This window comes from Lepisma saccharinum, chromosome 6, assembly GCF_977018435.1.
Source record: "Lepisma saccharinum chromosome 6, izLepSacc3.1, whole genome shotgun sequence".
Taxonomy (NCBI): domain Eukaryota; kingdom Metazoa; phylum Arthropoda; class Insecta; order Zygentoma; family Lepismatidae; genus Lepisma; species Lepisma saccharinum.
In genome coordinates this window covers 17,895,160-18,039,338 of record NC_139234.1, presented here as the reverse complement: position 1 = coordinate 18,039,338, position 144,179 = coordinate 17,895,160, and the positions used below count along the sequence as shown (strand labels likewise).

The 144,179-nt window shown below is 37.9% G+C and overlaps 4 protein-coding genes across 5 annotated transcripts; 1 reads left to right on the top strand and 3 right to left on the bottom strand.

Annotated features, from left to right (window-relative positions):
• Nucleotides 1-21,314: 21,314 nt before the first annotated feature.
• Nucleotides 21,315-28,774, bottom strand: LOC145989004 (uncharacterized). The gene is made up of 4 exons (XM_083124304.1): nucleotides 28,310-28,774; nucleotides 26,170-26,271; nucleotides 25,310-25,663; nucleotides 21,315-21,666 (listed from the first exon to the last, which is right to left on the bottom strand). The coding sequence occupies exons 1-4, from the start codon at nucleotides 28,772-28,774 to the stop codon at nucleotides 21,412-21,414; spliced, it is 1,176 nt and encodes a 391-aa protein (XP_082980430.1). The 3' UTR covers nucleotides 21,315-21,411.
• Nucleotides 28,775-31,311: 2,537 nt separating this feature from the next.
• On the bottom strand, nucleotides 31,312-36,055 carry LOC145989003 (uncharacterized). Its single transcript, XM_083124303.1, has 6 exons — nucleotides 36,041-36,055; nucleotides 35,210-35,344; nucleotides 34,562-34,861; nucleotides 34,140-34,445; nucleotides 33,786-34,020; nucleotides 31,312-31,433 (listed from the first exon to the last, which is right to left on the bottom strand). The coding sequence occupies exons 1-6, from the start codon at nucleotides 36,053-36,055 to the stop codon at nucleotides 31,312-31,314; spliced, it is 1,113 nt and encodes a 370-aa protein (XP_082980429.1).
• Nucleotides 36,056-40,931: 4,876 nt separating this feature from the next.
• Nucleotides 40,932-43,457, top strand: LOC145989002 (uncharacterized). Its single transcript, XM_083124302.1, has one exon. The coding sequence runs from the start codon at nucleotides 40,932-40,934 to the stop codon at nucleotides 43,455-43,457; it is 2,526 nt and encodes an 841-aa protein (XP_082980428.1).
• Nucleotides 43,458-71,186: 27,729 nt separating this feature from the next.
• Nucleotides 71,187-142,627, bottom strand: Spt6 (transcription elongation factor Spt6). 2 transcript variants are annotated; one of them, XM_083123599.1, is made up of 33 exons: nucleotides 142,547-142,627; nucleotides 138,501-138,572; nucleotides 132,985-133,069; nucleotides 131,448-131,647; nucleotides 130,685-130,801; nucleotides 129,719-129,885; nucleotides 128,405-128,542; nucleotides 127,895-128,003; nucleotides 126,802-126,942; nucleotides 126,091-126,276; nucleotides 124,983-125,125; nucleotides 122,799-123,115; nucleotides 121,535-121,664; nucleotides 120,027-120,206; nucleotides 117,456-117,621; nucleotides 115,883-116,059; nucleotides 114,758-114,973; nucleotides 111,916-112,128; nucleotides 111,047-111,184; nucleotides 109,247-109,414; nucleotides 107,240-107,367; nucleotides 101,885-102,086; nucleotides 101,162-101,336; nucleotides 89,644-89,765; nucleotides 88,269-88,516; nucleotides 86,729-86,933; nucleotides 85,577-85,691; nucleotides 81,109-81,305; nucleotides 80,024-80,267; nucleotides 78,702-78,853; nucleotides 77,477-77,664; nucleotides 73,788-73,922; nucleotides 71,187-72,080 (listed from the first exon to the last, which is right to left on the bottom strand). In XM_083123599.1, exons 2-33 carry the CDS (start codon nucleotides 138,537-138,539, stop codon nucleotides 71,816-71,818), a joined length of 5,406 nt encoding a protein of 1,801 aa, XP_082979725.1. In that variant the 5' UTR covers nucleotides 138,540-138,572; nucleotides 142,547-142,627; the 3' UTR covers nucleotides 71,187-71,815. The 2 variants fall into 2 exon arrangements, with proteins under 2 accessions (XP_082979725.1, XP_082979726.1); XM_083123600.1 differs by lacking the exon at nucleotides 142,547-142,627 and adding an exon at nucleotides 142,270-142,294.
• Nucleotides 142,628-144,179: the final 1,552 nt, after the last annotated feature.

Below are 144,179 nucleotides of genomic sequence, written 5' to 3'. Positions count from 1 at the left end.
AGAGAAGCCATATAAATGGAGGAGATAATTCTGATAGAAGGGAAGAGATTCATATAGGAAATGACATTTTTAAACGTTGAATACCTATATAGAGTACGAATTGTTGATTTGAGAAAATAGGACATTCTAGGAACAAATGTTGTGCATCAGGATTTTCATTACCACATTTGCAATTTTCTTGAATTTTGATGTGTGTCTTTGCTAGATGTGCTGGTGTACGGACGTGACCTGTCCTTAACCTTTTGATAAAAACTATGACTTGCCGTGGGAGTGTGTATAAAAAGAACCATGGGTCTTTAGTGGTAAAGTCTGCTTTCCATCTTTATGTATTACCCACAACCTTAAATTGTTCCTTGCACCATTTTTTCCATTGATCCATGAGTTTGATTTTCACTCGTGGGAATAAATAAGTATACATTAATCTATTAAAACTTATGTGTTGCAAATCTCTGGCTTGTTTAGCATATAAGTCCACTCGATCATTTTCTACGTTAATATTATGAGCTTAATATTTCTTTACCATATGTAATGATTTTTTAGATTTAGATTTTGATTTTCGTTATTTAGCGTCGCTTTTCTGTCACTATTGGCTAATCGCGACGATGAGGACGAGAGAGGTGATATGATGAAATTGGTGAAGGGACACTCACAAAGAACACCCATGACCACGTCGGGATTCGAACCTTGGACGCTGGCGTCGTAGCACGTTGTGCCAACCACTCCGCCACGGAGGTCAGCTACCATATGTAGTGAAGAGTTAAATTATTTCTGTCGCACTTTAACATTGTTGAGACTGTAGTTTAAAAAATTATGAAAACAAAACTGGTTATTAACATGCTAAAATATTTTATTTGATATCCAAATAATATTTGATTTAAATTTGAATGCACACTTCAGCATTTAAGCCCATCACTTGATGACGTAATAATAGAAGTACTTACGTAATAACCTGTTCCCAGTACGGATGGATATTGGGCAGCAGTTGTACTCACAGGACCAATTATTCCTCCAGCAGAAGTAATTGCTACAAATGCAGCGAGTGTAGCTATAATCTAAAGAAACGAATGACAATGATGAGCTGGCAATAGTATTAATTCTCCTTTTTAAATGTTATTTTTCGCTATATGTAGTTTAAAAGTCCTGGTCTGTACAAGTAGTTTCTGTTCTTACTATTTGTAATACTTTCATACTGACTTCTAAATGTTAACGATCTCGTAAATAACGTTGAAGAATTCAATTTCAAAGCAATATCTTTGTACAGTGGGATTCATGAGTATTACCATGCAAATTGTCCATGACTATTTTCATTAATTTTTCTCTTACAGCCTATGTGTTTTTATGCGATGGATTTTTATGTATGCTGGTGCAGAAGTCGTCAACGGCTTGTTTTGAGTTTTCTTTTAATTCTTCAAGCTCTTATTGGGTCAAATAAAGTGCAGGAACATGGAGATGGACAATTGCACGATAATACTCATGGATCCCACTGTACATAGGATTCTGGCCATGATTAGAGTGAAAATCTTCACTTATTAAACGCAATCTCTCAATATAGATTTTCACCTGTTGTAAAAATGAAATTGCACTCGGTAATATTCAATTTCCTTCTCCTTATTTAAAATTTGTATTTCCAAATATTAACTTCGGATGCACGTTGCTACTTTTAACCGAACACCATGCTATTATATCTATGAGCAATGAGCATAGTATTTATGTCTAGTGCCGAAATGAAGAAATAATCTATGTCTACAATGTCAATGAGTTTCAAAAAATTATCCGGATTCATTCTTCGTATTTTTCTTCCAATTAATTATGTTAGCAGTAACAACTTATGTAATATTATGGTATTTACTTTTTGAAATGTACATTTAGTCCATCCACATTGTAAGATATGAACAATCTCTAAACATGATTTTATAATTTTGTTAATACTTTAGAGCAGACCAAATTTATCAAATTCGATATATATCAGTCAATAACCACGTTGAACAATTGTGTTAACAATTGTAGGAAAGACGCGAATACAGTCGCTTCCGTTATTACACCCTTTTTTTTTATTTCGGGTCTTTGCAGAAGCTGCTAGAAAACAGCTAATAAATAATTTCTTCTGAAACATTCGAAAGTAAAAAATTGTTCACTAAAGAATAAGTATAAATAATCTTAATTTTATTATTAAAACTGCTGAGAAGTAATTTTCATTAACATTTTATAAATATCATATCTATGATATATATATATATATATATATATATATATATATATATATATATATATATATATATATATATGAAATTTTGATATCAACCAATACAGCCCGGTGTTGAATATTTGCGAAATATGTACCTGAAAATATAAATCGCATAATGTTGAAAAACAAAATTATTCAAAATATAAAAATACTAGTTGCATAAGTGCTCAGTATTCTATTGTATACTTACTACGAAATTGTTCATGTTGCTGATTCGAATCTACTGTTGCTGACTACCCATTCCACACAGGGTATATATACTGTGTTAAACCTTGAAAACTGATTTGTTATTGGTGTAACTTCCTCTCTTTGAGCGGATGCAGAAAGAGAATTATGCACGTTCTGATAATGCACTAAATAATGTGATAATACGTGTTAATAGCGGCGCTTGTGAAAGAAAAGAGCAAATGTTAGTGCAAAAGTTTCTTTTTTCTCCATAAAATATGAAGGACTCGTTGAATGCGAAGAATAATAAATTCCCTGAAATAATATAAACCATTGTAATTTACACAATAATAGATAGTTTTGTTTGACCCTTGGAAGAAATATTCAAATAAATCATACCAAATAAGGAGGTCGTTTCCATGAAATCCTATCCAGAAACTTCCATTACAGAGAAAGGAATATTTTAGAAGGACGTGAAATGAATTGTGAGAATATTAGCTTCTTACAATTTTAAGGGAAATATAATCATTGAGTAATTGATTGACTGAATAATTTAGGGATTCACTGATTGTTTGACTGATTAATTGATTGATTTGCTGAACGACTGACTGATTAACAGACTAATTTATTGACTGACTTATTGATTGACTAATTGACTGATTGACAAGCTAAATAATTGGCTGATTGTTTGATTGGCTGAGCAACTAACTGATTAATTAATTTGTTTATTTATATATTTATTTATTTTACTTCGCTGTTCTGCCACTTTTGGCTAATCGCGAAGATGAGGATAAGTGATGATATGATGACGCTGATAAAGAGGCACTCACAAAGAACACCTTGCCCAGGCCGGGATTCGATCCCAGTACCCTTGGCGTCGTATCGCGCCAATACCCATTTCGCCACGGATTTCGGCTGATAAAAAGTATACACACTAGAGTGCTGCAATGAGCGTTTTATGCTCGACCGGCAAATAGTTCGCACGGACGACGCTAGATAGCGTTAGGAACTGACAGCTCTCGATCACCATGACGTCACGAGCGAATTTCGCTCGAACAGGCAAAACGATCAGTATACGCTCGAAACCCAGTAGTTCACGTGTAACCGTAATTTTTCCGTAGTATTGGCCCTTTAAACATGGATCGTGAAATGAAATTGAAACTGAAGTGAACATAGTCGTAATTTTCATGTTAAAATGTAATTTAGTCCATCTTTACAACACATAGCAATGTATCAAAAATGAATAGATGATTATGGGCTGAAACTACGAGGACGGATTTTTAAGCATACATTTGTACGATTATTGTCCCATTAAAAATATATTTGATATTATTAATATAATGGAGGGAATTACGCTCGAGCTTGGGAGATTCGATCGAGTATTTTCGAGCGAAAGTAGTCCAATTCAGTACTCTAATACACACACACACACACACACACACACACACACACACACACACACACACACACACACACACACACACACATTGTGTCGCTTTTTAACCCGAGCAAACTTTCACAACGTGTAGACAAACAATTTTTCTTTATAATGTTTTTCCTCATTAATGTCTCATTTAGACGCTAAGAGCCCTCCAAAGCGTCGTATCCAAGGTAATTAGAGAGAAAAAGAGAAGGCTCGAAATCAAAGTCTACGTCAGTGGTTCCCAAAGTGTGCGCCGCGGCGTCCTGGGGCGCCGTGGCTGGCTGGCTTACAGGGGCGACGCGAAATATTTCAAAATTTTCACTGAAATGATATGATTGTTCCAAATATATGCTTATTTAGCACTTTTTACACATAAAATGTTTCTGTATTTGAAATATGTTAACTTTTTAACTTCAGGCAAACAATATAACCTCACTAAATGAGCGTTGCAAGTGTTACATAGGCTTACATTCTGTCTTTGTCGCCTCTGTACAATTTTGAAACACTAAAGGCACCGTGAAACGAAAATGTTTGGGAACACCTGGTCTAGGTAGTGTCCACATTGCCCCAGTTTGTTGGGAATCCCGACGCTTTGTATGGGGAATTTCGACTCCCTATATATTTAACAATTAAAAGTAAATAAATCTATTCGACGATACTGAATGTAAGTACCACAAGTAATAAATGCAATTGCATGCAGTGGATAAACGAAGGGTTTTAATGAGGTTGATGTTTTATAACTATATTCAAGAGAGCAAAATGCAGCCGCAGTTCTGATCAAGGTTTTTTCTAAAACGATTTCCAAAGGCGTATTTGTTGAGTTATATTCTGTCCCAAGAATATCTGGAGCAACGCCGGGCTTATTGGTAGAAAGCGAGTGTAAGGAGGGAAGCAGTGCACACTGTTGCAAATGGCTGTCGCATTACCCCCGCATCTTTCCCTCCCACGAGTTCGTTGGCCGAGCCCTCTTAAGACGCTACTTGGCAGAGGACTAGTTTACGTTTGCTTACTCCACAGATTCCTGGGACAGAGTATAGACCGCAACCAGAGACGATATTCTTAATTGTATAATGGCTTGAGTGGTTAAAAAAATATTCAATTGTTGCATATGTGCTAAGGAAAAGGCTAAGAGTCGGTTCTGGTGAGATCAAATCCAACTGCATCTAATCGTAGAATCCTTTCCTCGAGTTACTTTTGTTTTTCATCGGAGAACGTAGGACAGACAACCTAGAGTGCGCGTCAAATCTCCTGCATATGGCGATAGCCAATAGCAGCGCACTGCAGCGGTGCCATGTCGAAATCTCACACGGAGAAGAGACAGCGTGGTTAAGCGAAACGCCTAGCCAGGGAACTAGGCAACGCCGCACGTCTGTGATTCGCTGGTGCTGTTCAGCTGTTCAAGGCCATATGCAGGATATTTGACGCGCACTCTAGGTGTTCCTGAGCACATCGAGCATTCGAGCTGTAGTTGCAAGAGCCATTCCATTTCTTACATCTTCAATCGCAGACTTAACATTTTCCGGCAACCACTTGCATTTTGAAGTTTTTCTTTTATAATTTCGAACCATCTCCCTAAAAAGTAATGAATATGACAGTTGTGAGAGCATTGGTAAGAATAATATTGTTTGCTGTGTCAGTATTAAGCAGGACTGGCAAAGGAAGAAAATTTAGTAAGGTGTCGAAAACGCTCCAAATTGAATGTCGGAAGTGCCTCGAAACGACATAGGTGTAGTTATTAATCGGAAACACTACAAGCAAAGGTTTTTTTCATCGTGTTCTGGCCGGATAAAGTACAAAACACACGCAATAGATCATTTAGTGAACTTCGCTCCTTCTCTGAATCTGAAGCATAGATTTACAATCCCGATTTTACATATGTCTATGTTTTAAGAGCTTTTCTAGACAACTTGCATGGCTTATACACGCATATTTACGCAAACACACACACTATATTAAAGCTCTGCTGTGTGAACATTACTAAAACTTCCATATTGCAACTTCAACTGACGTTGTGTTCATATGCGTGCGCAGACCCTATGATTAGGGGGGGGCAAAAGCCTTGATGATAGTTAAGTCGGGAAAGAAAAACCTCATTTTATCTCACTGTTTTAGTTTTATTGCATTCATGAGTATATGTGTGTGCGTATAATGTAACATATTATTTATCTAAATACATTACATAATCAATTCATCCGCCCCATAACAAACCAACAGCAAAAATGATATAAATTGTCTCTGAAATGTGCGCGCTCCTTTTCCTCCAAACCAAACTGTTATAGCAGAAACTGTCTCAAGTACTTAGTTGTCCTTACTTCTCTCTAGTAATTTAAAATGCATTAGAGAAAACAAATTGCGAGCGAGACGAGTAAGAACATTTTTTTAACCAAATTTTGGCATATTGAAAAGGATATTGATTTAATGGGGCGCAGAAATTTTTACGAGACGCTATGGCATTCTCTTTTACAATTTTTCAAATTCAGATCGTTCGGCGCCATAAGACAACTCCCGCCGGTCTGAACTTGACAAGATTGCAAGAGATATTGCGATATTGTGAGAGAAGCGAGCAAGAAAATTTTACGAAATGTATTTGTATTTATATAAAACTTAAAGTCGAGGGGGGAAATTGCCCCGCTGTGTACCCCCTGCAGATGTTTCTGGCCGTCTAGAAGAAATAATGCAAGAAATACGTGAAAATTAATTCCATCTTGAGTATCCATTTGTCCTGTTACTCTTAGATTCTGCTCGTCTTGCTTTCTTTTACTTCAATGTTTGCTCCTCTAGAATTGATTTTCGTCCAAGGTTGGGAAAAAGGCAATGCCCCCCACCCCCTGCACCCCCCTTCCCCCGTAGTTGCTTTGAACTTTCATCGGCGTGAAAATACGTCATTTTCTTTAAGAGCATAATGTCGTTTAATAACAACGATAAGATTCCTCTTCACTAAATTTCTAGGTGAAAGTACATATAATAATATAGGGGCATGGAGGGGGCAAGGATGGCCACACATCCCTTTCGAAAACGAATTTCAAGCTAAAAGTATATATTACACACGTATAATTTGATTTTAGTCATAGTAATTTACATTAATTATTATGTTATGGGGACGCAGGAATGCGATAATTTCAAATTCAAGAGGTATTTTTTGAGGGGACAACACTATTATCAGGGTAATATGCCCCATGGAAAAATCCCTTGCTTCTTCCTTCGTTGAAAAAAAATCTGCGAACGTCCGTGATTTTGGGGGGGATTGCCCTCCCTTGCCACCCTCCCCCGTGCGCACGCCTATCACGCCTATGGTTATGTTTCGTTCGCTTTTCTCACCTGAGTATCAGCGATGAAAGTTTAGAAGTGTCGGAATACCCAAAATGTCGGACTACCGCAAATCACCCTATTACAGTTGTGTTCGAGTTCTCTCCAGGAGAATCCGTGTAGAGATGATCGATCACAAGGAATTTCCTTCCACTAACCAGGTGCCTTCTCTCCCGCCAAGTGGATAACAAAAGTAATATGTTGCTTTAAAAAAATCATGTTTCCGAAACAATTCCATTCAAAAGATGCAGAAGAATGAGCAATCCGAGACATGTTTCTTTATCGAAAAATTTGTACGTACGTTGATAAAGTTTGGTTCAAGTACATGAGCTGTGGAGACACTATTTGGTGTGGTATCGGGACGAGACAATCTCAATTTCAAAACTCGCGAGGAGAACGTCACCAGCCCCTTTGAGACTTCTTGAGACGATATCTCCCGGCCCCCATTCACAGCGCAGAATCGTTATTTTGGCAAAATCCTGCTTTCCTGCTGGCCGTTTCGGGGAGGATGGATTCTAATGTTGCCGATTGTTGCCCAAACAGGTGGCACGGCGGTAGGCCTAATTGGCCGTTTGCAAGTTTCTTCGTAGGTAAACGCGGCTACAGAGGGTCACTGCAATAAAGACGGTTGCCGCGCCAGTTTTTAGCTTGGTCGCACTCTAATGTTCGAGACTTTGGTATGTTTACCTAAACCAAGTTTAATTTCGAATTCGAAGTTTGTTTGAAGTCCATTTTTATGCACAGATAAACTAGGTGGGAATGCACCTGCAGTTTAAAGTGGGAACAGAACCACCATTCACCACTTACTGGTATCGAACCCTAAATCTCTCTTGAATTTTGAAGTCTCAAATTTACTTTAATATATGACATCTTTATTATGTTGTTCATTTTACAGTTATGTTTCGAAAATCGACAAGAGAACGGGACAAACTATCGTTAAGAAGTATATTAATGGCACAGAGACAGTAGTAAGACAAGTATACAGCAGTGACGTGCACTGAGGAGTAGCTAGTCTAGCAGAGATAGATCAATCAATCTCACATCTCGAATTATATTCAAATCACAATATTTATTGTCTTGTTAAAGCCACCACAGCTCATATGCAACACCTTCTTTTCCACGCACTTCTCGTCCATCGATGTTCTCCGCGGGCAAAGCTGGCTGGATACCCTAGCTCGCTCTTCTTCAGCCAGGCCAGTTTCCAGGTAGAAACGGCCGGCCCAAGGAAAAGGAAGATTTCTACCTCTACTTCCCTTGCCCCCACACACCCCGCTGCAATGGTTGAAAGCCCAGGCTTTCAGGTCCCCCAGTCTATCTCCTATAGGACAGATAGGGGATTGGTTTCTCATAATTTTTTTTTTGTAAATCCTCTAAAGAACACAGGGTAAAATTTTCTGCAGTACTTATGTTCTCTGTATTTACACAACCTTTTACACGTTGTACAATATGTGTGTATGTATAATATGGGATGTAGTTTTATTATTTATAAAATGGGAACGTGTTATGTGCAGACAATAATGTTATGCTTTCTTTCTTTTTTTCTTTTTCAAATATGGAATATATAATGATTAAATTACAAATATGTGCTCAGGCTCTCTCTGACTCTCGTTTTAGTAGTGTTTTATTTAAATATACTAATATATTGGCCTGTAACAGTCATAAATACGGATGTATTTATTTGGGCAAGAGAACGCGGGTTCATATTGTTGTTGGTTTGGTTTATTTTACTTCGCTTTTCTGCCACATTTGGTTATCGCGAAAATGAGGATTGAGTGATGATATGATGAAATTGGTGAAGGGACCTCATATGAACAATCCAGGCCAGGATTCGAATCCGTGATGAGTGCGCATTCTTGTCCTGTGTTGCAGTGAATAATGAAATAATTTGGAATGAAAAATGTATCTCGGAACTCAAAAAGTCAAATGAATATCATTGAAGAAACTACAAAAAAGTGTGTTGTGTTTTGTTTCCTGTCACCAAATCAACCAAGCGCGAGGGAGTGGTTATCACAGCGCGCTACGACACCAGACGTTCCGGGTTCCGGGTTCCCTTCATCAGTTTCATCGTATCATCTTCACAATTTACCAAATGTGACAAAAAAGCGACGCTAAGTAACAAAAATGATATCAAATCATTGATTGATTGCTCAAATTGGTTTATTTTACTTCGCTTTTCCGCCACCTTTGGTACAACAAAATAGATGAAGGAAAACACACAAATAACACAAATGGCCAATCCGAGATTCGAACCCAGGATCTCTGGCTTAGAGTCAAATCAAATAGTTTTTTTTTTTATTTTCGAATGTGGGTGGGGGTTACGTGTACTTTTTTCTAGTACTCATTCATAATTTTGCAATCTTTTCCTGTTATTGACATTCTTCTTTTTTGAAGGAATACTGGCCCTAAAGGGAGGAGGGGTGTGACTCACACCAACCCCCCCCCCTTGAGCACGCCACTGACTGCTACCCCAAGTGTCGACGTCACCGCACGTCACTGGTATACAGTCACAGGATTTAATTCAATTTACATTTCCTATCATAATTTTCCCGATTCGTGAACTTGGATCCTCATAAATGGGAAACAATCATACATCTAAAAGCAAGCATTTAATGCCTTCTCGAGGTTTCTAGTAACGAATAATGTTTCAATGCATGGTATGAAATTACAACAGAAACACAGTGTCTTGACCAAAGATGGCCTGTAACAAAAGACTACAGTTTGTACTCCAACAAAAGAAAAGTGACCATACACAACCTTACATAACATTAGGATGTTACAGTTTCAAAATTCATTGCAAACATTATTTCAATGTATTATATCAATGATGCAGTGAACAGTGCCCTCTATAGATTAGTGTATTAATGTATGGTAAATATTACATTCGTAATTTCAAAGTTTCTAGAACATCGCTTCAACTCATCCACTTCGACTGCAATTTGATGGAGTTCAGTTTCATCATAAATTGAACCATATTTCATCTGTTTGACTTGAGGAATAATGGGAGGCCGAGGGGCAGAGGGCAGAGAGTACCTTGCTTATGTGCGTATACATAGAATGCTGTTTTTTTAAAACATAATTATGGAATACTTCTACGTGTAGAAAACAGCGCTCAGTAGTTTGCTTCTCAGCTACATGTCATGTTATTTGACATTAAAAAGGAATATGGAAATTTCGTTTTATATGGGCATCTGTATATCACATTTATTGGTCTACCCTTCTTCCTTAATTGAACAGTTCCCATGAGTATTTACTTTTGCACAACCAGTGCTAGATTAGAGAATTTAATATCATCAAGAAGAACCGCAGGTGTTTTGCGGATGTAGGTAATACCAAGTCCATTCCAAAATTTAACGCAATAAAGTGGGTATCTTGATGCATCTTCATCGAGTTACACGATTTCCTTTGCCGACAATATACAAGTAGCATAAAATAAATTAAACATTTCTAATCGGTTGTGCAAGATGCTTGTGGAACATGCACTAATTTTTTTCATGTATAAAAACAAACTAACTAACTCTCTAGCCTTCTTAAACCCGAAGGTTCATGGCTGCAGCAACACAGGCCTTCCATCTGTCCCTATCTTGAGCAAAATCTATATACTCTTTTCCATCCCTACCGATTTCCTTTAGGTCCATCTCAACGTTGTCCCTCCATCTTCGTCTTGACCTTCCTACAGGTCTCTTACCATCGGGTTTCCCAACAAGAATCCTGTAAACTCTTCTTTTCTCTCCCATTCGTGCCATATGGCCAGCCCACCTAAGTCTTCTTGATTTAATTATTCTAATAATATCTGGACATGAATACAAATTATGTAGTTCTAAATTATGTAACATTCTCCACTCATCTGTCTCCTCATCCCTTTTAGGTCCAAATATTTTCCTAAGGATCTTATTTTCAAATACTCTCAATTTATGTTCCTCTTTCAATGTAAGGGACAATAAATATACAATAAATAAATAGTATAAAATAGAAATGTAAATTCAGAAACAGTCGATGAAATAATTATCACGTGAAACTCTTTTTATTAAAACATCGCTACAGTTGGGGGTTAAAATTGGTGACGTTACATGTATATGAACGAATACAGAAGTAAATCATAAGTAAAATTCGATTTCATCAGGAACATATTATTAACCGTATATCTTAGTGGCTAATGGAGCAACTACAACAGAATTTGCAAGAGCGCTGGCTCCAACTGTGCTCACAACAGCATTGTATCCGTTGACGTCATCAGCGGTATAGTTGACAACATCGATGGTGCCGTCAGACTCCAACAAGCTGTACCTTCCCTTCACCACTCCACCGTCACGGGCTTCCACCTGGGTTTTCCTGTCTCCAGTCGAGGCATCGCTCACTCCATAGGCGAAAGAGTATCTGGGATGGGCCTGTGCGAAAGAATTTATTTATCACCTAAATCTGTTATGATGGAGAATTTGCTTTAAATTAATGCAAATAGTATCTACAGTGAAATGTCTTACATAAATAAATACTTACGTAGTAATCGACAGCTGGAGCACCAGCAGCGACTCTCACAACAGGAACAGCATCGGAAACGGTTGTGACAGGAACAGGAGCAGCAACAGTGGCTAAAGGAGCAGCGGCATGTGCGGCAGGGGCAACAGCAGCTACAGTAGAATCTGTGAGGGCGCTGGCTCCAACTGTGCTCACAACAGCATTGTATCCGTTGACGTCATCGGCAGAATAGTTGACAACATCGATGGTGCCGTCAGACTCCAACAAGCTGTACCTTCCCCTCACCACTCCACCATCACGGGCTTCCACGTGGGTTTTCCTGTCGCCAGTCGAGGCATCACTCACGCCATAAGCGAAAGAGGATCGAGGATTGACCTGAAGAAAACAGGTGTTGAATCATCCTATTAGTTATTGATATTTTAAATTGGCATAAATATATCGGCATCAGTAGAGTAGAAAGATGGGAAATTTCTTTCTAATCAGTAAATATGCCGTCGTTTACTTGTACGTATATCGTTCTATACATTCTCTGTGCATTGCACAGTGCTATTAAAGCACATGTAGGCGTAGAGGAAATGCTCCACTCTCCACACATTCTCGATTCCTCTACATCGGCGATCAAAAACAAGCTCCAGCTGCCTTTACCTTTCACGGTTGTCCTTCAGGTACCCAATGATTATAGTCTTGGGGAGACCTCGAGCTGGTGACGAGAAAATTCTCCACGTATCCTCACCTTATGTGCTCTAGGAATTCCTATTTCATGCGTCATATGCGACTAATAAATTTCCAATGGATGTAGTGGTTGCTTTAACACTTATATTATGTAACATTATGTATTACATGTTATAAAATATAGTGTCTGGAACTTACTTACATTTATATGTGAAGATAATATTTTAGAATATCCTATCTCTCTGTCCCTTTTTTTACCATATCTAATGAAGAGTTAAATTATTTCTTTGGCACTTCAATAATTCTTGATACTGCAGTTTAAAAAAATATGAAAAACTAGGCATGAACATATAATAAACTCACGTCTGATTTTCAAAATGATATTATTATTTTAAAAAATATTCTGAATCAATTATTTGACTTCAATTTAGATCTACACTTCAGCATTTAACCCCATCACTTGATGACGTAATAATAGAAGTACTTACGTAATAACCTGTACCCGCTGCGGATGGATATTGGGCTACAGTTGTTCTAAAAGGACCAATTATTCCTCCAGCAGAAGTAATTGCTACAAATGTAGCCAGTGTAGCTATAATCTGAAGAAACGGATGACAAAGTATGAGTTGGATATATTATTCATTCTCATATTTAAATGTTTTATTTCGGTACATACATATATTTAATTATCGTGGTCTGCGTAAGTAGTTTCTATTCCTACGATTTGTAGCACTTTGATATTGTCCTCTAAATGTTAATATTCTTATGAATAATGTTGAAGAATTCAATTTCGAAATTATATCTTACGGTTGATTGATTGATTGAGTTAGTGTTTAAGTCCTCTTTATGCACAGTAAGGCTAATTGGGGCTGGACCTATAGTTTAAAGTGGGTTCCGAACCACCATGTGCTTCCACCGAGAATCGAACCCGGAACCCTTTCATTACAAGGCGATGACGAAACCACTGCGCCATCGGGGAGGACCCATTATATCTTACGGTGTGAGATTGTAGCCATCTACACTCATCAAAGGCAACCTCTCAATACAGATTTTCACGTGTTGTAAAAAGAAAGAAAAGTGCAGTCCGTCGTGTTCCATTTCTTCAGTTGAACATTGTTTCTTTTAAATGAAGAACTAGCTTTTATTGCTATGAGCAAAGTACTTACCTCAAGTGCCGATATGAAGAAATAGTTAATGTCTACAATGTCAATGACTTTCAAAAAATATTTTCTTTCTTTCAATTTCGCTTCTAAAGGATTGGGGTTCGTCTTAACCCAATCCCTGGGTGAGAACTAATGTTCCCAACTGACTAGTCGGAGCAAGGAGCTGCCTAAATCGTGCCTCCATATCTTGGAGTTACAAAATAGGTACTCAATATTTCATTGTATACTTACTACGAAATTGTTCATGTTGCTGATTCGAATCTACTGTTGCTGACTACCAATTCCACACAGGGTATATATACTGTGTTAAACCTTGAAAACTGGCTTGTTGTTGGTGTAACTTCCTTTCTTTGAGAGGATGCAGAAAGAGAATTATGCACATTCTGATAATATGCATTAAATAATGGGATAATTGGTGTTAATAGCGGCGCTAGTGAAGTAAAAGAGCAAATGTTAGTGCATTTCTCTCCATAAAATATCAAGGACTCGTTGAATTTGAAGAATAATAAATTCCCTGAAATAATATAAACCATTGTTGTGTACACTATAATAGGCAGTTTTGTTTGGACTTTGGACGAAATATACAAATAAATAATTCGAAATAAGGAAGCCGTTTGTATGAAATCCTATCCAGGAACTTCCATTACAGATAAAATACAATTTTGAAGTAGCTACGTGAAAGATTGGTGAGAATATTAGCTTTAACTTTTTACAATAAGGGGTAAAATATATAATCATTCGATGATTGATTGACTGACTAACTGACTGACAGTTGACTGATTTACTGACCGACTGACTTTTTTACTTATTGATTATTTTAGAGATTTATTTGTTTATTTATTTACTAATTTTACTTCGCTTTTCTGCAACTTTTGGCTAATCGCGAAGATGAGAATGAGTGATAATATGATGACATCATAGCACTCTGTGCTACCCATTCCACCACGGATATTGGCTGATAAAAGTGTACATTTATATTTATATGTATACATATATATGAGGGGCAGTCAAATGAAAACCGAACACCCGCTACAAAGTGACAATGGAGTTTGTTTTATTCAAAAGTAATTGCCACAAGTGTTAAGACATTTATCCCACTGGGAGACGAGACGATCAATTCCAGTCTTGTAGAAAGAGGTAAGTCGCTGACGAATCCACAACCTCACCCACTGTTGCACTTCCTCGTCCGAATGAAACCGACGTCCACGAATGTCTTTCTTCAGGTCACCAAAAATGTGGAAGTCACAAGGGGAAAGATCGGAGGATGTTCAAGCGTTTCTCAGCCAAATGTCTGAAGCTTATCCCTCACCAAATTGGCAGTTTGGGGACGGGCGTTATCATGCAAAAGGAGGATTCCGTCCGACAGCATTCCAGGGCGTTTTGACTTTATGGCGCGTCGCAGTTTCTACAACGTGTCTGCATAGCGCTGCACATTGATTGTGGCGCCACGCTCTAGGAAGTCGACAAGCAGAGGGCCCTTGCAGTCGAAGAAGAAGCTCATCATGACCTTACCGGAACTCGTATGGACAGCTTTGGATTTCTTTGGCGGTGGAGAATCGACGTGTTTCCATTGTTGGCTTTGCCGTTTGCTCTCGGGCTCAAAATAGTGGCACTTCGTTTCGTCCCCTGTGACGATAGGTGACAGAAACGCATACTCTTCCTCGTGGTACCGCTGCAAATGACTCAGACATGCAGTCATTCTGTCAATCTTTTGTCCCTCCGTCAGTTGATGCGGAACCCACTGCGCGCAATTTTTTTGGAACTGCAGGTGATCTTTGATAATGGCATGCACAGAGCCATGACTAATTCTAACCTGAACACGAATTTCTTCCTCTGTGATTCGTCGGTCTTCCCGGATCAGACCATCGATCCTCGCAATCACATCAGGCGTAATGGCTCGATGGGCCTGTCCCGGGCGCGGATCGTCTTGCAGTGATGTGCTTCCTTCATACATACACGCTGCACATTCACACATGGTATCCCCTTTCAACACGGACAAACTATCGCAGCTGGTAGACAAAAAAATCTTTGTAACGTTTTTCCTCGTTAATGTCTCATTTCGACGCTACGAGCCTTCCACAGCGTACTACGACGCCAGGGGTCCCAGGTTCGAATGCCGGTCTGAGCATGGATGCTTTTATGAGTGTCCCTTCATCAGTTCAACATTTCTTAACCTTACAACATATAAAATACTATTGTTTGGTTCCAGAATTATTAAAACTTTCAACTAGCAGTTTATTCACATAAAATATTATTATGTAAATAGTGAGTTTTCTACAAAACTACTATTTTTGTTCTTCAGAAATAAATTTGTTGATATATTTTGAAAGCTTACACTACTTGGAGCATTTCTGAAAAAAACAGAAGTTGACATGTGCCACTGTTCCCGAGACATATCAAATCAAAAATATCCAATAACGCGGACTCTTTTCATGATGGCGGCCGTCAGCACGCAGATGGCGATTGGGTAACCTACTGAACCTGTCTTAAGTGGTATAACAATTAATTCTACCAAGTCTTTTGCTTTAATCAAGCAGTCAATGATTCCAGACTTAACCGCCGGACTGTGATAATGGCATACTTGTTTGGTACTGTCCTACATTTGGAGACACATTTTAAGGTGTATATCTTTCATTAAAATACATTACAACTTAAATTAGACTACAACTTTTATTCGAAACAATTTGTTGTCATTTAATTTGTTCAAAAGTTACAAGGCAAAAACTTCAGAAAGTACTAGAAAAAAGTCACTTTTTAAAAGATTATTTTTTAAATTACGGCAAAATCACCAACTTTATTAAAAATTTGAACAGAATCTTTTTTTAAGACCATCTAATGAGAATTACGACTAAGAGAAGATGACCTGTCTACAACGATTGGTTACGGAGATATAAGACAATAACTGAGAGTCTGCGAAATTTATGTTTGGGGGACGCTGGGGGGGAGGGGAGCACCGCGAGGAGGAACGGGGACTTTTGGGATTTTGCACTACTAGTAGTGTTCTAACAACTGACCAAAATTCAGATTTTACGGAATTATTCCCGACATGAAACCTTTATTGACTGGGCTCTTTGGAACATTTACCTAAACTAAGTTTACTTTGGAATTCGAAGTTTGTTTTAAGGCAATTTTTATCCACAGATCTGCACCCAGGGCAACCCTTCCTGGTTGACCTTACTCATTAGCGTATACCTTCTACTCCTTTTCCTTTTTGAATGATTAATGTAATCTAACCATTACTCCAGTGAGCTTGTTATGGCCAAACCCTTCGGTTTCACGTGATCGGGAACATTATGTTAAGAAGGGCAGAGGGTTTGTATACTGTACATGATGCGCGTCAGCATAATATCTGCTTTCCTTACAAATACCAATGTAAATGTTTGACTTGACTTTAGATTTCCAAGTTTCGAGTAACCTCCATGCGGAACTCTCAATAATGTTGTAGTTTCTTCTTGCCGCAAGAACTGCCCGCAGACTTTAGAGTTTCCTGTCATTAAACGTGACAACACAGGTCTGTTGTATTTCAGTTTAAAAAATGCAGAGAACGAAAAGAAGGAAGTGTTGCTTTTTTTTGTTCATTTTTAAAAATTTGTGTGCAAGACTTTCCAAGGTTTCCTTTCTTAAGACTGCACCTGCAGTTTAAAGTGGGTACATAACGAATATGTACATACGGGTATCGAGCCCTGACATATTGATTTCAAGGCGACTAGCCTATAGGGCTGTGCGATATTTCCATATATCGATATCGAGTCGATATTTTTAAAATATCGAAGCGTCAATATCGTTAAAATATCGACGTTGATATATCGATTTCCATAATATCGACGTCGATATCGATATTATGTCGATATTCGATTTCAATAATATAGACGTCGATATCGATATGTCGCTATTCGATATGTAGATATTGATATTATCGACATCAATATAGTCGGTGTCTCCATTCTTAAATTTGTTGGTATTAAAATACAATTATGACTCGATCATGGCACCTCTAATGTATCGCCATCTCGTTTGTAGTTTCTAAGATCATGATAGGGAACGGATTTATATGTAAATACATATTTATATATGAAGTTGAAATCAGTTATATTTTTTATTATCTCTGCGCATCATGGCATGTAGGCTCGAAAATAACAGGTTTTTTTAAATTTTCTATATTTGTAGAAAATATTCTAGATATTTTTACATATTTTTTTCCACATTTCAGAACATTTCTCAACATATACTCCATATTCGCGCAATAAATACATGTTCCCGTGTGACCGAAAGAGTTGGGCGAATTTCTTGCAAATAACTCAATAATGTCCGAAGTTAAACAAACGAAAGTTTACTACCCTTCAACTGCGTTAATTACAAGTTTTCTGTCATCCAAACAATAGTTTTTTTAACCTCCCAACTGTTTGCTTTTGTTATTGTTAACCACTTAATTTTACTCATTTATTTACAATTGTTGTCAACAATGGAGATTGAGGGCTCGACTCTCGGCTCCTTCTTGTTACGAAAGTTATTTTGGCACCGTTGTAAGAGATTCCCAAGTTGAACAGTCCATTGTTAACTAGCTAGGTAGTTCCACGCCCTACATCAGCACCAGAAGCAACGATTTTGTGGCGCACTTACGGGATTTGCTTCTGGTTTCTGTTGAAGACAGTCACGATAATAGTTACGACGACGAGAGAGCGCAATCATTTGTTTTAAAAACTCAATAGTTATGTACAGGGAGGTTATTTCAGTCGTTTACCGTCAGACCGTCGGCCGCCGAGCGCCCCCTTCATGCAACAGTTCCCGGCAAATTGACTTGCAGGAAGTCCGTAACAGAAACCGCTTGCTTTGTAATGTTTCCACTTTTCACAATTACAGTTACAATTACAATTGAAATAAGCACGTACCTTGTCGCAAGTATGCTGGAAAAGGTGTCCTCTCAAATACAAATATTTCTGGCACCTTATTTCTGACATCTAATCTTAGATTAGACATCTCTACTTTATCCTCAGTTGACAGAAAGGGAAGACAGCATCCCGGCGCATAAAGCAAACCGAAAGCGTAAAATGATATTTAAAAGTAATAATAATGATGATCACTAACCTCCTGTGTTATAAGAGATGTTAAAAATGACCTCCTTCAACAGCAGTACCACACGTTTCTTAGGTTCAAGATATCCTGTCTCTCGTAATTGTCTGACCACTTTTCTGCAAGAGTTCGTTTTCACGTAATTATCGTACATAAAAACTCTTTGTTCAAGACTATATTTGTTTAGCGGCATAACTAATGAATGAATAACAAATAATACACAATAAAGCACTAGCACTGAATAGCACTAACTCAATAACACAGTATAAAAAACACGCGTACTGATAAACGCAAACAGAAGTGTGCATGAGGGTACGGTACACTCAGTACGTCTGGTAGCCGACAGTGTTGCTAACCATTTTTCGACAATGTCCCTACAACTTACCAAATGTCCCTACGCCAAGTAAAGCGACAATAAAAAAAAACACCTCAGGAGCATGCAAAACAGAAGATAAAATATACACATTTACTTACCAAATCTTTGCACGAAGAAAGTGCAACTGACTGGCGAGTAAGCTTTGCACCTTTGCACAATAAAATGTTGTTTTCCAAGATTGAAAAAAGTCTCTACGTTTTCCCTTATTTGGTAAAATCTGTCCCTACGCCGGGCGAAATATAGTGAAAAGTCCCTATACGTAGGGAGATGTCCCTACGGTTGGCATCACTGGCGACAGGTGTCGCGTTCGTTCAGTATGAAGCGCCCTCCTGCGGCTGACAACTCACCCGACCATCGATAAGCTGCCGGCGCTGTCGCGACAACTGAGGATAAAGTAGCGATGTCTAATCTAAGATTAGATGTCAGAAATAAGGTGCCAAAAATATTTGTATTTGGGAGGATACCTTTTCCAGCATCCTTGCGACAAGGTACGTGCTTATTTCAATTGTAATTGTAACTGTAATTGTGAAAAGTGGAAACATTTCAAAGCAAGCAGTTTCTGTTACGGACTTCCTGCAAAGTCAATTTGCCGGGAACTGTTGCATGAAGGGGGCGCTCGGCGGCCGACGGTCTGACGGTAAACGACTGAAATAACCTCCCTGCACTTAATGTCTCACATTATTAAAAAGGTAATTTTTTACAATTTTAGGTCCATACTTAACTCCATATTATCGTGAAAATAACTATATATGTATTATTTACATATTTAGCACATTTTTAATACATATAAATCCGTTCCCTGACTATACCTATCGGCTATATGGTGCGAAAAGAATGCCGCAGGCACCGTTGAAGTTACGTTTACGGAACTGTGGTCGTGGGGTGGAAGAAATACGATACTAACAATCAAATTAAACAAAGTTGAATCAGAAAGACATAAAAAACTCACCTTCAAAGGGGCTGTTGATTGGAATGGTGTGAATGAAATAAGAAAGAGGAAAGAAAGTGGCTTATTTAAAGGGAGATGTCGGATTCGAACCATACTAAAATTCGTAAATACGTCATTGGAACAGAGGTTTTCCCCTGGAGAGAGACTGATCTGCGATGTATCCACTACTATTCATAAATCGAGATGAGAAAACATGCCCAGCCTCTTTGAGTCGAGTCATTTGAAAATATTACCTCAACCAAATATATTTTATTTTACTATGTTCTTTCTTCTGCCATAGCAAACGGATGTCTACCTGAGTATTTGTAGATAAGTCTAGTATTTTGTTATAGACATTACGTGAATCCATAGTGACCGTGTAAAGCTACATGCTGCTTGGATGCATCATGCACACAGGAATATTCAGGGTACAGTTGTATTTTCCAAAGGGTTCGTGGACAGTGGCGAAACCAGAATAATGAGTGGGGAAGCAGAGCGCCGGGAATGTTTTCGGGGGATTACATTTATAAAACTATTAGGCTAAGAATAAAAATATTTCTCTAGTTCTTCTTTTTTGCTGGCAGGAGGGAGACTGACCAACTGCGGGGGTGTTCGCCTCTGCCCTCTTCTGGACGCCCGAAACAGAAAAGTCTTATTACAAAATAGTTTGTCATCATTCATCTCCAAAAAAGTTCTGTCCTCACGGTTACAACATTGTGCTTGACTTAACGTAACGTAAGGAATGAAAAAAAAACACCATTCAAGCTCGCTTACTTCTAGTTCCTTGATTAGTGTGGTTAAGAACTACAGACTACATTGTGTTATGGGACTCCTATTTTCGCTTCCACCGATGAACAACACGATTCTCTGATTCTCCTAGATAAAACTACAATTCAAACTTCAAACCGAAAGATTTATATGTGTCCGGTATTGTCGCGATTGCCGATATCGGTATTGTCAATATTGTCGGTATCTTCGATATCGATATCGAACCTTGATATCGAAAAATCGTTATCGCACAGCCCTACTAGCCTACACCATCATGGATATCCCTAATTTACTTTAATATAACTTCTTCAGGCATATGCCGATATCTACCTGATTATTTACAATTAAATCACATATTAAATTCATAATAATTACAAAATCAATATACTGAGCTTGTGCTACAGGGTTGCATGGATACTCAGGATGAAAGTACATTTTTTGAATACTCCTAGAGTTAAAACTAGTGGTCAAACAATATAAGTTAAGGAAATATGTCTATCTCTTATGCCCTCTAACATTTAACGTAATTGCGTGGGTAACTTGATACATCTTCATCGACATACACGATTTCCTTTGGCGACAATATATAATAATATAAATCAAACATTTGTAATCGGCTGTACAAAATGCTTGTGGAACATGCACTAATTATTTTCATACATGAAATATAAATGTAAATTCAGCAAATAATTATTATGTGAAACACTTTATATTCGAACAACGCCACAGTGGGATTAAAATTGGTGACGTTACATACGCATGACAGAATACAGGAAAATTAATCAATTATAAGTAAAATTCGATTTCATAAAAAACAAAATATTAACCGTATATCTTAGACGCTAGTGGAGCAACTACAACAGAATTTGCAAGAGCGCTGGCTCCAACTGTGCTGACAACAGCATTGTATCCGTTGACGTCATCAGCAGTATAATTGACAACATCGATGGTGCCGTCAGACTCCAACAAGCTGTACCTTCCCTTCACCACTGGACCATCACGGGCTTCCACGTGGGTTTTCCTGTCTCCAGTTGAGGCATCGCTCACTCCATAGGCAAAAGAGTATCTGGGATGGGTCTGAAAAAGAAGCAGGTCTACGTTTCAATGAAAGAAATATGTTAAGAATACTCTTTGCAGCTCTCCTGGCGGGAATGATACATAAATTCTGTACGGATATCCAGTGGCGCAGGAACGTTCTTCATTGGGGGGTACAAAATTCAACCTCCTGCTACATATTTCTAAAATTGAATTTCTCATGCACCCCCCCCACACACACATACACACACATATATAGGGAGCATGAAAAATTCAATTTTAGAACAACACACACGATTATTATTTTTTTTTGAAAGTTCTGAGAAATAATTTTTATTTCCTTATTTTTTAGAATCTACAGCTATTATTAAAAACAGCTTTCAGAAACAAATAACAAAACATCTAAAGCTCTAGACTTCGTTCTTGATTCATTTGTAATTTAATGAAACTGACAATCAGAAGTTTGTGATATGTAAGTCGAGAACAAGCACACATCTATTCAGTTTAATGCAGAGTGCGATTTGAAGGGGGAATGGGAGAAATTTCCCCACCCTCTGTCTTGAGCCATCTCAACCTCTGCTTATGCACGACAAATCCCAACCAGGAACTCACTGGATATGTAAACAGTATTATTAAATGTAACATACTTATAAAGTTTCAGTTCATTTCAGTTAATTTTAGTCCCATAAAATTATCGTAAGCAATTTGTGGCGGATGTGTACCATACCATATCTAGTCTCTTTGAGATATATATTCGTTATTTGCTCAAACTTCTAGAGCGTGTTCCAAAAAGTAGTTATCTATCGAAAACTAAAAACTGTGCCATGTTGGGCAGCTTTCCTTTAATGCTCTTCGAGCACTTGTTGAGAGCTGTTGTGTTTGTTGTACTCGTATCGCTTTAAAAACTGAGTCGTGAATGTTCCCAATCGACTGATAAAACATTTGACACAGCAATTATTTATAATGGAATGACCTGTACTCTATGCTCCACGTCAGCAAGTATATTTCATTGAATTATTCTTTTTCGCTATAATGCCAACTTTGGGTAATCGCGAAGAGAGGATGGATGTTAATAAAAGAAAATCCAAAGGACTCAGTGTATAAGCAGCCCGTTCTCCTTCGATTGCTGTTACTTGCCATCTGACTCAAAGGCCTTATGTATACAATCAAAGTTATACCAATATCTACAGCTTAATGTGAAAGCGGATTCAGTGCTATAAATCAATCCTTAACTGATCAGAGAAATTATTTAGAACTTGTTATACTTTTAAACTTGCTTTTCCTTTCAATTAATAGACCTCCAGTGCATTGCTTCCATGCAGAAAAAATCGCAACAAAATGGATCAAATCTAAGCACCACAGTGCCCTTGACGAAGCTACTGGCAAAGCATCGAACCTACAGGAACATCTTGTGTATTCACCTGTATAATTTTCTTATACCTAGGTAATTTGATTTTATTAATTAACTCGACTCATCTCGATATCGTTCTAAGTTGAAATGGAACAACGATATTTCCTAGGCACTAGACCAGAGCTCGACTTTTGATTTTATCAGAGGGAGGGATAGACTTAGTGCGTTTCCTACTCAATAAGATTATAGATCTTTGACAATAGTTCACCAGAAACATAGGTTTCCATATTCTCCGCTTGTCTCCTGAATGAAGAGGTCCTTCTTCTCGTTCTTGTTTGTGCTTCTTCTCGTTTTGGTCTCGATTCAGAAGTTGTCAAAACTTGTTTTACATTCACTTTATGCTCTAACTAACTAACTCACTAGCCTTCTTAAACCCGAAGGTTCATGACTGCAGCAACACAGGCCTTCCATCTGTCCCTATCTTGAGCAAGATCTAAATACTCTTTTCCATCCCTACCGATTTCCTTTAGGTCCATCTCAACGTTGTCCCTCCATCTTCGTCTTGGCCTTCCTACAGGTCTCTTACCATCAGGTTTCCCAACAAGAATTCTGTAAACTCTTCTTTTCTCTCCCATTCGTGCCACATGGCCTGCCCACCTAAGTCTTCTTGATTTAATTATTCTAATAATATCTGGACATGAATACAAATTATGTAGTTCTAAATTATGTAGTTCTAAATTATGTAACCTTCTCCACTCACCTGTCTCCTCATCCCTTTTAGGTCCAAATATTTTCCTAAGGATCTTATTTTCAAATACTCTCAATTTATGTTCTTCTTTCAATGTAAGGGACCAAGTTTCACACCCATATAATTCTACAGGCAAAATTACTGTTTTGTATATTTTAACTTTTAGTTTCTTAGATATTAAACGAGAAGACAAAAGTTTATGAAGAGAGAAATAACATGCATTTCCTGAATTAAGCCTACTTTTCATTTCCTCTTTAATATAATTTTTATTTGTTAATATTACTCCTAAGTATTTGAATTTGGAAACTGGTTCAAATGAGTTATCAATAATTAGATTTTGATTATTACCTAACACTTGGTTTCGGCCTGTAAGCATATATTTAGTTTTCTCTTTGCTAACTTCCAAACCTATCTCTTAGTAGTTTTGAAAAATATTTTAGCATTATTCTTCATTGTATTTATATCATCCCCTAATAAGTCTACATCATCTGCATATGCTAACAACTGAGTCACACCGTTAAATTCTAGTCCTTCGTTAGTTTCTTTCACCTTCCTAACAGCATATTCTAAGGCAAAGTTAAAGAGATAATGTATCTCCTTGTTTTAACCCATCATGAATTGTAAATTTGTCACAGACACATTAATACCCACACGAATTTTACTTTCTGTTTCACTGGTGCATACTTTTATCATGTTAACAAACTTTATGCTCAGATAGGGTAATCGGGACTGGATTTACAGTTTAAATAGAAATATAATTATCTTACAAATAATTTAATTGATAAAATTATGTGGAATTTTCAACGCATTTATGTATGCATAAAATGGGAAAATTATAAATTCGGTTTATAGTGATGGAATATGAAAAGTTTATGTAATTATGTAATTTAATAGGTCGTAAAAATTCCCAGAATTTCGTTTCTGACAATTGTGAAAATATTTACTTTAGGAAAACCCTATTTGAAAAATCGAAAGGAAAGAAGGTGATTCTATATCATTCTGAAACAGGTTTATATATTATTAATCAATCGACTACCTCTTTAGAAAACTGTACCCCCTTCCCCCGCTCTACACAACCGGGGAGTTATCCTGCAGCGTGATTTCCTAAAATTAAACTTTATCTTATTCCATCGTTTCACACTCTTTTAAAACAATTTCCACCCCTTTAAAAGAGTTTCTAAGAGCACAAATGAAGCGAACTAGTACCACAATGTAGTAGAATAAGTTTAAAGTGGTTTGAATTTTATTGCAAAGGAAGATAATGATTGTAAACAATATAATATTTTTGTGTTGAGCTATTAGAACGTAGGTTACTTTGCCAGCAGCACCTTGCACCTGTCAAATTATTTTAGGGGGGTACAGGGGCTACAACTTGATCTACGAATTTAGGGGGTATTTTACCTCCTCAAAAAATTTCTGTTCCTGCGCCACTGCGGATATCAGCCACGTATAATATATATAGTATATGTATGTATGACAGCTGGTTGATATGATGAGAATCTCTTCATCAAGTAATAGCTTTATGCTGAAGTTATCACCTTGGAATTTATGTAATATGTAATGCCTTTAAGACAAGAAGTACTTACGTAATAATCAACAGCTGGAGCACCAGCAGTGATTCTCGCAACAGAAGCAGCAGCGGAAACGGTTGCGACAGGAACAGGAGCAGCAACGGTGGCTAAAGGAGCAGCGGCATATGCGGCAGGGGCAACAGCAGCTACAGTAGAATCAGTGAGGGCGCTGGCTCCAACTGTGCTGACAACAGCATTGTATCCGTTGACGTCATCAGCAGAATAGTTGACAACATCGATGGTGCCGTCAGACTCCAACAAGCTGTACCTTCCCTTCACCACTCCACCGTCACGGGCTTCCACGTGGGTTTTCCTGTCTCCAGTTGAAGCATCGCTCACTCCATAGGCGAAGGAGTATCTAGGATGGGCCTATCGATAGGAAAGGTGTTCTTAGAATGACTTCCTGAAGTGACCAATCGAGTACTTAGTAATACTGAAGACAAACGTAAACATTTATTCCAAAAATATTGTTTTGGTTGAACATTGAAGAAGGTTAACTTGCTAGATTTTTTTCTCGCGTTCAATAACTAAACTTTGATATTGCAATGGCCCCCAATGGAAAGGTAGTTGGTTTGTTGTCCCACTTAGCCTACATCTTTTTTAGTTACTTTTTCATTCTCCCTCTAATTTACTCATAAAACTTGTTGGAAAGTAGAATTTAGAATCATTGCGGTATGATATAAGAATAGCTAATAACAATATTAATTCTATAATATGAAACAAATATTCTTGTATATGCTTCGCTTTTATATTCAGGTACACTAAGTTCAGATTTTTAATGATTTTATCTTATCTGTATATATTTTTTTCCTTTTGAAAATTCACGTAGATCTTTGGCTGAACATTTTAATGAGAAAGTGCAGAATACTACTTACGTAGTAATCAATTCCGCGAGCACCAGCTACAGTTGTTCCCAAAGGACCAATTGCTCCTCCTGCAGCAGAGATTGCTACAAGAGCAGCGAGTGAAATGAGAATCTGAAAAGAAAAACGAATTTGCAAGCTGCTGGTTATAAGTCATGTGTTATATATTATGCTAAGACGTTTGTTCTCTCTCTCTCTCTCTCTCTCTCTCTCTCTCTCTCTCTCTCTCTCTCTCTCATCCCCCTCTCTCTTTCCGTCTTATGTCAATTTTCTGGTCACTAAACAAATACATATATGAATATTAATGCTTTCGTTGGTTGATTAGATGTTGAAAATGTTAAAAATTTTGTCATGACTAGACAGTGGTGTGCCCAAGGGCGGGTTGGTGGGGGTTATAACACCTCCTTTGACCCACTATTTAAAAAAGAGAACGTCAAAGGCAGCAAAATATGGCAAAATGAGAACTGACTACTTAAAAAATGTACACATAACCCCTCCCTTTCGAAAATCCTGGGCACGCCACTGTGACTAGAGGAAAGTCAAACATTGTAAGGAAACAACATAAAAAATAAAATTCATTTTTTTCAGTTGTGACGTTTATTAAATAGCTAGAAGTTTTGAATTATATCAATCGCAATTGTGTGCTAAAGTATTGTGCGTCAATTGTGAACTAAATATCTATTAACAGAAATGGAACGTATCTTGCTATCGTGTACTTACTGCGAGAGTATTCATGTTATTGATTCGAATCTACTGTTGTTGATTATTGCTCTATGTAGCATTTATATACTGGACGAAGCCATGAAAGTGAGATTCCTAAGTGCTTAATTGCCGTCGATTAAGGGAATAAACATCAGTGCTAATTTTCACTACTTTGCATTAATAATGCAGAAATATTTCAAAGTACCTGGTGGGAGTCAACAAACATTAAGTACGCGCATTGTTTCAAAATGTCCTCAAGGACAAATTATCAATAAAATTTCCTATAAAATGGTTATTATAGAAATGGTAATAATGTAAATTTCAATGTGATATGATGCAAGTTTAGTTGTGACTACACAATATACAATGGATATGCTCAAGAAGCATGTATCATTGGACCAGCAATTTTTCGGTAATTTTATGAGTACCTATAAACTCTGCCTTTTAGTTGCTGGTGTTAATTCTTCAAGCTATATTTATTTCAGAAAATAAAAAATAGCACATGCGGAGAAAACCGACTATAACTATGAGGCCCAGCCCCAGTGCACGAAATAAGGACCAGTGGACTTACATAAAAAATTCTTGTAAGATGTAAAAAGGAAGGAAATAAATAATTACATTAATAAAGTCCTCACTTCGTTGCTCAGGTTGTTACAATCAGTGGCGCAGGAATGAGGGGTTCAATGGTACAGAGGTACATAGTACCCTCCCAAATTTTTTTAAGGGGTACAGTACTCCCTAAATCCGTAAATACATGTTGTGCACTTTGAACCCTCCTGAAATAATTTGACATACACAAGGTGCTCGTGTTAAAAGAAGCTACATTCTAATAGGGCATCACAAAAAGTTTATATCGTTTACAAGCTTTATTTTTCATTTCCAAAAGAATCCAAACCACCTGAAAACCTACTACATTGTGGTTCTTGTTAGTTCAATTGGTTTGTTCTCTTGGAAAACTTTTTGAGGAGATGAAAATTGTTTAAACTTAGCGTGAAACGATGGAATAAGATAAAATTTAGTTCCAGGAAATCACGCTGCAGGCACACTAAAAAGTATTTCAGTTTCAACATATGTAGTATTTGTTGATTTATATGAATGCCATCATGCAAATATGGATTTGGCATTGCATTTGACTAAAACCGATCACTGCATTTAAGGATGGCAAAATAATAATCGATTTTTTCCAATGTTGCATGTACTCAAAACTCTTCTCACATTTGCATATCTCTCCCTAGCCCACAATTTTAAGATTACGAGAGGAAAATCTCATCTGTGTTAGGAAATAATTTGTGGTGTAAGTTTTGCACAAACATTGTGTAGTAAAGTGGGTAATTTAAGAGAGTTGGGTGTCACTGCAGGGTGTCCGATAAGTCACTCCCTATTTTAAATTGTTATAATTTCTTTATTTATCAAGCAAATTGTTTAGAACTAGTATTATTAGAAACATCACTCCTTGAGGTTTTGTTTGACATCCTGTTAAATCTCCACATAAGCCCCAGCATTCTCCATGCATTTCCTTAAGCGAACTGGTACTTTCGATACTACTGCCTGCAAAAAGTTTCGTGGGAACATTGTTTATCACATCGGATATTGTTGCTTCCAGTTCATCCAAATTCTGTGGTTTTCTCTTGTTTATCTTAAGAATGGTTGCAACTGCATAACGTGACGTACCACTTTCACGATCTCCTTGACGCAGTGATCTCTTAGGACTCCTTGTGAACATTTCACGCAATCTGTCAACATTCTCTGGTGTCCTCGAAGTTGATGGTCTTCCTGATCTCCTTGCATCGCCGACACTGCCTGTTGTTAGTAGCTTCCGATGGCAATTTTTAATTGTTTTTGCATCCAGTGTTGCATGGATCAAACGTTCAGCCCCACCACTGTTGTACTTGTACCACAGATCACCAGACCTCATAACGCACTGCTATTCTGGCCCGCTCTTCAACACTCAACACAGGCGACATTTCAAATGAAATAAAAGAAAAAGAAAAACTCAATGAATGGAGAGTATAATGGTGCAAGTTTTAACAGAATCGATCAATAAATAGAAAAATTATAAAAATTAAAAATAGGGAGTGACTTATCAGACACCCTAGTATTGCGACCACAATAACTGCAGTATATTTAGAGGTTTTAAGATATAAGATATGACGTCTGAATAATATTGGTGAAGGTGTTTCAAGATGGTGGCTAATAACCGCTTTTACTTATGTTATGAGCTCCAGATTCTGATGATGCTTTCAAATCTTTGTCTATACCAAATTTTCGGAGATACATAAACGAAAATCCCAGCTGTTTTGCATGATTATTGTAGTTACACTTTCATAATTTTCTACTTAATTTAGTAGGAGTAGGGAACAAAAGTGAGGGTAAGTTGTCGATATTGTACCACGCTAATTGCAGCAAATTAGAGGGTTGGCGATGAAATTCATAGAGAAAGTAGGTACTTCCGATGACTGGTTTCGTGCTGCATTTGAATGAAATCGTATCAGAATTTCAAGATACCGGACTTTACAACTACAAAACCTGTAACCAGGGCTCAAAATGGGCCGGAGCGAATCGCAATGGTGTTCCGGTTTGTGAATATCTGGAACAATCCCGTTCCATTGATAATATCTATGGAAGCTGACGATTTCGTGTCCAATGTATTTTCTTTATTTTATCTTTATGTAAATATTTTATATTAACTATTATTATTTATTAGTGTATAAAGAAGCAAGAAGGGTAGCAGATAAAATTTGTAGAAAGAAGAAACGGAAATATATAAATGATAACCTGAGACAGATAGAAGAAGAATTTAAGACAAATAATATAAAGCAAGTTTTTAGAAAAGTTAGATCCTTCAAAGAAGGATACAAACCAAGAACAGATCTAATCCGCAAAAGCGAGGGAGAAATAGTAAGTGAAAGACAGGAGATTATGCAAGTATGAAAAGACTATTTCGAGCAGTTATTAAACCCACCCCTGGACGGAGAAGATAATGTAATAGAAATACAGACAAGTGGAGAACAGCAAGATAATATAGAAGTACAAATCGAACCACCAACAGAAGAAGAACTTAAAAATGTAATGGATAGACAGAAAAGGAATAAGGCACCGGGAAGTACCCAGTAAACTATTCTAAAAAGGAGGACCGGAATTAATAAAGGCAATATACCAGTTGATATATAAAATCTGGCAAGAAGAACATATCCCGGAAGAATGAAAGAAAAGTATTATATGCCTTATTTACAAAAAGGGGGAAAAGCTAACATGTAACAACTACAGAGGTATATCACTTCTGTCAACAGCATATAAAATATTATCGGGACTTCTTAAAGAGAGATTGGAACCCTTGGCGGAAAAATGTATAGGATAATACCAAGCAGGTTTTCGAATAGGAAGATCAACAACAGACCAGATTTACACATTAAGACAGGTTACTGAAAGATGCTGGGAATACAGTGTAAATCTATATATGATTTTTATAGATTTTAAACAGGCATATGATAGTGTACTGAGAGGGCAATTGGAAAACATATTACGGACATACAAAATACCAGAAAAACTGATTAGACTGACTAGTCAGACAATGACAGGAACCAAAAGCCAAATTAAAAATACAGAACGAACTCACAGAAGACATACTAGTGAACCAGGGATTGAAACAAGGCGACGAACTTGCTCCTTTACTTTTCAATATGGTTTTAGAATATATAATAAGACAAACTAACATAGACGGAAATGGCACTATAGTATATAAGACCACTCAGATAATGGCTTACGCAATTATCATTTCAAGAACAATGGTCGCAGCAGGAGAAACATACTGTATACTCAACTTAAAGAAGCAGCTAAAACAGTTGGCCTACAAATACACTTAAATAATACAAAAATGATGATCCAGAGTCGATAGACCAAGACATATGATGCAAGAAAAACAATAGCAGTAGGAAATGATGATATTGACCTAGTGAAAATTTCCATTTTGAGCCCTTTAATAATAATAATAATAATAATAATAATAATAATAATAATAACCCATGGCTCGACAACCCTCGAAAGGGCCTGGCTGGGCTGGGCCCATCTCCCGGCTGCTAGTCTCCCTCCCACAATCCTACCTAGAGGTGTGGAGTTCTTCAACAGGTAATGGGATGACGTGGGGTTAGCACGTCGAACCCCAAGCCGCTATAGGAGATTTCCGAGACCGGGTTACTCTACTCACTCGTGGCTCCCCAATTTCCTCACGATGGTGGGTTGCCACCGGCCCTATACACAAACCGAGAACCCAGAGACTGAACTCAGGCGGACTCGAACCCATGCCGTCCCGCAGTCGGAGCCCAAAGCACAGCGCCTTAGACCGCACGGCCACGGAGGAGGGCTTTCGAGCCCTTTGGGAAATAGATTTGGTGCGTCTGATGAGCTGCAGATGGTTAATATTTTTTTATTGTAACACACTAGGGTAAAAGATCTTCAGAGAGAAAAATAAAATTTGTAATTTCCCATAACTCTTGGATTCATTTGAACAATTTTATGATATGGCTGCGCAGCATGGCTATGGGACCGAGGTCTGACTGAGGGAGGGGAAAGCACTCAACGGTCTATCTGAATTCTAAGGACATTTAAAAAAAACTAAATTAAAATCAACAGCACATTATTTTGGAAGGTTTGAACAAGCGATTTTTATATGAACACTTTAGGTGCATATTAAGTTTGCAAGTATTTTCAACTTGCATTAGTGTTGTTACTAACGGTTTTATTTAGGTTGCAAGGAAGGAAATAAATAAAGTAATTAAATATTTGTTGACCTGTGCGAAGTCTTGAATTTTTTTATTATAGCAGTAAAATCAGAAAAATATATTGTACATAATAGGATTGTTTTTATATCGAAGTTGAATGAAGTCTATTACGTTGCACAATAGAACTGCAAATAGGTTTCAGTCTCTTTTAATTATTTTCTAATAAAAATCTGTTCTAATTTCCAAGAGATACTATAATAAATGGAAATATTCCTGTAACGCAATCATTACAATAAAAAATAACAATAACTTGAAACTATTATAAACCCCAATTTACCCAGGTGCTATACCCACAAAATTTCTCTATTTACGAATAACCATAGTGGAAATTTGTTACATGTTGATGCCCCTTCCAAATGTGGATCTTTTTGATGTAACAGTCAAATCTCTATCAAAAATGCTGCAAACCCGGATGAAACATATTCTTCGTATTGTCCCATTATTCTCCAATGTGCGCTGAAACATCGTGTGGAGAAACATAGCGGCGACCCACCTCCCCAATCGAGTGCTCTCCATATGGTACTTAACTGTAAACGATGCTATTGTCACCAGAGTACGATTGCAAGATACCTTATGGCAGACAACTCCCATTGCACAGGACGACACCTTAGTGCATCGATTGATTGATTTAGTTTATTTTACTTCGCGTTTTGTGCCTCTTGGCTAATTTGCGAAGATGGGGATGAGTAATGAAATGATGAAATTGACGAATGGACATTCACAAACAACCAAATCCGAGCGGGATTCGAACCCGGGACCCCCTTAGTGCATCGACTTACGACATGTGTGACAGTCGTGGGAGATTATAAACACCTCAAGAAGTTACTTGGAATCATATTCCGCCGCTCCCCGAACGACTTCACGGTGAACCATATATTAACCCCAGAGTTTCAGTATTTTCCTCTCACAAGAACACGTGCAGTGCAATTTCTCATAGGACATTATGTCTATTATGTGCTTGGCAATCAACCTCATGTACCAAACTGTTATTCAAATTCTATGCCAGTGAACAATATTATCAAAATGACCAGATAACCTGTAAAGCCTTGTATGCAAATTTCTTACATGTGATCCTTGGAAATTCACGCCCAAATGTAAAATCTGTGTAAGTAATAGCTTCTTTCAATAAAGAAAATTTAAAAAGAAAAAAAAGCTGGTAAGAGCGCTGGTTTGAATTCGAAAGGACCCGAGTTCAAATCTTCTCCGAGAAAGTTCGATCTTTTTTTCAGGCAGCGAGCAGGTCAAGCTAGGTTCAAATAAAAGTTCCAAAGAACGTCAAGCGAATGCCGTTGTTAGCTCAATCGGTGGTCGATGAGGGAAGCTTCCGCTTAGGGGCTTTCCTTTACTGTAAGAAAAAAATCGGTAAGTAAGCTTCCAGTTCCAGAGGTCCTGGGTTCAAATCCCGGACGGAAATCATTGCTTTTCAATTTCCTCTGTTCTTCTCTACCATCCACTTTGCCTAACTTCTTCTCAGCCTCTTCACTTTTCGTGGGCCATGCAAGCCCCATCTCCGCCCCCACGGAGCCAGAACCGCCCAAGGGGTATGCCCTCGGAGCTCGCAGAAGCCGACAACTACCATCATATTCATCTCCGACCACCTAATCAAAAACAATGATCCTTAAGGGATGGGTCTGGGATAATTGGGAGCAACACCCTTACTGAGCGAGGCAACAGGGGTATTTTGGAAAATATTTTGGTGTGAGTTCAGACTTTGGCTACTAGATGGCGCCACTTGTCATTGGACTAATATCTCTGAAAAATTTCTCGACGATGGGAGGATTCTATCCTTCGATCTCATGATTGCGGATCAGCTGCCTTTACCACCATACCAAACTGCCAATTTCTTTGGAACCAACTATTTCTGCTATATTAGTGTAAGCAGAATCTGTAAACTTAAATAATACAACTTGTGGATGAACACATTTCTCTGAAAAAGTTCTCTCCGAGGGCGACGGAAGGATTCAGTCCTTCGACCTCATGATCGTGTGCAGCTGCATTAACGACCAGAATAAACTGCCACTTGTAAGATTATTTTGTAACCGATAATGAAAGCACACTATTACAGTTTCGCACCTTTTATAACCATTTTTATTCATTGTAAAATTTGGAAGTAGAGGTGGATTTTTTATCCAATAATTTTGGTGGCAAGTGGAGCGACAGTCACGGACGCAGCTGGATGGGCGCTGGTTCCACTGGTGCTGACAACAGCATTGAAGCCATTGATGTCATCAGCTGCATAGTTGACAACTCTGATGGTGCCATCGGGCTGTACCAGGCTGTACCTTCCCTTCACCACTGAACCATCACGGGCTTCTACCTGAGACTTCCTATCGCCAGTCAAAGCATCACTCACTCCGTAAGCGAAAGAGTATCTTGGATGGGCCTGAAAAATAAGTTTTTGTTGAGAATAAACTAAAACTAAAGATGTTGTGAATTGAGAATGGGATAATATCACAACAATTAAGAGCAACTATAAAATACATTCGCCAAAGACATACTTACGTAATAATCGACAGTTGGTGAAGCAGCTGCGATTGTTGCTACAGGAGCAGCAGCAGCAATTGTTGTGATAGGAGCAGCAGCAGCTACTGCTGGAGCTGGGTGAGCGCTTGCTCCACTTGTGCTCACAACAGCATTGAATCCGTTGACGTCATCAGCAGCGTAGTTGACAACTCGGATTGCGCCATCAGGTTGCACCAGACTGTACCTTCCCTTCACCACTCCACCGTCACGGGCTTCCACGTGGGATTTCCTGTCGCCAGTCAAGCCATCGCTCACTCCATAGGCGAAAGAGTATCTAGGATGGGCCTGTAAGTCAAAGTAGTATTATTTATACCGAAAATTTATCACATACATAACGAGATAGAATTACACATCTTGCAATGAACAGAACAATCAAAATGGTTATAGAAAGATGTACTTACGTAATAATCAACAGTAGGGGCAGCAACTGGGATTCTTGCGACAGGGGCAGCAACAGTCGCTACAGGAGCAACAGCAGCTACAGCAGGATCTGGGTGAACGCTGGCTCCGCTGGTGCTCACAACAGCATTGAATCCGTTGACGTCATCAGCAGCGTAGTTGACAACTCGGATTGCGCCATCAGGTTGCACCAGACTGTATCTTCCTCTAACAACGGGACCATCACGAGCTTCTACCTGGGACTTCCTGTCGCCAGTCAAAGCATCACTCACTCCGTAACCATAAGAGTAACGGGGGTGTGCCTATGGATGAACAATAATTTTGTTATGAAAATGATTGGGAGATGACAAATATAATATGATTACTTGCTTGTAATTTGTGAGGAAAGAGCACGCACATTGTATTCGTAACATATTATACGATTAGTATATTTAATATTTATTTATTTGGGATTTATATATACTAGAGGGTTATTAAAATATGATTCAAAATCACCACATATAATAATTCGTGTGAAATTAAAATTTCAAGAGAAATCTTCCTGGTTGCTTACATGAAGGTAGAAGCTGAAGATATTCTAAGTCTTACTTTTAATACTCACATTTAAAAAGTGCTTCATGTAGTAATAATATTCAGTTAAATATGCTTACGTAATAGTCGATTCCAGGACCAGCTGCAACTTGAGCCACGGTGGCTGCAGGTGCTAATGCAGCCAAACCACCTACAGTGGTAACTACACCACCTGCAGATGCAACTGCTACATAGGCAGTGAAGACAGCGAGGACCTTAAAACAAAATGCGATCGAATAATTAAGATATGACCAATGTTATCGAAGCTCAATTTTGAAATTATTTATATTTCTTTTCTGAACTGCTGTTTATACATTTTATCACAACTTAAATAATAAAGTTTCATAGTGTCGTTTCTTTTGTATGTTCTAGTAACAATTTCATTTTCCAACTTCTGACTTAATATCTTACAAATATACACTCAACATAGACACGTCAAAACTACTAATTATCGTAATGCACCATATTGCAAAATGTCCCTAACTTCTTCCTCTTTTAATTCCGTTTCCAAAGTAACAGGTCCTAAGTACAGTTAAAATAAAATCAATATCATATGTCATCACACATAGTACACTACTTTTTATTGGTGTGAATATAACTATTATTATGAAACATAAGCTTGTATTTCAATTCTTAGCCTGCTTTGTAATCAAGGATTTCGATAGAGTGATCAAAACCTAAATTTTTATCCACTTGCCGGTATCGAACATTTGATTTCTCGCGTCAATGGCGATAGGCCTACCTTTAGGCATTCGACTACATAAGAACACGAGTGAAAGAAAAGTAAATATTAACACATGAAACAGCACAGCATTCAGGAAGAAGGAAACTTATTTAGTAAATGTTGTGTAGAAAACCACGCCATGTGATAGTGTTAATGTTATAATTAACAGCAATGCTATTTTACTTACCCCAAAAGTTTTCATAATGCTTATTGTTGTTGCAACTGTTGCTGATAAGTATTCTCTGCACAGTTCTTATATATAGAGTGAGATCGTGAAAGTAAAATTCCAAACGACACAACTTCCTTTCGCCTAGCATTTAAATTTAAATATGTATTGAATATTCGATGCTGGCACCAAGCGTCTTATGAATGTATAGGCTACTTCCTGAGTCAGTAATGTCCTGTGTCAGGAAGACATGTTAGGAAAGGGAACGAAAAAACTGAAAACTCACTAAACTTCATATATGTACAATTTACAAAGATTCGACAGAGATATTCTAGAAAAATTACTCCGGTCATTTCTGGAAAAACCGTAAGCGGTCGAATTGATGCGCTCATTGATATTGAAACAACTTCTTAAAGATAGGTTTAGGGTACTAATCAGCAAAAGCTGAGAAAAGTACCCTTGAGTGACAATCTTGTCGCCGCGGGTGACAATCAATCAAAAGTGAGTGACCTGTCAGTAGGTAGAAAGGGGCGGAGCTGGATCTAGCTGTTCTTTTTTAACAACATAAAAATGGCGAGGTTGGCAACACTGCAACACTATGTTTTTTCCCACTTTCGAGAAGAGGCTAACTTAACCTATGGTATTTCCCTGTAAGGCACCAACTTTTGGGCCCTCAGCATAATCTGCTACGACAAAAAAAATTCCCTCGCCCCAAGTATGAGTCCACCTCGCCCCAAGTATGAGGCCACCTCGCCCCAAGTATGAGCTCACCTCACTCTCGAGAAGGGCCTAACTTAACCTAATTTTTCTATGAATATGCTTAGAAAATGCTATAATATAGGTAAAAAATGCATGAAATTGGCTTATTTTGGACTCGCGCCCCAAGTATGAGTCCACCTCGCCCCAAGTATGAGTCCACCTCGCCCCAAGTATGAGGCCACCTCGCCCCAAGTATGAGCTCACCTCACTCTCGAGAAGGGCCTAACTTAACCTAATTTTTCTATGAATATGCTTAGAAAATGCTATAATATAGGTAAAAAATACATGAAATTGACTTATTTTGGACTCGCGCCCCAAATATAAGGCCACCTCGCCCCAAGTATGAGGCGAGAAAAAATTTCTTCACTCCCAAGTACGGGGTGCTTTTTTTTTTGCTCTCCTCTTAAAAATACAAGTTACTCTCTTGAAGGACCTAACTTAACTTATACCTGTGGCCCTACAAGTACGAGGGCTCTTTGCCCTCCTGCCCCTACCCCATATTTACAAATTACTCTCGGGGAGAACCTAACTTAACCTATATTTCACCCCCCTCTCCCCTGTGCAGTATAGCCTAGTATAGCAATATTTGCTCATAATCTATTGCATTGGGAGGAGGCGTATATAGGCTCTTGCACCTCTGAAAAGATTCACGAGAACCAAAAAGTAATTTTATATATGCCTGGTATATAAAATAACCATGCCTATGAACTTTTTTGGCTAAACTCGACGGTTTGCTTATTATTCATCTCTAGCAATGGCACGGTGGTGAAGTGTTGATACCCCCCTCTCTCTCTTCTTGTAATTTTGCGAGTGCCTCTGTTTGTAGTAATAAACCAATCTTATACAGTTGCCAATGTTGCTATCAACATATTTATTTCTATGTAAATGTCGATATTCGAAAAATATATGTAAGAGTTATTAACTGTATATATGCGCATTGTAGTGTAGGGATTAGTTTTGGTACCAAAAAGCAAGTGTGCGACGTTTGTTACTGGGTGAAGAAGGAAAATTCTGAAAATTATGCATTCTTCATAATGTTGCAATATTGTTGGATATGTATCGACCCTGGGAAGTTCCAAAGTTCTCTATAGAAAGTAAAAAAAAAAAAAAATAGTTGGAAACTGGCATTGTGAGTTCCCAGCTAGTGTGACAAAGCTTTGAATGCTGTGACCCTGGAAAAATCTGGAGTTCTACCTCGATAGCGGCGCTACTATTGTTACACTACCATTCGCTTGTGTTGTGAGGGGAGACACAAATAAGCAGGATGCTCTTTGAATTTTCCAGCTTTTAACTTGTTGCGGGAAATTGCAAAGTGCCGTGTAGTTCGAACAAATGCATGACACCAGAATTTTTTCAGTACCTCCGGTTTTGGGAACAATAAGCTCGGAATTTCAAAGTGTTGTGTAATTCAGTATGTTCGAAAATTGTGGTGTTCGGTTTACTGCTCTCTAAACAGTTGCGTGTCAACTTTGCCAACTGTTGGGAGATAGTGACGTCATTTGACAGCATGGTAGGAATGATGTGATGTGCGTTCAAAATAAAATGGCTAAGAAGCGAGAGGGACTATTTTCTGTGGCGAATTGTTGTGAATTTCTATTGGTTCACGTATGTTTTAGCGACGCGATACTTTTTTATCCTAGCGCTGGGAATATAACTAATTGTCCTACGTGGTAGAGTTCAGTTTTGCATCAGTTTTTAAAGTGAAATAGTACTAGCAAGATTTTTTAGTGGGTGAGTAATACTGTTTCATATAGTCTGAATGATGTGGCTTTGATTTATGAATTTAGTGGAGCTTCTGTGAGAGAGGTACAAACTTCTTGAAATAAACCTAGCAGTTCTTGTATATTGTGGATATGTTTCGCATCTCTTTTTTTTTTTTTTTTCGTTTTTATATTTGGAACATGCTGGAAACGTAAATGTTACTAGCTTGAACAATATGTTCCTTGCAAATTTACAAAATCTAGTTTTGTTATTGTTTTCCGTATGAGGGTTGCTGGACTATTTTTTTTTTTCTTCTGAGGACCTCTTCATGGTGCAGTAGTAGTGTTATCACCTTGTAATTAAGGGGTCCCGGGGGTTCGATTCCCGGTGGAGGTATAAGTGGTTTGGATCTTATTTTAAAGTGTAGGTCCAGTCCCGATTAGTCTTACTGTGCATAAAGTGGACTTAAAACCCGAACTCAAACTTAACTTTTTTTTTTTTTTCAGTGTGTCGTTGTTGCTAGGAAATATGTACGCGGTGCATATTAAAGTGCAGTTTTTTTTTTTATTATTTTATTTTAAACTGTATGTCCAAATCAATCATGGCTATGGTTATTACGATGATGTGGTTTTTTTATATATATTTATAATCCGAGTGCTACATAAACAAAATAGCCAACTTGCAACAATAAGTGTGCTAAATATAAGCGAGCTATATATAGATTTTGAAATGGTGAAAAAAGTTAAATGTAATTTATTGGTTATGTTGCCGAACTGAAATATACATATGAGTAAAGGTTACCCCTGTGCTTAACACCACGCCATGAAGGTGAAAGTGGCCCTCATCAACACACCATCTGCCAAAAATGCATTAAGCCTGTAGCAAAAACAGACCTAATTTTTCTGAGTATATGTTGGAAGAAATTTTTATTATTATTTTGGAGAACTCATACGATGTGTGAAGCTTTTTCTTTTGCAACAATCAAAATTGATGTATTTTTATCAAATTTTCCCCCTAATATTTTCTGTTTGATATTATTTTTTCCTGGTTTGAAATATAAAATACCCGATAGATGCTTCTTGCATCTTCTAGATTTACTATTTATATAAAACCCACCCTTATTATATAATTATACAGAAACATAAAATGGAAATTTTTGATTACTCCCCCTTTTTTTTAGGATTGCTATGTGAAAAATTGTATATAAATAAACAAGGATACAATGGCCCCCAAAATTGCGTGCTCGACATGTGGAAAAATAATTTCAAAATCAAATATATCCTACCATCGGAAAAGATGCAACCCAAGTAAGGAGAAGCGGACCACTACAGAGGCTACAATGGAGTGCAAGAACTGTAATATGGCTATTACAAAATCGCATATGGCAAGGCATCATAAAATATGTGGGGGGGGATCAAGCCAGTGGCAACTGGGGAGAAAGCGTAAACTGGAAGCCCCCCAACCACATAGTCCGAACAAAAAGCCAAGGAGTGAGACACGAATCACTCTAGAGAGGGGTTTTGATATTTCGTACGATGCTGATGAAGGTTGTGATTTAAACACCTTCTTGAGAGAAATCAAAAAGGATGTCATCAATAAGGTGCGAGAATTTTTGTTGAGCTTCTCGATCAAACTGTCTTTAATATTCAGCGGTATTTACGAAACCTATAACAAAACCCATAACGAAATACATACTTTCCATCACTATTCTGGCCATCCGATCCCATTGCATGCTGCCGATGATGTAAACTTAAATACTGTCATCGAAAATTTGTATGAGGTGTTGCTGGCAAAACACGAAGCATTCGAAGGGAGGGGCTCAGGGTGGAAACTTTGTTTATTGCCCGAGTTCTCATCTTGTCACCTAGAAGTCAAGGTGGCCAAGTACAAGCCTCTTCGTGGAAATAGTTACGTCAAGCTACCCTTATGGATACAAAACAAAAAAGCAGTGATCAATATCAAAAATAATGATAATCAATGTTTTTTATGGTGTATTATTGCTGCTCACCATCTTCCAAACAATAACCGGAATAAATTATACAACTATAACAAACCGGAATACCTCAAAAAATTTGAACCAATGATGGCTGGCATTGAATACCCTGTTACTTTGGATAGCATCGATTGTTTTGAGAGGCAATGCAACTCGAAGATTGCTGTAAATGTTTTTACATATGATTCTCCAAATAACATATATACTCTTCGAGTTAGCAAAATAGTAGACAGGCAGAAGGTTATTCGCCTTTTATTAATTAAAAATAAAAATGTGTACCACTATTGCCTTATAAATGATTTACCAAAACTTGTTGCAAGGCAAATTACAAAGCATGAGGGCAAAATCCAAATATGCGATTGTTGTCTTGCAATATTTTATGGGAGACGACAGTCGCCTGATCTTGAGCTGCAAAAGCACATGGTGCGATGTGCCAAACATGCAGTTGCAACAATAAAAATGCCAAAGCATTTAGATGTAATGAAATTTTGGAAACTGAAAGCACTGTTGAAGCATCCTGTGGTGCTCTATGCAGATTTTGAAAGCCTGCTTAAATTACCAACATCTACTAAAGCAGGTCCCAAGTCTGTTCATATCAGCCACCACACTCCGTGTAGCTTTGCCCTGCTACCAGTTTATGCATACCCCCATAGTATGACCAACATGCCAAAGTTTAAGTTGTATTTTGGTGCGAGTGCCCCTAAAGTATTCATTGAAACTCTTATAGAGTTTACAAAACAACTTACCAAGCTTCTTGACCTTAAAGTACCAATGCCACCACCCACACCACAACAAGAGGAAGAACATAATCGTGCTACCATCTGCGAAATTTGTGAGTGTGCTTTCACTGAAAATAATTGGAAAGTTTACCATCATAATCATTGGAGTGGGGAGGTCGTCAGCGTCAGTGTTTGTAACAAATGCAACTTGCAGATCAAGGTTTTAAGTTTTGTACCAGTTTTGATACATAACTTAAAAGGTTACGATGCGCATTTGTTTGTAAAGGAACTTGGTTGTGATTCCGAACGCATTAATATCATCCCTCAAACAAAGGAAAAATACATTTCATTCAGCAAGTGGGTGAGAGTAGAGGGAAGAAAAAATCTGGTCGAGATTCGATTCCTGGACAGCTACCAGTTTTTACCATCGAGCTTAGCAGGATTAGCTGAACAGTTGACCGAGAATGAGCTCGTAGAAACCAAACGCTTGTTTGAAAATAAGCATCTCAACCTCCTGAAACAAAAATCCATATACCCATACGAGTATATGGATAATTTTGGAAAGTTTAACGAGCTACAACTTCCGCCACGGGAAGTTTTTTGTAGTCGCCTAACAAATAGCACCTGCTCAGTAGACGACTACCAGCATGCAAAAAAAGTTTTCGAGGCTTTTGGATGCCGGAATATGCGAGATTACCATGATGTATATTTAAAACTCGACACAACCTTGTTGGCTGATGTCTTCGAGTCCCACAGACGCAGATGCATAAGTACACATGGGTTGGATCCTGCATATAGTTACACTACCCCCGGTTGGTCCTGGGAAGCAATGCTAAAAAGTACAAAAGTGAAGATTGGCCTCATCAGTAATATAGACCATCACCTTTTTATCGAGGATGCCATTCGAGGAGGCATTGTCCAAGCACCACTCAGATACATCAAGGCCAATAACAAGTACATGCCCAACTACAACCCCAACACCCCTTCAACATTCATATCCTACATTGATATGAACAATTTATATGGATGGGCCATGTCTCAATTCTTGCCTATTGGAGATTACATGTGGATGGAGGAAGACGAACTTGCGAATCGTGAATTTCTGAAATGGCCTGCTGATCATTCGTGTGGGTGTTTTCTTGAAGTTGATCTCGAGTATCCTCACCAACTTCACGACAAGCATCATGGTTTTGCTATGGCACCACAGATGGAAGTTCCTCCTGGTGGTAAAAATGACAAGAAGCTCATGTTAACATTTCACAACAAACAGAACTATGTGCTACATTATCGATTATTGCAATTTTATTTGCAACAAGGATTGATTTTGAAGCGAGTCCACAAGGCTTTGAAGTTTACACAGAAGAAGTGGTTGGAGCCTTACATCAGTGACAATACACAAAGCCGGGCACGAGCCACGTCAGCTGCTGATAAAGACCACTACAAGTTGCTAAATAACAGCATTTTTGGCAAAACAATGGAGCAGGTTCGAAATCGAATTAACTGCGATCTGGTATCTAATCCTCGGAAATGCGAGAAGTTAATCGCCGATCCTTTCTATAAAAATTTTACAAGATTTACTGATGACCTAATGTTAATCGAGAGGGGGAAGAAGCAAGTAACACTCGATAAGCCAATAGCTGTTGGAGCCACGGTCCTAGAACTGTCCAAACTTGCCATGTATTGCTTCCATTACGAAGTTATGCAACCTCATTTTCAAGATCGCATTCAAGTAGCATACATGGACACAGATAGCTTCGTTTATTGTATTAGGACCGAGGATCTGTTTGAAGATTACAGAATATTAGCTGAGCACTTTGACTTCTCCAACTACTCAGAAGATTCCCTCGAGAAGTACAAGCTGTCTGGCATCCAGAACGAGATGACAGTGGGGAAAATGAAAGATGAGGCCAGAGGAAGAATCATTGCAGAGTTTGTGGCCCTCAGAGCAAAAATGTACTGTATTAGATTTGTGGACGAGTCCAAGGAGATAAAAAAGGCAAAAGGAGTAGGACGAAGTGTTGTTTCACAGTTCGACATAGAGCTATACAAGAAATGTTTGTTTGAGAAGAAGCAGATCACAAGAAAAGAACATCGCATAGTTAGCCACCTCCATGAGGTGCATACGGATGCTATCGATAAGGTGGCACTTGATGCTGCGGACAACAAACTTTGTGTGCTTCCATGTAACGAGCACACTATGGAATGGGGTCATCATCAGCTTAATACATCTTCTCCAGCATGTTATGCGAACCATACCAAATCTTAAAAAAGTACATCAAATTATTAGGTTTTTATTGATGATTTTAATAAAAAAATCAACACATGTAACAAAAAATTGCAAATTTTCAACGGAACTAATTCCTCGCCGTGTCCTACGGGGCGAAAAGAGGGCATACGCAGAGCCAAAGGGGAAGTTCCTTTGTGCGCTCAAGTATGATTATTTCTAAATGCAACGATGTTTAATTTTATTAATATTTTCAGATTATTGTGAGGATTGTGGAAGCTGTATTGTTAGAAGATCAATAGCCATTTCTCACACACCCTGGAGGTTAATAGGAATCTAATATTTGGACCTACGGTCAGTATAATTTTTTTCTTGCACCTAAAACTGTTCAGTCACTCTTTCATTCTTGACATCATACACAAATGTTTTCTCTGCAATAAGAATGGTGCTGCACAAAGTATCTGCAGGCAAGGCGTCGTGGAACTCGCATACGATCTTTATGTTGGTACGATCGTTGACAACCACCTGCTTTCTCTTAGATGTGTTGATGACGAACATGGGTCTGCGAGCTATGAACTCGTTGGGATTGTAGTACACGTCCACATTGCCGGAGGTCACTCTTTTGTAAGCTGTGTACGCCTCGTAAAGTTTCAGGTAATCGTTGTTTGTAATGTTTAGGTTGTAGTTCTCGCGTGGGAAAACTTCATTCCTACCATTTTTGAGGTAAATATTCTTAATTTTGCAATTGTCAAACTGGCTAGAATCTTTCTCTTGGTTGTTGTCCTTCCCTGTCTGGAAGAGCACAACTGCAAACTCTGGCATATCGTACCGGATGCTGTTGAACTGCGTAGTAACATCAAATTCAAAATGGTTGCCAGAAGCAGGTTTCTGCACACACTGGTAGCCGTAAAACTGGATGGGCACTTGGGGGTTCTTCAAGATGTCGGCTTTGTACTTGAGACCGTAATTAGATTCGTATTCTACCACAGGCATGCGCAGCTCCATGGACTGGATGACGCACTTGGCAGCGTCGGGTAGTGTGTTGGCAAGTGCTGTACCGTCTGCACCCAAGGTGCTGTAACGCATCAGCACATCGTTGTCGTTGGCGCTTCTGCGAAAAGTGACGCGTAAACCACCCTTCCACATAATCTCCGTATAGTCGGAGAAAAAGCCTGGAAGCAAGCGCATGGGAAACAGTACTGTGTGGCTTTGAGTTTTGATTTTTGTACCTGCTTCGAATCCCCCTGCCTGGTAGTATGCTGCATCGGTCTTGGAGAGCTTCAGTGTTGCCACAGCTGTAGAAGTAATCCCGGGGTAGTCAACCCTATCGATGACGGTGCCATGCTTTCTAACTTCCACTTGCGAGAACAGATGCGGTACAAAATTGTCCACAAGTTTTAAATTTGCATTGGCGTTAAATGCTTCCCCGTTGTCTCTCTTCACCACATCAAACTTGATATACAAATCAGCTCTGTGAGGGTGAATGAACCCATCCCCGACGTCCACATCGTATTCAATCTCCCTGTTCGGTTCGTTCAAATTGGCGAACGTGCGACGATTGGGTGGGAAGGACTGCAACTCGTAACTTTCGATTTGCTCCATGATTGTTATTTATTATACGTTAATCTCCACGACGGCGGTGGTAGTAGCTCCGGCAAAATTCACCACCTCCCCCTTCTCGTTTGTCACTGCCAATTCTATGTTGTCTATGCGATTACGAGATATGGGGAAGTATATCGGTGGTGAGGGTGTGTATATAATCGGTTCCATGAATTCAGAGTTTGGTTTGAACGTAGCGATGATACCTGTCTGCTTGTGGCTGCCTGGGATGCCATCCGAGGATTTGGTGATCATGCCTTCTGCCACGTTGCAATGTATGTTCAGAGTCTCGATGGCTAGAAATTTAGGAATGTTGGCACCGATGTGCTTGATGCCAGGTTCGAGCTTTGTGTTGTCCTCGAATCCCAGAAGCTCTCCAACAGTGCCTAGGTCTACTGTTTCCGTAGCAGACACAATTTCAACTCTGTGAGTTACAGAATTTTGAGATAGCAGTATATTTCTTGGCAATTGGGCTTGCAAGGTAGACAGATTGTACTGTCCTGGCGTGATAACTATTTTTTCATTTCCAACAGTAATTTTGTTATTGTGCTCCGTGACATTGGGTATCAGGTACATGCTGTAGAATGCACGAAGAGCAATAGATTTAGGATAGATGATGTCGTCATGCAACGCGAGTTTCAAGACCGAAGTCTCGCTGGTGAGATGGAACACTCCCATGGTGTTTTAGGTACCACAATGCTTTCTGAAAATGCTCCACTGAGGGGTTATTTATTTTAGACATGTATGCGAGAACGGAAAGGCATAGGTGGCCGCAATTAACATCGGTGAAACCCTGGATGCGTTCGTCATTGTAGTAGAGGTTGGCAACACTGAGATACTTCACCAACCTGGCAGGCGGTGTGCCACCGAACGAATCGAAAACAAATGCATTGTCATCGTCAATTTTGAGGTAGCATATCCAATGTGTACCAGGATTTTTGTAACTGTCCAGGTTGACCACGCCATACTCCTTTTTCTTCACAGCAGAGGGTAGAGAATCGGACATGAAAACACCCCTAAAGTTCCTTATTCCCAACAGTTCGATCAGAGATTCAATATCGAAGTTGGACAGGGCTTCTTCTTTTTTTATATTTCTTCAAAGCATCGAGGTTGTTTTTTTGCTTTTTGGTCACACCTTTCCCCTTCTTCTCCATAGCCAGGTTGTGACGTTTCTGTTCTTCCAGCTCGGCCTTGTTCTTCTTCGAGTCGATGACGGTTTTGGCGATAGCGGCACTGCCTCCTGCCAAGCTGCCCACTGCACCCAAAGCTGCCAGGATGGCCGGAATGCTGAATATGAAACCTCCAATCTTCTGCTGCTTCCGCGAATGCTGCAACTTTTTCAATTGTGGAGTGCTGAGCAGCAATTTTATTCCGTGTCCTTTAGACAAGCATGAACGTTTCTTCTCGCGTTGTTTCTTGGTGAGTAACCCATCGAGGGCACCCAGCGTTTTCAGATTCGAATAAGGTATCTGGTACACGACGCCCTTGGGCTTCATGATGTAATTTTTTTTTTTACGGTATGTTATTTTATATATGTTCAGAGATTTTTTGTTTTCCCTCCCGTGTAATTTTTTTTACGGTATGTTATTTATATATACTTTGCAGCTATTAAACAAATTCGATTATGTGCTTTGTTTTCTTACCAAGAAGTTCTTTTGTCCCCTTGTACACGATTCGAGTTTTACTCTCGATTAAAATAGATAGCTTCTCGTCGGATAACATGTTAGCGTATCGATCTGGTAAAAATAGGCTGTATTGTCCGTTGAGCAACAGACGTACTTTGGGACCATACTGGGTTGCAACAATTGAACCGGAAGTTATTGCGTAAGGTTTGTCCACTTCCAATTCCTGAATTTTTACATACTCGACTGACAAATTTAGCATTTGTTTTAATGCCTGGACGTCACTAATTTTTTCACTCATATCGAAAAAATATTTTTTTGGTCTCGTAGATTTTTTACAGTGTGTTATTTATAGAAAAAAGTTTCGGCATTGCCTAATGCGATGAGGTGATCGATGATCCTACTGGTTTCTGCATTTGAAGCGTACCAGTCGTCTGTATATCGTCTCCTCCCCTGTCTCCACTCGTGAAGTTCGTCCATCTTATCAGCCAATTTTTCATCAGCAGCCCGAAAAAGAGCATAGGGAGAAGAAGAAGATTTCACACCGCTTATTTTTCTCAGATGATCCAGAAGTAGCATTTCACAGGGCAAGCGAAATTGTGGTGTTATTTTAACTAAATCAATAAGCTTTTTAACATCCTCGTGACTATCGTCGAAAGTAAATATAAATATTTTGTATAACACTTCTGTTGGTAAGTCTGTTATATGCGTAGACATTTTTTTTACTGTATGTTATTTAATTACAGCCCCCACCCCAATTTTCGTTTTGTATTCATGGCAATGGTCGTGCCTAATGCTGCAACCCGTTCACCCAGCGAGGCGTCTCTGCTGACGAGTCTCCCGAACGCAGCATGCTCCAATTTTCTATCAGCATCGTGACGCGCATCTAAATTCGTATATGTGTTGTAAGCAATGTCGTGATCCTTGCATGCAGCATCCAGCAGATTTACCCCCTTGTCTCCTCTCTCCAGTCGCCGTTCCAGTTTAGTACCCGGCCCGCAGTATTGGTAACCTGGTAGGTGCATCTCGAAGGGTAGCTTGTTGATGATGTCGTTCACGAGACCTCGACCCTCGGCCACATTCCAGAATTTGGGAGGCAGGGTGTTGATGATTTTGATAAGGTAACCTATACCTTTGTTGTCGTTGACAATAAAGTTGCTAAGCTTGGTGCTAATCATGTCCATGATGCCCACCTTCTCGTTGTGGAAGTTGCGATTGCCTGCATTTTCTTCGCCTGCGATAACCAGCAATCGATCTACAAGCTTCCTTACGTCGTCTACCCAAACAAACTCTTTAGGTAGGGTATTGTAGAGTTTGACACCGCTGCCAGTCTTGAGCTGGTTCCATATTGGCTTGATGAGGTTCCTGTATTTTTCTCCACTGCTTGATTTTACGCGATTCTGTGTTGCATCGTTGTTTTGGTACAGGGCATCCGTCATGATTAAAATTTCTGTGTAACTTTGGTAATCCTCGTCTGTGTAATCTTTAGGTTGCTTTTTGGTGATAAGTTCCCACAGGCCCACAGTGCCAGGATACCTAGTCCAGCTGTTCTTCTCGCCCAAATTAATTTTCACGTCGTCACCTTCGAACGTAACTTTTGACTTTCCAATTTTCCAAACCACACCCTCGTTAAGTTCCACAGAGGGGTACAATCCAAACACCTCGTCCTTTTCAAATTTCCCAGTGCTCAGGTAATCTCTCGCCAACGGACCTAATTCAACTACCTTGTCCGAAGAGGTACTGCCTAGAACCTGACGTCTCAGAGGTGCAGCTCCAAGTTCGAACGGGGTAGTGTGAATACTGGATATCGGTGTAGGCACAGCATAATTTCGAGCAGCAAGTGGCACGAGCTCGTTGATTAAATCTTTATTTTGCTCGGTAACATCTTTGATGTCTTTACCTAGTCCACTTATAGCATCAATAATAGGTTGGTCCTGTCGCTTTTTCTCTTCGTAAATTCCGCGATTCTCTGATTTCCAACCCCTGAAGCGTTTGGCCAGGTAGTCGCGCAGCTTCAAGTTGTCGTCTGCGAGTTTGCGTTTCATCATTTGTTATTTATAATACGTCAAGACGTTTCTTGTAACGTCGCAACGTTTAGAAAGTTGTTTATTTTGTTTCTGTATTTTCCGTCATTGGGTTTCCTCGTCATGTCTATCGTGGCGAATCCGAAATCATCTTGATTCCAGCATGAAGAGCAAAATTTGGAAAACTGATTGTAGTTCATGTCCCCGCCTACATAATCATCGTAAGCATGTTTTAAATTGGTGTGGTCTTGACGAAACAAGCAAATAAAATTAGCGTTGTCTCGGAGAAGCTGCTTGGGAATTTTAGAAAAAGTCTGAGCAAGGTAGAAGCAGTCCATGCCTCTGTGCCGCCCCTGTGTAAAAAAATTGCGAATTTCGTTATGGTTCTCCAGGATGACATCGTCGAAGACCACCACCGAATTTTCATGGCAGCAGTCTAGTGGCATTACTTCGGAGGCAAAAGTAGCTATGCTCAGCCCTTCGTACAGTTTTGTCAGCTGTTGATATTTTGCTTGCTCCAAACTTTTGGAAAAAACATACAAGTGCCTGTTCTTCCAATCTAACCAGTCGGGAGCAAGAAGAAAATTATCAATAAGTAAAGTTGTTTTCCCACACCCTGAAGGTCCGACAATAAGGCAGCGAATGTTGTCCGGCAACAGTTCGCCGTTTTTCCTAGCCTGACGCTCCGGGGGAAAATCTGGTAGTCGCCTCACCACATCCCAAGCACCCGTTACACAATCACCTCGTTTGCGTCGATCCAACTTTTTTCCTCGAGTCCCAACCATTTCACCAACAGTTTGTCACCTTTTCTACGTAATACTTTTTCGATAAGATACGTATTGGGGTATTTTGTTTTAGAGAGTTCCTCCTCGTAGAATCGCCCTTTCAAAATTTCGTCGCGATTATCTTTTATTATATACGTGTGACGGTTACCGGGTAACAATCGAGCAACAGTGAAAAGTTCCGTACTCCAGTTTTTGGTAAAGCCTTTTTCAAACATGCGCTTAAATTTACTAATTCTTACTTGGTCTCCAATTTTGAATTTCGGTTTTTTGTTAGTGGGCCGGTACTTGGGGCAATAAACAGTAGAGATCAATTGTACCTCATCAGACTTGCTGACATCGGCAGGCTTCATGCGTATCGTGCTATGCAAACTGTGATTATAGCCGTTTACGAGTTCCGGAAGCACATTGACCCACTTGTGGTTACCTTGAAGCGTGAATCGTTTCCACATGCGTGTTTTGAGAGTACGGTTAAAACGTTCCACTACGCTGGCTTTGATGTGACTGAAAGTCGAGTAATGTTGAATATTTTGCTTCTGAACAAACTGTTGAAATATCGAGTTGTAAAATTCCTTTCCGTTATCCGTTTGAAGAAATCGAGGTCGCCTGCCACTTTCATTGAAAATAGTTTTGAATGCTTCCATTACGCACACACCTGTTTTAGCCTTGAGGGGCAAAGCCCACGCAAATTTTGAAAATGTATCTATAACAGTAAGAAGATACTTGTATCCTTTGTTGATTTTATGTAAATTTTTTAGGTTGCCGCTACTCATTTCCACAAGGTCAGCCTGCCAAAGGTCATCCACGCCTTTGGTCACCACCGCCAGTCGTTTGTAGTTTCGTCGTGCAGGTTTATGCAGCTCGTTCACGATACCCTGCCTAGACATGGCGCGAAAATAAGAATATAGCCTGGATGGGATTTCTGGCTGCAGACAATGCTGGGTTTTCTATATACAGCTTGTCACCTATTTCTATGTCGATAATTTGAGTGGCATCTTCGGCATAGGCAGTCTCGCGACTTTCGGGGTGTGTGAAATCGACCAGCTCAACTCCTCTTATTTTAGGCTCATCGCCAATGTTCGTCACGGTCATGATTGGGTAGTGGGTTGCGTGAGGCAAAGACCAGTAGGAAACCTTGACGAACTGAAGTGTGCCAGCGAGGAAAAATTGATGATAAGCTTTTGCAGGAGTCAACATGTAGAGTTTGTAACCTGGATTGAAAGGGGAGGAGAACTCTCTGTTTGGTATGCTGTACAGTTCGATGACAATCGTAGACTTGAGATTGTCGATGCTGGCATTTAGAGTGTTTACGTTGGTTCGAACCTCAGTCTCCACATCCTCCAATCTACCATTCACCGATTCCAGGTGTTCCTCGATAGCATGAACAACAGTGTCGTAGTTTGGTTTGATCTTTACATCGACAATAAGGCTCTTGAATTTTTCATTTAAGTCATGTAGTTGGGTGCTGAAATTAGCTATAGTCGATTCCTGACTTGCCTCGATACTCCCAATTTGCTCTTTCACGCTGGCAATAATCTGCTGCAGGCTTTCTACAAGCGTCAACTTGGAGCTCTGTATTACAAGGTCGTGGACCTGGGTTCTAATTTCCGCAAACAATTCATGCAGCTCGGTGATGTTCTGGTTGGTAGGTAAAGTCGCGACAGACCCCCGTATCGATTCAATTTCGGATTGGATGTTTTTGATGTCGTCGGATTTGAGTATTCGGTTGAGAGTTCTCTTCACGCTTTTCAATTCCTGAGAGGTAGGCAGGGTGGCCACCGTGTTTTGGAGCGATTCCAAAGCTTTTTTCACCGCGTCCAACTCGGAGGCATCGGCAGCAGCACGTATGCCTTCTTGCAGTTGTGTTATGTCATCCTGGGTGGGAGTAGATTGTTGCAGGGTTTCCAACTTAGTCTGTATGTCGTCGATCAAGTGATGGAAATGAGACAACTCGGATTCTGCATTCAGATTTTCCAGTTTGGCGATTTGCTGTTGAACGTTGGCCAGTGTATCCCTGATGCCCGGCAGTTTGGTTTCCAGCTCATCGTGAACGTTCGCCAGATCATTTCTAATAACGGCAAGAGCATCCTCAATATGGGTTATGGTGCCTTGCAACTTCCCGAAATCCTCGTAGGTCTCAAGTTGGAGTTTGATGTTGGCCACGCTACGGGCAATGGAGTTCAGTTCGCTAGACGACGGTAAATTGTCGATAAAATCTTCCAATGTTTGGAGTTTAGTTTTTACTTCGTTGATGGCCACATGCAAAGCATCTGTTTGTAGCTCAGCCTTGATGCTTTCCAACGTAGGGATTTTGAAAGATTGAAACTGTTCGCGCAATTTAGCAATACTAGCGTTCACGCGATCGTAGTCGTCTTGAGTTTTAATGCTCTGGATGATAGTTTGCAGTTCGGTCTGGATGTTGCTTGTTTGGTCCTGCAAGCGTTGTTTCAACTGTTCAACGTCGGAGGTCTGCGTTTGCTGCAACTTTAGGAGTTCGTTCTGCAGATTACCCACACTCAGTGCCAGCTTGTCGAGATTGTCTATCGATGCGAGGTCAGTGTATTTTTGCAGCAGCGATTTTAGCTCTGCATCAATCTTGAGTACAGGGTCCAGGCACTGAGACTGCAAGCTGGCTATCTCGGTCTGAAGGCTAGAGTTGAGCGTGGACTGCAGGGCCTGCAGGTCGCTTCGCAGCTTCTTGACCCTGACGTCGAGCATGAGAAGCTCATCGCCATGGTCGTCGCGTTTCGTGTGGCCAAAAATATCGTTAGGCATTATTGTTATTTATTATAGGATAGCTAATTTTCATTTCTATGAAAAAAGGGATGAGTTTGTCGTAGTCGTCCAAGAGCTCTATGTACAGGCGATCGCCAGCAGATACATCGTACGTGGTAGTACTGTTCATCCTATCGTGCTTGATGCGATAGATGTTCTTGCCAGAGGAAATTTTGGCCTCTCCTTTATTCTCGGGATTCATGTCAAACTGCAGTTTGCCGGAGATGGGGAACTGGTAATAATTCAAGTTGTTGTTGAATATGTAGAAAGTCTTGCCCACATCCTCGTCGTACTGGGTCAGAATGCTATTCAAGTGTATAATCAACAAACCGTTGAGTTTAGATAATAGGGAGGGCAACAGGTCCAAGCTCGCAGGTGGCAACGGTGCACTTTGGGCGAATGCCTCCATAGCCTGCTTCCTAAAGCCAAACAGGTTCATAGGCATGGTTATTTTATATACCAGGCATATATAAAATTACTTTTTGGTTCTCGTGAATCTTTTCAGAGGTGCAAGAGCCTATATACGCCTCCTCCCAATGCAATAGATTATGAGCAAATATTGCTATACTAGGCTATATTGCACAGGGGAGAGGGGGGTGAAATATAGGTTAAGTTAGGTTCTCCCCGAGAGTAATTTGTAAATATGGGGTAGGGGCAGGAGGGCAAAGAGCCCTCGTACTTGTAGGGCCACAGGTATAAGTTAAGTTAGGTCCTTCAAGAGAGTAACTTGTATTTTTAAGAGGAGAGCAAAAAAAAAACACCCCGTACTTGGGAGTGAAGAAATTTTTTCTCGCCTCATACTTGGGGCGAGGTGGCCTTATATTTGGGGCGCGAGTCCAAAATAAGTCAATTTCATGTATTTTTTACCTATATTATAGCATTTTCTAAGCATATTCATAGAAAAATTAGGTTAAGTTAGGCCCTTCTCGAGAGTGAGGTGAGCTCATACTTGGGGCGAGGTGGCCTCATACTTGGGGCGAGGTGGACTCATACTTGGGGCGAGGTGGACTCATACTTGGGGCGCGAGTCCAAAATAAGCCAATTTCATGCATTTTTTACCTATATTATAGCATTTTCTAAGCATATTCATAGAAAAATTAGGTTAAGTTAGGCCCTTCTCGAGAGTGAGGTGAGCTCATACTTGGGGCGAGGTGGCCTCATACTTGGGGCGAGGTGGACTCATACTTGGGGCGAGGGAATTTTTTTTGTCGTAGCAGATTATGCTGAGGGCCCAAAAGTTGGTGCCTTACAGGGAAATACCATAGGTTAAGTTAGCCTCTTCTCGAAAATGGGAAAAAACATAGTGTTGCAGTGTTGCCAACCTCGCCATTTTTATGTTGTTAAAAAAGAACAGCTAGATCCAGCTCCGCCCCTTTCTACCTACTCCTGTCGATAACTCGGAAATTAGCAAATGTAAAGATCTAAAATTTTCTAAATATGCTACTTTAACTTAACATAAATTATTTTTACCTGTGGGGTCAAACGATTGCAACTCAAAAATGGATGAATGTTTATTGGCGCAATATCTCCGTAAATTCACAAAATAAATACGAAATCTTGTTGGATCAAAGAATTGTTAATTTTCTACGCGATGCGATATCCATATTATCGATTGGCCCAACCATTTGTCTGGTCTAGTCAACGATCGAAATGATGCCTATCGATTTCTAAGAAACTACTAAAGATATATATATAATTCGTTGGCAGACACATCTACCCAATTCTAACCTAATGCGATATAAATGATCTGAATATGATTGTCTGATTCTAGGTCTTCGAACGTCAATAATCGATACGTAACCTTCGATATCTCAGAATTTAATGAAGCTACGAACGTATAATTGGCATACCCAAGAGATATACAAACCAAGGGCGCCCGAAGAGCGGATCAGTTTGGTGGTCACTTGACCCCTCCTTGGAATAAGAAAAAATTGCCCTTCTCCATCCTCCCTCTCTATCATTTGGAACTCTTTCTTCGATTTATTTCTTGCTTTCGGTCTTTTCTTAGTTTTAGTATGTCTTCGTTCGAGTTTACTGACTCTCTTCTTGATAATTTCTTTTACTATCATTTCCCTCCCATTTTCAATCTGTTTCTTCTTTCTATCGATCTTCTGAGTCTCCTTCTACCTTGTCATACGATTTCTCTTTCTTTCTTTCTCTCGCTTCCCTATTTCTCTCTCTATCTCCGCCCTCTTTCTCTTTCCTCATTCTTTCTTTCTCGCTTTACCGCGTATGTGCGCCTGTATTTCTCTTTTCTCTTCTCCCCTCTCTCCTCACTTTCTTTCTATCCTCCTTAAAACACTTCTTTATGTCTTACTTAAGGACACAACTTTTCGATGTTGACCCCTATTAGAAAATTTTGTGCGGGCTTCCGCCCTGAACTGAAATAATTCTAGAAGTTGGTGTAATGGAATATCTATTATCTTGATTGATGTGCCCATCTGCCAATGTTAGCATTAATTGGCATTAGAACGATCTATCCGTAACTAATAAAAGTAGATATGTGGGTAAAATGTTGATAAGAAAATAATTTTAATAAAACATTAAAAACATTAGTTATATCGATTTTGCTATAGGAAACTATAAATGCTACGAAGATAAAACTTTTATAATGAATTCGTATTGAAATTCTAATTAACAATGGCATAAATGATCATTAGCAATTCGTTAAAAATATGTATCCAATAAATCGATGGATATTCCAATCTACTAGTTACTACCCACGGGGCATATTGCGGTTACGTATCAAATGCAGCTTCATTTTGTTTAAATGCTAGAATCCAAAATTAGGTGACAATTGAGTTTACAGATTATAAAGATTAATTTCCAATATATGTATATATGTGTGTGTGTGTGCCACTTCTATTTTTTTTTAAAAAAAAAATATTAATTATACACATAATTTAGAGCTGTGATCCTGTTAAATAAATTCCATCTGAAAAAGGGCAAGACGAAAATAAGTTTAATGTTTCCGGATCAGATGTTAGGAGGATAACATGATAATATCGCCCAAGTAAAAATAAAATATCTCTATAAAATCTCCAAGAATGCTTGAGATGGTTTTATTGTGTCCTAACTTTTTATCTGTTTCAATTTCATTCAAGATTGCAATGCTTATATTTGTTCTGCACTTGGTGTATGTGCGAGTTCTTCAAGAGAATGGAATATATGGGATGCCATTTTCAGAACTTTAGGACAGTTACAGAGCAGTCACTTCGCCACCATAATACGATTTGTAATATCAACCTCGTTCAACATTTAAGGCAATAGTTGGATGAAATGGTGAGAGAGCGAAAGCTGGTTTACAAGACAATTGCAGGACGAATGGTAAATAGTTGGTGCTATTTCTCCACAAAGATTGCAATTTTTATGCTGAGACCGTTAAAGAAAATAATCAAGCTAAAGGGATATGCCACAAAGTTTTAATACATATGTTTCTGGTTCCAGCCAGCTTATTAGCTCCTTCATATTTTACTCATGATGGCTGAGATATCAATACTATTCATGCTATATAGCCGGCCCCCGTGGCGGAGTGGTTAGCACATCGACGCCAGGGGTCCCGGGTTCGAATCCCGGCCTGGGCATGAATGTTTGTGAGTGTCCATTCATCAATTTCATTACATCACTCATCCACATCTATGCAAATTAGCCAAAATTAGCACAAAAGAGAAGTAAAATAAAGCAAATCAACTATTTATATTATAAAATTGTTGCGACCGACACAGGGTTAAATAAACTAGCATAGCGTTTGTTTTGCAGGTGTTGTGCGTGATCGCCGTCTCCCTCGTCGCTGGCGCTGCTCCCGAGGCGATGAACCCCGAGAAGCCTGACCTGGAGAAAGCGGAAACAGGATACGGACTGGTCGGGCTTGGACCGCTGGATCAAGGTAACTGCAGCGCCCGTTCCCCTACGCCTCACGTGCCGGGAAGCGGATTCCTTCAAGTCTCCGGAAGAGCAATGCTAATTCCAGTGTCAGAAAGCTCACGAGCGGAACTGCCAATGTCTCACGCAATGAGATACACTGAACGGGCAACGACACAAATACTCCTTACAGGGTGTTTATAAAGTCCTCGAAGTAGGAAAAGTTTTCAGAGTACAATACATTTAGGTGGAGAATGTTGCTCATCACCAAACGAACCTCTTTTCTTTAAGTCTGGGATCGTTGTGGTTTCCTTATAAGTCATAGATAAGATGTATTTTATTTTATTTTCTTGTTGGTTCCTTTATTTTGTTTTACCAATCCAGATAATATGTTAAAATTTTTCACCTCTTATAATCATCGCCGTGGCTGTGTTGTACAGTATCGTAAAGCAATAGGGAGCATCTTTAAAAAAGGAGGTGTTAATTTTATCATGAATTTAGTTCGTGCAAAGCTATATTTGCTGTCTATGACATTCAGAGTTCGACTAACTAAGTACCACGAATAATACTTTGATTTGCCCCTTAAGATTGAAATGCAACGTACAAACATCAGAAATAATAGTGGGACACCTAAATGCTAAAATACTTGGTTCCCTACATCATGCTGTGTGTGTTGCCTAACTCCACACAGCTATCAGCGAACTATATAATAGCAAATCTGCAAAAGAAGTTAGGCAACTCCCATATCGTCATGAGGATATAAAAGATACGCGTATATTTCAGGATCTAGGTATTGCAGATCATTGTACACCACTTGTCTTGGTAAGGGCCTCCCGGATGGTAACGTCCTTGCCTTGAAATCAAGGAGTCCCGGGTTTGATACGCGGTGGAGACAAATAGTGGTTCGGATCCCACTTTAAACTGTAGTGACCAGTCTCGATTAGTCTATCTGTGCATAAAGTTGGCTTAAAACCCAAACTAAAAAAAATATCTTGGGAGGAAGAAAGACATCTCATGTTTGATATATTGGAAGGAAGGGTAAAGTGGCCACTCTAAGGTTTGATGATTCTTATACCTTTTTAATCAGCAAAGTTATAGAAACATAAACCAATAGTAAGTATAATAACTTTACTTCCAATTTCTATTTTATTTTTTTAATTCTTGTTGTTTGGAAATGTACACGTTACTTTCTTAAAAAAAAGTGCGAAGTGGCCACTTTGCCCGCCTAGGTTGGGTAAAGTGGCCAGTCCCTTCCCATTTTACCTGCATAGGTAAATGAACAAATCACATTGATTCAGAGTGTGTATTTAATCAACACAAGCTGAAGTAATACACATTAAGAATAAGTATTATGTTTTTTAAAGTATTATCTTAAGTATGAAATCTTTACAAGATAAAGTAAATAGTAATTCGTAATCAATAGTCTATGAATAAAAGATTAGGCGTAGGCCTATTTGCAAAATTCGCACTCAAACTCATCATCTTCTTCGCCACAATCGGCGCACTCTTCATGTGCCCACTTTTTACATTTTAAACATCTAATCCATCCTTCATTGGCTTTCGAGTCTGTCTGTTTCGTGGCCACTTTGCCCGGAATGACGCCATTATAAAACTTAGCGTTTTCAAACACATATCATTTAAAAAGTTATTTCACGCTCATCAAACAGAACAAGAGCATATAATTATAACACTTACTATCATTTAGCTATAATCAACAATTTGTACCACTTAGCTAAAATCAGACTTGCGAAAAAACAATAAAATGAGTTCTCATCTACAAAAGTGCAGCCTCCCGCTTCAAAGTCACAGACAACACTGACAGCATCCGTGGCGACTGTTTCGCCCTGCTCCCGCGTGGCCGAAGCGCTATACAGCTATACAGCGAAGAAAACTCACATGGCCACTTTACCCTTCCTTCCCCTACAAAAACAGAACACATTTTTAAAAAAAGATCTTTGTCGCCCATCGAACGTACACGTGCATTTTACATTTTTGTTTAAGTTTCTAGGTTCAAAGCCCATCATCTCCAATACCTTATCCCATCTTCCTCAACAATAGTAGACAATTTTCCCGACATATCTACTATGGAACTTTCATGGCCATTATCGTGGTCACAAAATAGTCTGGCCTGCTTTTTTTGCCCCAACCCGACCCTTCTCAATGTTTTATTGCCAAATTGTAGTTCGAATGTGCTGCCCTAAAGTCACTTGCGAGATTTGTTTCTCAGGCTCTGTAATTGTTATTGAAACAGTTCTGTAAAGATCAGACGCCTGGAACATAAGAACAATTAATTATACGTCTCATTTACATGCAATACCAGATCAGTGAGCTCAAAATCCTTACATTAACCACAGGTATTATCAGGGACGTCGGAACTTATTCTAGAGTGGAGGGGGCAGGTTTTCCAATTTACCAACCGATTTTTACAATCTCTTTTCCCCCTATATATATATATATATATATATATATATATTATTGTCATTTATTTTTCTTAGCTATTTATTAGTTATGCGTTTCTGACAAACCACGATAAATAAATTAACCCATTATTCGATGCTCTGTTGATTTTTTTAATGTCCTTTATTTTAGCTAAACGGGGAGATGAGGGGAGGATAAATAAATCTCTCCTTGCGCAGGTACTATGACCATGTAAAGAAAGTGTCCATGTTGATCATACATTTTCGTAGCAAGGGGTAGGCTGTAGAGGAAGAAATTGCATCCGCCCCTAAGACATCTTACTTCTTTTCATCATGCCGACCTCCGTGGAGTAGTGGTTATCGCAGCGCTATGGAGCCTGTGGTCCCGGGTTCGAATCCCGGCCTGGGCATAGGTGTTATTTGTGAATGTCATTTCATCAATTTTATCGTGCCATCACTCATTCTCATCTTCGCGATTAGCCAAAAGTGGCAGAAAAGTAAGATAAACTAAATCAATCAATAAATTAATTCTTTTTATCACAAAGTGTGTGAAGACCTCAACTGTCCTATTAAAGAAAACCGAAAAAGTAGGCAAATATTGTGTATGGTAGTGTTATAAAAAAATAATAACAAATCAACCCTGCGGGGGGTAAAGCCGACCGGAACGTGGTGCTGATTACAGCACCTCCAAAATGGCAGAGATCCCCTAAATGTGATAAAAACATGGCACGTGCCATACGCACGGGGAATGAAATGCAACGTAATAACCTTTTAAGACATACACGGACGCATTAAAAATATCCTCAATGCATCGATCACAATTTCCAGATAACTTTCAAAATTTTCGGAAAAGCGCTGGACCAAGGAACCCTGGCTCGACTACGACTGTAGCCCCGGGCGCTGAAAGATAAGAAATTTCGAGAGAAGTTATTGCCAAAATTGTTGCAAGAGCGCAGATTGGGGGAGGCTGTGGGGTGTCAACTTTCATCTGAGGATCTCTTGTATGTGTGTGTTTGCGTGGATCTCATTCACAGGGGGCGGCTAATTCAAATTTATCTCATATTGATAAATAATTTGCACAGCTAGATTGAATAATAGAAAATACTGTGACACTTTATGACACGCATGGTAGGTCTGTAGCTAAGGGGCATAGGTGCTGAATTTTGTGAGAAGGGGTTGGGGGGCGAAAGATCGAAGAACTGGAAAGAACTTTAGGCAAATGGTAGAGATAATTGAGAACAGGAGAAATATATGTTTCTGTTATGTTGGGATAAGGGCGCCATAAAGTTGTTATTTGAGGGAACAGCACCGATATGATCAAGAAGGTACTTGTCAGTCTATCGTCTTGTCTGGAAGGAGAGGTTTACGTTTTCGGTCTTGTGTCCACTTGTAAATGGGGGGTGGAGGGTGGTAACGTGACCATTTTGAATCGTTAACATGCATTTGATTCCAAGAATGATGTGTCAAAACTCCATATACGAGGGTTGGGGCATAAATCATGGCAACTACCCGTATTTTTTTTTTTCGCGAGACTGCAGGGCCGGAACAAAAATTCGAGGACGACACTTTATGGAATTGAACAATGTATAGAAACTTACGGTATCCTTAGAGTTTCTATACGTACCAAATTTTCAGTGACTGTCCTGGAATGATATTTGTCCTGGTCTCCCGAAAAGCTTGTTCAGGGTGCACTGATGTCAGGAATTACAGGGGAAAGCAGAAATGATTTGGACTATACTTTCATGAACATTATTATTTCTATTGAAATGCATGGACGTAATTTTACAGTAATCAATTTATGAAACAATCTAACCGTACATCACTCCCTCTCAATAATTTAAGAGTTATTGAGTTACAAGAATCTGCTGCAGAGTTCTTTGACTTCATCATGGCGCTCCTCAATGCACTAGCCGACAAAAGTTAGTATTAATGCTACATTTATTTCCTTCCGTTTGCAGTGTTGAATTTCAGTTAAGATTCTCCTCCATTGAACAAGAAACTGCTTGCTGTAAGCAGTCAGTGCTCGGGTGCCTATCTGTTCACATAAAGTTTTCAACTATAAAGTTTTGAGATTGTGAGATATCAGGTTAGTTAATTCTGTCACTGATAATAAATTGTAAGTTTAATGATAGACTTCGGAGTAAATTTCCGTTTATTAATAAGTGTAAAGAATATGATAATGAGACTGTCCATAATAATTATAGTGTACAATCATGGACAATTCTGGATTGTAATGATTCCTTTGAAAGTTTATAAGCTTATTACAACCCAGAAGTGCCCATGAGTGTACAGTCACGGACACTGCTGAGTTGTAACGATTCCACTGAAAGTCAATGTATTCATTACAACACGGCAGTGTCCGTGATTGTACATACATACCACTTTATCAGGTCCTCCACAGGCTTCCAGCAAGTAGCCTCCCGGATTTTCACAAATGAAATATAGCAACCCCAGGTAGGCTACACCCAATATATTCGTAGCTTTAAATTAATACTTATATAGTATTTACGGTTAAGCAAATATTGTCTGCTAACTTCCAATTGTTTGACTGCCAGCAACATATCCTTCACATAATGTTAGGTTAGTATTATTGTTGACTAGAGCAAACAAATGGATAAGATGATCGAGAAAATGAATATAGCATGAAGTAGAATGTTCACAGTTTTTCAACTCACCAAGTTTGATATTTGTAAATCCAATGGTTTCGGAGACATCACAGCCTTAAAAATATGTCCAAAGTTGACGTTTCATTGTTTGATCCCCAAAAGACAGACATGCCAATAAAAATAATTAATGTCGCATTAAACTAGCATATACTAGAACTTTATTTGCTAGTTTCCACGATATCGATAGTCACTTTTGATCAACTGCTGTCTCTCACAGTTATACATACCAGTTCATCTAGATATTTTACACTGTGTTGAGCTATTATTTTTTAGGTCTAACAGTTCACCAAAATGTATTTTTATAGCTCTTGCAGTTTCTGAGATACTGATATTTCAACAGACAGACAGAAGGCAAGATTCAGAAAAAAGCAGAGTTTGCAACGAATTTATTTCTCTAAAAATACTTTCGGACAGAAATTACTCTCTACTGAATTTTCTATAAAATATCTATAAAATATCCAAGAATGTTTCAGTTGGTTTTATTGTGTCCCAACTTTTTATCAGTTTCAATTTTATTCGATTTCAATACTGTGCGAGTTCTTAGAAAGAATAGAATATTTTTTGGAGAATTTTGTTATTATACCTGCCCTTTTCTACCACAGTAGGATAATCTCAACCACTATGAATGATAAGATAAAATTGACGAAAGATCAAATGCAATGTAATATTTTATCTGCACCCTTCAGAGGCAAGATTGTGACTCAACATTCAACTAGTGCCCCCTTCGAGGCTGAAATCTAGATTTCAAAAATTAAATCAACAGAAAAACTGTACGAGATACAGTCACATACAATTGAATTGATTGATTGAATTATTGTTTTAAATCCACTTTATGCACAGATAGGCTAATTGGGAGTGGACCTACAGTTTAAAGTAGGATCCGAACCACTGCGCAATGTGCCTCAGTGGGTATCGACCCCTTGGTTACCCCCTATACCATTGAGGAGGCCCTACTCATGTACAGAAACCAGCCATTGTAATAAAGTTTTGAAGATAATGGTTGCCATGCCTTAAATTCTTCTTCTTCTCACACAGGCTACTTTCCAGCACCTCCTCCGCACCCCATCAGCCACCCTTTTACCTTCATCCCAATACTTCTACCACAAAACTATGACCCTCGAGCCTTCCACCAACAGCAGGGTATCGGGAGAAGATTTGGAGGAATTCCCTACAGCAGAGTGGGACAGCCATACGACTATGGGATCAACAATTATTTCCTGCCGAGATCTTACCCAGGACATGGTTTTGGATACAATGGATAGATCTGCAAAACAAGCATAATTTATGGAATGAATTGTAAATATTACTTGTGTTCTGTAAAGGTAGTTAAATAAACTTTTGTACAGGATAACAGAATTTGTATTTTCAAAGAGAATATATGGTAACCTATTAATGTATGTTCTAAATGTATAATCTTTGTATCTACATTTAAGCATAAAAACAGTGTCATTAGTTTCATGCTATGTCCCCCTCCCACACGCATAAGGTATCCCTGTAGAGACCTTATAACATTCACATAGGGTAGAGGATGTGAGGCTGAACAATTATCCCTAGTGCTTATTTTAACTTTACAAGACTTTGAAGGGTATTTTTAATCCTGTCTCTTCACTTGGAAAACGTACTATGGTGAATGGCCATTGCATTGGTGTTTCAGTCTGTCTGAAGCATACTAAATCTTTTAACCACTTACATCTATGTTGCATGGTAGAGTACTGCATTGGACCACTTTCGCTCGCCCAAACTTGATCGAATCTCCCAAGCTTGAGCGTGATTATATAGAATATCAGATATCATTTCAATGTGGCGATAATTGTACAAATATATATGTAAAATTTGTGCTTGTAGTTTCAGCCCATAATCATTTATTCATTTTCATATATTGCTATGTATTAGTAAGAGACTAAATTACATTTTAAGATGAAGATGATGACTATGTTCAGTTCAGTTTCAATTTCACTGCGTCTTTCACTTCACAAAGCATATTTGAAGGCCCACTACCATAGACAAATTACATTTGTACGTGAGCTACTGGGCTTCGAGAGTATACTGATTATGTTTGAGCGTTATTCGCTCGAGCGAAGAAAACTGTAGATTCCGCAAGTCATCTAGCGTCATCCGTGCAAACGATCAAGCAAAAAAGCCTCGATGCAGCACTCTACTGCATGGTGCATACATATGCAGGATAACATGTTGGTTTTCTAGGGCTGTTTCATAGAAACAAAGTCTCACTGACTCAAATGCTGTTAGAATTAATGTTCTCTGTGCGATATGACAGTATGTCTGTACTGTACGGTAGTTATAAATTGTTGGATGCATCTCAGTGTGATGAAATGCAAAAAGAACCAAAGAAATCGTACAGTTGGAAAGTGTGATATACATTGGTAACCGCTGCTGCTCTTGCTTTCACAGGATGACTATAGATGCAAATGATTGTGCTATTAAAAGTTAAATGTTATATTTAAGATAAATAATGTAATGACTCATGAAATCCTGTAGCTTCCGATCACCTTTCACAATACAATATTTATTGATCTTCATTTCTATTGTTACAATTTTTCTTCATTTTTTAAATATACATTTTTGTACAACACTATAAGAATACTTTAATAGTATACATAGCATTGTTACATTACCTGGCTTAATCACAGTAGAAATTGAACTTCATTCCCTTCATAGAGAAGAAGATATAGCTGTTCAAAGTTGACTGTGCGGCAGCCACTTTGGATCTGTCAATTTTTTTAAATTGCAATATCATCTCAACAAATAAAGATAAATTGATTAATCTTTTATTTGTTTTGAAGTATTTGTGTTTCTACATATTATAAACAAATAATATCTCCAAAATCAACAGTGGAACAGTAATTAAAAAATAAACATTTTTTTAAAAAAAATATTTATCTCAAAAACACCAATCTCAAAAATCCTAAAAATATTACAGGAGTTGTATATCTAAGGGCACTACTACTTATCCTGAAAAGGGGAGCATGCCATTTTGCTTCTCGAATTTTCAATGATTTTTTTTTTTAATCAATTTTCAGACAAATTTGGAACCATGGAAATGTTCTGGAACCCTCCAGAACTGTCTGGAGTCTTCCAAGATAATTCCAGATTGTAACAGAACCTTCTTGAATTTTTTAGATAATTCTGGATGTTTGGCCTAGCATATAAAAGGGAGGACACAAGGAATTCACAGTTCAGTTGTCAACAGGCAAACAAAAACAGAGTAGTTCACCAAATTTGTGGTCCAGCAGTACTTGAAAGCTTTTGTGCAAGGATTACTCATTGGAGGTGATTACACAGGATTCCAATTCATGTGTCTTTGTAACCGGTCTGCTGAGAGGAAAAAATGGCTTCACAGTGGGGACAGAACAGAATTAAATGTGCAGATTACGGTCATGTGCACAAGAAAGTGTGTTACAAAACAAGCAAAAGACCAGACTTTATTGTGTGGTTGGTGATCTAAGTGATCACACAAGTGATGTGTTTTCTGAGAGGTTTCCTAATGACTGAGTGAATCCAAACCATCACTTGTGCTCCAAATGCTACAATAAATTACGTAATGAAGAATACGAGCCTCCTACTACCATGGACGTCCGCAGGATTTTTTCCAGGGAGGAGCAAGGAAGGTGTTTTTTTTCCAGGGGGGGCAAACAAGGCACATTTTCCTCAATAATATTGTTGTTCCCTCAAAAAACATTGCTTACATTTGAAATTATCATATTCATGCAATAATTAACACATATTATTGTGGCTGTAATGAAATTATATTTGAAAAATATATAATTTTTGGTTGACTTTCATTTTCCAGGGGGGTCACCCCCCCCCCCGCACCCCCTTCCGGGTGCCCATGCCTACTACTGTTGCAATTGAAGATGGCAGTGACACACCCTTTGTCTCTGAAAATGAAGAGTTGCAGCAGCTAAATACAACAGCATCAGCAGTTCAAGTGTCACCTGTTTGAAAGCCTGGTTACTTGAAAGGCAATTCACAATCATATGTAAGAAAACGAAAAGAGCTTGTAACAGCAGTAGATGTGTCAACTGGAAGGAGTCTGACCAGAATTTTACAAACTGAATCGACCTCCCCTTTGGCAGAACATAATGTTATTCCACAATGTGAGTGTTGTGAATTATGGTTAAAAAATATAAATACAGCTGCTGATTCATGCACAACTTACAACCAAAAGGTTCAAGTTATGTCTATTGTTCCCAGATCTGTTACTAAACAGCAGATATTAGAAACACATCCCAAATTCTATCAAACACATGATTGACAAACCACGAAGACTGGTGGTAGAGAAAGGAATTTTTGGCATACCAGACCCCTACTGTGGACATCCCATTATGGACAAGGACTTAGACAGCAGTATCATTTTACACAGATGATAAATGGGACTGTACAAGGCAGAGTGCTAATAAAAAGGATACTGTTAATGTGCTAGAAAATGGTCAAAGAATTACCAAAATAAAATGCTATATGACAAGGAGTATTAGTGAAACATACAGCCTTATTAGACATGAGTATCCAGAAATAAAGATAGGTAGAACCTGGGCCCAGGTGGGTTTAGTCAGGTTTAATTGGGTTTTGTCAAGCTTTTATAAATAAAATACATGTAACATAATTCACATTTGTAATTGCCGCTCAACCTACCACTGCACTTCTCCGCCCGGCACACCAACTAGCAGACCACAACAAACTGCTAAACCATAGAAATGTTTATTATTTTATCTTTTATTCTCTTATGATTTCCTGGTTACCTCTGTGCCTCTGTGGATAGAAAAGTTTGTATGTTTGAATTGATATTAGCAGATGTTGTATCAATTGCGACTTTTGTCAGAAGCATCAAGAGATCAATTGCGCATGGATACTATTATCTTCAGTCACAAGCATAATAAAATAGCGATAGTATACATAGTACTTCCCGATAGTAGATCGAAAGAAACTGACTTGAGATCTGACTTCAGCAACTTATTTATGAGAATATATTTCATATGGCGACTGAAAGCAACATATTTTCATCTGTGTAGCTTTCATCATTTAACAATTCACGCTAGTGCCTCAACGATAGTAGTTACAGAGAAACTGACTTCATATCGGAGTTCAGTGACTTATTACAGCTTTACTTACAGCTTACATCTACAGCTTAATATAGGCCTATGTAATTTCTTAATAATAAAGATTAAATGTGGTTTACAAATGGGTCAGGTAGTCGACGTTGCGAAAAGTGTGTACGTCTGTTGTGTAAGTTGTTTATGAAAGAAAAAATACGAGACCTTAGAACTTGAATGCACCTCCTATTTAGAAGTATACATATATATGTCCATACACTCACTCACAATTAGATGCATATATTGTTTCAGTGAAACCTCCCATAAATAGAAAAAGGATATTTTTTCTGCTAAGCCAGGTTTCCGTTTAATGCAGGTGTAATGTGAAAAAATTCAGATGAAATTAAACATGTACCACACTCACGACTATCTGATGTCTCTTTCAAAACCTCCCCAACCATCGTTAGATGCTTTAAATTTAGTCTTACAAAGTTTTTGAAATACCTTTTTAGCATATTCCTGTAACAAAGGACATGGCACATAGTGATTCTTGCTCTGGCACAGACAAATCACTCCCACACTATTTCATTCAAATTTTTGTTTGTTTGTTTTCTTAAGTTATCTTTTTAATTTTCCATTAGCTCAGTTCTCTCTTAGTTTCAAAACTACCAATGTTAAACATGTTCATGACCTACTTAACCCATCCACTTACCATTTATATGAAAACAAGAAACTTACCTAATATGTATGCTTCGTATGGTACACCTTGAAGCACTCTGGCATATGGAGTGCCACCTTGCACTTTTCGCATTCCCACCTGCTGCTGGATTTCTTATTGTGAGCAGAACACACCTTGCACTGTCTTGAAGGGTTGGTTTTTACTGGATTTGGGGGGATCTGCCTTGGAAAATGTCCCCAGTTGGTACATTGAAGTCTCAAGGTCGTATCTGCAGAAGGGCATCCTCTTCTCGCATACTCTGGTAACACAAGTTCAGCAAGCAATTGCTCCATGACCAACAATCTAAACTCGTTGAATTTGAGTCGCTTTACTGTAGGCTTTACCTTTTTGTACATTACATATGAATTGAAGAAAGCTAGATCCAGCAAATAAAAATTGGTAACAGTTTCATACATCGGAGACACATTTCTTCTACAACCTTCGTCGGTATATATTCTTCCTAAAACTTCATCGTACAATGCAGCAGAACAATAAATAATCACTTTTCATGTAATAATATTGCGCATTTTGTGAAAATCGACAATATCATGCCATTGTTTCCAAGATGTACCTGCAGATGGCTCTAGTGTCAGAAGTCACGCGATCTCGCTAGTGGAATCAGGGTTTCCAAACGTGCGATTTTTTCGAGAAACAAGAGGGTTTTTTTTCTTCGAGAAATGTGTGGTTTTTTGTTGAGAAAGGAAAATGATTTTTTCGATGAATTTAGGGGTGAAATGGGTGCTAATGGAACCTAACCTAACAGGCCTAACCTAACCTCGTGTGAATGGTTCGTGGGGCTACCCATGGATGGTTTTTGGGGCTAACGTCAATGGTTTGTGGGGCTACCCGTGGATGGTTTTTGGGGCTAACGAACAATGTTTCATCGAAATTTACAACTTCCAGACGTGATCCCTGGTATTTTACAACTTTCATGCACAATAGAGTTGGAAACATTGATATTCAAAAACAAAAGAAGCGTTAACATTCGCAAAGCAAGCGATATCGCAGCGTGACGTGTTTTCCATAGCATTAAGAAAAATGGTTTATTTTAGCAGAAAAAGTGTTTTTTTTTCGTGCAAAAAGCATATTGGCACCTTCCACTATGTTCCGCAATACATAATTGGTAAGTACTAACCACGAGAAAGACAAAATATCCGATTTAAATGTGTCTCCGATGTATGAAACTGTTAATAAAAAAAATATATTTTTATATGCTTTGAGATACCAACGCATGATGGGAAATGAAGCTAACTGTTGGTCCATTTTGTCAAACCCACCCATTCCCTTGTTGTATTCTATTACTGTTCTGGGCTTTAAAATAGGTTGACTTGACTTCCTGTTTAATTTCCCGGTGTTTGTCACGTGTACACCATCATGCATAGTAGATAACATGCAAACAGGTTTTCTGTCTATCCATTTGAGCCAGCACGCGATGACTGTACACAGCTGATGCCTCACCTTTCTTCAATTTCACTTCTTTCAGTTCGACAGGCATTTGTTTTCTGGACATTCTGACTGTGCCTAAAACATTGGTGTTGGCATTTAGAAGTTTATTGCACAGTGTTGGGGATGTATACCAATTGTCTATATATAATGTATATCCTTTGTGGAGAAGAGAATCCATCAGTTCAAGCACAACACACTCATGTCCAGGTACTTTTTCTGCAGTAACCTTTGCCCCTGTATAAATTCTGAATTGGTAACAATATCCACTAGAAGATTCACATAATTTATAATATTTGATTCCAAACCTTGCTCTTTTAGTTGGGTTGAACTGCACAAATGAAAGTCTCCCTCTGCATTTTACAAGGCTCTCATCAATGGCAATATCTTGCTCTGGAGTGTACATGTTGTGAAATTTTTTGTTTATGTAATCTAAAGGTTGCCTAATTTTGCCTAATTTATCTTGGGGGTCAATGTCCTCATTGTTTACAAAATGCAGATATCGCATAATGAGAAGAAATCTCATGTAGGGCATAACAGTTGCAAAGAAAGGAGTTTCTGTTATATTCCTTGTGCTCCAATAACTCTGCAAACTTTCTTTTTTTTTTACTTGTGACTGGAGGACACACAGACAAATAAAAGCTTTAATTTCATCGGGAGTTATGTCAAACCATTTTGTTTCATTACTGTTCCCTGACTGAGTTTCTGTGTCTACTTGAGCTTCTATTTTGCTTTTTGCATAAGAATTTGTCTCATTCGAAATATTTTCCCAGAAATCTTGTTTTAGAAATTTGGAGAAAACCTCACAAGCTGTAGGACTAACCCCTAAAGATCGCAAAACAATATTATCAAACCCAGGAGTACCTTTAAATGCTATTTTCCTAGGTAAATCATTCGGGGAACATGAAGAATTCCACTTCCACGATTCTTCCTTGCTCTTCTTAGCAACAGGTGGTCCGCTCCCGTTACAAGCAACACTTTCACAACTTTCATTGCCACTTTCACTGCCTGAACTTTCACTCTTGATAGCACTAGAAGATCCACCATCATCACTTTCACTAATTCCAAATTATCTTCATCGCTCTCCAAAAGCAGGTTTTCGATAACTTTATCATCCACAAGCCTCTTGCGCGACATGTTTCCAACAAAGGACAATCAACCTTTTGTTTATATGAGAAATAAAGCAAACGAAGCACCTCAGTAGTATGAAAAAGTTAGCAATACATTCAACAAGAAGTCTAGTGTAACGTAACTGTCAGGTTCTGCCATCTGTTGGCAAAAAGAAAAACTACAAGGACAAATATAGCAAGCTGCCGATTCGACGACTAGATAAGTTAAGCGAATGTCTTGCAAGACCGTCGATCCGACGACTAGGTAGGGCGATGGGTTAACAGACAATTTACCTCGCTCATTCTCATGTATCACTGTTACTCTCGTGTTAAGATCAAGCACAACTCTTGTCTTTGTAGCCATAAGACAACTGCCAGACTAAGTATACACAAAATGTAGTTCTAGACCCCTTCTTGAGTAAAATTTCCAGAAGGGGAAAGCAACTGACTGCTGAATGTGTGCGCAGCGCAAAGTGGAAGACAACTGAATTCCAAAGGTAATTGACAGGTCATTAGCATGAAAACTGGGAAGAACAGACAACATTTTTCCTGAAGACTGCATTCTGGGACATGGGGAAATTTCCATATAAAGCCTTATTTTCATTTCTGTTTCGGGATTAGCCAGTTTCCTAAGCGGAATTTAATGAAATGTAACACACATCAGCACTAGTCACGGGACCAGGAAATATTTCTGTTTAATAAAAGGTCTGCTTAAGACTGGTTTCACTGTAGTTGGAGCCGTCATATCGATACATACATACACATAAATCTGGTTCAGATTATTAATATGTTATGTGGTATTTTTGCAGGCCATGAAATATACCCAGCTTAAAGAACAATAAAACAAAAAAAGGGGGAAAGTTTATTCAGATTAAGGATGGGACAGATCAATAGATACTCTATTGGTAAAATTACTGATTATTTTACCAATCCAATATGTCTATAATTATCTTATAATTTAGTGCAAAATTCTGCCATTTTGTTTAATTTTTATGAACAATCTCCATGCCATACTTTATAAAAAGTAAATGTCCAAATATGCAACTTCTTTTGCCCTGCAATCACCTGGAAACAAATATTTATTAAGAAGATAAATGAACTATTCAGGTTCTTCAAGGACCATTTGGAATATTATATCAGATCAGTAGAATATCAGTTATCGGTATCGGCCCATCCCTACCAGACACACTGTGAAAAGCACATCGATTTGTTAGTTTTCTTTCAAAGCATTCAAAGAATTACATTGGAATATTAAATTAGTTGTCATTTGATCACAAAATTTATTTTTTACAATATTAAAACATAATTTCACTCCATGGAAATGTTGCAGGGTACTTTTACAGACCCTGCAATATATCCAGTCTCTAGAAAAGTATTTGTGATTACTAATAAATTCCAACCAGTGCTTTCAGATAGACATCATTGGTACCTGCATTTATTCAGTGCAAGTTACTCTTACAGGTGTATCTTGTTCCTTAGCTCTACTTGGAAAAAAATTAAGTTTGGTTAATTCGAAGTTGTCTAATTAGAAATCAACTATTTTTTCCTCTTTGAGCTTCAAATTAAGGTCTTTCTGTATATTCAATTCAGTCTCTGTTAAGTTTTCCATGAACTTATAATGAAGGAAAAGTTAAAAAAAATTCAGGACCATAAAACTGGGGTTGAACAGCAACTGAACAAGAAGGCTGTAAGTAAACACTTATGAAGTAGTTTTGCAATATTTCTTTAATAATTGTGAAACTCATATCTCATAAAGAAAATAAATATAATAACAGGAAAAAAGTGGTCAGAATATACACAAGTACTTTCACTTCATTAGCAAACAAGTAATATTGCATATTTCTCCCATGCATATTGTACACAGCACAAGCATAATTTCTTACCATGAAGACTTGATGCTAAAAAGAAGGGGAGAAAGTTTCCACAAAATTACTGTCAATCTACATATTCCTTGGATACAAGAAAATGTAAAAGTTTTTAAAAAAAAATCTGCTTATGATAAATGCATTGCAATTAAAAATTACTCACTGAAACTAATATATCCAAATCCAAAACATACATTTCTGAAATAGAAAAAATAGCGATTGAGGTGATATAACCGAAATTGAGAAGGCATTAGAGTACATGCCAGGAATCAATTCTTCTAAACATTCATATGTACAAGTGATTAAACCCAGCAGCTAGAAGAACCGACAGAAAGCTCTACATTCACAAAACACATTTCTTTACGGACTTGATTTTTGAATCACTTTGACAAGAACTGTACACAACTCTTCATGTATGTCATTCAGAAAAACTAATCATGTAAAAAACAGTCCAGTACTTCAGACCACGTCTCAATTCTCATCATACAGAGGAGTGGCATCCCCACCTAATGAGCTCTCCACCATGGAGTGAGGACTTGTGTTGGTCCTGGGCGTCGACCGCATGCTCTCCCTACCAGACCCTGAGCCTCCCGATCGAGGTGTGCTCCTAGGGGACTTCATTCCAACATACGGCATTCTCCCTCTGCTGGGGTCAATGAATGACTGAGGGGTTCGTCGGTACGAATCATCGTGTCTCGACATCTTTCTCAAGTCATCAAACCTTGGTGTGGATCCACTGGAAAATGGATACAAAACTTTAAAGAACATAGTTAAGGACAGGATGTTTCACTGGAAAATCCTTCACCAAAGTAGCAATTATACAAGACATTTTGTTTACAAGTGACCTTTGTCCATGAGAAATTCAGTAAGGGAAGGTGCTAACTCATTGTGGCATATTCCCTCCAGATGGCAGTGGTCACTGCTTCTGTCCAGTTTCAATGTGCATGAGTCCTTATTTTTTCTTGTGTAAAGTTATTGGATAACACAGCCTAAAGTTACATAGCATAAATTATTTTGGGGGAAAGAAAGATCCAAGGTACACTGTTAAAACTGTTAAACATCCAGCTAGTGTGATGGTATGGGGTGCATTCAGTGGTACGTATGGTAGAGGGGGACTATATTTGGTACCCAAGAACATAACCATGACAGGGGACCAATACGTAAAAGTACTGGAAGAACACATGTTGACATTCTAGCCAATTCATGAATGTCTGTACTTTATGCATGATGGTGCACCAGCTCACAGGAAGAAATCGGTTACAAAGTGGTTGAATGACAATAACATACAAGCTCTTGAATGGCCTGGTAACTCACCTGACTTAAACCCAATTGAGAATGCATGGAAGCAATTAAAGAAAGAGGTTCAAGAAAAACAACCATCTACCATTGCAGACTTACAAGAGCTGCTGAAGAAATTGTGGGTGTCAATGGACAAAACTTATTTTGAAAATTTGGCAGATTCAATGTCCAGAAGATTACAAGAAGTAGATGCTCGTGGAAATATGACAAATATTGATAGTACAAAATTGTGAAAAATTGTGAAAGCTATAAAACAAAGAAGAATCAGACTTTCCTTGCTTTTGTTGCTTTTCTTATTTATATAAGGATTTCCATTGTGGCCAGTGTATAGTCTATGTCAATAATTAACCATAGCAATTCCAGTACTATGAACATAAATGACACATAAATTTGTTTCCACATTATAAATATAGCCAGCAATTTTGTTTTGGTACAGTGGAACCACAATTGTGTGGTTTTTTAGGGACTGAAGCCAAAAAACTTTAAATTTAGGAAAATGTAAAATCTGGGGAAGAAATTTACCATTTTGTTGTATTGGGGTCAGAAAAATTACATGTAAAATGTGGAATATTGTGAAATTCAGGAATATAAAATTGGGGTTCCATCTTTTGTGAACAAGTTTCAGCTTAATTTTGTAGTAAATCATGAAACTGTGGTAATGCAGTTGTTCACAATAAAGAACAGAATAGTATTTTTTATTTTCTACAGAGAAGTTCAGCCTTAGGGCCCTCTACCACGTATGGGCATTTAATGAAGGAACATGAACAAAATTAATATACACATAGGTCAAAATATTTTGGTGTCAGGTATATGCTAGCAAAATACAAAATAATACTTTTTCCATATATGTAACAGTCTATAGTAATGTTGAACCATTGGTTTTGAAATAAAAATAATACAGTTTTCTTCTTGGTGAAACTATGTACCTTTGCACAAAACACACAGAGAATCTACATTTAATTTCCAGAATTCACTGGATTACACAACGCATTCCGCTAAGCATCATGTTGACTTAATAATGTGAATTTATAGACAAAATTAATTTCACCACAAAGTACATGCCTTATTTTAGAATGTAATGCTTATTTTAATACAATTTACACTTTGAAGTAAGTGGCAACATGAAACAGAACTGATCACTTACCCATGCCTGGGAGTGGTCTTCCCATCCTGCCTGGGAGTTCCCCATCCTCCGCTCTCCCTTTGCTTCAACCGAGCCCACGCCTCTGCAGCCTTCCCCCAGTCCATGGGCTCCGTGGGCAGCGAAGGCTGTGGGGGCCTATGCAAACAAACAACATTATGAAATTCACAAACTTCCAGTTGTAAGTACATTTTTGGACCATTAATAACCAATAGAGGCACATATTTTTGGTAAATAAAAAAGCAAAATTTTGGTACAAAAATAGAGTCAATTTTGGGTTCAAAAGCGGTAAATAAAATAAAATAGCAGTAAATTAAATAAAATAGCGGTATATAAAATGACAATTTGGTTTTAAAAAATGTGAATATAATCCAAAATTTGATTTAAAAACTGCATTTACTACATAAAATAAACACATGCCTTCTAATAGAACATTTATGTAGTTAGCAGAATATTAAGTTTATTCCTGTATAAAGCAATTTTTGCATCTCAAATATTTACAGCAGAATTAATCAATTTTCCGTTAATTGCATAACTCACAGGATAATTTAAACTTCAGAAAGTGTAGTGTCCATAAATAAACTCTAAATTTTGTGTTTACGAGTCTATTTCACATATTGCAGTTCATTTCGCATTAATTCGTGACAAAACAGGGTAGGAACCTCGCACCTTTCAGAAACATGAAAAATTAACATTACATTGTGTTATTTCACATTTCGTGTTCTCATCAAAAACGAAATATGCATGCCTCTAATAATAATAAAACATTAATTAAACTCTACCCAAAAGTGTTCATCAATGGACATGTTTAATGCATTTTTGTGCAATAATGTGAATTAGTCTTTTACAATTTTTAGACTTCCTTGCCAATTTAACCTTTTGTGCATATTCAGAGAAAACCTGCAAGATATTCATAAATTTTCTGGTATGTTAGTTTTACGAATATTTCGAACCAAAGTGACAATATCTGTTATATTGCTATTGACTGGTTTGTTCTCGAACAACACGTCGCATGTCACTTCTGTGTGAAATCCCCTTAAGATGTTTAATAACATTCAGTAAGAAGGAAGTACAAACTATGTGCAGGTGTTTATCGATGCTGCACAAATGGTTTTTCAAAGACAAATGAAAACTATCTCCATCACATTTACTAGTTTCTGAAATATCGACACTTAATTGTCTCTCATGGCAAAGCAGATTGACCCAATGTTGTCTTGACCTATTTGATAGATCTACCAGTTAGAATTTATCTTTATAGCACTAGAAGTTACTAAGATACCAATAGATGACAAGGATGGATGGGCATGCATTACTGGCACATAAGGGTTCTTTCTTCAACTATGCTGATTAGTACTCTAAAATCTGATTGCAGGGTAGCTACGATTTTTTGATTATGAAATTCCCTGACTTTTCCAGGTTTTCCAGACCAGAAATGAAATTTTTCCAGACATATTTGTCGTCATGATTTTTGCTTTTTAACCTCATGTATTTTAATATAATGCTATTCAATGAAAAAATAAATAACTATTGTACTTCCCCATTTACTAAGTCATTACAATTAAGGTGGTGTATAAATATCAATAAAAAATGCAGCATATATCAAAGCTTTACAATGTAACTTGTATACAAGCTCAATTATATCAATACAAATGAGAACCAACACAAAATTAGGTCATGTACCTTTAGAAAATATGAAATAAGTTTAATGATTATATTTTTTAATTTATTGAAAATAGTACATATTTCGGAAATTCAGAACGTGAATGGGGCCGGTGACCAACCATACACCTAAAAGAAATATATATGCAGGCCATACTTTGGGATCAAATATCTCCATTATTTGAGTTTTCCACATGCTGGAACCAATTTTATATTACGGGAAAATATCGAAATATGTCTACTAAAAGGTAACAGTTCCGAATGTTTTATTTGTTTTTTTTTTCAAAGTTTCCTAGCAGGAAGACTAATTATCATAGAATTTTGGCATTCATTGTGACACGAAATTTGAACCTTCCTTAAAATAATGAGCACTATTTGGATTCGAAAAAAGTTATTTATGTTGAAAAAAACAACTTCAAAATGACCTTACGCAATCATACACGCTTCCCACGGAAAAGGTATTCTCCAGTTGACAAGCGACAGTAAGTATCGTAAACTAGTGGGATTGAATGTAGAAATAAATCGGAACCTTAGTACAGGGTCTTTATTTTAATTGTAAGACAACCAAACCTGACCTTCCTAACCTAACCACAAAAGCGTATTTGACAAAATCTTAAGTAATCGCTAAAACTCTGCAGTATGCGTTAACAGACATAAATCGAAATCGAACCATGTAAAAGTTGCATTTGTAGCATGATGAAATCGTAATAAAACAAAAGGAACTTGGGCCCATTTTCACCACTTTTCAGCAAAATTTCATTCTACACGCAAAAAATACGTAAAATTACTATCGGCATCAAACCAACATTCCTAACCTAACAACGATGTGTGACCAGCGTACGTTTAATTCCTCTATTTCGCACCAGTTTTTTAAAAATAAATTCGTTCTACATGCACAAAACACGTGCATATTCGAATAATGATGTCACTGATACTGCATAAAATCACTAATTTATCAGGTGTAACACATCTCTGCAATGTAAAAACTACGACAACGAGCAAATGAACCAGTTGATCAGGTTGCTTCTGAACGGGTCACAAACGAAGGACTCAAATTCACAGAACGGGTTCATGGGGGGAACGAAGTACTGAGTCCCTTTGTTTTTACTCTGTGTCCGCACTCGTCCAGTGTGATGTCAACCACAGCCAGTTACGTGAAATTCTGCTCTTCAAGCTTTATTGCAGATCCAAAACCAATGACCTGTACGAACACCAACCTGCTCCGCTTCACGAATCAAAAGAGAATGGGTTCCGAATGGGTGTGTTCTTTGAAGAAAGAAAATTTCCTCACCACACACAAAGCTAAAGCAACATTTTTCCTTAAGAAATTCTGAGGATGGCTGGTGCGTAGGTTTCGTCTTGAGTAGCTTGTTCTCTAAGGAAAAATCTCACGCCTCTCCAAATTCCGGTCTTGAACAGTTTCAGAAGAACGAGTCGCAAAATGAACAGATCCAAGATCCAAGAGTGAATAAATATAGAATCGAAATGCGAAGGAACCATAATTTTGTACGTAACCGACTAGAAGTTATAATGACGAGAGGAACAGGTTTGTGAACTGAATCCTTTGGGGGGACTGGAATCACAACAACCGAATTCGGAACTGCAAATGAACCGTTCGTTCATTTTGTAACTGGATCTCCTGCAATTCCAAAATGCTCGTAAATTCCAGAAAATATGCAAAATTCCCTGACTTTTCCCTGACCAACCAAATTCCCTGACTTTTCACTGTTTTCCAGGTTTTCCAGTCGCGTAGCAACCCTGGATTGTTTTTATTGGCGCACAGTGACAGTCAATGTCAAATTTTCTGTGTGCGAGACTGAGAATGATTAGAGTGCATTGGAGGATTAATGTTGTTTCTCAAAATACCGACAGGTCTACTACACGGCAATGCTGAAGTTTTCCCCACCAGGACCTGTAGTGTGAAGCCAGCAATCGATAATAACTAAAAATATTTCCACAAGCTACCAGCAACTCATAATCGACAATGTGGTAATTCCTGTACTACGTATTTCAGAGAGCCATGCTCAACTTACCTCTGTGGCGTGGGCGGCGGCATGTGAGTGGGTATCCTGTGCGAAGGGGTTCTGTGGCCAGGGGTCAGACTTCCAGGGTGAACGAAGCCATGGTGCGTTGGAGTCTGCTGCCCATACCTTGGCGTCTGAGACGTGTGAGGAGTCTGGTAGGGAGTCATGAATGGCGTCTGTCCAGATGGTGTGTATGGCTGGAATTAAATAATAAACACTTAAAGGTCTTCATACCTTTTCTTACTGGAAACAAGATGCACTATGCTTTCAGGCAATCTACTATACCAGTTTCAAAAACATGTTTTTTCTCCTGGTTTGTCATATGAAGAGATTGTTGTTACTTCCTAAAGATTAAAATAAAGAGTATTAATATAGTCAAGACAAGTGCACATGAGAGATCACAAATTGGCAGGCAGTTTTCTCTTGGAAGGGATTGAAAATCCACAGTCAGTGTTTCCAAATGGAAATCAATTGGAAATATATTGGGTCTGTGCATACCTCGCTTGTGACAAGATTTCAATTGCTGGGTTGTAAAAATCCAGTTGAGGCTACACTCTAGAGAGAATGTTTCATTATCCCACACAGATCTCACCCATGCTGCATTTCTTTTACTCAAATAAATTCAAGTTTCCCAATAACAAAATAGGAGTTATTACTTTTCAGCATGCCCTCGTACTTAATAAAGTAAATTACCAGATAACTGCACTGCAAAAGAAGCTTCACATTTAGACATTTACTTTTAAAAAACAAGGGCACATATATCCATAAAAATTATAACAAAATGGAAGAATATTGCACAAAATTATAAGATATTTATAGATATATCAAATTGGTATAATTATTAGTACTTTTACCAATACACCAATTATGCCTACACCAGTTGCAACCTATAGAGTACTGATTTATCTGTCCGATTCCACTAAAAAATAATATGCAGTATTGAAAATGTACTTCAATGCTGCCTCAGAAAAAGAAATGTTTGCCGCAAGGTGTAGTTAAAAAATACAACTGCTGATTTGAAATATACATGTTATGGATGGATGCTACACATTAAATATATTTGACACACCAAATGATTACTCAGATATAATGCAAGTAATTTGATCTCTTATTTCCTTTAGCTGTACAACTAAGAAATGGTAAATAAAATAAAAGTACATAAAATATCATGCTTAGAATTATAATATCTAATTCCATCCTCACAATGTGAGGTCAAAAGTCAGTAAGAACTTACTGTGTTGGCATACGTGCCAAAGCCAGCAGCCCCATAGCCACCTCCTGGCGTGTGAGGGTAGTGAGGCGTCTGGCTAGCCACTTGTGACAGGGACTGTAGCATGTGGCTGGGCATGTTCTGCGCTACACGCTGAATTGCTTCTGGATTCATGTCTGCAAATACGATTACAATATAAATTAGAGCAATAAGGATTAGCACATTAAATAAGTAAACATTAGAAACACAGCAGTTGGATGAAAGGAAGGTAAATTTATAGCACTAAAAAGAGCCATATCACTCCATTATAGTGAAACCTCTGATCCTTATAAGTTTCTAGACAAGCCACTGGCTGCATATAATGTTCCACTTTCTCATCATTGTAATTTTAGAAAACATAATGATGATGTGGCAAGTATCCATCATACACAACAGTGAAAGTTCATTGACCTGTATGTGAAAACAACAGTAAAACTTGTCAAATGTACGAATCACTCCATTATTGAAATACAACAAAAAATATTACAAATTTGCATTTTTTTGCATGTGTGTTACCATTTTGAACATAGCGAACCTCAGTTTTTAACAAGGGGTTCCCCAACTAACACTTAATATCTACATTCAAAGTTTTAAAAATGTGAAATATGGTTTGGGGTTATGATCGTGAGGAGGAAGGATGGAGGATATAGGGAGGAAGCCCTATATTTAGTCAATTCTTCCTGCTTTTGACGTTCTTTTGTTCTTTTCTTTGTGATGTTGGGCCAAAGATGGGAGTTATTATGATGACCCCAACCAACCCCTCTTTGGAACAGTCATCATACAGATTATGCTTTGGGAAAGAAAACTGAGTATTTTCAACACACTGGCATCTACATGGCAAAGAGCTTCCACAAAAATATAGTGGAACTCTAATTTTGTGTTCCCAGATTTAAAATTTACATGCACTATAAATTCAGTTTTCATGGTTCCAATAAATAAACATGTTATAAAATTTTTTGTAATTTTACATTTACCTGTATTTTAATCTTTTCCACCTTAGTCCACTAAAAAATGTAAAACCAAAGTTCCACTGCATTTAGTACCAGATCACTATACAAAGTATTAATTTCCTTGCCAGAACAATATCAAATCACCTAATACTCACATAGTTGCAAATTTGCAATTCTTACATCTACATATAACCTGAAGAAATTCACAAAAAAATATATGAAACACCAAATTCACATTATTTCACGACTTACTATGAATAAGAAACATGTTTACTGCATCACTGACAACTTTCATTCAAAAATCAACATATTTTGACACACATTAATAGATACTCCATGAGGAATTTGAATACTTACTAGCAATGTTGATGCTTGGCGTTGTATTAGCAAGGTATGGTGTGTGGTTGGTGACAGCCCCTCTGGGTGTGCTAGGCGTTCCAGGGATGGGGTCCCGGAAGTGTTCCTTGAACCACCGAAAGAGGCTTGTCAGGGAGTCAAACATCTGCTGCCGGAATCTGAATCCCTCGTGTGTCACAGTTATGAATTCATGCCTCGACTTGTTCCGAGGAAGGTAAGACAACATAAATTTACCAGGGTATTCCTGCAAAGAACACATTCAATTAGAAAATGTACTTCTACTACTAGAGATACATTGATTACATGTTTTTTAGACTGAAGAATTCAAAATTCAGGAAAAATGTTAAATATGGAAATGTAACGTGGGGTTCCACTGTACTACTTTCAACACGAACAAAATGTTTTGGGAAGAAATTTGAAAAAGGAGAAATTAGTCCCAAACTTTCAACTGCAACACTCTGATCATCTGTTCCTTTTGCATGATAATGCCACAGCACACACTGTGAGAATTTCTAGTGAGTTAATTCTTGTTTCGCTGACTAAATTACACTGACGGGAAGATAATATGGTGACATTTCAGCATCCAGGCTGCAGAAATGTATTAACTTGATGAGAATACTGAAAGGAGCTTTCTCCAAATTCAATGACTTATTTTCTAAAGCAACAACCCTGGAACTTTACGAACACAGTTTGCATTCTCAAAATTTGTACATTATATTGATTGATTTGCTTTATATTCCTTCGCTTTATGCCACTTTTGGCTAATTTGCAAAGATGGGGATGAGTGATCATGTGATGAAATTGATGAATGGACACTAACAAACACCCATGCTCAAACTGGGATTCGAACCCGGAACCCCTAGCATTGTAGCATGATGTGCTAAACACTCTGCCACAGGGGCAGGCATTTGTACATATGAAATTCAGCATTCCCTGTGGGGTAAGCCCCCCCCCCAAAAAAAAAAGAATTCCACTACATCACACACAGATTATGGTTATTTACTCCGAAGTGGAAGAAATACAAATTATAAACTATGAGAACTGGATGATTTTAACAGTTAAAATCTGTATTAAGCAACTGATACCTTTGATGCAGAAATAACGTAGTGGATTTTTGTTGCTACTTTCTTCTTCTCCTCTTTCAAAAATTCATCTGCCTTGTCCCTGGTTCCACCTCCGGTTTCCCTGTAGTATTTGAATGACAGGATGTCTCTGGCATGAGCAGCCATTGGGTTTACATGGCGGGCGATTATTTCATCGAGATCTTCAAATTCTTCACTTCCTGCAAAGAGGCTCAACATCTTAGTAAACTGTATAGAATCACAATTTCTGACACCTTAATTTGTACCTTATCGTTGATAGGATTATGGAAAAACTGTAAATTGACAAATAACACCACAGAAGAAAATTGTTAATAAATTACAACCTAAGCAGAACAATTCTTATTAGGAATGAGCAGGTGCATTTTTTTGTACATACTGATAACCTGCATTTTAGAAAATAAATATCAAATTAGAAATGTCCCATGAAGAACTAGAACTGTCATTCATCTCCTTAATTAAGTCATGTAATTAGGTGACTGCAGTAGGTTTTGCCTCAGAAAAAGAAACTATATGGGAATGGTCATTTTTGTTGTTTAATGGCTAAAATTACTTTATTTTCTCAAGGTTTCAATGTATGGCACATAATCTTTCTCGAGCAAAGAATACAAGATGAAGGACACTCACAGTGAAACACCATTAGGGTAGGACTCAAACCTTAAACCTTTGGTGGCCAGATCGTGAGTTGACTACAGGAAAACCTCGTTAATACGGTATTGGTTAATAAGAAGTACCCTTTAATCCGAAGTTCTTCCCATTCCCTAGTCGATAAGATAGGATTTATAATGTATTTCAGTATGGATAAATCGAAATACGGATAATTTTTAATACGAAGTTGTTTACAAGACCCTTCGGCAAAACTGGTTTCGCTTAATTCGAAGTAGACACCTGTGTAAGTCTACAAGAGAAGATCGAATGTGGGGAGAGCTTGGACGTTATTTTAACTTGACCTTGACATGTTTCCTTGTCGTAAGAGCTGCTGACAACTCGAGGGAAGCAGCCTGAAATGCCCGCTGAACATTGACATTCTTTCTCAATGTGCATGGCAGGACAAGCTCTTTCCCCGCTGAATGCGCCAGCTTGGAAATATTCACCAGTGCTAGATGAGAAATGAGAGATAAGATCGCAGGAATCTTCCAAAATACAAGATACATGGCGCCTGGAAGTCTCACCCATCTGTCTAGCTCTTGAGCTTGAGATTCAGCAATTTCCCGTGAGCGAGGAACTTTTGGCTTGGTAGCCGATAACTTCCAGTAACCACTTTCATTAAAAGTGTGTTCTTTGTTCCGTGTAGAACTTCATAAAAAAGGGAAACCATAACAGATAATCAAAGCCACATAAGCCAACTAAAGATCGTCAACCTGCTTAATGCATTGTCATCTAGGTTTCCCGCAAAAGTTGACGTCGATCTTACGTATGTTGCAACTCCTGTTTCCCCGCTTCATACATTTCCCAACTGTGCCGGTCATAAAATTTGCCAAAACAGTGTTGGCTGGGGGTCCCTTGCTAATTGTTTCGGTCAAGATTTTCTTGCTCATGTGCGCACACGGACTCCTTTCCTTCGGTGTCTAAAATAAAGCAACCAGTTCTGAATACCTTCTTCAGAATGAACAAACACTGCAGGATAAGTAAAAGAAAAGTGTCCTCTCCCTTCTCCTACAACAGCTCATTATCTGCCACCGGTGTGCATGGTAATGCGATAATTTCAGAATTCAGGTCCCTCTTTCCTGTTTGAATGCAGCTGTCTGGATAGGAAATATTGCCCGTATTATTGTCTGTTGTATGGTAAAACGTAATGCAAGGATCATTTTTCTTTTTCACACTGCTGATAAAAGTTCGGTCTTCGACAATTGTGTTATCTTTAAAATGCGGATGATTTCCCTTCTGCCACCTGCTGCTCTAACTTCCAGCTGGTCTCATTGTGTTTACCCTGCAGCTGGCACCAGTGTACCGTCCGGAAAGCTGTCCCTTGCCCATAACAGCAATGACTCATCCAGCGCGAAGGAATAAGCGTCATTGTTTTGAATCTCGCAAAGCTGTTTTGATTTGACGATAACGAAATTCGATCTCCAGAAAGAAAAATAAGAGTTAAAGCAACTTCATGATGCACATAAAGTTCGTATCCCCACTTTTCTTCAGAACCATTAGCGTGCTGCTGTTAAAAAAAACAACAAAAAAACGCAGTGCTCAATGTAGGAGGAATACGAGAGGAAAAGTTTTGGCGGTGTGAATGTTTGACCTCCAGAATACTCCTGAATCCTACAATAAATTGTCGATTAATCTGAAAATACGCAAGTTTTGTAAAGCTTGTTTTGAGTTCATTTTATGCTGATGAGCTAAGCGGGACTAAATATACAGTTTAAAGTGGGATCCAAACCAGAGTCATTATCGAGTGCGGCACTGTTTAATGTGTCCTAGGATAAACATTCGGTGCAGATAGATCGCAAGTTGTGCGTTTACTTTTTCAGAGTGGATTACAATGCAAGTTGAGGAAGAGTTTGGACTGATCCCAGCAAAGGGGGAGGGGGTGAATATGAAGAACTGAAGCAAAGAAAACGTGACTTTTTTTTTACGATGTGATTTAGACAGCCGAACCAGAACGAAATCTACAGCCCCGATTTTTTTTTTTTTTTGTGCGCCAGGGAAAAGTTGTGTTCTCTCCCAAGCGAATCTTCTCTTACCAATTAATCCTGTAACGGACAATGTTCTAGTGAACGCACATAAAATCCAATATTCATTCTGTCCGATTATCTCCCTTCTCTTGCTCCCGCCAGTGTGACTAGTGTCAAGATTCTTCTGAGTTTCACTTCTTGCAATAAACGAGATTGTTTTCCTTTCCGTAGGTCTCGTGCAAACGGGTTTCTTATGAACTAAAATTGTAAGAATTTCGTGGAAGAGCAACGACTTTGCACAATTAAAAGAAAATACAGTTTTTTAAAAGACTTTTTGCCACAACATGCGTCCCATGCATAACCGGTTTGTTAACTAGGCAGGATAAATGGTGTTAACCATCTTCTTGGAATCTTTGTGTCTGCGTAAGCTCCGTGTTCTCATTTTGTGTAACTTTTTTACACTTTCTTTAAAACGTACAATATTATTATATAGTACATATAAAGCTTATTTTCTGAGCTACCACCAAGTATAAAACATCCGTTATGGGGGTAATTTATACTCTACTTTATTTACATCTGAAAAACAGGCGCCATCTTGAAAAGTTTGGATAACTCGAAGTCCTAGATACAATATCATTCAGTCGTTAAAACAGAGCCGACATTATTCCCAGCCTCCAACAGTGTAGACGCGCGGCAAGATTCCAAGAATATGGAATTGACTGTTTAGCTGTTTAAAGAGTGCCTGCTCTGACGAGTAGGAAAGGCAACCTTGTAAGTGACCAATCATGTCCCCTATTTCCCCCATTGACACAACAGTTACGTGAAAGGGGAGAGTTTGCACCGGAAACTACAACTGTCCTAGTATACAAGCTGTTCATCAAGGAGAGAAGACCACTGCGAAAACCTGCAGTTTGAGTTTTGTGAGCATACATTAAGCACAGATAGATTAATCGGGACTTGACCTACAGTTTAAAGTGTGATCCGAACCAGTATGTACCTGCAACAGACATCGAACCTACAAGCTCTTCGTTACAAGGTGACAAATGTTACCACTACATTTCGGATAGAACCAAACCTGCCTTGGAAATCAGGAGCAGTTGCACTTATAACTTCCTCCGGCATAGAAAGAAGGTTCTCTATTGAGGCTTTTGGGTTGTAATGATCACATTGAAAGTTAATGGGATTGTTACAAGCCAGAAGTGTCCATGCCTGTACAAGCAGCCACTCATGGGCGACAGGATGAACTTCACCACGGAGAACATTGAAAAGCATATGGTGGCACTATGCTCCAAAATATGATAAAGTTTTTACATTGGACAAATTGTATATTTTTTACAATCAAAGAATAGTATTCATTGCACTAAAAATAGTAACCTTTGTACACAAATTGCAACTAAAACCAGTTAAATACGGAGAAACTAAGTACTCACTTTTATCCGCGAAGCTGTTTTTTCTTCTTTTTCGATTAATTTCAGAAGAAAAAGAAGAAAAAACAGCTTCGCGGATAAAAGTGAGTACTAGTTTCTCCGTATTTATATACTATGTCTCTCTTTTCCCAATTATGAATAAAACCAGTTATTTCATAAAATTATTATTAATTAATAATTATGCCTACTAATTTATTTTAAGCACCTAAAAGTCAAAAATAGAGTTTATAAAGTACAAAATCCCTCTTTCTTAGCACCTAAAAATCTGTTCCCTAGTGACATGTTAAATTTGGAAAAAAGTTTACCCTTCCAGATTCTTGAGATACTTTTTATTTCTTTCAACATACATTAAGATCTTATTCTCATTACAGATTCTTCTTTAAAAAGTGTCCCAGAAATGTTACCAAAACTTACCAATCCACAATGATTGTCCCAAGCTGAAGGCATTCTCCTTTCCTTCCTCCCGAACGTCAATGTGTTGGTAGATGCCATCCGTCACCTTCCAGGTCACTGTCAAGTGATCTGATCCCTGCAAAAAACAAACATCAAGTAATGTAGTTTAAAACACCAAGTTAACATTCTCGTAGTCTGCAATTCCCCATTAAGTCATTTTACCGAGTGGATGTCTAACTCAATTGATTGATTTGTTATTTGATGTTTTAAGTCCACTTTATGCACAGGAAGGCTAATCGGGACTGGACCTACAGTTTAAAGTGGGATCCGAACCACTGTTCCATGTGCCTCCACCGGGTATCGAACCCGGGACCCCTTGAACACAAGGCGATGACGGGAAGGCCCTATATATCTAACTCAAATAAGTGTTGTGAGAAGCACACCATTTAGAGATTTTAATGTACTCCTTGATGAAACTTGGTCCCTTACATTGAAAGAGGAACATAAATTGAGAGTATTTGAAAATAAGATCCTTAGGAAAATCTTTGGACCTAAAAGGGATGAGGAGACAGGTGAGTGGAGAAGGTTACATAATTTAGAACTACATAATTTGTATTCATGTCCAGATATTATTAGAATAATTAAATCAAGAAGACTTAGGTGGGCAGGCCATGTGGCACGAATGAGAGAGGAAAGAAGAGTTTACAGGATTCTTGTTGGGAAACCTGATGGTAAGAGACCTGTAGGAAGGCCAAGACGAAGATGGAGGGACAAGGTTGAGATGGACCTAAAGGAAATCGGTAGGGATGGAAAAGAGTATATATATCTTGCTCAAGATAGGGACAGATGGAAGGCCTGTGTTGCTGCAGCCATGAACCTTCGGGTTTAAGAAGGCTAGAGAGAGAGTGAGTTAGTTAGTTAGTTAATGTACTCCCTGATAGTTGTTAGAAGCAAATATAGGGTGCACATGTTTTTAGGGCATATTTATGAAAATCTTAAGTAAATAGTTTGGTGATCCTTAAATATAAAAATCCCGGCACTACTCATTATGCACCCTAAAGCTCATGAAGCAATTCAAACGTGGATTATTAACGGAGGTAGAAAGTGCTCCCAAAGTCAACTCCTGGCTTGGCATTCATGAAAATATCCAAAAGTTAATCAGTTGATGCCTACCTTGCTGGAAGGACGAATGATAACCTCCCCCTGGTCCATCTGTGCCATGACCTTCTCAGCCTCCTTGAAGGAGATATTGTGGAACGAGGGGTGCACAATCACCCGCTTGATGTATGTCTGCCTCTGCTTCAGCTTCTTGGCCTCCTCCTCTGTCCGGGTGTCCGTTTCTTCTGCTTTTGTGTCATAATAAGGGTCTTTGGGTGGCCTGTAATGATAAAGGATCATCAGGGAGGTCACTTGAGTGCCGAGGTAGAAACTGCATGCAATTTCACATTAATGTTAAAAAAAGATGCTCATTTTGGCAAAAAAAAATAAATTCCATGTATTTCCCACATTTTCCAAGCAATTTTAAAATACATTTCCAGACCATTCTAACTGAAAAACTGCACTTGATATTAAAGAGAATCAAATTCATTCAACACTGTTCTACAAACAATAAACAAAAGCAAACTACAGTGGAAGCCCGATTTTACATTTTCCCAAATTATAAATTCAGTCTTCATGGTCTCAACAAAGTAAAATGTTTTAAAATTTTCCCACTTTCAGCTTGGTGCCTTGAAAAAATAAAATTAAGTTTCTCCTGTATATAATTCTCCCCTCAAGAAACTGGTTCAAGAAAAAGTGCAGAGTTCCCCTTAATTTTGCTGAATCATATTTCTTTAATTTTCCACATTTTCCAAGAGTTTGCAAAAGAAAATGCTGAACTGTTCAAACTACTGCCATTTGTTACTTCCAATTGATTGATTGATTTGGTGTTTCAAGTCCACTTTATTCACAGTAAGGCTAATCAGGGCTGGACCTACAGTTTAAAGTGGGCACCCACAAACTGGAACCCATTGATTACAAGGCGACGATGCTACCACTGCACCATCAGGGAGGCCCTTATTACTTCCAAGTTGGAACAATTAAAAAGAGGAACTCCAAAAGTTTATGTTAGATGCAATCGAAGTGAAATTGAAGCATGCAAATGTGCATGTGTGAAAAGTATGCGGTGAACACAAATGCAGGTGTTTCACACTTGAATTCCAAACAGCTAGAGGGAGGATGTGCACCCTGCAGGAGAAGGGCAGTGTATTTTGTGACTAGCCGAAATGCGGTCAATCAAGCAAGTGGCATGTTCTCAAGCAGAGGAAAGCAGAATTCTCCTATCAATGACATAATGCTGCATTACAACCAGCAATTTCGGAAGTTGAGCAGTTAAGTCACAAAAGAGGAAAAGCAAAAAATCCATGACTTTCAGAGAGCTGATGTTTCCTTTCTAACTAGTTCTTTCTTGTATTTTTGCAGTGGAAATGTGAAATCAAAGGCTCCAGTTGGAAGAAACATCATGCTCATAAGTATTTGGTTTGTTGCTTGTGTTAAGGGTTTACAAATGTGACAAACCCATATTTACCAGCAAGTATTTCAACCATCAAATTTTACACACACTAACTCCTTTAGATTTTTTCACATTGTAATGAAATTCATGAATTTTTCAGTCAATGCATGACTTTTTCATGTTTTCTCAATATCCAGTTCTGCCCTAATGTTTCAACCTTACCTCCAATCATTGTTCTTATCCAGGAGATCTGTGCTCTTGGAGGTACACTCGACAGAGAACCTCTCCACATCGATCTTCGTAATCCTGCAGTGAATGATCTGCCCTCGATGCACTCGGTCTTCAGGGTTGGTAACATGTTTATCCGACAGGTTCTTTATTGGAATGTAACCTGATATGCCGTTGTCTAACCGTAGCCTGATGCCTGTGGCTTGACCGGGGCATGAGCCTGCATCAAAGTGATTCCACACCTACAAATATATTATTTATTTATTTGTAGTGCTGGTAACAGCATGAGACAAAACATGGCAGTGTATTCCTAGAGTAGATACTGAATTACATCGTATTGAACTGACTGGTAACAATAACTTTCTTTCAAGAAATAGTATATACACATTATACATGCAATATATAGGAGAATTTTTAAAGTACTGATACAATTTTGTGTAATACATGAAATAGTAATACAAAATAAATATGTTCATTACAATATAAGTTTAGTTCACTTATTTTTTTTACCAACATATCGAGATAACTTGTGCCAGTGAGTGTGGGTTCTGCAAACATGAACAGACTGTGGACTTTGTTACTAAACTTCAGGACATCAAGGATAACATTTGAGATTTGAGATGGTGTTGTAATGTTTTACATAAAATAAAGGAACCCTAGGAGCATTGTTTTGAAATGGAAGGGTGGTCACATAACTTCCGGTACATCTTGCAGGTCCAGTGAGACACTCAGAAAACCCAGAAAATTCTCAGCTGCTATTGGTGGTTAATGCAAACCGATAATTTCCAATACAGTCTGCACTGGTACATGTATTAGTGCAGCCTTAGTCACAACTAATGATGATGAAATATAAGAAATCAATACAATTTATGAGAAATTGTCCTAAACTGGTTAACAATTTTTCATTATCAATAATATAGTTCATTCATATAAACTTTGTGGACAGCAATATCAGGATTTAGTATGTAACCTGCTAACTGCACATCTGACTAAGTTATATGCCAATAGCAATTGTGCTGTAAAAATTACATATCCTGTTCATAAGATGCATAGAAAGCTACGTGGGAAAATGTTGTGTAAAAAAAGGTTTTAGGGGTGATCTTTATTTTTTATTTTTTTTAAATGGTTTTAGTCTCAGGGTGATAGGTGCAGTTTTTTGTTTGTTAGAAGAGTTCTGCAACTTTCAATGATGTTTCTGGAGTGAATAAAATACACGTTTAAATAAAAATGCTGATTTATATTAAACGTGTTGTTTTGCGATACAGGTAAAAACTCTTTTCACTGGTGGATGTGTGGCCAATGCCGAGAATGCAGTTGTTATGTAAAAGAATATAGCAAGAAACGCACTGGAACATGAAACAACCATTACCTCCGACAGTTCGGGAAAGTCATTCTTGAGGCAGAAGGGACACTGCCAGAGACCTGTCTCATCATTCCTAACGGGATTGGCCTGGTCCAGCTGATCCCCTTGGGGTTTCCTATGCGTGACACCTGCAACATATTTGCATTTATGTGTAAAAGTGCTTCTTTTTCTTTTTCTTTTTAGTTAGAGTCAGTAACATTTTCAACTGAAGCCAATAACAATATTCTCACTGATTATTGCAGATACATATTGATACTTGAACACCAGCAAATTATAACACAACAGGGATGGAAAAATATGAAAAATTTATTATAAAATCAGCACTCTGTTGATATTGGCCAATATAAACATATACATGTTAGAGGGAATAAAAAATTCGGTTGATAATTAGTACTCACATCTTCTAAATAAGCATATACAGGGTGGCTACAAACAAGCAGAAATGAAATTCCCTGACTTTTCCAGGTTTTACAAAATTTACATTTTCCCCTGACAATTACAAACTAAACAAAATCGATGTTTTTGCAAATGGAAATAATAAACTCATACAGATCCACATATGGTTTTGTTAAGTACCAATATTATGTTCTATGAAATTGACTTAATTTCTCTATTCTCTATGATTTGAATTCAAACTGCAAAATAGTGAATTTGGAAAATTATTACAATTCACAAGCTACAGAAGGATTACAGAATTTTGTCATACGCAGTAAGATTAAAATAAAATACTTGATTATTTTTAAAGTTACGACTAAATGAGATAAGAGTGAAGAGAGATTGATTAAGAAATACAATTTGTAATTTATCAGTCTCCTTATACATTCTCGGTATTATATGTTGATATTTCCACTGAGGTTTGGAACCTTCTGCTTGCAAGAACCACGAGTGCAGACTCATTTTTCAATGCATAAAGCTACTTCTCTTTTCTCTGTAAAGCAAACAACTTAACTCTTGCATATAAGTGAAACAACTGAATCGAACAAAAATAAAGTGTCATATTCCTTACATTATTAATGGGATTTCTGCTTCAGTACAGTATATCCAAGTGAAGTACTGTGAAACTGACAACATGCAGTTATACCATTAATGCTGACGAAAAGGATATGTAGGTATTAGAAATTTAACACAAGGAATTTATAGAATTGCATTGTATAGGTACCAGATTTAGCTAACAACACATTAAAACAGGAAAACACTAATAATAAAAGCTTCTGAAAGTTCATATACGAGGGGCATCCTGAAAAAAGCTTCAATGGTGCCTATACGCAGCACTAGTGGTCAGAGAGCGACACACACAAATACAGGCAGGAAGAAGTGGCATGTAGCTGTAATCTGATACAGTTGCAATGCAGCCGTTTTAGGACAGTTCTAGGTTAAAGATTGCAGCTCTCACACAGTCTCCCACCGACTGCGATGTAGCCTACATTGCACGCTCAGAATTTGGCACAGGGCCACCAGCAATCGTGAGAGGTGTGCAGACCAGACGTCGTGAGTGATAGTATGGTCAGACGATGGTGCAGACAATTCACGGAAGGCCAATCGAAAGTGCACAACCCCATACAGCTGAGTACACACGGGCCCTTTGCATCACTTCAGGTGAGAGATCTTGGACCACTCCCTGAACAGCCCTGGCCTTGAATGTACCTACTTTCATCTCTCTGCTTAACTGAAGAGGTTTCTTGCAGGGCAAGAATTTGACAGCTACACTGCGGTAGAGATAGTTCCAGTCTTTGCTGTCAGACACCTATACCATGGACATACAAAATTTAGTGCCATGCTACGACAAATGCCAGAACAACGGTGGTGTTTATGCCGAAAATTAGGTTAGGACGCACTGTTACTAATGCAATAAATTACAACTGATATTCTCGCTTTATTTATACCTAATCGGCAGACTCTTTGATATTTTTTTTTCAAATTGGAGTATTTTCTTATTTTTTTTATTTTTTACTATACGGTGTTATTTTTCCAAAAATTCACATTTTCATTTTAGCGCATTTTCTGGCAAATATCTAAAATTATACTTTCATGGTGTTTTAAAACTATTGTTTCAAATTGTAAGTCACATGGCTTACGCCTCTTCGTGAGAGTTTGATATCTTGAAAGTTATTTTGGGAAAGTTATTTTCCATACCTCTTTTTTAATTTTAAGGTAAGAATTTTAGATAATGGAATTTTCCCCGTATAAACTGAAGGGTGAATAATGACCATAAGTGGCGACGCACCCAAAAAATTAAAATCATCAATCTCACGTGACAGATAACGATATATTATGGCACCAAAAATTGGCATTATCTTTTTTTGACTTGTTAGTGTTACGTTTCCCAAAATTCGCGTTTTTGTTTTAGAACATTTATCTGCCAGATATACCGAAACTTAATACTCCATTGTGCTTTTGAACTAGTATTTTAAATTGTAGGTCACATGTTCTACGTATTTTCGTGACAGTTTGATATGTTGGAACAGATTTTTGAGGAAGTAAAAGTAAAGTGGTCCCCTGCACTTTTCCATGAAGGTGTATAGGGGTGTGGAGTTAGGGTCCCACACTTTCTTGATCACGGCCGAAGGTGGGGGTGATGTGATCAGCACCACGCTCGTGACTACATTTATCCCTCAAAGTTTCCTCAAGGTACCAGCTTCATATGATGCTGGGTGGGTGTCGGAGCAGTTTGAATAGGTGGAAAACATCCCGGTTCTCCCCTGCAGGGGATCGACCCCGGGTCTCTTGCATAGTAGTCAGATGTCCTAACGACTGAGCTCCATTATTATTCGCTCGACAAATGCCGATGGTGTGCACTTAGCTTGGTAATTCAAAACATATCTCGTGCGACAAATACGAAGATGTGGCTCTCGTGTGACGGTAGATACGAGCTCTATCTCCTGTTAGAACCCTGCCACTTTGCTCTGTGATGCAAATGGTTTCGATAAAAGTTGAAATAATCGTGGGAAATACATGATTTAATGTGGCTGTCGGAATTATTTCATGTACATATAAGCATAACTCTATAGTTTACTCTTGAGTAAAATGTTGGAAAACTTGCATGTTCTATGTACATAAACATGGCCTAGAAAAGACAAGAATGTTGGATTTCATGAAATTTTTCGTTGTTTTAGGACATTTCTTTAACACAATCACTAAAAAAAGCCAACAATTCGCATTTTATGCCAAATTCGCATTATTTCGATATTTCGAACAGGCGAAAAATGTGTCCAGACATCACTGCACATTCCTAAACATAACTTCGCAGCAATTACCATTTTTCACGGTTTTGGCGTTTGCGAAAAATCAATGTCCCTACTAATCGGAAATTACTTTCTGGCCACCCCTCGTATAAATCAGTAGATGGAAAGTGAAAATTTAGCAGGGCTGGCAGAGAAAAGTCAATTCTTGAAGAAAGTGATTTGGTTTTATGATTGAATGATTCGAGTAAATATGATATTAAAATATTTACGTATTTATTATTAGTATTTTATTTCATAATATTGGAACATTAACTTTACTCAGTGAGAGATTAATGACCATCTCTCATGAGTTTAAACAGACAGGACAGAGAGTGGTGTTAATTTAATTGCAATACTAGTGTTGCAGTAAATTTGAGGTTGCGAGCATGCCCTTGCCAATTTTTATAGCTTTCACCAATGCAGATTTATGTTTCACTTTTTCGTTATAGTATTCAATATATATCCCGTTTGGTTGGATTCTTCTTGATATCTAAAAATAGTGCAATGTCATTGTAAATGTACGTTAACTTGTGCGAAACCAGTAATACGTCAGGATGATGAAAGAAAACCTTCGTAAGCACTGCTACATTAAATAAGGTGAAGTGAGCCAGAAGAGTAATAAAATTCCGGCAGCATACTTTCAGTCTAAAGCTCTTCTTGTTTATGCATGCAATTTTTGTTGGATGTTGCAGTCGATGAAATTTCTGTCGCATGTTGTAGTGAGATACTTTGTCAGGTGGCGATATTCGACAAAAATAGTATGTATCAATAGAACCTATTCTTTTCTATGTTCCTTCAGTTTGCCCAACAAATGCCTTACTATAGGATGGCGCCACCCACTCTTATCCCCTCCATCTGTTGACAAGTCCCCTTACTACTCCCATACGGACAAGAAAAAATGATAATTCAATGTATTTTCCACGTAATATTTAGAGGCTAAACTAAACCTTTACTCTTCCGATGATACCATATGGTATCATCAGAGTAAGGTCGTACTGGCCCAATGATACCGTATGGTATCATCATGCTGATTACGAAATGAATGTGCTTTTTGGACCTTCGTACTCTTATGTTTGGGTGGAAACTCTGACAGGTCTGGAGCAAGCCAGGGAAATTCATATTGATGTCCAACCTCGCCCCCTCTCCGCAACATATCAATGCCACATTTCCGAAAAGAGTTTCACATTTTGGCTCATTATTCAACTTGTATGGCACCCAGGAACATGAAACATGTTTCAATCATATCTCTTTGGAAACGTCCATTCCTTGAAGAGAATACTAAGGTTTGCGCCTTCTCCCCAAAATAGCGGGAGAAGAGGGGGCAAAGTCCAGATTCTTATTTTTTTCCATTGAAATTTTTTTCCATTGAAATTCGGAGGTCCAAACCCCCCCTTCCTCGGTTCGGCGTTCTGAGTTCTACACGGTTGCATGCTATGATGTTTTAGCTGCAAAACAAAACTTATCCGAAGTAGATTGCTCACATAGTGGCCGAGTTATAACAATTTTCCTCCAAAAATGCAAATTACCTATTTTTCGTAAAATAATAATCACATTTTGGCTTATTATTCAACTTGTATGGCACACAAGAACTTGAAATATGTTTCATTCTCTTGAGAAATGTCCATTCTTTGAAAAGAATACTAAAGTTCGCGACCTCTCCCCAAAATAGCGTGGCAAGAAGGGGCAAACTAAAGATTTTTACGTTTTTTTTTCCATTGAAATTCGTGGGTCGTGCCCCCAAGCCCCCTTCCTCGGTCCGGCGTTCTGAATTGTGCACAGTAGCATGCTCTGATATTTTAGCTGAAAAACAAAACTTATCCGAAGTAGTTTGCTCCCATAGTGCCCGAGTTATAACAATTTTCCTCCAAAATTGCAAATTACCTATTTTTCGTAAAAAAAAAATAAAAAAAAAAATAAATCACATTTTGGCTTATTATTCAACTTGTATGGCACCTAAGAACATGAAATATGTTTCATTCTCTTGAGAAATGTCCATTCTTTAAAAAGAATACTAAAGTTCTTGCCTTCTCTCCAAAATAGCGGGAGAAGAGGGGGCAAACACCAAATTTTTGTTTTTTTCCATTGAGATTGGGGGACGTGCCCCCCCACCCCAATGTCCCCCTTCCTCGGTCCGGCGATCTGAATTGTACACGGTTACATGCGCTGATGTTTTATCTGCAAAACAAAAGTTATCCGAAGTAGATTGCTCCCATAGTGCCCGAGTTATAACAATTTTCCTCCAAAGAGTGTTCGAATTTAAAATTCCCGCCGAGAAGCCCAGGCAAGAAAAATTTGTCCCTCTCTCTCTCCCCCTGCCATCACTGGTTTCTGGCGCCGTGGTTGTGATGCCATAGAAAAGTTAGTTCTATAATGTTGCGCATAAAAGGGGCCTAAAAGTTGAGGCCGAAACGAGATTTCCTGTTCCCGTGCAGAGTTCCATAACAGTATCTAAATAAAATAATAAAAAATCAATGAAGACGAAATTCCCTGACATTTCCCTGACTTTTTTTGACACCTCAAATTCCCTGACTTTTCCCGGTTTTCCAGGTCTGTCGCCACCCTGATATACCACTTTATCAAGAACATTACTGATCAATATATCTATAAATAGTCTATAATTTAGTGCAAAATTCTGCCACTTTGTTATCATTTTTATGGATATAAATAATGGTTAAACCAATCTCATTTTGAATTGACAACCATACCAAACCAATACTTTCTTACAGATTCCCATGATACCGATATCAATGAATGAACATTGATTTTGAAAAAAATATTAACATGAAAGTATTCCACTGAAACTATACCACATCAGCCTACAAGAGTTTTCCCCTAAAATATTCAAATTATTACATAAGAGATAAGTGGAATAAAATAGCTATAATTTAATTATGAAAATTACTTTTGTCACACAGCACTGGTACGATATTCAAGAAAATAAACATTTTGCGTAGTTTACAGGACAATTAGACTGCAGAAGTGTCTTGTAGCATTTCTGTGGACACCACAAGATACCCAGAGTCTGGTACTTTCCGATATCAATACATCAGCAGAAGTATCGTCTCAGCCCAAATATAAACATTATCATTTATATCCTCTGTTGTATTTAGTGCTTGTGTGACTTACTCACATTGAATAAGTTAGTATACAATAAAATGTAGATACTTAAAGGTACTTACGATAGTGAGTATTGATTTTAACGAAAACTTAAGTTTCAGGATTCCACTGATCCCTTCATCAGAATATGGTTTCTCAAAGAATGTAGGAAGACGGAGGTGGTCCTGAGTTTCTTAAAATGGGGCTTTCAACCCCTAAGTGCAAAAGGGGAGGAGCAGAAAAAGAGATGCAAATGTGTATGGTGAATAGCTGTATTAGGGAGGCTTACTCCACAGTAAACCGGCTTAACAAAGAGTGTTTAAATTTACATTTGGAGCTTAGCGCCATCATGGACGGAGTGACTTGGATGAGAATCGAAGAAAGGCACCATACGTATGTAGAGGTAGCTAAAAGTAAACACCAAACCATTATACAGAACAAGCTAACTATGATTTGACAGAAAGAACGTAAAAACAAGAAACATAACGAAAATAGGGTAGTTAACGGGAAGGGGGAAGACAACATATTAAACCTAACTAATTTAATTTTACCTAAAGACCTAAAGGAAATCTTGGAGAAACGACAAAAATTTGCCATTGGGAATCAAAAAATCTCCAAAGAAGATTTCACAGTAGCAGCCGAGGGAATAGGGATGATAGAGAAGACAAAAGTGAGGCTAAATATAAAATACGGTAAAAATCTGATATTCCACGGACACCTATAACTTCGTTTTGTCAATTTTTGACGTTTGTACTTACCTATCTGCTTCGCGGAACATTCTTTAAGGTGTATTCACGTTTCTCGTCCCGGAATCGGTGGGAAATTTAAAGAAACAAATTATTTTCGTTTGAAATTTTTGAGTCCAAATTTCCCACCGATTCCAGGCTCCGCCCCTGGGGTAATTGACCTACCACCCCCAACTGCTAATGCGGCAGCGCCTCCGATTGGCTACGCTCCACTTCGGCTCCCCGGCTTTCTCTATAGATTCCCGTTAAAGGCGTGTTAGAAATTGGCCGGAGTCACCTGCCCCCAAATGAGCCCCAAACTTTTAAATTTGAAGAAATCCATTACATCACACAAAACACCTTCCAGATGTTAGACAATGCTACAGGAACTTATTACCGTAAGTAGTTTCTTCTGTAAAAATGAAGAAATCTGTCGGGGGAATATCAGATTAGTACCTAAAATACATGATATTATTGAAAACCAGATTAGAAGAGATATGAAAGGGAAAAATGAGGAGAGAACATACATAAAGAATATAAAAAGAAATTAGGCAATGTTAAAACCTGGGTTAAACAAAATAATGTTTTCCTAATTAGGTCTGACAAAGAAAATAAAATGGTAGTTATTGATCGGAACGAATACAGAAAGAAATGAAAGAATGATTCTGTAACAACGATTTCGAGGTAGTGAGAGAGAGACCCATGCAAGATAAGAAGGGAAACCAAGAAAAGGAATTGAAACCAGTAAAACGCAAGCCAGAATTGAGAAAAAGAAATCGATCGAAGGATATAAGAAAGGGGAGATACCGATCGCTTTTGGAATATCTAAAACCCATAAAGCAGGCATTCCATTAAGACCAATTATCCCCATGTACTCCCACCCAGGGTATAACTTGGCTAAAACTCTGGTAACCAAGATTAGAGAAATAAGATGTAACACCGAATATAGTGTTAATAATTCGCTGGAAGTAAATGAAGCGATTGAAAAACTCGAAATTAATGAAGATAAAATAATGAGCTTCGATGTCGTAAACCTTTACCCCAGTGTCCCTAGGGACAAGGCCGCTGATTGCTTTTTTAGGTGACTCAGGGAGAACGGAGTCGACATCGTCGTGGCATGCGAGTATTTGAGATGGATCAATTTATGCACTAGGTACAACTGTTTTAGTTTCAATAAAGGGGTATACAGACAGAAGGAGGGACTAGGAATGGATAACCCAATTTCCGGGATAGCATCGTGGACTTTTATGCATTACCTCGAGAAAGCAGCCTTTGAACAAGTGGGGGGAAACGTCAAATACTCCGGAAGATACATCGATGATATTTTGGTAATCGGGGGAAATACAGATCTTACAAAAATGTTTGAGTTGCTGGGAGAACAAGAGGACAGAATTAAATTCACCAAAGAAGAAACAGTAGGAAATGAAATGGGATTTTTGGATTTGAAGATTATTAAAACGAGAACGAAAATTAAGACAGGGGTATTTCATAAAACCTTAGCTGGAGATATGTTTATCCACAATAAAGCATGCTAGAAGGATTAAAAATAACGTGTTCCTCAACTTTTTATAAGGTTTATAAGGTTTATAAGATTGTGCAACCATAAGATCGAAAAGAATAAGGAAGAAGAATGGATTTACAATGTGGGAAAAAAGAACAGATATAAGGAGAATGACTTAAATAGGATTCGTAGAGAAGCCCACAAAATATGTGGAAAAGACAGGGAAAATAAGGATAAGGATTGGAAGGGGGAGAAGAAAGAGAATGGAATCGATGGAGAAGAAAAGAAGTATAAGTACATAGGTATCCCTTATTTCAACGGAGTATCCGAAAAGATAGAGTGGTTGAAGAATATGGTATCAAATGGGGGATGAGGGCTCCGCGTACTGTAGAGAGGTATTTCACGGGATATAAGAAAGCCAGTAAGGAAAAGGAGAATGAAGAAGAGGATAAAAAAGGGGTTTATAGTATCAAGTGTATTTGCAATAAAGAGTACATAGGGCAAACCGGCAAAGTATGAAAACCCGATGGGGTGAACATGATAAAGATATTCAGGAAGGGATACCAAGAACAGGGTTATCGGAACATATACGAGGTCTAACAATTAAGTAATGAGACCGATTTTATATTGTCCCACATGTGCATTCTATCTCTGAAGTAACGCGCGTTCCTGATGTAGTGTGGTCCATAATCTACAACCTGGCAACACCTCATGAACTTGCGATAGGCATGCTGGGAATTATGCCACCATGTCGTGAAGGAGGTGCAAGGGTGTCGTCACGTAATAGCTATGGAGCAGCGAGTGAACATCAAGTTTCATGAAGGACATTCTGAAAACTGCTTGCGAGAATAAACATTTCTTGAATTCTATTGTTGTGGAGGAAAAAACAGAGTATTTTTACTACGGTCCTTGTACGAACTAACAAATCGCTCAATGGAAGTCGCTAAATTTACGAAGAGGCAAGAAAATGCAGCTCCCAAAGCCAAGGGTGAAGACAATGTTGTGATTTTTAATGATAGCAAACACGTTATTCATAATGAAATTGTTCCAGAGTGTGAAAGTGTAATTGGTTGTTACTATCGTAGTGCTCGGAATGATTATGGAAAACAACTGGCCTTATCAGACCTCAGTATCCTGAACCAGGCACTTGGTTCCTGCTCCACGATAATGAACGGTCCGACAGAGCAGTGGTCGTCTATACATTCCTAGTCCAAAAACAAGTGAATGTGTTGAATCATCGTCTTTACTCCCCAGATTTATCCCCCTGTGATTATTTCTCATTCCCGAGAGTGAAGCTGCTGCTGAAATTACGCACCTTTGATGAACACAGGACCAGCCAACAGGTTGTGACGTCCAATCTTCAAGTCATACCACATGAAGACTTGCAGATGACATATCAATGGTTGGCTAACCTTGCCAATTGCTGTATTGATGCAGGAGGGGTGTACTTTTAGTAATAAACAAGCAATGTTCAATTATTTTGTTTCTTTTTCACAATAAGAACATGAAATTAAGAAACGAGAGATTGTCAGGATTGATAACAAACTGATAAGTTGGAATGTTTACGAAGCAGCATCCATCTGCAAAGATAGGAGTAATAAGCTAAATAGGGAAGATGGGAACATAGACGAACTATGGATCAAGATGTTTAAGCCATGGGGATCAACTAAAGAAAAGATCGGTTTCTGGGTCTCTCCGACCGTGATTAGCGTGGCCCAAGAGATTAAAGAATTCAAACTTGATATGACGTAGCTCACCGAATACAGAAGAGGAAAGGTAGGGGGCGGACACATCAACCGAAGGACTTCTGGCATTCTACGGTGCCAGTTCGTTGCACAACTCACCAACGTGCACATCTAAGTGGGACTTTTAACGTGTTGTGTGTTAAGCCTTGTGCTCAAATGGCTTTTTAGATCAGTTCTTTGCAGTTGGGAACATGGCAGTTTTACGTATGTGGGGTCAGACGACCAAATGTTCCTTTCTATTCTTTTCTACCCTGCCTCACCATAAATTCCTAAGTCCGTATCGGCTAAGGTGTAGTTACACTGGCCTAGTGTGGTAACCTGATAAAGGGATCAGTGGAATCCTGAAACGTAGTTTTCGTTAAAATTAATACTCACTATCGTAAGTACCTTTAAGTATCTACATTTTATTGTATACTAACTTATATCCTCTGGTACTGTAAAGTAAACATCTAAATATGCAGTTCCTCTTCCAAAACAGAAGCCACTGCAGTCAGATTGAATTCTATAATCACAGAGATTAATGGAACCATTCATGTTACATTGCCTCAATAGAATATCAGATATTGGTAACTGTTATAATAAATATTGCTGATAATATTAGATACAAAATTTCCAACTCTCAACACATACCAAGGACAAAACCACATGAATTCCAGTATCCATTTATTGAGAAAAAACAAAAATTACGAAACAATAATACATGAATTCATTCATTCGCATGTCACAAACATATTCAAATCTGAGAGGAAGTCACAACACATACCTTGTTTAGACCTCCAAATTTCATACTAACCTTATCCTTCTTTAGGGAGCAATCGACCGTTACTTGCAGCTAACTCGGAATCATTCTGTGTGGCATGAGTGATCAAGTGGTATAACTAATGTTAAACCTTTCGACGTTTCATTCTTTCTACCATCCCTGAAGAAGGATCGAGGTTGATCCAAAAATTTGCAGGACAAAACAAGATACCTGTTACAACTTTGACTCAATTTTAATAAATATATTGTACCATCAACCCAAGCGATCTAGTGAACTAGCCTGAAATTATGTGATGTGATATAAATATTTTCCCGCTTTTGAACAAAGATGTACTGTGGATACCTTGTGAGGTGAAACCTAGGCCAAATTAAATAGCAGACTGTGAATGGTGAGAAGCAATTATATATTTTTCCAAGTAACTTGGAATTGTTATTTTATATAAAGAAGCAACTTAAGTACCAAATGAGAAGACTTACCAATAACAGTGGCCATAATCAGTTTCCCAATGTAGAATGTTTCAGGAGTTTCCTTTGTGAGCATGTTGAAGAGATCCTCTGGGTTGGGAGACACATAGGAGCTTCGAAGATCTTTGTATCTGTGGTTCAGCTCAGCCCTGATGTCATACAGCGTGATGCTTTTGTTGCCGAAACCCTGTGAATCAAAGAAGGAAAAATAAAATGCACGTAAATACAGTGAAACTAAAAATTTGCTAAAATTATGGTTCCACTTGGTGATATGAAGCAGAAAATTTATGATTTCCATGTATTCATCATTATTTCTTTGAACTGATACTGCTTTCAATATTTAATAGATTCTGATATACATGATTGCTTAATTGAAATGGGGTGCCATTTTTCAGCTAAATTGGTGACACTACACATTTCTTAAATAAATAAATCAATCTTTTTTCTGACAGCGTGACATAACACACAAGACTTCTCACGAACCACATTCACATAAAGGGTTAACCGCAGATCCATTGATCTTGGGAAAAAAAGGGGTGCAGTAATTACAGTGGAACCAATTTTACATTTGTACATTTTACATTTTCCTACATTACACATTCAATCCTCATATTCAAATAGAGAAAAGTTCATACAATTTTCCAGGATTTTTCAATTTCCTGCATTTTAATTTTTTAACCCCAGTCCCCTGAGAAAAGTAAAATGAAGGTCCAACTGTATTTTCAACTGAATTACCTGTCTCTCCAATTCTTCTGCAAAAGCATCCAGATCAAGATCCTTGAGTCGCTCTGGAGATTCCAGGATTTCCTCCAGAGCCCCTGCAGGGTTAGCATCCTCATCGTCATACTCCAGGGCATCCACAGCCATCTTACGTGCCCACTCATAGGTTTCAGGGTGAACACGGGATCCATCCAGCACTTCCACATAAGCCTCCGTACTGGAAGGAGAAAAAAATAACTTACACAAAATGCTACAATACTACTACTCCAACATTAAAAAAAAATAATAAAATAGTAGTTGTAAAAATGATACTGGAGGCAAAAAATAATATATTTTAATCATTTAAAATTTAAAAAACACACTCTTCAATGGTTCTTATGTTAAATTTTACAGGGTTTCCACTCATTTTGCAAAACCAAATATCCTGACATTTCTAGGCATTTTTAAATAACTTTCTAGATCACTGTAGAAGACTTAAAATACTAAATCTTCAAACTCAGCTTGTTAATGAAAATCATGAAGTATATTCAACATTGTTGAAACTAGCTAATGAAAAAAATTATTACAAAAATATTCCCAAAACAGAAACCCCTTGCGCTTTCAGTTTCCAATCCTGGAGCAAAGAAAACATTTAATTTATCGAACTTTTCAAGGTTTTTCAAGATTCCTAAGTCAGTCAGTGGGAACCTTGTTTTAGGTAGCATTAGGACAGATTAATTAGCACTGTATCAGCAAATAAAGGGACACCAATACATTGCATCACACCCTGAAGGCACATCTTATAGGGATCCACACATTCTCAACCTTCACCAGAATGATAAGTGATGTGATAAGTGTACAATCTATTTTCCTTTAACATCTTCCCCTTTCCGTCACCTATTGGTGACAGACTGGGTGAGTTCTGAAGCTGTTCTGCAGGGATATTGCCAGAAAAAATCTTACCAGAGATCATCAAACCTGAGAATCAAACCCAGGTCATCCTCATGGCAGTCAGGTGACTGGACAAGTAATCCTCTAAGCATCACCTTGTAACCAAGAGGTCTGGAGCAGTTACACACAATGGTTCAGATTGTAATGAATTCGTGATATACTTTCAGTTATCCGAATTACATTACACCCTTTCTGTGATGCATCTCTTTGGTTCATGTAGTTCCAAGAAGTGGCAGGCCTGTCGCTGCTGCTTTTTGCCTTTTGCTGCCTCCTAGCGGTGCGTACGGACATTAGAATTGCATGCCAGAAATCGAGTTGATATTCAAATCACTTGCGTGAGATTTAGGATTGGGGGAACAACGCACTTCGACTTCGGTGCTTACGACTGTCTACGTGATTGCAAGCTGGCAAAGCACGAGCAGCAATGGGTAGATGAAAGGATTAAGACACCATCTTACATTATGGTTATTGCACGTGCATTTCAACTACGATAAATTGCCGAAAGTCCTTTGTACAAATACGGTACAGTGCAGGTGTGTGTTTCAACGATTTAATTGTCAGGTACGTTAAATTGTTCTTATTTTTGGAACCAGTGGATAGTGCTACGAGTGAAATTTTTATGAAAGAGAAGTGAACTTAGACACGATTGACAAATACACCTTTTGCTCAATTGATTAATTAATATGAACTTTCATAATTGATAATCTAGCATCACGTAAAAATTGTGTGTTTACTTTTCCCCATGAACTGAAGTTAGTCTCACATTGCCAAGTCATTTCATGTTGAACTGTTTCGTTATGTATTTGTCGTAAAAACATGCACATTGTTAAAGAAATAATGCACCAACTGAACTAAATAAATCCTAACAAATAAAATCAAATTCATGCGAATTGCTAGATTCAAAAATACTTCGCTGAAACTATTATTCAGTATTTGCAAAAACTATGTCAATGCCACGACGCGTCGATGCAATTATATTGAAGGCAAAAATATCCTTGGCTGAAAACATATTTAACCTAATCTAGCTTCCCTCATGCAGTAGCATTAGTAGGTACACAACAGAAGCTTGGTATTATCAAGGGCGTGTCTGAAATTGTATGTTTAGTTAAAAAGATAGTAAGAATATTCTAATCTGTACGGCAAAAGTTAATTCAAAAATAGTGTTGTGTATTTTGCAGTTTCGAGGCTGTTGTAAATAAATTAAAACCTGCGAAAAAGAAAGTCTTAGCATAGGAGAAGAACGAAAGGATTGTTTGTGCAATGATGCACTTGTTAAATACTTATGAATTTTACGAATTGTTATAAACAGCCTAAAAATATAGTTTTTGACTTGAGGGTACGTACATTGGTACATGTATATTTTGTATGTTGAATTAGAACACGTAAATAAAACGTGCATGTTACTATTGTTGAAACTACTAGTTGTTTTTGAAGAAGGTGCATAAATGAAAATTCCCTCGTAATTCAAGAAATTGGTGATGGCAAAAATGTTTGCATGCCTTATTCGTAAATTGATATTGTCTTAGTTCTGAATGTGGCTATTAAGGCACGTACACGCCACGATAGTTGGACTAATTTGATTTTTCTGTGGTGTTTGAGTTCCTTTGGTGCCTGTGCAGCCACGAACACACGCATCTGGCGAACAAGCCCAAAATCGCTTGCACCTTGAAGCTTATTTGGTAAAAGGAAAATCTTAAGTAGCTCTTTCACTCGCATTTATCGATGATATTAACGTTGGCATTCCTGCCCTTTTTGCAACGTACAAAGTTGTTTAACAGTGTAGTGTTTTGACAACATTCTCCTCCCCCCCTTTTACTCTTGCTTTGCATTCCGTTTGTGTTATCTTTTTAACGACTGACTCACTTGTGTTTCATCGAGTTATAAGGAGTACAAAACAAACTTTGTGTCTGTATGGTTTGTTTTGAACTGCATTTTTCCAACTTGGCCCCTTTACGCATGTTTCCTACAACTATTCCCTGGGTTACAGTTCGCAAACCCAACCAGACGTCACAAGATCCCATTTAAAACTGTATATCCAGTCTCAATTAGCCTATGTGTGCATAAAGTGGACTTCAAACAAACTTCATTGCTCTAAGCAATATTTGTTGACAGAACTCCAATCATTTTATAGATTCAATATTTCCATACTTGAATGAACCATCTTGGTTTTGAACATTTAATCTTTCATTTCACAATTTTTGCAGGGATAGACTAATACAAAATTTCTGTCAATACTGATAAGTAGGGTCTGAGACTTTACGTCCTATAAAACTGTAAAATACGTATGTAATTATGTCACAAAAATTGAAAACGTCAGAGAAATGCAGAAATGTTCCAAGTAAAGCCAAAAATATGCACAACAGAGAAGGGGGAAAAATATAGTGGGCTGAGCACTGTTCGTCTGCTTCAGAGATAACCAGGACAGAGTACACCCTAACACATGCATGGCTCAAACAACAAGTGATCTTGAAACTACTGTACTCAATTGCCGATAGAGTAGGTGCTGCAATGTACCGAATATTATTTTTCCTTTTGACTGATTGTTGTGAGAAGTGTAAAAAAGGTAAAAAATTAGAACAATTGAAACTTGTTTACTGAGATTCCAGTTCCCGCACAACAATGAAGGAGAACATTTTTCCTCAATAACGTTAGCAAGGCTATCAATTGTCGGTGGGATAAATAAATGGAAGGGGTATTATTGTTCTGTACTAGTTGGTAAGAAAAGACGGCATCTGCTTTCAATTTCTTTGTCCGTAATTTCCTTAACCTGCTTTCGATAATAGAGTGCCTTTTTCAGTCGAGGTGCCCGCGGAGTGGCAGCTAGCTCGGCAGGAAGTAAGATCGCATTTGCTGGCATTTAGACCCACAGCTGTACCCTCACTTGGCACTCGACATGCCAGTGCCTCATTATCCAGAGCTGGTGTCCAGTTTGCATGTGTTTGTGAAGTGTTAAGGTGTTAACAAGTGCTTTAGATTGTTTAATTTTAGCTTATGTATTACTGGTGCTTCTCTGCAGTCTAGTGATGCCATGCTGTACGTACAATTTAAAACAATGAATTTTTATGTATGACTCTTACGTCATTCCCGTTCCACATAGTGTGTTCAGATACTTGCAAACAAATTTAGGGAAAGAGGGTTTGTTCTTGATAAGAAGCGAAGGGTGAAACGGTGTGTGCTTACTAAGGAGAAATTAGATGACGTTGGAGCACGTTGGAACATTCTGCTCAAAAATCCCTCCGGCTTGAACAAGAAACAGACATCTCCATGTCAACTGCATGGCAAGCTACCAAGCTTTTAAACCTGAAGGCATACAATGTCAAAATAGTTCAGGAGTTGCTATCAAGGGATCATGAGAGTCTACTGAATTTCTGCAATTGGATGTTGCAGAATGATACTGACTGAGTAACTGATGCGTGTTAGTGATAATTTCCTAAAGAGATGCCGTAAATGTGTGGAAGAAGGACATTTCCAACACCTCTTGTAACAAGGTACGTGCTCATTTTAATTGTTACTGTCCATGTAATTATACTAGGTTATTTCATTACATATCTAACGGTGTCAGGTACGCGTATGTTGCATCCAGTTTAGCAGCAGATGCAATCTTACTTCCAGCCAAGCTATGCGCTGCTCCGTGAGCACATCGATCGAAAAAAGCACTGTATAAACTGTCCGTTGCGCTAAAGGTACAAAGAATAAATTATAAAATAACCGATTATATGCAAGACAAAATTATTACGAAATTATGCAGAAATATGTCTTATTATGAGAAAATTGAAGAAATATGTTGCAAAAATGTGAATTTGGTAAAATATGCCTTATCAAGTTTGTCTATTACGGCTGATTTTTATCAGATACGTAAATATCTCACCCCAGTATTTAATCCAATGTCAAATTAAAAATATGTTATAACATAAAGTCCCGGGCCTTACTGATAATTATATAAAATTTACTGATACCGATATTCTACCAATCTGATATAAATTTGCTAATGCTCTCTGAAAAACATTAACATCCTTAATTAATGTTTATCACTGCGATGGGCTTTGCCTTTGAAAAAGAAAACTGCATATTCACCCTTTTCCCTTAGAAAACCAGAACATATGTTACAAAAATTGTAACAAAATGGCAGAGTATTGCACGAAATTTCAAGCTATTTATAGATACATTTGATACACGAGAATTTTTAACAATAAACTGATACACCGACATGCCTATAATGGTTGACACTGATAAGAGTACGAATTAATCTGTAATTCCTAATTTATAGAAATTAACGAGAAAATGTTGCACCTTCACTACTGAGAGACTGACATCGTCTCCTTGTGTTGTGACTTTCCACAAGAGAGACTGTTGACTTTGAATTCCACTGGATTTAAACAATTGCAATGTCCACACGCAAATAAACATAAAAATATGTAAAAAAAAAAAGGGGGATTTTACCTGTCGCCAAGTGAATTCGTGTCAATTTTTATGAAGCCTGCAGAGTTGATGAAAACCTTGGGACCCATGTGGCATGCAGTGACCAGCTGTGTCCTGTTCTCCAGCCTCTGGTTTGTCTGCTTCAGAACCTGGAAGACGAAAAAGTTGCACTCAAAAATCATCCAATGAAGATCTACACCAGCATATTAAAACATGTTTCAGGGGATGAAAAATGTGGTAGCAAATTAATATACCAGAATAAAGTACTTACCTGCAAAACTGATTTTTTCAGTTCTATTAATTTCAGTGCCACTGCCACTATCTATCATTTTCACCTAATGTCAGTTTTGCAGGTAAGTACCCTCAACTTTAGCTTGGTGAGAGCATATGGAGTGAGAAAAAAATTCTACTGCTATTTTGATTCTTGCAACTGTCCAAAAATATATAAAGTGAAGTAAGCTACTAAGGTAAAACTGATGCAAAGTGAAACACCAATTTTACATGTTCTATATTTTAAATTTTCCCCATCTTACGTACCTTTTCTTTCTGATCACCATAAAGCAAAAATGCCATAAAATTCTTCTACCTCATTCATTTTCAGCATTACAACTCCTTTGGAAAATATCCCATGGAAAACATACAATCAAGGTTCTACTGTACACAGTTTTATTATTTCTATTACTACAATGCCTGTGAATATGAATAAGCTGAAACAATGTTCAAAATTATTTGTTACAAGTGACTAGATGCAAATGAAGTTTTAAATTTTGTTCCCAATCTTAGCCTATTACTGTATTGCAAACTAGTACCTATTTTAGCTCCAAATTACTGTATTAATTTCAGTGGCCACTGCCACCATCCTCACACATAAGCCAATACCATTGGCATTGAGTATAGATTGCAATTTTATCACTGATACAGTAATCTGGGTATTTACTGGTGCTCACAAAAATGCCCTACAATGCTTTTACGGAGTGTGATTATCTTGGAAATTATGCAAAACTTTCATTAAATTGCACCAGTATTATATGGAAATTAGGATTTTGCGATTAATTTACAGATATTTTAATATTTGATTGTACTTCTTTCAAAATTTAAAAGCAAAACTTTAGTAATTTGATGTGGTATAATCATAATGGAGCACTTTCATACATATATGAACATTCTGAGCAACTTCTAATTGTTATAAAGTTCAAGTATCAGTGGGAATACAGTGTGGGTATTGGTTCAATGTGGTACCAGCTCAGTCCGTAAGTAGTTTTGCAGTAAAGTAAGTAATCAGTTTCAGTACATTTCTCATTACATGAAACATGCATTAGCCCTTTACGTTGCAAATTCTGATGATTTTGCAGTCCTTATGCTTATAAACTTGAATTGTTATTAAATTCTGAATGTACTAAATCTATTCTACCTTGTATAGTTCTACAAAGAGCAAAAATTTATCATTTATATGTATTTCCTATACCGTATATTAGGGATGGGCCGATATGAAATTTTGGCCGATACCGATGAAGTACCGATATAAACTTTACCGATACCAATAACTGGTATTCTACCGATCTGATATAAAATTAGAAATGGTCCTTGAAGAACCTGAAAGGTTCATTGACCTCCTTAATAAATGTGTGTTTCAAGGTGACTGCGGTGCAAAAGAAATTGCATATTTAGACATTTATTTTTTAGAAAGTAGGGCATGGAGATTATCAATAAAATTACAACAAAATGGAAGAATTTTAGTCTAAATTATCAGGTATTTATCGATATATCGGATCGGTAAAATAATCAGTAATTTTACCGATACACCTATATCGGCCAATACCGATAGAGTACCGATTAATCGGTCCCATCCCTACCGTATATTAGTACTGACACCAGCTTTTTCTACATAATCAAATTCTGGCAACCAATTTTTCAGTTTTCCATGCAAATAATATAATATAATCACACACTGACATATAAAGGGCAAATCTAGTTTCAAACCTTAATCTGAAATAATTTAAACGAAGATTAAATGTTAACTTACTGTACCTTCATCAATGCTTGAGCTTTCCTTGGACCCAATCCACAGACGAATTGAACAAGATTGGAGGCATAGGGCAGCTGCACTGCCATGTTGATATCCACACCAACCTCATTCGTCCTATTCACAAACTCCAAATACAGGGCTTCCAGCAGTTCATCCTTTGAAATTTGTTCCTGCAAGAAGGTAGACGTGGAAATGAAAACTGTGGAAATAACACAAGCATTTGTGTATCTTCACCTACCCCATTTAGAGCCTTCTGCGGCACCCCGAAACTGCATTTTAGCACACAGCATTGTAAGGATAAAATACAACCTTTGTCAGAAAAGTTCCAGGACTGAGCTCATAAAAAATATAATTTATCAAAATAGTCTCCTCGGCTATCTATGCACAGCTTCCACCGTTTCTGGAGGTCATGGAAGCAAGCAAAGAAAGCTTCATCTGGGATGCTTGTCAGCACATCTGTCACAGCCGTTTGGATTGCTGCAATATCTTCCCTTTCAGCGGCATTTTCACACGGGGAAACAAAAAAGATGACAGGTCGGGTGAATATGGGGGATGTGGTAGAGCAGGGATATGATGCTTGGTCAGATATTCCTGGACTGATAAAGCAGTACGGGGTCTTGCATTGTCGTGCAATAAGAAACTAGTGCCCAGATGCCCACAAATCAGGATGGCGCCGCTGAATTGCTCGAAGCAAACGTTTCAGGACGTCAATATAAAAGTTTTGGTTTATCATTCATTCTTCAGGCAGATATTCATGGTGCACCAAACCTTTAGCATCAAAAAATGCGATCAACATGGTCACTCTGGGATCGTCTTGCACTGAATCTCTGCCCCCCTGAAACCTTTTGTGTCATTCAAACACACAGCTTCTTGATAATGCCTCATCACCATATGTTTGATGTTATCATATTCAATGCCTCCTCACCACATGCTTGATGTATCATATTCAATGTTTCACTATGGGTTTTTCCTAGCTTAACACAGAACTTACATGTTAACTCAATGCTCAGAATCCACATCCATCACGTCACTCGGTTAACTTCCAATTTACATGGAAACACTTCCAAGGCCATGTCTGTTCAGAACACATATCAGATGACTGAATAACACCCATTTCTTGTGTTTGAATATCACAGGCAAAGAATAAAAAAATCAAGTCCTGGAACTTTTCTGACAAAGGTTGTATAACTGTGGAGTTACTTGAAAGCAATAACAGCAGAACCTGAGCTCAAAAGCCAGATCATAATGGGACTTAATGATCTGTGCCACCAAATGAAAAACCACTTGCTATATTTTAGCCATCAAAGGACAGTTTTGCCACAGTTCAGTTTTTACATTCATCTATATTAAAAAAAAAAGCTTCCCACAACAGCTCTTGTGATTTCTATATAACATTCTACACTCACTTCATGCACAAATGCAGAGTTGCCCTTCTCATGTAGCAGTCAGATACTACCATCAAAATCTCCGGTTATTGCCAGTAATCTTATTGATTTTTTCTTAACGTAAATAGTGTTGTGCTGCATTTTTCACCTTTTAAAAACAACAATATACTTTTTCAATATGAATGTAAATAACCTGAATAATTGCTTAAATTAGATTTTGTTAACATTTTAAAATATTCTTTCATATTCACCTCTGCACATTCACTGGCAACTTGAATAAAATTTGATATCACTGAGCTTATTTGTAGAATGTGGAGTCTAATGAAGCAAGCCCCAATTTTTGTAGCATTTATATTTTGAATACTGGAAATCCCCACCATTGTATTTTTATTTAAGAGTCACACATAGTAATGATACCTGCAAGGGATGGTATCTGAGGCAGAGGATTTCTTCGTCACTGGAGCACAGCTGGGAGAACTCCATGAGGGGGTCCTGCATCCTTCGGGCGATGGAGATGGCTTCTCTCAGCAGCTGAGGGTAATCTCTGAAGTCATTCTGGAAAGCAACGACAGTTTGTTTTACTCAACACAGTTAACAACACACCCAATGATTACACAACCCTAGGGCCTATACCAATGGTATTGGTATCAGAAAGCATTGGTTCAAATTTATGCACCAATACCAGCCGATACTTTTCCAGGGTTTAGATAATTCACAGAGTTTGCAAAAATTCAACATGGGGTTTTATTATCCTGGAAATAATTCAAAATTCAAAATTTTCATTTGTTTCGCACCAGCATATAGTGATTAAATGACAGCTATTTTAATATTCTGATGTAATTCTTGATTATTTTTAAGCAGATTCTCATAAATTGATGCAAATAATTGCAGTGGAATAATAATCAATATTCTAAATATCATTTAATCCTTAGAATTTTCAAGCACTAGTATCAGTGACCATCAGGAGTAGCACCAGCACTGGTATAGGTATTGATTCAAAGCTTTATCAGCTCAGCCCAACACAACTCTGGAAAGCCAATTTGAGTACACAAATCAAAACATCTTGACAATTAGAAACATTATGGGAATTAATTCCTCAGCAAGAAGAAAGTGAAACACATCTATGAACTGAAATTGCTGCAAGAGTCTGAGAAAAACTGAAGCACTAAGAAAAAAGAACACCACCAAACCCCTCAATCATTTATTCTTGCTTTGGGTCCAAACAGCAGACTCTTGTTAAGCCTGCCATCACTACATAATTTGACTTCTTTGCGCAAAAGTCCTACCTCTCCTTTAATGGAATTGGCATAAATTTTGGCCAGTTCGTTGTCACACACTTCCACTGCAATCTGCGGAAACTGTTCATCCTCCACTAACTGGCTCACGATCTCCTTCACATCCGAAGCCAGCATCAGCCCCTCTCGAGATTCTCCTCCAATGCATATCAAGTGGGGCTTCTTTGATGTGATGAAGTTCTTGATGGCCAATAAGTCAGCCTCCTGCAAAAAAAAAAAGTGATGTATGCGGGAAACATACATGAAGGAAGTGAAAAAAATGGAGAACGAGGTAAACTAGTAACTGGAAAACACTGTTTGCAGATTTTGAAATTTACTGAACCTCGTCTGCTAAATAAAGGAATTATTATTATTATTAAAAATAATTCTCTTCAGAGACCCAAACGAACACTGTTTTACCTTCGAGAGTCATGCATGGCAGTATGTTTAAAATTCATTGACTACACGTTTCCTACATAAATGGACTAATAGAGTGGAACCCTAATTTTTACATTATTTGATTTACATTTTCCTGCACTAGACATACAATCATTCTGGTCCCAATAAAGCCATGTTATAAAATTTACCTCGATTTTACATTTTCCTGCATTTTAATTTTTAAATTTTTGTTTCTATCCCCTGAACAATGTAACATTGGAGTTCCACTGTATTGCTATCTTCTAATGATACACAGTTCAAGAAAAATATAAGGAGGTTATTATGCAACAATAATGTGCCTATCAAATGTACCATGAGAAGATCTGACAAAGTGCAAGGGAAGTGAAGCTGCAGAACAAATGGTTGAAATTTATAAAACAACAAAATCCTGCCAATGTGTTGTTATTTTTATGAATATAAATATGTAATTCATGTGCCCTGGTTTTGTAAAGGAAATGTGTCACAATGCTTCAAGGAACATGCATTGTCACACACTGGTGCTTAAGATTAAACCATGTTTAAATTTTCTAGAAAAATGTGAATTTACCTACAATCAGTAGAGGCATGCAGATTTAGTTTTTGACGAAAACACGAAATGTGAAATAACACATTGTAATGTAATTTTTTTATGTTTCTGAAAGGTGTCAGGTGCATTTTCCTACCCTGTTTTGTCATGAAATGATGCGAAATGAACTGGAAAATGCGAAATAGGCATATCGACAAGACACTTTCTGAAGTCTGAAGTATTCTGTAAGTTATGCAATTTACGGAAAATTGATTAATTTTGTTGTGAATATTTGAGAAGCAAAAATGGGCCCCTTTATACAGGAATAAACTTAATATTCTGGTAATGATTTAATGTGCTATTAGAAGGGATATGTTTATTTTGTGTAACAGTGCAGTTTCTAAATCAAATTTGGGATTATATTCACATTTTTAAAACCAAAATGTCATTTTTAGAGGCATGCAAATTTAGTTTATGACGAAAACACTGTGACTGTCTTCTACATTCACACATAACTAATATTTACATGATTTCTATTGCATACAAGTTTATAAAATTAACAGAGAACTATTGAGATTAAGAACGCTGTATCAATGTCGATATTTGTTTTAAGTTGTTCATTTCGATTCGTTTTTGTTATATATGTAAGAAGATTGACTTAAAATGTATTGTGTTAAAAATCGAAAATGAGTTTATATCAAATGTTATAGAGTGAAATAATATTTTGGAAGTTGAGTTGTGTTGCTTAATTCTTGCAATGTAAGTATAACAACATTATGAAAACCAGTTGAGCGCTGAGCGCTTGCAATTTAATTTTAAAATTGTGTTAGTCTGCTCATCCTTCGCGTACAATATATATTCAGTGTGAAGTATCGTTGCAACACGAAATATGAAATAACATGCTGTAATGTTCATTTTTCATGTTTCTGAAAGGTCTGAGGTGCATTTTTCTACCCTGTTTAGTCACGAAATAGTAATGCGAAATGAACTGCAAAATGTGAAATTGACTCTTAAACATAAAATTTACCGTTTATATACAGACACGACACTTTCTGAAGTCTGAAGTATCCTGTGAGTTATGCAATTCACGGAAAATTGATTAATTCTGCTGTAAATATTTGAGAAGCAAAAATGGACCCCTTAACACAGGAATAAACTTAATAGTCTGGTAACTTCATAAATGTGCTATTAGAAAGGATAAGTTTATTTTATGTAATAAGTGCAGTTTTTAAATCAAATTTAGGATTATATTCACAATTTTAAAACCAAAATGTCATTTTATATAGCACTTTTGATGTGATTATTCACCGATATAACAAAAAAAAATTATTTCATTTAATGCTTTTGAACCTGAAATCGACTCTGTTTTTGTACCGAAATTTTGCTATTTTATTTGCCAAAAATATGTGCCTCTAGTCATTTTATATACCGCTTTCTCACCACTATAACAGCGAAATTTCATTTTATTTACTGCTTTTGAACCCAAAATTGACTGTTTTTATACCGAAATTTTGCTTTTTTTATTTACCAAAAACATGTGCCTCTAACAATCCGATACAAAATGTTTTGCTGAATGTTCCCATTTATTTCAGCAAAACATTCTCTGACTTTGCCTGGTTTCCCATGTAGTTCTGTGGTGCTTTAACATGCTAATAAGCAAGTATTAAGTACTAAACTACACTTTCTATTCAAGAGAATTAAATTTATTCAACACTGTTCACAATAAATGAATTAAAATAAACTATAAAAACGTTTCCCATCAGAGGCTTCATCATGGAAAAACTTTTATTTTTTCAGCTATTAAACCCTGACAAGTACGAAAAAACTTGATTTTCCTTGACTTTTCCATGATTTCTCATTCATCAGTAGATTTCGAGGGTGGTGGAAACCCTGGAGTGCATAGAGGATTACCTTCTTGAGCCTCTCCTCCTCCCTCCAGCTGGTCTTCCTCCGGAGCACATGTGGCAGGCGGAGGTAGTCCGTGCAGTCGCCGTCAGGACCCACCATGCAGGTGAAGGCAGCCTGCGAGTAGTCGGGAACAAATGCAAGGGCCATCACTCGAACTCCCTTGGACGTGTCCCACTCATCTTCGTCTTCATCAGCAAAATCCACAGTGTATGGAGCGACCTATGGGAAAGTAGTTAGGATTAATTAATGATTTACAAGTAGTTCCTTATACATCTTCCTACATGCATAATTTCTGAATCTGCCATCACACACAAGAAGTAATTTGAATTGTTGTTTTAAGTGCACTTTATATACAGATAGGCTAATAGGGACTGAATCTACTGTTTAAAATGGGATCCAAACCACTGTGCAATGTGCCTCCACCAGGTATCGAACCTGGCAACCCTTCATTACAAGGTAATAACTCGCACGGGGGAGGCCACACACAAGTTGTCGTAAACTAACAATAACCACAAGAGTAAAATACAACCAATGAGTACCTCCCTTACCTCCTTGCCAGCCAAAATTAAGCAACCACTTCACAAGAGTTCTGGAAAAATAACAAAAATAGCCACTTAAGGTAGGTGTTAATTCTGATCACCACCTTAAAGTTTAAGAAGGTAATCACTCTCGCATCACAATTAAAATTGATTTTGATTTTTTTTTTTTTATTTATTTTTTACTTCGCATTTTGTGCCTCTTGGCTAATTTGCGAAGATGGGGATGAGTGATGAAATGATGAAATTGATGAATGGACATTCACCAACAACCATGCCCGAGCAGGATTCGAACCCGGGACCCTTGGTGTCGCAGCGCAATGTGCTACACACTCAGCCACAGGGTCCGGCTCAATTAAAATTGACCAATTACCCTCAAGACAGTTACATAATAATAAGTTCATTATGCGAAGAGTTAATAGTAATTGTCTCAACTTTTGTCGTCTAAAATAAAGTGAGTACTCACGTAGTTGGTATATTGAATTAATAATATAAAACCAATGACATTAAACGTATCAGCCCAAAAAAAAATTCAATTTGAATAAAATATAGAGCTGATACCATTCAGTGTCAAGTAGCCTGTCTTGCTCACCTTGAGCCAATTGTAGAGCCTCCTGCAGCAGGCTTTAAGTACAGCCTCTTTGGCCTCCATGAGGAGGTGGTTCTGCAGCTCCCTCCGCAGGATAGGAAAGAGCAGCCTGGTGAGGGCCAGTTCCACACATTCTCCTCGTAACTTGTTCCACTCAAGAACAGCCCGGCTGAATTCATCCTGCAAAACAAAAAGAACAAGTCAAGTAGATGCATTCAGTAAACTTAAATAGAGTAGTGTCTCGATAATCCGATGTTCCATATTTTCCAGGCAAAAAAAAAAAAAAAGTGATAAGTAATGAGTAGTGGCACATATTTTTGGTAAATAAAAAATCAAAATTTCGGTATAAAAACTGAGTCAATTTCAGGTTCAAAAGCGGTACATAAAATAAAATATCGGTGTTATAGCGGTGAAAAATTCGATCAAAAGTGGTATATAAAAAGACATTTTGGTTTTAAAATTGTGAATATAATCCTAAATTTGATTTAAAAATTAACATTTCACTTCTAATAGCCCATTTATGTAGTTATCCGAGTATTAAGTTTATTTCTGTGTAAAGGAGTCAATTTTTGTTTCTTCAATATTAACAGCAGAATTAATCAATTTTCCGGGAATTGCATAACTCTCAGGATAATTCAGACCTCAGAAGGTGCCACGTCTGTGAATAAACCCTAAATTTCGTGTTTAAGAGTTAATTTCGCTTTTTGCAGTTCATTTCGCATTATTTCGTGACAAAACATGGTCACAAAATGCATCTCACACCTTTCAAAAACATGAAAAATTAACACTACAATGTGTTTTTTCAAATTTCGTTTTTTCATCAAAAACGAAATATGCATGCCTCTAGTAATGAGATATGGGGTTTGTGAACAGAAACTATGCAGCATCCTAAAGCAGAATATGCTCAACTGGTTCTTTAAGTCCAAGTTCAACAGTGTTTAACTAATTTTTCCTAATGTCTTCGTTACAACTATATTGAAGAATGCAAGTAAAATTTACATAATAATACTATCCCATTTCTCACATTCTGTAGTTCTTTTGTTATCTTTCGCCCTCTGATGCAACAAGGTAGGGACAGAGACTAGCAAGTGGCAGCTACAAATGATACCTACGTAGACTGGCTCAACAGAACCTGCTTACAGCACTCTTTAAAGGGTAAAGCTAACCCCCTGCATTGCACTTTGCAATGAAGGCTCTTGCTGGTGATGTGATCGGCACCATGCTCTGGTTGCCTTTACCCTCCTCCCCTCCCTCTTTTCCCAAGTGTCCATTGATCAGAGGTTGGGTGAGCCCCACAGCCACCTTACGTAGAAACACTGCAGAGAAATTCCCACGCGAGTTCATTTTCTGCAAGGCAGTCAGACTGAACCACAGCAGCTTCATTACAGCACTCTTGCTTTACTCGTTTGTTTATTTAACTGCTTTGTTTATTTGTCACAACTTCATTCTTGTTATAACTCTTCAACATAATAATAAAAAAAAAGTGAAATGTGCCAAGTATTAAAAAGGTTCTGTCACAGACAATCTGCAAAAAATTATATCCTTCATCACATCAACTCTAAGCAAAGATACAAACCTTGTAATACAGTTGCATGGCTTCTTCCACGTAAGAGGATGACGTGATTCCGTCTATTTTGTCCCCAATGCTCATTGTTATAAGCTTGTCTTCCTCAGCCATTGTTAGCCTCAGGAACTGATCAGCCGTCAAATCTCTCACTGGTTTATTCTTCAAGTATTTCAGACTACAAGAGAAACGATGGAATCTATTGTAAAAGTATGCAAGTTGTCTGCAACACAACTAAATGTTCACGAAGCATTACAAAGTTTATTACTTCATAAATACCTTAGAACCTAAGTTTTGCATTACCCAGTAAGGTAAAGTGCTCATTCCACTGTGCCGTCACTTTAGGCAGAGACAATGTTGAGGATCTGCCAACCAGGGAATTAAACCTGTGTGTCCAGGTTAGAAGAATTTGCCAAACCCGGTTATCTGATATTAGTTTAGGAACTAGTGGGAAAAAAATCACCAATGTCTCCTTACAAGAGGTCATTAATCTCCAACTGCTGTCCACGACCTATGCAATAATTTCATAAAGCAGCCTTTTTTTTTTAATGCAGCTATCTGCATAACAAATATTGCTCATGTATCCCTTACAATAATCCTTGCCCTTTTCTTTCTGAAACTTCGTTCGGGAATAAGCACGCTGCCGATTAGAAAAAAAATAAGCCAGGGCCATTTCAAGTGGGCACTTTTCAAACTTGTCACAAAGTACAAGAAAAAATCATAGCTCGAGAACTAATTGTCATAGACAGACTAAATTAGTTTTGCTTTCTTGCTTAAAGACAGGGCTTTTAGCAGAGGTAAAATGTATACATTGTACTTCCCAATAATTAGTGTTAAAGGAAGAAGAAGAAAATTGATTTTTTTTCTTAAATTGGCACATGGCACACCCTTGTGCCTCCTCAATAGTGAAGTGAATGAAAAAAAATGTAGTATGCAGTGGTTGTACATTCCTACAACCATGCAAAATTTTGTTGAAATCAGACATACTTCTTGAGTAAAAAAAATAACATCATTATATAAAGTGGCAGTGTTGCCGGGTTTAAGACATCTGTAATTTCTCTTTTAGCATCAGCTCTACGGATGCTGGATGGAATAAATATGGAGGGAAGCACGACAAAAGACCGCTCTATGAGAATATGTAATCCTAGTTCTGCAACTTTAAAAAATACGGACTTTACAGCGTTCGGAAATTTTGTGTAATTACGGAAAATTTTGAACATTGGGCCTTTACCCCCATTTCCTCCCTGGGCCCTTAATTGTTGGATGTTACTTAAAATGTTGCTTTTTGCTCATTCCTACATTTAGGATTTAAATTTTTCAAAAAGATGCAGTGGTTGAGCAGTTATACGTAGCCTTTTATCTTCAATTTATCCCATAGTAGCAAAGGGCTTTTTCAAATTGCACTTGCAGAAAGAAAATGCACATAATGTTTAGTATGTTCGCTGCTTTTCTTCAGAACCATTCACACAGTAACCTTCCACGTAGTACACCCAAATGTCAACCTCACTTCCACGTCAGTACACCTAACGAGGCTCTGGCGACTGGCCCCATGGCCAGTATAATTTTGTTTGTGTTGTCCTGTGTTTTGTCCTTATTTGTGCTGAGTGTTCTTTGCAGCCTCGGCTTTTAACGAAAGTCAGAACATTTTAATATTTTATGATTTTACTTAAGCAACGTTAGAGTTGTTATGTGAAACGATAAGGGGCTGGACCCCGTATAGTGTGATGGGTGCAAAATAGCCTTAGTGCTGACGCACCCAAAATTTTAAAATCAAATTCATTCACACAGTATAAATAAGTCACAGTGTTCAATAATTTGTTAATCTGCAATTTCATTTGCATAAAATAAGGTACTGCAACTTCTGTCTTTAACAACCATAATATCGTTAAACATTATGATAATAAGAGAGAGTGGAACTTTTCCCCACCTGCAAGCCGCTGTTGACTCCCCCTCCCTTTGTTCAGTTTGTTTGTAATGTTTACAACAGGCTGGGAAGTGTGGTGCCAGTGACTTGTCTGACAGCTTCAAAGATATCAGTTTCCAATCTGCTTCAGGCAGATATGACTTGCCCAACGCAATGCAAAGAACAAAAGCAGGTTTATTTAGCACAGATCAGTCTGGTTCAAGAGTGCATTGCCCATCCCATGCCCTCAGATGGAAGCAACAAATATAGAATTTCAAGTCGAGAGTTTGGTCCAGTGGTTGCAGCTGATAAGAAAGCCTGTACGGGAACGGGTGGCACATGTTATCATCAAGGGAATCTTGAACTCCAAGAGCAGCATTCTTTCGAGAAAGCACAGTTAAGAACGTATAACTGAAGTTTTTTCCTTGTTGGGACTAAAATTGTTGAACGTATAACAAAAAAATCGTATAACTGAAATATAATAGTACGCAGCCTCGCAGAAATCGGCAGGGACCGCCAGAAAAACATACTAACGAGAAAAACGTACTATCATGAAAAGCATAACTGCAATTTACCTGTATTTTCTTTTACTTAATTTACTTGTAAAAATTGCAAGACCATTTCCAGTGCACATAAACATGTTTTGCGTGGTGTTTAACAAAAGTGCAAGAAGAGCTCACCTGTAACACGAGTGATTCTCATCAATCTCCTTCCGGCCTTTCTTTGTTGGCTTCACGTCCAGCGTTGCTCTTTCGAAGAAGGTCTCACGGACCGTTTGCCTCACCAAAGGCTCCCTGGACAGTTGTGTGGCCACCATGAACTTTGCAGCTTTCAACACCTCGTCCGCTGCAGTGAATTTACTAGAAAAAAGGGAAAACATCAAAAATAATAAAGTATAATTGGAAACTTCTACATTTTATCCTATTCTCTGTAATATTTAAATTTAGGTACTTTCTTGCACTATAGGAGAGCAGAGTTTCCCAGCCCAAATAACTTAAACAACATGAAAAGTAAAAAACAAGCTGAAGCAGAACATCAGCTGACCAATCCTGTTTAATTTTCAAAAAATCGTGAGAAATTACAGTAATCCAGCCTATTTTATTATTTTTACTACAGGAAATTAAAAAAATAAATATTTAAATGAACTGAAGCAAACAGAAGTGGTATCTAGTGAAGTGGCATAATACATAATGTAAAGGGTGTCTCAAAAATATGGGATTGTTTGAAATTGTAACTTGGCAACAATGCGAGTAATGTGACAGCACGTAACATACAAAACATGAAGTAGGTGCCATGCCTTTCAATTATCATGGAGCAGTGGAGTGGTGCAGAGCGTTCATACACTGTGAAAGTGTGTTATAAGAATAACGACAGTGTCAGTGCTGCACGTCAAGAATTTCAGTGACATTATCAACTGCACATGCTATAGCAAGTTGGGTACGCAAATTCGAGGAAACAGGTTCAACCTTGAAGCAGAAACAATCAGGATGACTTCGCAGTGCCCGAACACTATGTTCCCCAATGACTTCAGGAATGTGTACGCATGAACGGTAGCCACCTTCCCGACGTCATCTTCAAAACATGAAGGCCATCATGTGAATGAATTACACGTTTACAATTAATTACATACCCTGTACTATTCATCTCCATGAATACACTTGCTTTGAAGTTCATCTTCTTCTCTTATTATCCATTTCAAAATGTCCCTTATTTTTGAGACACCCTTTATATTTATCTCTTAATACTATTACAAAGATTAAAACAAATACATTAAGTTATGAAAAGATCAAAGTATTTACATGCAGTTTTTTCTTTCAGAATTTCGGTCTGTTACCCTTCACAGTCACCTCCGACTTAATAAACCCACACAGAACATCTAGATAGTACCCAGTGCACTATATGAACAGGATGGCATTACCCATGGCTTCATTTCTTAACTTGCTTTTACATTTTATTTCTTTTACCAATGTTATAAATGAATTAATAAAGGTGAGCCTGCACCACTTTGATCCAATTCCAATGCCAATACTTGATACTTGAAAAATGGAACAATTAAAAGTTGTTCAATACATAGATAAATATTAATGTGTAACTGTATGCATCAATTTATACTTTCATTTTACTCGAGTTTTTCAGTTGTTTGGGAACCTTAAATGTCACTATACAAGCTGAAAGAGTGAAGAATTACCTGCTGCAGTACTCAGCGGCTACCTCCAGAGGTTCTTGACCCTCTTGCTCCACCTCGTGGCGCTGGTAGTTGTCTCTCAAGTTCTCAGCAAAGTTCGCAGGGGACAGTCCAAATCTTTTCACCAAAGCATCTGCAACAGAAGGAAAGTAGGTGCATTGGTTTGATTGATTGATTTGGTGTTTTAAGTCCACTTTATGCACAGTAAGGCTAATCGGGACTGGATCTACAGTTTAAAGTGGGATCCGAACAACTATGTGCCTCCACCGGGTATCGAATCCAGGACCCCTTGATTACATGGCGACAACGCTACCACTGCGCAATCGGGAAGGCCCTAGAAACGTATCTGGAGACAATACCCTTTTGTATTATATATTTGTGTCCCTCTTATTTTGTAAAGAAACACACATGTCCAAGCCGTAAGTCAAACCCAGAACCTTCATTACCAAGGTAATGAGTAGATAAGTCACCAAAGTGGACATATAATGGTGTAAAAAACAAGATAAATAAAAAAGAATGATGGGGATGGACCAATATGAAAACTTAAGAAATACTGACAAAAACCCACATAAAATTTAGACACTAATGTGCTACAGATATGATATAAGATTCTTTTTTGACATTTACAAAACTAGGGTACTATTTGTCTCACTTGTTCAAGGGCACAAACACAATAGAAAACACAGAACAAAGAATAAAATGGTAAAAATTCATACATTTTGCCAGTACTGTCAAAGATAAGATGGAGTTAAAAACAGGAAAGGACAGTAGAAGCAGGTGGAAACTGGCTATCAGTGGAAGGAAGCACACGTCATATCCGATGCACGAAGTCATAACATCAAAGAAGATTCTAAGTGTTGCCAGACTTAGATTAATTGGTACTCTATCGAAATCAGCCCATATAGGCATATCGGTGTATTGATAACATTACCTATAATTTCACCAATAAGATATTCTTTTATATGCAATTTAGTGCAAAATTCTGCATTTTCTTGTAATTTTTATGACACATACTTCACGTGACAGTTTCAAATTGAAAACCTATTGCAGTCATTTGGTTGCATGCATTAATCATACAAGTTATTGAACAAACATGTTCTTCAAGGGACATTTGCAATTTTATATTTGGGCAATAAAAATATTGGTTATCAGTACTGGTAAATTTTACGTAGGTAGTTTATCTGCATTGGCAAAATATCATATCGGTCCATTCTGATTTCAGTATCTTACAAAATTACCATAGCATCCATAAGTGAAAATAACCAACCTAGACCAGCCTTCCTGCAGATAGAGTAGGGCCCACTTCTGATAGCCTGCTTCACAGTTTCATTCTCATCCAGAGCAGTCTCTGCATTCCCCTCCTCGCCTTCCTCCTCCTCCCCTTCTCCTCCCCCCTCCACTTCAACCTCTTCCCCTTCCTCATTGATTACAGTCTTCTTCTTCTTTTTCTTCCTTTTCTCCCGAGCCAGCTCCCTCTCCTTCTGGCGCCACTGCTGCTGCATGCCAGGGATCTCGTGGGAATAGTAGAGGAGGAAGTGCAGGTACACGTCCTTCAGCTCCTCAGCTGTCTGAACGTTTTTCAGCCTAAGAGAAATGCAAACATGCAAATCAAAACAACATTTCAAGTTCAAATTACTTTCTGTGAGAATAAAAAAAACTTCTCACACAAAAATTCCACACTCAATACAAACAAAAACAGATGAGAAATCTGTTGAAAAGAAATTTATTTGCATTCCATTCCACAAGGGATTCTCACATAAAATTGCAAAATTTTTTAGAAAATTTAATTTCAAAATTGTTTTTAGATCACCAAGAAGTTTGGAATGTACATCTAATAAATACAAAATGAGAAAAACTGTAACATGTTCAAAGGATTATGTAGGACAAGCAGCAACGAGAATGGCAATAAGATGGCACGAACACGATTTGGACATTATAAATTTAAACCCAAGAACAGGTTTGTCAGCTCACATCATCGAGAAGCGTATGATTAATAAAAGAGAAGGGTTTTAAAAAGAGTTACGGGAAACATAAAATTTGAATGTCTGGGAAGCTTCGTTCATTGCAGAAGAACACTGGAATAAATTAAATAACGAAAATGGTAACATAGACCCACTATAGAGTTTTCTTTTTCACAAGTGGAGTAAGCCACAATCTATAAAATTTAATGCAACGGAAAACATCAAGAAACTCGATGAAAGCAATGATGATTTTGAATTGCCTGATTTTGAATTTTTTTAAAAATGTGATCAAATTTTTTATCTGATATAAAACTAAAATAAAACAGACGGATTGTTTCATACTTAAGTTGCTATATTACAACAATGTAACATTGACAACATCCATTGTATAACTGATTCTCTTTTGTTAAAAAATGTTAACCATTGTTATAACTGCATCTTTAATCAAACTAATAATGAATGAATGATGAAGGGAGTGTGTGTTCTGAAACATCACAACAAAAAACTGTGTTTTTATGCTTGAAATATCTGTAGACTACAAAAGAAACAGTACATTCATGGAGTATTGAGTTTATTCCTGTGTAAACGAGTCAAATATCAAATATTTACAGCAGGATTAATCAATTTCCGTGATTTGCGTAACTCACAGGATAATTCACACTTCAGAAAGAGTCATGTCTGTAAATAATCTAAATTTTGTGTTTAATGTTTTATTTTACAGTTCATTTCCCATAATTTTGTGACAAAACATGGTAGGAAAATGCACCTAACACCTTTCAAAAATGAAAAATAAACATTACAGTGTGTTATGTCACATTTTTTTGTTTTTGTCAAAAATGAACTATGTATGCCTCCACCGATCACTGAAAGTCAACAGTCCGACATTGTACAAAGGAAAAAACAGAATGTGTTCATCTCACCTGTCAGAAAGCAGGAACACAAGAGAACACACAAAAAATGTGTGTGTGCTGATTTCTGTCTTGTGTTCCTGCTATCGGACTGGTAAGACGAAGATGCTCTACTCAGAACATGGTGTTAGAAGATACTAGTTATTTTACTCTATCTCTTGGGTTAATTTCCATCATGAAAATGGATGATGAACTGATGAAATGGGTGTTGGAACAAACATAATGGTACACCCATGCCTGAACAAGGTTTGAACCTGGGGCCTCTGACTTCGCAGCACTGCTTGGCTCGGATGTCTCACATCAGCCACATCTACTGGCAATGCCTTCCCAACTAACATCCAATCACTTCTCCCATGATGACTCTTGAGAACAAGTCAACAGCTTGGGACCACTTTTAGCATCTTTATGATGCTGTTTTTGTTGTACATGTTGTTATAAAACTACTCACACATTCAGGCAAGCAATAAGGTTTCTGAAGAAGGGTGCATCATACAGAGATTGTTGGAGGCAAGTGGTTACAGATTCTCATATTACAGGCCAACCAACAACACTTGTGAATATGGAAACACTTAAAAGTCTCACCTATCAATATCTTCATCACTTAAAATTCGAACACTATCTGGTATGGGCTTGTCAGGATCTTTCATCAGTTGGTCTGTCTGGTAGTCACGCATCTTCTCAAACAGTCGCAGGAGGTTCATTTTACGTGTTCGCAGCTGGCACCACTGCAAAGAACAAAAAAAATGTAAATCATAATTACTGTATTTGCCGACATATAGGATGCACTATTTTCCCTTAAAAATAGGTCTGAAAATCAGGATGCATCTTATACGCTGATACTCAGTTTCTTGATTACCTTTATTTCTAGAAATTCTCTCTATTCTGAGTTGGATGATATCTTTCTTGCTTCTTTGTGGTGTGTGACTAAGAAGATTCAAGTGTTATCTTTCCTAGTTATATTATGTAAGTTATTTGTTGAAAGTAGTCCTTCACATTACTACATATTTGAAATACTGTAAATTATAAAATCATTGATAAAGATTTTCCTTAAAAATGTGTGCAAAAACGTCTTATACGTAGGCAAATATGAAAGGTTCTATCACAATTGAAATGTCAATTTGTTTTACTGGGATCCATCCGTTGGTGCATTATTTGTACAGTCACGGACACTTCCACATTGTAATGAGCCCCCCTTGACTTTCATTGGAAGTTGTTTGTTTGTTATTTTTGTTCTTTAATGTCACTTTTCTACCACTTTTGGCAATTTGTGATGAATTGATGGAAGAACACAAATAACACCCATGGCAGGACAGAACAGAACTTCAGTGGCAAGATCAAAAGCCAGTGACTTTCACTGGGATCGTTACAACCCACAAGTGTCCATGACTGTACCACTTGTTCACCAGGAAGAGCGAGTGATGGAATGAAAAGCAGTATCTCCGGTCTCTGTTAAAGGTACCAACACAGCATTCACCTGGAATAACTATCCAGAATAATAAACAAGGATAAACTCTGTCATGGTAGCCAGCTTAAGATTTTCCAAATTCAAATCAATCACATAAACCTCCTCACCTAAACTTGCAACGTTTGCTGGGATCATAATTATTTGTTCATGATACATGACATGTAGCACAAATTCAAAAAATAAATAAAGAAAGCAAATTTTTATACTGGCAAAGCTCAGACTGACCTTTTCATCCCATTTGTAGACCTTCCACAGATCATTAATGTTGAGTTCAGGCTGAACATATTCCTTCCTGTAGAATGCAATGAAAGGGACTTCGAAGTGCTGGTTCCTCATGAAGTCCAGGGACTTCTTTATCTTCCCCACAGTCTGGGGCCCCTTCCTGGCCCTGTCTCTCATTTCAGCTGTGTCCTGAAACAATTAAAGGAAACATGTAAATGCTGGATGTAGAAATTTTAACATAAGTGAAGAAAAACTCATTTAACATGACTGATAATAGTAACAATAAATCTATTCATGGTTCCAGCCATCTGAAACTTCTTACCATCCAAGAAAAAGTTTTTTTATGCATTCAATTAGGAATGAACCAATAGATCATAAAATGTTTACCAATATTAATATAGTGTGGACATACAATTTATTGGTAACTGAATAATTACTGATACAATATTAAATATCAAATGTTTTATGAAAACCATAAATAGTTCTTTCACAATCTTTCTATTAATGTAGTGTGAAAAAAACTCTATATACTCCCGTCATTAACACAGACTTTAGTAGAGCTAAGCTTATACCAATGTGTTGCTTGATGGCAGCAATGGATGTTTGATATTCATGAATAATTCAAGAGGTAGAAAGTGAAGTAAAATAACCAAATAGAAAATGCAGGTCACCCTGCTGATGAAACATAAGAGAATTAATTCTTAGAAATCTCACCTGGGTGGAGATTGTAGGCTTACAGAAAGCATGCTTGTAGATCCATTCAGCTTCCTCCTCAAGCTCATCCGAACCCTCTGGGATGGAGGTGACCGGAACATCTCTCAGCTGCATCCGCTCTGGGATGTCTGTGTTCCTGATCTAAAAGAAAAGAAGTGTGCTTATTATTACAGGAATCACAGACAGTAGAATAGTAATAAAATTGAAGCACTCATACTTATTTAATGTATACATTATAACTTCTATAATCCACTTGTGACATGAACACACGAGGCACTTATTTTTGTAGAGGTAATCCTTAAATATGTGTGTCACTCTCAATTAAAAGACAGTAGGAAACAGAATGGTTCCCATTTATTTCCAAAAGCAAATTTCCTGACTTATCCAGGATATTTAGAACAAACGTATATTCCACATTGTAACATATAACACTGTTTACAGCATATTTTTAAGAATGCAAATACGAAAGCACTGCTCCCAGTTAAAGGAGAAAACATAATTTTGACTATTTCATTTTTGTATACAGTAGAACCTCTATTTTATGTTTTTCAAGGGGCCAAGCTGCTTTTATGCTATCTTGGGACCATCAAAAATGAATGTACAATGCAGGAAAATGTAAAATTCAGGCATGTAAAATCGAAGTTCCACTGTATGAACACCTGTTGTATCAAACTAGTGATTACAAAATTTACATTTATGAAAATGTACAACATTCACATTTAATATTACACAACTCTTCCAGATTTTTGAACATTTTGAACATTTTAATGAAATTCCATCAACTATCCATGCTTTCTCTTTTTTTAAGCTACATGTTGATTTTCATGATTTTCCCCTTATTTCCAGGTCAGGATGAACCTGAAATCTATTTTAAAGAAACACTGCATTTGTTTATTTTTTTGAAAAGGAGGCAATATTTAGGCAGGCACTTCATGTGCAAAACAAATAAATGACAATCAATTTTAATGCTTGGGTGTTTGAAGAAGAAAAAAATGCCTGCAACAATAAAGAAATTCTAACATTCACAATTCTAATAGACACAAATCATGGGAAAAAATAAGTCTAAACAAATACTTGAAAAAACTATGCTTACCTCATTGTCAAGGTCTGTAAAATGCCCACGTTTCAATTCACTAGGTTCATAAATTTCAAATATGGACTTCTTGGTAGGTTTCTTCCTTGCTGTCTTCTTGGCTCTTCGACTGAAAGCACATAAATGTTTCAATTAATAAAAATATTTTACTTCAAGCTGCTTCAAAGGAATTCAATGCATAACAAAATAATTCTGTGTCAGGCATGAGGCACTAGAAGATGGGGGTGAGAATAGTAACCATTCCTTGACTGAACACTAAAACCAAAAAAACAAAGGAGTGAGATAATCAACAAGGCCCTCAAGTGCTCCTTGAAGTGATATAGTTTCTCCAGGGGAACCATATCAAAACCAATACCTTAGTGAAGTACGTTACAGGAAGTGTAAAATTATTTTCATCTTTATTTTATTTTTAAGACTGAACCTTACTTTATGCAACAGCATGCTGATTCCAATAATGCACAGCAAGCACCACAAAAAAGTGATTTCTATTGAATAGATAGAAAAGCTTACCGTCTCTCTCCTTCCTCCCCTTCGTCATCTTCTATGTATTCATCATCCTCTATATCCTCCTCATATTCATCATCGTACTTGTCAAAGTCATCATAATCAAAGTCCACACCAAAAATATCCTGGGCTTCTTGTAAAGCACTGGAAATAAAAAACATGAACAGATTATGCACTAAAATTATAATCGGTAGAGGCATGCATACTTATTTTTTGACGAAAACACGAAATGTGAAATAACACATTGCAATGTTAATTTTTCATGTTTCTGAAAGGTCTGAGGTGGACTTTGCTACCCTGTTTTGTCATGAAATGATGCGAAATGAACTGCAAAATGCGAAATAGACTCTTAAGCACGAAATTCGCCCTTTATATACAGACGAGCCACTTTCTGAAGTCTGAAGTATCCTGCGAGTTATGCAAATCATGGAAAATGGATTAATTCTGCCGCAAATATTTGAGAAGCAAGAAGGGACCCCTTTATACAGGAATAAACTTAATATTCTGGTAGTGATTGAATGTGCTATTAGAAGGAATACGTTTATTTTGTGTAGTAAGTGCAGTTTTTAAAATAAATTTGGGATTATATTCACATTTTTAAAACCAAAAGGTCATTTTATGTACCCCTATAACAGCAAAATTTAATTTTATTTACCGCTTTTGAACCCGAAATTGACTGTTTTTGTACCGAAATTTTGCTTTTTTATTTACCAAAAATATGTGCCTCTACTAATCGACAAAAGTGTCGCACAGCCCCTGAGAGACAATTGCACTCCAGTCAGCAGAGGTAAATAAATTCTAACAAATACTTTCCAATACCCATACTCCTGGTATCTAACAATACTGATACATGGGGATCAGTTCAGTTCTGATATTTGTTTCTCTTACTTTGAGGAAATTGTGGTATATCTTAAGAGGCTCTAATATTATCTAATTTTTCACACATCACAGATATGTAGAAATCTTACCTACAATCACCAGAACATGACAGTGTGATAAAGCAGTGGCTGTCACCAGGTGAGTCACCTTCCTTGCAAGCTAACCTTAGAAGCAGAGAGATCAGCACACAGTAAGAGGTCTAAGGTTCAAATCCTGGTTAACATGTGCATTTGTCCCATCATCCATTTCATAAGATCATCATTAACCATCATGATGATTAGCCCAAGAGGTAAAAAAACAGCATGGTAACCAAATAGATGGCCGACAGAAGTAGGAGATGGATCAAATACAATGAAATACCTATGCCTTATTGAGGTTTCAATTCTTGGACCTCCAGCAAAGAGCTTATTAACAGTGATTAATTTACAAAATTAAACTCACGCATCACTGAATATAGGTCGCCTCTTACGCCGTTTCTCTGCAAAAGGCCTCCCCTCATCGTCAACAATAAAACCATCATCTGCATCAGAGTACTCCCCTTCAGATTGCTCCTCGTCATACTGCTCGACCTCTGGGTGCTGCCCAGCCTCAGATGTCTTCTCCTCCTCCTGAAACAAGAGAGGAAGCATTTATGTCATAAAAATTCATATATTAATTTGTAAAAAAAAAAAAAAGGTAAAGTGTTCCCCTGTGCATAGCACCACGCCATGAAGGCGTATAGGGGGTGTGGGGGTAACGCCCCACACTTTCTTGATCCGGTCGTGAGTGGGGGTGATGTGATCAGCATCACGCCCCTGACCGCCTTTACCCCCCAGGGTTTCCCCCAGGTACCCATGTTATTCGACGCTGGGTGGGCGCCGGGGCCGCTTTCACCGTTAGAAAAGTTCCCGGATTTGAACCGGCCGGGGATCGAACCCGGGACCTTGAATATATTAATTTGTAGCCTGTGGAATTAGCAGCAGATATGAAAATCACCAGGAAGTGAACACATGACAACAGTTGAGAACTTATGAATAAATAACAAAAAAGGGATTTTTATTGCATTTCACAATGAAATATAACATCTTGTAAGTCGCATACTGCTACAAGGCTTATTGATGGAAATGTTCACTACACTAGGTAGACTGTATTACTTATTTAAAGCATGCACATTTTTTTACTTTATTTTCTCCCTAAATATCAAACCAGACCATTAAAAATGCAATAGAAGGTCCGATCTTGTACACTGGAATACAAGTATCATTCACTATTTAATATTATAAGCAGCACATTACTAAATGATGATGCTTCGCAGCCTACTTGTTCATATCTTCAAATCCAAAGGAGTTGAAAGCAACGAGCATGATGATCTACACACTGTGTTTAATCAGATCTAAAATTTGTAAAATATCAAAGTCTTGTACTTACATGATCAGAACCTTCGAATAATTCATTTGCAATTGCATCTCTTTCCTGTTTTTCATCGCCCTCTTCTCCTTCATCAGATTCTTCATCCTGGATCTTTCGAAGCCTCTTGAACCTTTTCTATAAGAAAAAGAACACAAGTGCTGGCACTAAAGTTTTAAAGAAGTTATACAAGCAGATAATGACCTCTTAACTCATCAATCATTGCTGACAAAGAATTTTGAACATATGCTGGCCAGAAGATATTGGAAAGTAACAACTTTGGAGAAAAACAAGAGAGGTACAGATATAATGGCAGAAGTAGCAATAGATAGGGCATGCAGTGAGGAAAGGAAATAAGATTTGAGAGAGAGAGAGAGAGAGAGAGAGAGAGAGAGAGAGAGAGAGAGAGAGAGAGAGAGAGAGAGAGAGAGAGAGAGAGAGAGAGAGAGAGAGAGAGAGAGAGAGAGAGAGAGAGAGAGAGAGAGAGAGAGAGAGAGAGAGAGAGAGAGAGAGAGAGAGAGAGAGAGAGAGAGAGAGAGAGAGAGAGAGAGAGAGAGATATATATATATATATATATATATATATACACAAGAATTATTGTTCAGAGTATAGTTTCCTTCATAATTTACTTACTCTTACTTTCACTGAACATATCATTACTTTTAAGTGCAAAAAATGAAAAAATATAATTACTGGCACACGTTCCAGAACACCAAAAACAAGAAAGGAAGCTGTATATAAAGTTACATTCAAGTGATACAAGTAAGTGAAGTGAAACACAAACCCTCTGGATTTTCACACCCAAGTTCTCCTCCAGCAAATCGAAGTCTTCCTCCGACAATCTATCATCAAGTTCATCTTCGTCATCGCTTTTCTTCCTCTTCCTTGACCCCCCCGAGCCATCCGAATCTTCACCCTCGCTCTCTTCTATCGGGTTGTCATCTATCAAGTCCTGCAACTCCTCACGCAGCTTCTCCTCATCATCTGGAACAGAAAGAACCACCACTTAGTGAAAAAATCATATTTGAAGTTAAAGGTAACACACTATACTGAAAGCCTGGAACCCATGGAAGAAGAATTTCTACTCAAATACACTTCTGTCCACTGAACTAAGTAGCAAGTTTTACTCTTTGTAGAAAGTTTTTGTAAAATGAAGGCTCATCACCAGTGTGTCTGACCTGTGCCATACCCTGACTTTTCCAGACCATTTTATAATTCCTTAGCATATTAATATCTAAATGTTAACAGGGTGGCCACTCTAGGACCATGATAAAATTCAAGTATAATTAAAGGCGAACTTTCTAAAAATTCAAAGGTACAAGTAGATGTTCTTGTTTTATTTCTATTTCAACCTTACATATTACTCTCTCTCACCACCCACATACGTACACACACAAATATATTAACAATATAAAGGATCTGTGTGATTCCAATGTATCCAAAAATTCTAATTCAATTCAATTAGACCGAATATATATTTTACAATATTTAATTTAAGGTGCACAGTTCACATTTGCCATTTCACACATTCAGATTCGAAATACGTCTACAAACACAAGTCACAAATCTTACGGGATATACTACTCTGCAAAAACTTGTTAACTGCACAATAATTTCAAACTAAAATTTATCTAATCAGGGTGGCTACAGACAAGCAGAAATGAAGTTCCCTGACTTTTACAGGTTCTCCAGGTCACATTCTATATTTTTCCCTGACAATTATAAACTAAATCCATCTTTTTTGTAGAATTAATAAAGTCATGCAGGACCAAGTGTGGATTGTGTTAAGTACTAATATTATCTTCAGAGAATTGACTTCATTTCTCTATGATTTGAATTCAAACTGCAAAATAGTGAATTTGGAAAATTATTACAAATCAAAAGCAACTCACAGCTTATTCGATGCACACATGATCATGAACGTCCGCTGGATTTTTTCCAGGGAGGGGCAAGGAAGGTAATTTTTTCTGGAGGGGTGACAAGGCACATTTTCCCCAATAATAGTGTTGTTCCCTCAAAAAACATTGCTTAAATTGAGTTTATCATATTCTTGCAATAATTAACACAAAAAACAGCTTCTCAGCACAATACCAGTGCAAAATAAATGTAAATCATCAATTTTGTCAAATTGCCAGGATAGTTAGTCTGTGACAGTGATGCATGGTGCTTTGCAACGGTGTTAGAGCAAAAAGTCAGAATTTTTAAAACAGTCATGCAATAACCAATTATCTCTAGATAATTATGCAGTTTAATACCTATCATAAAATTCATTGCATATTTCAAGATATCTTTTCATATCAAATAAAGAACAGAAAACTTACCTTCATCGTCCTCTTCCTCATCATCACTCTGCATTCTCTTTATCTTCTTCAATTTCCTTTTATCATGTTGTTGCAACTCCTCCTCCTGCAAATAAAATGCAAACATTTCACCACCTTCTGCACAAAAGAGTCAAAACCATCCATTCAAGTATATGCAACAGACACAGAAGAAAAAGTTATGTCCATAAGAGTTAGGTTACTGCTACTCTACTGGTTTCAGCTGATGCAGGTATATAAGCACAATACTGATAATTTGATTGATTATTATTTTTATAAATAGCCTATAACTTGGAGCAAAAATCCTGCAATTTTCTTGTTATTTTTATGATTGTAAAGATATAATTCATGAATTCCATTTTGCAAAGTAAATGCCATTCAATGCTAGGACACCAAAACACATATATATATATATTAGGGCAATTTAGAAAAAACCTCCATTTGCGCATGTGCAAGAAATAGCCGGGGATAGCGACGTCAGTCCTGTGGCGCTGTGCGCAGTACTTCAGTAGGCAGTGAGCAGTGGAAGGAGAAGGTTGTGTTGCAGTTGACTTCTTCTCTATAACAATTGAAAATGAACGCTCCAAAAGAAAATACCACCAAATGGGAAGTGTGTGCGGAATCCAATTTCTGTGTGCGACAAAACTATTGGCAGCTGAGATTCATCGCGAACTGTGTAATGTTTACGGACCAAACGTGATGAGTGAAGGTGCCATACGTGAATGGTGTCGCATGTTTAAAGATGGACGAAATGACGTGCACGATGCGGCAAGAAGTGAGCACCCATCTGTAGTCAGCAATGAACTCGTGCAAAACGGTCCGTGAAGTCCGTTGGTTCACGATATCTGAACTTTCTATTCGTTTTCCTCCAATTTGTCGGACCTTTTTGTACGAGGTGGTGACGAGCCATCCAGAACAAGTGTCGGGGCATGCTGTCTTCCATGTGGTGTTGGTTCTCGATAATGCTTGCCCGCACACCACTGGATGTACTCAAGAACTTTTGGAGCAGTTTCGTTGGGATGTTTTTGATCATACCCTCTATAGCCCAGATTTGGCACCGAGCGACCACCACCTCTTCAAGCACATGGAACAGTGGCTTCGACAATGACAATGCGCTTCACGATGCTGTTGGCAGGTGGCTTCATTCCCAGGCGGGAGATTTTTTTTCCCCAGAAGGAATTTCAAACCTTGTAAAACGTTATGACAAGTGCCTCAATTTCAATGGTGATTATGTCAAAAAGTAATGTAATGTTGTACTTTTCTAATGTGTGTAATAAAAGTTCTGTATCCACAAGTGTCTGTCATTGATAACCAAATGGTGTGTTTTTTCCCAATTGCCCTCGTAAATTTCCAGGCAAGAGAGAAAGGTTATGAAGGCTTGTTGTGCCAAATTTATATTCCAGCTAACTGATATGAAATCTGGTGAGATATTTTTGTACTACATCAATCAACAATAAAGGCACTTGAAATTCTGGTTAAAGAAACAATAACTAGCTTTGAAGCTTGTGAAATAACATGTGCTACACTGATTGACTTGAGTAAAGCATTTCACACAGTATCCCATGAAATACTGGTAACCAAACTAAAGTACTATGATATTAAGGTTCCTGAATTGGCTTGGATCAAATCGTATTTCACATTTGGAAGTGAAAGAGTAAGAAGAAAGAGATGGAACTGGAAGTTGGAGCCCAGCAGAGTTGCCAGGTCCCGATCGAAGAGGAAAAGGGAATGGAAAAACACTGTTTCATCACCAGGCTCGTCGAAAACTGTGAGTGGGTGGAATGGGTTGGGAGGGAGTGGGGAAGTTACTGGGTGGCCTTGTTCAGGCCAGGTGAAGTGGTTGCACTCATGGCCGATATATAGGCCCTCTCCCATCTTTTGCGAACAGAGGTGTTGGCTGGTTGGGGTATGAGATGGATGATCGCTACCAGGAAGCAGTCGTTGAAAGGGATATTGTGGTGGTTGGTATGGACGGCGACAATGAAGTCCAGGTTGTGGCTGGAGGAGTGGTGGTTATTGATGCGGAGGTTGAGGGCAGTTGATGTTTCCCCCAGGTAAAAATCACCACAGATGTTGCAGGTGAGGATGTAGATCAGGTTTGAGGCGTGGCAGGTCCCTTTGGGGTGGAGGGTAAATTTGCCAATGGCCGTGTGCACCTGGAGAGTGTGAGAGGTGATGAGGATGGGGAAGGTTTTGCATCTTGGGTGGGTTTATGGGCAGGGGGGTGTTGGTTGTGTAGTGAAGGAGTGTTGTGGACCAGGATGTCTTGTAGGTTGGGGGGCATTTGAAAACCACTCTGGGCTTGTCGGAAAATATGTTTTTGGTTTCAGGATGGGGAGAAGAGAATGTACTGTGCACCTGATTTTGTTGAGGTGGGGATGATATTGGGTGATGAGTGCAGGTGGGTTGGTGGCAGCAGGTTTCTTGGTGGTAGTGGTGTGTGAGGCAGCTCGCGATATTTGTTTGGTAACCAGGATGGAGGGATAAAGACGGTTGACCAGGGCTTGGTGTAGGCGGAGGTTATAATTCTGGCAGGAGGTGGGTGAAGTGTTGAGGCACTGTCCCCTGAGGGCCAGGGAGAATGGAATGGCTTTTTTGGTGTGGAACGGGTGGGAACTAGAGAAGTGTAAGTATTGCATGTGGTTGGTGGGTTCCATGTGGATAGAGGTTGTCAGATGTCCTCCCTCGATGTGCACGTCCACATCCAAGAAGGTGATCTGGTTGGGGGAGTGCATGAAGGTGAATTTTATGGAATGGCAGTGATTAAGCTGGTCCTGGAAAGCTGATACTCTTGCTCAAGTTTGCCCATGAAGAGGTTTACATTCTGGTACCCACGGCGCTCACCCAGCATCGAATAACATGGGTACCTGGGGGAAACCCTGGGGGGTAAAGGCGGTCAGGTGTGTGATGCTGATCACATCACCCCTACTAACGACCGGATCAAGAAAGTGTGGGGCGTTACCCCCACACCCCCTATACGCCTTCATGGCGTGGTGCTATGCACAGGGGAACACTTTTTTTTTTATGGCTGTACTTCGGATCTGCGAAATGTTGGACAAGGTGGGCTAGGTGGGTCAGGTCTGCTATTGAGGTAGAATTCTATGGAGCGGAGGCCATAATTTATAAGAATGAAGTTTGGCCAGAAGGAGCTTGTGCGGTAGAGTGTCAAAGGCATTACTGATGTCGAGCAACACCAAAAGTGTTACATTAGATTGATCCATAGAGTTAAAAATGTCGTCGGTTACCTTTAAGAGCGCGCATATATATATATATATATATATATATATATATATATATATATGGATTTTCGAGTGAAGTCTTCTGCAGCAAAGTCGATTTCCATACTGGAAATAGAGTAGCAGTTAGCAACAGAAAAGCAATGAGATTTAGTGTTGACAACAGCATTGTGAAGTTACAGCTGGCCTTTGTTTCAATCAAACATGTCCACATTGTTCGATATTGTTTTTTGATTCCTTATCAACGATAACTGTAGCACAAGAGCGGAATTTTCACCGATTCGAGAATTTTGCACTCAATGCACATGCAGCTTCTGATTCCAAAACAATATCATCACTTACACTGTTTCTTGCCCCGGAACTCAAACAATGGAATTGCATGCAACACAAAGTGTCATATTTTCTTCTTCTTTCGGGCAAACTGTTCCTGCTCTCATATGTCCTACGTACAAACATTCAGATTACATGTGATTGATTGATGCGGAACTGATACCAACTTTTTGTTAAGCTATGCCAATTATTGTCGGTGGCATAAAAAGAAAACACATACGAGTACTGATAAACATAATGCAATCAGTTCATTGAAGAAGGGAAATCAATCCACTGTATTCCTAAGCACAGCCGGCTTCTATATAATTTTGTTAATAAAACATTCAAACAGGAAATTAGGGTGGAACAGTTTCACAAACCTCCACTCCGAGAAATGCCATAAAATAGGCTAAAGTGAAAACTTGTAGAGGTTGAAAGGGGGGAAAAAATGGTTTCATCAGTAAAGTGATTTACTTGAAGGCATGATTCATTATAATTTTGTACGATTATAGGAAGATTGTTTCTTATTGTCTCATTCAATAATCTTGTATATTTATTTTCCTCCGAAACGTGCATCTAATTCTTTCTTATATTTATGTATGTATCATTGTTCCAAGTCTGCTTTATTACGGGTCTGCACCTACTGTTTAAAAGTACGGAAACCATATTTTTTACACAGAGAATCAAACTTATGACCTCATAATTATAAAGGTGGCAGCACTTCCAGCATCAGGGGAGGACGACGTGCTTATATGTGATCCAACTAATTTCCCATTTCACTGGGACATTTGTTAGTAAAAGTTTCGGTGTTCCACCTCCAGACCTCCCCCCCCCCCCCACAGGTAAAATTCGGCACTCTTAGTAAAATTTAATCACAAATACTGTAATGTTAACTGTGATAACAGAAAAAAAATAATGAAATGAACATATGAGTTTTAAAGTAACTAAACCCCCTACAAAAAAATCCTTCCCTCTAGTTCATTGCACTTGGTTTTTACTATTTTTATTAGCGTTGTCACTACATATATCAAAGAAGTAAGATATAAACTTCAATTTTGTTTCCAGAATAATACACAAACTAAATTAAATCCCTTGTAACAACACTTCTTCACGCCAAATGCCATAAATCAGCTGCTGAAATAAAAGTAAATTTACTATTTCAGCTTAAGATTTCTTTTGTCTATGCTTGCTCAAGAAGGTCTTCATGTTTAATTGACAAATTCTGTGAACCTTAATGACTCCCAGTCAGGGGCGGCTCAAGATAACATCTATTCTATTCATTGATTGTAAATGGCTTGAATCAGCATGCACGTGCAAATGAAGAAAACAAATTAAAAAGTACAACGACTATTGAAGTGTATAACATTTTATCTTTTGTCTGCTGCTCTCACAGGATATTTGAAAAAATACAAGACAAAAATGAATCTCAAAATTTGCTACACCACCATACCACCACTTACATAAGAAAGAACAGCAACAATATGTTCATGTTTTACCTGCTGGAGCTTTCTACATTCAAGTAAATATGCATAACACAAGTAATCTCGAATATCAGCAGTTGTGAAGTGCACCAACATCAGTGTCTTACAATACAAATACACATGCATTTAATCTAATTGCATTTTCTAGACTAATTCCGTGTCAAATCACCCACGCCATGACATTCACCAAATCGTATTTCAATGAAATTTGGTGTAATTGCCAATACTACCAAGGTATGAACATTTGCAAAATTTCTCTATAGACCTCATATTTACTGAGAAACAGGAGGCTAAAGTTTCAGAATTTTGCACGGATACACAACACAAATAAAAAAAACTATAATGAAGATTTGTTACAATTGCAGCCTAACACTCAACTTTAACAATAAAAGTGACTATTTTAACTACCATCCTGTCTACAAGTTGCTTTGCATGTATACTGTTTACTGCATCCATTAAATTAGGAGTAAAAACTAACTTCTGATCAACTTACCTCACTCTCTTCTGCTTCTGAGTCAATGAAATCTGCCATGTTTCTCTACAATCCAAGTTTCCTTCACTTAGTCTGAAAAATAAATTAAGAAAACGAATAAATACTGAGAAGAGATAAACAAATAGTTCCAATTTTCTATGCTAAAATGATAAGTGAAATATAATCTCCACAACAGTACAACTAGATGATTTCTCTACCTAATTAAAAATAATCGCTGCAAAGTCGCAATGTATATATCCTATTTAATTGGGCACTTTCTTCAATGTGCACATAACCACTCTTTCACAATACGAAAAATATATAGTAGCCCCATCTAGTTCGCTGCACTTTTTGACACTCAGTGCAGCGCAGGAATATCCAGTATCAGGATAGTGCAAGGAAATGGCGTTCAATCAACTAAATGGAAAGCAGTGTTAAAGTTCAGAAGATTCAACAAATGACTGTCTGCTGCTTAAACTGTCACTTCATAAGTTAGTACTCACCACGTGATCATACACCACACATACTCCGGTTCGGAAGGTAGTGCAAATACCAAATACACTACTGGACTCCAAATCAACGAACTAGACCACTTGGTGTTGAACCATGTAGCCAACTAGATGCTTCGGTGCAGAGATAGTCAAAAAGTGCAACGAACTAGACTGTTACTTATTAGTGGTTAAGTTTCAAATATACATTGCTTTGGCTCCATTTCCAATCCATTCTTCAGGCTTTCCAAAAAGTTTATAACCTTACAAAAAAACTCAGAAGTGGTTAAAACGTAAAATGCTTAAAAGGACAAATTTTGAGGTTAGCAGCAAACTGAGGATTGCCTTGCAGCTACCACCCGACAGACATTATCATGGCGTTCTTGCACATTCTAAGCCATTTTTTAATCATGGTTTAACCCATTCTCCATACCTTGTTCACCTAAAAAAGGTGACACACATGCATTATGTAAATATAAAATCTCATTACATTTTTATAATTATTTCCGGCAAACTTTCCGTATCTGGAAAATGCCTGAAACTCGCTATTTATGTCACTCTCCATATTCCTACTTACATATTCTGCATTGAGAAACATTGCTGAAGGTGGCATTTCGCTTTTTTCACGGAAATAATCTATATTTTCGACATATGAAGTAAGTTTTGTTAGTTTCTTTTTCCCTTCGGTAACATGCTAAATAGCGGTCACAGTTTCACTACCGTAGTCGGCATGCAGTGTTTCCACCCCACTCCACCCAAAAATACCTACGTAGCCCCACAAACCATTGATGCATAGCCCCACGAACCATTTCCGATAAGGTTAGGTTAGGTTAGGTTGAGTCATGTTTAGGTTAGAATAGTTAAAAAATTGGTTTAGAAAAAAAATACGTAGGCACACACACCATTCTCACATAGCCACACAAACCATTTGCGGAAACATACCTTCTTCAGTTACAAAAACACATGTTTGGAAACACTGACCGGGATTGACCAGGATTATGTCATCACACACAGGCAACATCCGGCTGAAAGCAAATGGATGCAACAGCTTTCGTGCATCGGTCACACATTTATATCGAAAAATACATGATTTACCGGCAAAATTCAATGAACGATGCGAGAAAACAATTCCCCGAACTTCCACAAGTCTAAAGAAACTGCATTCGATTAAGTAATTTCTCCTGTAAATTTGAAGAAATCCGTTTTCCGGATACGGAAAGTTTACCTTATTTCCCACATATTATATTTTATGCGCTCAAGTCCATACCTATGAAAGAATGGGTCAATGGGAAAATAATGATCATATACTTAAAACTCAACTCAAGTATTCGTTATACCTAATTTAATTCTAAAATCTAAACTGTGGGCTATGTAAATAAAACTGAATTTAATTCCACAAAACATGAGTGAACATTTGTATGCAGGTGGAACGAATAGTTAATTTCCTAGGCCAGTGGTTCTCAAAGTGTGCATCACAGCTAAAAGGCTGGCTTACAGGGGTGCGTGAAACGTTCCAATATTTTCACTGAAATTACACTTACTTGTTAGTCTACTTATGGTTTTAGAATCAGACCATTGCATCAATCCAAATATATGCTTATTTAGTACTTTTTACACATAAAATGGTTCTGAAGTTGTAATATGTTTATTTTTTATCTTAAGGCAAGCAACCTAACCTCACTGACTGAGCATTGGAAGTGTTAGATAGGCTGTTACTTGGGTGCCACAGAAAAATCTTGGGTACTACTTTACTATAACGGAGACACCTATCAATGATTTATTTCGCAATTTTTTACATTGCTAACGTATTATTCTGCATTGCAGAACATATCTTTAGGTGAAATAATGAATTTCTAACAAAAATAATGTCCATTTCATACATTAACGAGGGTAAATTTCTCATATCGGACAAACGGCTGAAATTTGCTAGTTCATTTAATTTGAATATTCGTACTTACGTATTCTGCATTGAGAAACATTGCTGAAGGTGGCATTTCGCTTATTTTACGGAAATAAGCTCTATTTGCGACATATCGAATAAGTTCTCTTAGTTTCTTTTTGCCTTCGGTAACACACAAAATGGCGGTCACAGTTTCACTACCATACTCGGCATGCAGTGTTTCCACCCCACTGCACCCAAAAATACCTACGTAGCCCCACAAACCATTGATGCATAGCCCCACGAACCATTTCCGGTAAGGTTAGGTTAGGTAGGGTCACGTATAGGTTACAATAGTTAAAAATTGATTTCGAAAAAAAAATGCATAGCCCCACACACCATTCTCGCATAGGCCCACGAACCATTGCCACATAGCCCCACAAACCATTTGCAGAAACGTACCTTCTTCAGTTACAAAAACATGTGTTTGGAAACACTGACCGGGATTACGTCATCACACACAGGCTACATCCAACTGGAAGTAAATGGATGCAAAAGCTTTTGTGCATCGGTCACACATTTATATCGAAAAATACATGATTTACTGGCAAAATTGAATGAACGATGCGAGAAAACACTTCCCCGAACTTCCGCAAGTATAAAGAAACTGCATTCGGTAAGTTATTTCTTCTGTAAATTTGAAGAAATCTGTTTGTCCGATACGAGAAATTGAGTACTTACTGTTTTTCCTTATTTCCCACAAACCATCCACGGGTAGCCCCAAAAACCAGACTTTAGCCCAAAAATTCACGATAGCCCGACGAACCATCACGGGGACGAGGTATGCCTACTAGGTTAGCTTAGGTTCCATTAGCACTCCTTTCGTTCAATTTAGCATACACGGACATCGGCTTGTAGCAGCAGCAATAGCGCGTATTGTGCTCTCCTGCAGAAAGCAAATGGCGGCAGCAGCAATAGCGCGTCGGAAATAGATTTTCGTTGAAAACCACATGCATTCGCATTAAAATGGATCAAAACTACATTCCCGAACATCAACAACGCTACAGAAAATGATCTGCGTAAGTACTTTCTCCTGTAAATTTGAAGAAATACGTCTCCGGTATAGTAAAGTGTTACCAAATCTTGACACAATAAGGGCACAGTGAAACTAAAAAAGTTTGGGAACCCATATTCTAGTCAATCAGTTAACGAGCAACTTACTTGCTGTAGAACATGTATCTGGAAATATGCGAAAAAATCATTCTGCACGAAAACAAAAATACCAGCGATTAGTATGTTTAATTAGCAATGTAGTGGTGTATCTATAATGAAGAAATTCCCATACAGTAACTGGGAAATATAGCCTACATTAAAAAACTTGGTAGGACCATAATTCAAAAATAGTTGAGGTTTTGTGTGTTACCTAAATACTCAGTCGTACGTTACATATGTAGGAAACTCAACTGTACGAAATCATAATACCACATATAATTCAAATTCGACACGATAAATTTCGAAGACAAGGTTGATTCCAACATGGCGAAAGAAATTCAAATATCGAGGTATATCTGAATTTAAACACATTTATGTGTTTCATATGATCCCTTGGCTTCTACCCAGTATCCTTAATGCTTCCAATATGTTATAGAAATATTTTTAATATTTTTAATGATAAATTTTTAAAATTCCAACAAACGTACCCCAAAATTTACAATTTTATAACTTTTCCTGCACAGGTAAACAACCATGCAGGAGAAGATGGTGAACGCCACAGGCTATTTCCAACCTTGTGTTGAGTCACTGGTTCCCCAGACGGATGAGAGACATAGATGGCAGTGCCATCAATGTCGGTGCTAATTTTCTTATGAAAGTAATGCGGCTTTGTTAGTTTTTGGAATATATTATGTAGATTTGTTTGTCTTGAAAGGCGGTACGTGAATTGATGGAAACAGTTATATTTGTGGAGTGATTTGCAGTCACGAAATGGCATTAATTTGGAAAGAAAAGTAAAATAAAATGAATAAATAAATAGCATGCGTAACACAAGAAAGAAGAAACATCGCAATGTGATTCCGGACGTCAGGTCTTGGACTGTCTATTAGAGTTTATTTTTCTATGTTATTAGAATATAAATAGTATCCTGAGAGATATTTCATACCGAGGCGACAAACCACAAATGTCGCTTGAAAGCGAACAGTCTGAAATCAATGCAGCCTTTCGAACCGTAGGGACACAAGCTTTCACTGCACCGTTTCCTCAAGGAGATTTTACACCAAAGCTACACGCGACAAACGATACGAGGATTTCACACCAAAGCGACACGGGTCATTCGGTCCAAGGCAACTTTCATACCGAAGTGACACATGTTTCTTAGGAGCCAATCAAGAGCAACATTTCACATCGTAGCGGCATGACGGGAAGCACAGGCCAGCATTCGTTTGGTGAAATCCCCAAGCGATAAGTGTCGCGTGCCGCTTTTCGCTTTGGTGCGCAATCTCACTAAAGCAAGACACTCATTGCATCGCGTATGCGTGAACAACAAACCACGGCAACATGTTGCAAGCTATTGAGGGAATGGTCCAGTTTGAGCGACGCAGAAGCGACAAAGCGACACGTGTGGCTTATCGTGCTTGCTAATAGACTGAAGGCACCATGTCGGCCTCCCGCACTGGTGCAAAAATCCGAACAAGGTTAATTTCGGAATTCATTTGTTCGTGCATGAATTAACCAGCTACCAGTCGGCACCACCATCGATGTTAAATCCTAAATTTCTCATTAAAAATTTAGTTTATGTATCTATTAATCAATGATGATCACTTGTACGTGATTTTGTATTTTATTAAATGCCTTTCCCTTCTTAAACATGTATAAGAAAAATCGTATTTTTAAAGTCACTAGTTCTACATAACGTAACATCGTTCCATATGATCTGTCATGGACGTACACTAACTATTTTAATAAGGATGTAGAAGAACAAAAAATAAAAACAATGGCTTATTGTGCAGCTTTTTATTGTAAAAACTGTCAGAAGAGGAATCCAGAGCTGTGTTCGTGTTCTGTCATATCCTGAAAGGTTAGTTATTTATGAATTCTGTTCGCTCTTTATGTAAAAATAATTTCCATAAAGTTAGTTTCCACGGAGAATAATTCCTAGCATGTCTTCGTATTCTGTATTTTGCTTCATTTAAGTAAAAGGACATGTGTTAAAAAGAACGTCTGAAAGATTAAAGGTTCTATTTTGTAACTTAATGTTATTTATAAGTTACACAGGAGGATAGGAAGCCAACGAGAATAATAGGAATGACTTGAAGTTTGTTTGAAGTTCGGAAAAGC

Bases quoted from the DNA above. Each gene is read 5' to 3' on its own strand.
- LOC145989004 (XM_083124304.1), bottom strand. From the start codon at position 28,774: ATGAGGTCTGGTGATCTGTGGTACAAGTACAACAGTGGTGGGGCTGAA. The intron at 26,272-28,309 runs GTGATGTTTCTA...TTTTCTTTTCAG, and splicing joins GTCAAACAAAACCTCAAGGA to ATTCTCATTTCACTCGCTGC. The intron at 21,667-25,309 runs GTAAGTACTTCT...CTTCTTTTTCAG, and splicing joins CTCCAGCTGTTGATTATTAC to ACCCATCCCAGATACTCTTT.
- LOC145989002 (XM_083124302.1), top strand. From the start codon at position 40,932: ATGCCAAAGCATTTAGATGTAATGAAATTTTGGAAACTGAAAGCACTG.
- LOC145989003 (XM_083124303.1), bottom strand. The intron at 34,862-35,209 runs GTAAGCATATTT...GTTCATCCATAG, and splicing joins GTCCTGGAATCGACTATTAC to GCACACCCCCGTTACTCTTA. The intron at 34,446-34,561 runs GTAAGTACATCT...TTTGACTTACAG, and splicing joins CCCCTACTGTTGATTATTAC to GCCCATCCTAGATACTCTTT.
- Spt6 (XM_083123599.1), bottom strand. From the start codon at position 138,539: ATGGCAGATTTCATTGACTCAGAAGCAGAAGAGAGTGAG. The intron at 114,974-115,882 runs GTGAGCAAGACA...ACTTTCCCATAG, and splicing joins GGCTCTACAATTGGCTCAAG to GTCGCTCCATACACTGTGGA. The intron at 101,337-101,884 runs GTAATTCAGTTG...TTTGATTCACAG, and splicing joins CAGAAGAATTGGAGAGACAG to GGTTTCGGCAACAAAAGCAT.